Genomic DNA, 144,179 nt, shown 5'->3' with positions numbered 1-144,179 from the left:
GGGTTTCAGCTTTACCACTGTCGTATTAGATTCCATTGATGCACAAAAAGAACGCTGGATTAAGCCACGCCGAGTAGGCAATAGAGGAAGAGACGAAGATTGTGTGAGCAGTGCATGTTGTGGCCTAACAGATGGCGAATATAATATCAATGGCTTCAATTTCAGCATCACTCCTCCACTGAGGGTGACGAGTGGGCCGGGCCGGGTCATTTAAATGTGGGCTACAAGGGGTCGGGTCGAGCCCTAAGTTAGGGGGCCGGGCTTGGAGGGAAAATGGTGTCCGGTCCAGCTCACCCCGGATAGGGGCTACACCTCGGGCTAACTGGGCCGGGTTATAGTTAGTGGGCCGGGTTTTTTTTTTAAGTTCTAATACAAAAATAGATATTTACATTTACTAATAATAATAAAATTAACATTTACATCTAATGATAAAATTGCTAAATTTAAAAAAAAAAATTTAGTCGTCGTCAAATTCAAAAAGCTAGCCGTTGTAAATTTAAAAAACTAGTCGTTGTTAATTTTATTTGAACCCCTATATTTATGAATAACTTCACTTTGGTCATATTTTCAGACAATAAATACCCTTCCATTCTTCTTCATTTTCACACAATTCTTCCACAATTCTCTCTTTATCTAAATTTTTTATTCAACTAGTGTACATTACTTCACCTCCACCTTCTCCTTAAGTTCGAAGATCAACTTCAAGCGCGGTGTGGATGCATTTTGAGCGAGTAAATGAGGAACATGTTAAATGTTAACATTGTGGTGACATATATCTCCACAATTCCGGAGCGTTGGGTATTATTAGCCTATTGTGTGTGGGCGGGGGGGGGGGGGGGGGGGGGGGGGGGTGGAAGGGGGTACCGGTGTGTTGCGTAGACACTTGTGAAAAGGCATGAAATTGAACTGAATGATTTATCAAAGGTATATTTGTTGAGATAAGTACTATCACAATCTAATATATACTATATACTGAAAATGTATCAAAGGTATATTTGTTGAGAAAACAAGATTGTCTAGCTTTAAAATATAATTTTAAAGAAAACTAAAGTGCTCCGTAAAAAGAGACTCATAATTTATTGGGATACAATGTTTTTAAAATACTTATTATTAGTAATAAATGTAGTACTTATCTTTTTTTTTTTAATTTTTTATTTGAAGTGGACCGGGCCGGGCCGGTGCCCCGGTGGGCCATCACCCGGGCTACTGGTGGGCTGGGCTGATGGGCTGTCCACCTTGTCCGGCCCAGCCCCCTAATAAATCCCACATAACCCAGCCTCTTACACCTCTTAGTGGGTCTGGGCCGGGCCGATGGTGGGCCGGGTTTACCAGGCCGGGTTTGGGCTGGCCCGACCCACTTGACACCCTTATCCTCCACTCGGCTTTGACTTAATTATTCTCGCCTCTGATACTAATTTGACAGGACACAAAATTTAAGGAATAATTTGAGAATCTCATGGTCCTAAATTAAAAATATATGTAATGTATTAAAATATTATTTAAATATTGAGGTTTTAAATAATATTTTTGAATTCTCAACTTATTAAATATAAAAAGAGGCACTTCTTATAAGACATATTAAAAATAAAAGTACTATAGTTAAATTGGGACAGAGGAAATACTCAATAGATAAGGAATTATATGAAGCAACCATAGGGTTGAAAAAAAGCTCTCGTCTCTCACCTCTTTTTTTCATGCAAAACCCTAATACGTAGATCTTAAGCTTGGTGAAAATGGCCTCCATGCCCGGTGTCCAGTCCACGATGGTGGTTGGCCAACTCTCACAAACTATGACTGTTCCAAATACCAATCCTAATTCATTATAATATTCAGATCTGTTTAAACCAAAAACCTTATATGATTCATTACAAAGTCAGATGCAATCGCTACCCCAAATTTCAATGAAACCAGTAACTTTCTTACATGGGGTGCCATACATTAAATACACTGAAGCAGAAGTTGATCAGATGAATGTCATTGAAAATCTTCAGTATGCTATGGTAGGAAAATTTTCATATGGACAGCCAGCTATTGAACAACTTCATCTCATAATCCCTGCACAATGTGGAATAAAAGGTGAGTGTAGAACAGGTTTTTTAAGAAATCGACATGTGCTTATCAGATTAACTCTTTTTGAAGACTTTGTGAAGCTCACATCAAAGCCTGTATTTACATTCAAGATAGAGGGGGATATTCGTACCAAATGTGACCATTGATCTATGATTCGAAGTTCAAGATTAATGAAGAAACATTAAAGACAATGGCATGGATTTCCTTTCCAAATATATTGCCTACATATTTGTAAAGGAAACACTTTTTTCAATTGCATCTACAGGGTGTTCCTATACAATTGGATATGACTGTGATCAATAAGACTAGACCTAGTTGTGCTAAGGTTAAGGTTTTAATAGATTTGCTAGCGGATTTACCCAAAACAGTGAGGATGGATATTGAAAACGAAAAAACAAGAGCAATAAGGACTGTTAGTGTTCAGATTCATTATGATTATCTTCCTAGGTATTGGAAGGAATGTAAATTACAATGGCATGATGAGCATAATTGTAGAATTATACATCCAGAGCTTGCTCAGTAAGACAATGAAAGGGAGGAAATGCCACAGGAGAATGACAAGGCAAAAGTTCAGAAAATTTCTGATGAAGTGCACAACAGTAAGGAAAGAAATAAAGATCTCCAGGAGAACAAAGAAACTGAAGCAAAAAAGGCCAAACAGTTATAAGCAGAGGAGCAACAAAATAAAAAGCAGGCTAATGACAAAGGCAAACAAAAGCAAAAGGAGAGAAAGCAACAAGTATATGAAGGGAATAAGAATGATGGGAAATACAATCACAGAGGATACAAAAATCCGTAAAACTATTCTGCTAGAGTGTTAGGCAATCCGGGAAATTGGAATCCCATCAAAGACAACGGAAATTTCAATGTTGAGAAGGGAAGTGCAAATCAGAGGAAAAATAAAGAGACAACAGTCACTGCTACATGCAACAAATTTAACACTTTGGTGGGCTTGGAGGAGGAACAAGAAAGTCATAATGAAACACAAGAAGGAAGCATGTATAGTAGCAATCCTATTAAGGAGACAGCTGGGCCATGAGTAGATGTTGCCTTTGGGAAATAGACGGAAAATAACAAAGCAATGGAGGAGCAGGAAAGGATAGATAGCAGACAAGAGCAAGACAAGAAGAAGGAGAAACGGGTAGGGGATAATCAGTCAGAGGAGATAGCCATACAAGATTCAGAGAGAACAATTATATATAATGTGGAAAATGCCAACAAAGAAGAATAATTTAACAAACAGAAGCATATTCATGAAGGCAAAGAGGTACTTCAACCCATAGAAGTACAAGATTCAAGTTCATATCAATAAGTGGAATTATCAGTTGGGCAACAATTGGATCAAATAAAGGACTTAGTGGAAGTTCATAACATACACAGTCAAGAGGGTGGAGGAAAAGAGGTATCCCAATATAGAGAAATACAAGCTAGTGTGAACTCAAGTTCAAAGCAATAGTTGGAGAAATCAGTTGGTCAACAAGAGGAGCAAAATAGTGAAGTACCTGATAAACCACTTGAAGTAGAGCTGAGTAGAAATATGGATGCAAACTTGGGTAAAGGTGATACTGCAACTTCTGAAAACATAATCAACAAAGTAAAGAGGATAGAACACAACAGGATAAGGAAGTAATAACACTCATAAGTCAGCAAAGTAAAGATGAATTGGAAAAAGAGCAAGTAAGCTCTGGCAAACACAATCCACAATTTGTAGCAAAACACCATAAACTAGATAAACAGGGAGAGGAGATGTTTATAGAGGTAAACATCAGAGATGAAGGTGAAAAAGAGGTTAACAATGGTCTACTGAAGGAAAAATAAATGAGATGTTTCTCCTAAACACATTACAAAAGCAAAAACAGGACAACACAAAGCCAGGGATAAAAGTGTTCCACCCAAAACAGTGGGAGGAGTACAAACAAGAAAAGCTTATGCCAGAGGAGTTTCCTAATGAATAACTCATTAATATGGAATATAAGGTCTCTAAACACTCAATAGGCCTTTGAAAGGGTAGTGCTATTACATAGGGGAAAAAAAGCTTAATTATGTTGCTTCAATGGATCCTTTCCAGCATATGAGACATATTGATATGCATAGACTGTGGTTGAATATGGGGATAGCTTGGCACAATGTAAAGGGAAGGATTTGGTTGTTTGTGGAAGTAGATATACAAGTTGAAGTATAGAGAGATACTGATCAACTGCTTTAATTTGGGCACCTTGAAGCCCTCTGGTAAATCCAAGCCCGGATGCATACAGAGATCGTCATAACTCAGACCAGTCACTTTACGGGTGGCTCTTGTAGATTGTTCAAGCATTTCAGCTACTTTGCATTTCATTTCTTTGTCGTGCCTATCTTGTTCGGCTCTCCAGGCCTCCTCCATCTCTTCGTAGTTGTTGACAGCTAATTTTTGACCTCCTATAATTTATTTCAATCACTCAAAGTCCTTGGATAATAAATAAAATGAGCTGGGCATCTTGAAAAATTTAAATGATTTTTATAAATTGTCCAAGTCAATATTTCACTCCCTTAAATTGATAAAAGGGGATTTTCATGGCATCATAAATTTATTTGGAAATTAATGAGTACTTTTATGATATTTTATGAGAGAGAGAGAGTGAGAGAGTGAGAGAGAGAGAGAGAGAGAGGGTCTTTGTTGAGAAGATAATCATTTATTTAATTGTTTAAAATTGTCAAGAAATCAAAATTTTGCAAATACTTTGTTTCTTTTAATCCATGAAGTTTGAGTAATTTAAGTAATTTGAGTAATTAACCATTTAACCCTTTAAATCTCTAATTTTTATATAATTGCATGATTGTCAAAAAATATGCATAATTGCCCATAGATGTTTTAATTAGGCTAATTAATTAATTAATTAATTAATTAAATGATAAACATTGCAAATTGATCCCTTTTATTTATATATTATTTATTGACTTTATATTTTGTCATGGCCAATTAAATTAATCAGTTCATGATTTAAAGAAATTAGGGCCATTTTTTGTAAAATTAGCCTCTTAATGGTTTTATTTGAAATAACCAGTTTATTGGTTCAAATTTGTTAAGGTCATTTAATTTCAAAATTTTTCTAATTAGGTCAAACAAGGCCATAATTAAGATGATCAATGAGATTAGAACTAATTAAGGCCATGTTCGTAATTTTAGGCCCACTAACACAATTTGTTCAGTTTTTAAAACTATTTTAATAAAATTAGTATGTCCTAATTTTTTCTATAATTAAAATTTCATCAATTTTGATATTTATCTAATTAGTTATTTTTTTTATGCGTACCAGGTATACATATGTATACACCAAGTATACACACATATATATACACAAGGTATATATATGTGTGTGTGTGTATACACTTAGTGTATACATATATGGCCCCTTCTAATGTTTTAAATTCGGACTGAGTCCAGCCCAAAGCCAGGCTGAGACCTGGCCCAATTCCATTTAAACGGATAAGAGGGGGTATAAATAACCCCCCCCCCCCCCTCCCCGTCTCTCTGTCTTCCCCCTTTGGTGTAACCCTAGCGCCACCTTGATTTTTTGTCGTCTCTTTCCGCCAAAAATGGCAAGGTTGCGGAGCATAGCTGACGAATACATCTATTACATGCTTGTTATGGTGAAAGCATTAAATGTTTCACTTGATTTCATGATCTTTTTACCCAAACACGGTAATTCATCTTTGTTTTTACTCATTTTTCAGATTTTTCAGTCAAACTCATGATTTTCTTTTGCTTTTAGGTTATATTGTTTATTATTCTTCGTAATTTCCTATTGGTTCATGGCTGTTGGTTCAGATCGACCCAAGAAGGGTTAGATCTGACCGCATGTGTTGTTATACCTTTAGATCTGGGTCGTTGACTTCATTTTACTGAGTGTTCGGTGCTGGAAATGGGTTTGTCCCACATCGTTCATGATAAGTCTTGGATGGATTTTTGGGGTTCTATTTATAGAACCCCACTCTCACAAAAAAAAAGAGGTCGGACAACAAGGAGAAAAAATAGAGGAAAATTCGAAAGTTGAAGAAGTTGGAAAATTTCAATTTTTCAAAAGCTTTTTAGTAAAAAAATTTAATACCTTGACTGAAAATAGTTGGGTTTTTTTTCTCAGTTTTAAAATATTTTCTTGCTTTATTTTATTTTCACGTGGTTGAGTGTTGAGGTTGGAAGCACAAAGCTCCTAAGTCCATTCTTTTCGTGGCTACGCATATAAATGGTAACCCTTGATTCATTCTTTTTTTATTTAGAATTTGGTCTAGCTTATGCTGTGTTTGCATTAGTTAGATTGCTTGTGGTTTGATGCTTGCTAATGTTGTTTCTTATTGCTAAAGGTTGCCCTATTTAGTTGTGTGTTTAACTTATGATTTACTTGAGGCAAACATAATAGAACCATTATGAATGTTATGTTGAAACTCATTAGAAAGTAGGCTGGTTGGACTTCCTATTGGTTTGTTTATTTATGTAGCTCTAATGTTCCATGTCTACTGTGAAGTGGTGTGGTTGAAGTACCTTGAAAATTCATTTTTTCTTTTCCTTCCTTCTTAAATGACCTTACTCACATAGAATAGAGTAAAGATAGGATTAGTTAACAGTTTGTTTCTTTTGTCAATTAATATCCATATATAAAATGGAATCAGGTTCAGTCTTGGTTTATGAATTGGTAAACTATTGAAGGAAAAACTTGTGTTCATGTTCTCATTTAGTGTAGGCCAGAGTGTGTGCTAATTGTCTATGATTTGTAGAAATCCTAGAACTAATATGATTAAGGAGCTTGAGTGAACTTGTTTCTTAAACATATAATGTTCGTAACTTGTCCTGTGTAGTCCATGTTACAAGTCCTTCATCTGAAAATGATCTGCTCCTAAGTGTTTTTTTTTTTTTGGTAAAAAAGGGAAAAAAATGAAAAGGAAATGGTCAACTTCAGGAACTGTAAGACCAAGTCATCACTTGAAGATTAATTAAATGAATCTAATTAGTCTAACTAGCTAGCAAGATGGTTATTAATTTGTAACTTGATTAGTGATCACTTTTGGAATTGAAAGGTATAAAAATGGAAGGGAATAGTTTGTCCACGGTGAGAGGCTGTTCTGCTATCTTTGATCTCTTGTTTGGTAGTCCTATCCCCATCATTTGTCTTGTCTAACTAATGAAGTAATTTGTCATGAAAGTAGACTGATATTCCATACATTCTTGCATCTGTATTGATATTTATTCATGTATAGACCCTAGTTTGATAGATGATCCTATGTGTTCAAAGTTAACAAGTCCAAAATATTAAGAGAAGGTTGAAATGAAGTAGTTTGGTCAAGTTCCTAAATAGTTTAGAGATTGAGGCTTTTCTTTCCTTGTTTTTTCTTTTTGAAACATGAGTTCTGTTTTATTTTCTTTGTGTATGAATGAAGAATATGGTGATAATAACTCAGGGTCCCTGATTATCTAGGCTTAAAAGATGGAAACAAGCAGGAAAGATCTTATAAGTCTAGTCTGAGTGAAAGAAGAGGATAAAGAGAAAAAAAAAAGGAAAACTATAGTTGAAACCTTAAGAAAATGTTTTGACTTTGATATATGAACTGCCCAGTCTTCTTTTGGGATGTGCTCAAGGGTAATAGAAGAGGACCATAGGTGTAGATGTGTGGGTTGAAACCATTTGACTAATGGGAAAGTCTTCTAAAGACATATTAGGAGAAGATTAAGAAAGGGTCAAGTATGACTTGACCTATAGTATCTTTCTTCCCAAAATAAGAGATTGTCATGGCATTCTTCATAAGTCTATAGGGTGTAAACTGTTACCTTTGCACGCTTGGTGTTTTCCTTGCCATTTTGCTGCGTTAAATGGATCCTAAAAATGAATTTCTTATGTATTAATAACTGTTCACTTAGATTAATAAACCTGGCCTTGATGTTTGACTCCGGGATTTAAATAAACTCTATTGACCTGTTCAGATATGTCTTAGGGGTGGGTTGATTAGGCTAGATAATATATGGTAATTTGAAAGATTGTAGTCTTTGCTTAAAACTGGAAAGAGGAAAAGGCTTTCAAAAAAGGAATACTATTTGTTTGGAAATAAGGCAAGAAAAGTTTTATGTGGATGATATAATAAGGTATAACAGACTCCTTAATATTTGGTTAGGCTGGGTTCATAATTAAGGTCTTTATGTAAATTCTGTGTGCATTGATTTGATTTCAATTTGTGTTTAAAATATGGTCTATTTTCTCCTTTTTTCTAAGTAATGGTAAGACCTTAAAAGTAAGGAAATCAGTGGCTTACATCAATTTAAGGTAACAGTATAGTGTCTTAGGGGTATATTTGACTCCTTCTTTTTGATGCTTTAGATAATATATCATGTTTTCCCACTTTGAGATATGTTCTTGAGCTTGTTAGTCTAAAGTCCAATTAGAAGATAGAAACTGAACTTAGTCATGTTGGATAGATGTGTTTTTTCCCTTTATGCAGTCTTAAAAACCAGCTAAGGGTACATTAATAACAAGTAAACTTAGAAGTAACACTAGGTGAGTCAGGAATACTTGTCCAGTTTGAAAAGGAAAAAAAATTAGGAGTAGGTCATTGCTTGTGAACATGTCTAGATCATGTGCATCTTCTTTCAAAATCAACCTGTTCCTTTTTTGCAATAAACAGGACCAGGGAAAAGGCCTAAAAAGGATTGCAAACTCTGAACTTTGAATGTTGAATCTTCTGTGTATCCTTGGGACTGTGGGACTTCAAATTGCTTAAGGTGTATGTCAAAAGTGTAGTTGCTGTACTCAAAATTATATATCTTACATAGAAGCATTAGAACTCAAAGTCTCTTGGCTTTGTCTACAGATTGATCTTGATTGAAATTCCAGTTTATTTGTGTCTTAACCTTCAACTGAACTGTGCTGAAGGTGATGCAGTACCTCACTTGTGTTTGTCTCAACAAAAAGAACTCTGATTTCATCTATTTGAGTTTGCCCATATCCTATCTGTTAGAATTACATCTTTGCTTCTCTTGTCTATTTCCTGCATTCTGTGTGAGAATCACATAGGCTTTAAAATATGATCCTTAAAAGTGTCAAGAACCTTTACTTGGGCTGTGCATAGGAAATCTAATCTAATTTGAAGATTTGTCTAAATAATTCTATATGTACTCTGTGAATGCCAGATCTGTTGCCCTTCTCTGTTGTATTGTGCCATGTATTGCAGTTAGTTTATCCTATGTTTATATGCCTTTACACTTTGCCATATCTGCTTGATTCAATACTGTTAGGAATTGTGCTACTCCTATGTGATTGTTTATGTTGTGATTACTTGGTTTAGTTTAGGCTTGGTCATGTTATACCCATGCAGATTACTTTCTTTTCCATGTTCAAATCATACTTGGTGTCTTGGTCTTGGCTCATAAGAGTAATCTGCATGCTGAGTCTATCCATCTCTTCTTTTCTTGTTTTCATTTGTTCTTGTTGACTTATAATTGTTCTATAACTATATATATTGGGCCTATCCTATTTATTCCAAGCCATGTGAATGCGTATGTGGATATATGTCTTCCATGGTTATTGTTGGTTGAGAGAGGCAGTTTAGGTGGGAGGGGGGGGGGGGGGGGGGGGGGCTTAGTTTGAGCCTTCCCCTGGTGACCAGCCATGCCGGAGGTTCATAAAACCTCTTGGAACTTATGCGACATCAGGAATAAGGGCCTTCCCACTACCTAGGTTTGGGGTTTGAGTTTAAAGACATGGGAATACATATGCACATTATATGGGTTTGTGAATAAATAGGATATTATGCATGTATGTGTGTACACTTTTGTATAGAATAGGATTTGTAAATGAATGGGACACTGTTTATGTATGTGTGTATAGTTATATATATGATAAGAGCAGTAAAATATAAACTAACCGGGGTCTATGTTTCTTTCCCCCTCTACTGCATGGCCATTTAGGCCAAGGTCCAACCACCCTATTGGGTCAAAGGCCCCATAGGGAAATTTTTTCCAGTTCGTTGAGTCTAAGGAGAAAAGAAAGGGAAGCTAATATATTCAAGGCCCAGTCATGGGTGAAAATGACACAAAGGCCCAACCCGGGTGCCCCAGAATGAAACAGACAATCCTTCTTTAGCTTGGCCCGCTAGTCTAGCATTTCCAAGTGGTCTCAATTGAGCGGATTTTTCCAGTGCTTGCCAGCTTTTGGAAGATGCTCGCATACGGATCCTTGAAGACAGTGAAGTCATCATGCCATATATGGGTGTCTAGCGTGATTCCTTCACTTGGAATGACCATGTCATATACCAACAAGGATTGTGGCCCCCACAAGTTGCAGATCGTCTTGTCATCAATCAATCTTATGATCCTCTTCTTGATGGTCACACATTCATCAGCAATGAGGCCAGGTTGATTCTTATGGAATGGGCACCTTTTGTGCGCAAAGTGGTAGCTTCTCGTAACTGGTGCATGCAGCCCCCGCACTCTTCATTTTCTCATAAATTTCCTTGACAAAATTGATTTTTCCTTTTAACCTATGGACCTTCGTATGAAGCGACTCCTCATTTTCTTCCTTGCTAACTGTGTGGACCACAGGGGTGGTGTCAATTTGGTTCTCTTGAACGTCCATGGTAGAAAGTCAACCTCTAAAGAGGTGTAAATGGTTAGTCTTTAGTATATGGCACTTGGCTAATTGGCATTTCTTGTGTCTTTCTTTGGGCTAGTGGTCAGAATATAGAGCCAATCAATCATTTAAATGGATTACATGAAGCACAAAAACACATGATAATACAATCAATAATTGAAATAAGTTATGCTACTCGTGTTCTTAAGACTTTTTTAAACCAAGGTCATCCTAGTTGATTTTGAAACATAATTGTGCCATTTGTATAAAACCATTCCCCAACCATAGCTTTCATTAATAATATTTTTATCAAAGGGGTTACAAAAGATGATAAAGCATAAAGTAAAATCAACAGAAGTGGCCTCCTATGGCAGATGATGAAGCTCTCTCGGTCCTAGCCTTCTTGGCCCTTCGAAGGATGGTCTGGATTCGGAGGTGAGTCGATGTTAATAAATCATCCTTCAAGAATCCTTTCTCTGTAAATGTCATGGGTGCGGTCTCATCCATTTCTTTCTACATTCGATCATCGAGATCCTCCAAGCACGTTTGTGTGAACACCAACCCATTTGTCAAGTTAGCTATGATGTCTTGATCATGTTCATTCTTCTCCAAGTATTTGGCATCCCTATCATCGGCTCGCCTTTGAATCAAACAGGCCTTGATCTCGGCCTTGGAGGACTTGTCTTGAATATAGTGAAAAAGGTTGAGTCGAGGGGCAAGGGTGCCCTTTAAATGTGCCCTCAACCAATCCTTGTAGCCTTTGTCACACTCGGGGATAAACCTATCATGAGCCACAGTCTCAGAACCCCAAATTATGTGACCGCTCAACTCTCGGACTATAACCGTAGGATTTTGAATCATATCCTCCTCATAGTCCATGATATACTCTCCCATGTTCCTTACTTTGGGTATTATTTGGGTTTTACCAAATTGTCTCAAGACCCTAGCAGGTGCCTAAGGACCGATCCCTCAGATTCCCGTAAGTGGTAAGAACGGGCATTTTCTACCTCTAACTACAACTTAATCGGATATGAAATTGGGGACATCCATTGTATGTTTTCTTATTTAAGCCTTGAGAAAATGAAGGCCCAATCCTGTTTTGTGTGATACCCAAAATTTGGACAGTGGATATGAGCCTATCCTTTTTATTTTGGTCTCTTAGATATTGGGTACCCTCGAATTTGTTCAAATGTTTGATGATCCACCACTGTAATAGAAAATTCCACCCTTGGAAGTACTTGTAGTGGTTTTGGCATAGGCTTAAGGCTCGGTACATATCGGCAAGGATGATGGGGACCAAGTCAAAGTATTTGGTTTCTTTATTTGTGGTTATGACATGAAAAATAGCATTGGTGACTGAAATGATTCAGGTATCTATGGCTTGGTGTCTATCTTTGGGAAATACCATGAGTCTTAATAGGGATATGGCAAAGCCTATAGGTTGGGTAGCTTCCCAATCGACAAAGGTTCTGAATTCTGTCGAATACCCTATGAATCCACTTTTGGTTCCAAATCAGTTGTACAAATCCCTAAAGGCTATGGTTGGACCGAAGATCCAATTGGCATGGAAAAGGATAGTAATTTCTAGATTTGATTAGGGCTAGGCTGATGTTACACCTCGGAATTTCAGGTTGTTGCACGGTAAACAGACTAACTCAAGTTAAGGTGGTTATAGTGTCCCTACAAGTAAGAAGGGATACTTAATGATTCTAATTAAGATTGCAAGGACACTTGAGGAGAGAGAGGAAAGCTCGTTGGACAAAGTTAAGGCAGAGAGTGTCTTACCCCGTGTGCAAATGTACCAGCAGGTATTCCTGGTAATTCACAGGACTATAAGTTTGTCACGACCCAGCCCCGTGGGCCATGACTGGTGCCCTAGCTGGACACCCGTACACACCTGTTTGCCAAATAAACATAGCCATATCTCATTCATTTCCAACATATAATAATTTATACGGATATTACTCTGAAGTGGTCGCATATATCGTACATATCATACCGAAGTATATACATAAGCTTATATACATACTAGCCGTTGAGGCCGTCATAGCAAATAGGATCACTTAGACGCAAACCACAGACATAAACGAACAATAGCGACCCACGACCCACATATATGTCTACAGGCCTCTAACAAAGACAACAGAGTCATATGACGGGACAGGGCCCCGCCGTACCCCTGAATATATACATACATATACACAATGGAAAAGTCTGTACCGAAATGTAAGCTCTAGAACAAGGGAGCTCTTCAACACAGCAGAATGGATATCCTAAGCTAGCGGATCACTCACGTGCGCGTCTGTACCTGCGGGCATGGAACGCAGCCCCCGAAGAAAGGGGGTCAGTACGGAATATGTACTGAGTATGTAAGGCATGAAATACAAAAAATAGAAACATAACCGGATCAACGGCACAAGAAAGTAAGTACATTAGTCAGGATACCAAGGTGCTTAATTATCAAACGTAAATCATGCTTACCGATGTCATATGTCAGATAAAGTACCAAAGATGAGTAAATCGTCCAGAGTGCCAGAATACTTACTTTCCGAACACAGATCATACGTGCTGACATCATATGTCACCATACACATATACATATACCCGATCCATATATAACATAGCAGTGCCGAGGAACGTACGACCCGATCCATATATACGTATAACATATACTGCCGACGAACGTTCGGCCCGATCCATAATATAATATATACTGCCGAGGAACGTTCGGCCCGATCCATAATATAATATATACTGCCGAGGAACGTTCAACCCGATCCATAATATAATATATACTGCCGAGGAACGTTCGGCCCGATCCATAATATAATATATACTGCCGAGGAACGTTCGGCCCAATCCATATATACGTATAACATATACTGCCGAGGAACGTTCGGCCCGATCCATAATATAATATATACTGCCGAGGAACGTTCGGCCCGATCCATAATATAATATTTACTGCCGAGGAACGTTCGGCCCGATCCATAATATAATATACTGCTGCGGAACGTGCAGCCCGATCCATACATATAATATATTCATAACATACATATTAGTACCAAACTTAACATAGTACGAATAATAACATAACCGGCTGGGACTCGGCAAATGACATATTAGTGGTACGCCCGAGCGGAGTAGTGAGAGACCATATACATGTAAATCAAGACTCAATGGATATGTATACTTACCGACCCCTGAAGGCTCAGGAACGAGTTTCGGGTCGATCCGACTTAGTTTGAGAAAGTTACGAGCGTTTGAAGTACAGAACGCTCTATAAGCGTTTAAGAAGCCATTTTTTGGAAAAACAAAGCCATAATCATGTCAAATACCTTTCGGATATTGTTATGGATCAAATCAAATAGAACTTTTCAGAATCTTATGTACGTATCAAAACATATCAAAAATTCATTGGGGCTTTTAGAACTCTTTTAGGAATCAAACTCCTTATGCACGTCTCATTATTCAATCATATCGTAGGCTCGAACATATTAAGCATACTCATACCCAGAAATACGTGAGAATCGTAAACAGACTCGGGAACATATCAAACAAACTTCGGACATTATGGATATACGTCAAATCATACGAAATAGTTTGTGGAAATCAAAGACATTAGCCACCCTAGCGGCTCTAAGAATAGGAGTTTATTTGCAATCGTACGTATACGTCATTTATTCAATCTATCAAGATCATGCCAAAAGAAAGAAAGGTGAGTCTTACATACCTTGCCCGCTTCCTATGCTAATCCGGATTTGAGTCTTTGGCTCGCAAGATCTACAACAATATTCGTACATACCAACATTAGTCATAAACACTTAAGAGTCCAATTCTAAACCAACACTTTTCTACAGAACTTTCGGCAGCATTTCCCCTGTAAATACAACAACCCCGAGAATTCAACTCGGCCAAAATACAACAACAAATCCGAGAATTTAACTCGGCCAACTTAGAAACAACAATGCCAACAAGTATCCCAACAATATCCACAATAAGTTCAAAAAGCATACTAACATTAACACTTCTTCCCACAAACTTTGACGACTTTCCATTTACGTTCAATTCATAATTATTTACATATTCAAACACTAATCCGCCACCATTCAATAACATCTAAGAATACTTCAAATAATCCATACAATATTCAAACAATTCAACCAACACTCTACTTCGTCCGAAACCTTCCCAATGCAACAAGAACCATAACAACACATTTCCTTTATTCAAATTCATGAACTACTCCAACAATTTACACACTAACAACATTCTCTTCCATAAATACAAGAACATTGTTTTCAATCCACATTAATTTTTAAAACAAGTCTCTAACCATTACAACTTCACATATTCTTCTTACAAATTCATAACTACAACAACAATTCATACTTTAGAAACTTCATTCTCACAATTACATAAAACCATATTAAAATCACATAATTTCCTACAACAATCCACAACCAATTCAATGCCGATTTGAATCATTAAACTTCCATTTACATCATAAAGGCCCTAACAACACAACTAACATGCTAAATAAAATTTGTTCATCTTCCTCCACCATTTCACAACCACCCGGCCACACACACACAACACACTCACACGGCCACATCAACAATACACCATTTTCATGCTTTTCATTCATTGCTACATACAATAACATTCATAAACCTTCTATAATATATAAAAGAATAGAAATCCTTACCTTTTTCCACTTGACTATAATTCTTGGATTGCCACAAAATAGTTTTCTCACTTCAATGATTATGCCACGTTAAAGAGGGTCTTGAACTTAGTAAGAATACAAGAAGAATCATTTTTTTGGATCAAGATTGATGGCTCAAGAATTTTTTCTTTCTTTCTTTCTTGCTCTTGGCCGAAATGGCCCTTTTCTTTTTCTTGCTCTCACTTCTTTCTTTCTCTTGAAAGTTCTAGATGAATACAAATAATAGGCCTTCTCTTTTATATATACTTGGATTAAATTCCACTTGGGCCTTGGCCCAAGTCCTATGGCCGGCCACACCTTGGCCCCTTTGCAAGCCCAATTTTTTTTTTCTTCTTTTTATTCCAAGCCCAATTACTTATGGTTAATATTTTGTAATTCATGAAACTATTTTTCGAATTTCCAATTTCGCCCTTAGCCTTCCTCAATATTTTTCCCATGAACAGCTTATCCATTAAGTAAGATAAAAAATATTGCCTTATCTCCTACTAGTCACAATTATTTCAAATTTTTCCGAATATGAAAAATACGGGATATAACAAAGTTGAACAGATCGAATTAGCAAAATCTAAACTGAATCAGGGCAATTCTGCAGACACCAGTCACTGTCGACGGACCGTCAGTGTGCACTGTCAACATGTTCCTGCAGGCGGAGATCTGTAGGCGCTATTCGACGGGTCAAGTCGACGGACCGTCGACACGCCGACGGGACAGTCGACCCAACCGCCAACATGTTTTTGCAATCAGGGATTTTCAGGCATAAGTCGACGAAGCAAGTCAACGGACCGTCGACACGTCGACGGGTCATCAAAGGTGAGTTTTATGTTCAATTCATGTTATTAAGAACATTGAGTGGTTGAAAGACTTGGATTATGGAAGGATTAAGAATATGGAGTGCAAATATGGAAATAGTGATAATCTTGAATAATGACTTGACTTGAATTATAGTTCTTGACATGTTATGAGTACAATCTTGTGGTGAATAATACCAATGATGTTAAAGAAGTATTATATGAGGATGAATAGGGTGTTATGTGAAGAATAAATATGATATTGTATTATAGGTACGGTTATGGATGATTTTAAAGGTGGATTTGAGAAGTAAACAATGTTTAACTCGAAGAATCTATTGATTATGATATTATGGGTGTTCTTATTGATGTTTGGGAGTTGTTTTATTTTATGGAGGAAGTTGCCGAAACGAAGGAAATGTCGCCAAATCTTCATTAGCTCCTAGTTGTTTTAGCTTAAGCTTAAGCATGTTTCTGGTTGTCTAATCTTAGTACAAATTCTCTTGAAGGTAGAATTGCGAGCTTGAAAGGCAAACAATTAGGCGGTAAAGTCTAGGAGACGTAAAGGTATGTAAGGCTAATCCCCTCTTCTTTCTAAGGCATGACTCTTACAACATGATTTCTCCTACCTTTCCATGACTTTCTTACATTCAGAAAGTTACAAGCCTATGATCATTAAGAGCTTCTCATGAGATAGGGGTAAGACATGTGTTATGATAATGTCAATGATAATGATGATTCTATGTCCCGAGTTTCTAAAGCTTATGAAAGGATGCTATTACGAGATTAATATCTTGACGTATGATTTCCGTGGTTATTATTCATCATTGATGGTCTCACCTCATAATGCTAGCTCCGTCGAGGTGAGACAAGATGGTTATGATTGTTCCATAAGATAATCGGAGGTTACCGACCTTAGGTCACTCCTATAGAGTTACAGCTTTTATTTGAGTTATTATGCATGCTTCATGATAAGTATATAATGATGATTACACCGTGCCTATATAGCACAGGCAGCACCGGCAAGGTCGGCGGCTAATTACACCGTGCCTATATGGCACGCGCAGCACCGCTAAGGCGGGCGGCTAATTATACCATGTCTATATGGCACGGGAAGCACCGCTAAGGCGGGCGGCTTATGGATGATGATGTTACACCTCGGAAATTTTTTCGTTCATGCACAGCGAATTGATTGACGAAGGGCATGATGCATACGATGTTTTGATAAGTAAGAAATAATATTTAACGATTCTAAATGAGATTTTGGAGAAGCATTATAATGTCCCTCATTTTGGTAATGGAGTGTTAAGTAAGTTTCAAGAAGGACCATAAGCCATCCAAAAGGGCGAATTAAGGAAACATTTTCGGATGATCTGATTTGGAGGGGCCAAAACGCTATTATAAGGTTGGAATTTGGGAAAAACACCAAGAATGAATGTTGTAGATAATTGAAAGAGCTTTCCAACCATAGGTCGTGGGCCCTCACAGCATATCGTGATCAAATGTTATGGCCATTCTACGACAGACAGTTTGGGGCAAAATATCACATTATGGCGCACCTTGCGGCGCAACATGCGGCCCGCAAACACGACATGCGGCCACGCAGTTTCACCGCAAAGTGTGCCAGTGGAAGTTGGTCAGCTGGCAAGCTTTGCGACACAACATGCGGCTCGCAGAGCATGCTTTGCGTCTCGTAAAGTGTGCCGCATGTTGTGTCGGTCCAGAATTTTCTGGACCACTTTAAATATACCCAACTCGACCAAAATCACATTTTTTCATCATTCTTGGCCAAGAAAACCTCTATAACCCTCTATAACATTCATCCACAAGAAAATGCAAGGGAAATCCATGATCAATAACACCAAATCCATGAACCCAAGTGTATGAAACCTAGCCAAAGTTCATCTAATTCAAGAAAACCCAAAAGAGAGGAGATAGGGTGTTGGTGCTAGAAGGGAAACTCCACTCAAGGCTTGTTCAACCATCATCCAAGGTAAGTTTCATGACCATTACATGTTGTTTAAGGTATTGGAGGGTTAAGGTACCCGACTTGTAGAGAGGCCTAGCAAATGGGTCATTCAAGAGTGAATAGTGTCATGTTTGAATGGTAGTTGAATTGAATCATGAATGTTAGGGTGTTGTGAGTATGAATACGTTATAAATGATATGTAGACCATGAGATAAGTGTGATACGTGGGAAAATACGATAGCGAACCTATAACCATAAATGTGAAGAAATTGGAGAGAAATGGTGGATTTTGCCTAAAGTACATAAATGATGATTGTTGCTTGCGATATTGTGAGTTGTGTTGTAGATGTTTGGAAGTTGATATGAAATACGGGAAAAGTAGTATAAACAAAGGAAGTGATGCCCAATCTTCTCTAGAATTAGTAGTGCGTTCTTATGGTTGATTGACTAATGTTAGTACGAATCCTCTTTTGAAGGTAGAGACACGACATTGAAGAAGAATAAGCGAACGCTAGATTGCTTAAACGAGAAAGGTATGTGAGGCTTAACTCTTCTTCAAAAAGGCATGAATCCTTCAAGATTTCCACAATCCTTCTATAAGATGAAGCTTATGAGCCCTTCTATATATTGAGTCACCTATGAGCATGATAATGATGATAATAAGCTAGAGTATAGAGATTCGGGAAATTGTGACACGATGTCCCTACGATGCTAATGATGTTATTATTGCTAACACTCGCCTTATGCTTTATTTCCTTCAAGGCGAAGCAAGATACTCATAAAGGTCCATAATACACTCGGGAGTTCACGACCTTACGTCACCCCGACATAGTGTGGTTGTCTCAAAGCCTAATGTGTGCTCTTAATGCTAATGTATATTATGTCAATAAAATAATGAATAATTCTAACTGGTAATATAACTATGGGATACATGGAACACAAAGAAATGATAATATGATGCTATGGCATGAGATGTATAATAATGACGTGCTATGATTAATGTTGTGATGATACGATTCCACCGCGCCTATATGGCCGGGCCTGTCACCGCGAATGCGGGCTGCATACGATTCCACCACTCTTATATGGCCGGGCATGTCACCGCTAATGCGGGCTGCTATGTTTACACCGCGCCTAGAGGGCCGGGCACGATCACCACTAGTGGGCGGCATATGAGGGTTACCCGGACGCGGGTGACGATATAGATCATGATGTGATGATGCATATGATGATGTATGGGATGTGACAACATGTATATTATGATTATGTGAAATGTGAAATATGAAAGTAATACAATTGCCTATGATACTTGTGCAGGTTGTATCCTTGTCTCATGACCCATGATATCTCTATTATGTTTGTTTATTTCATTCCTGCCTTACATACTCAGTACAATATTCGTACTGACGTCCGTTTCTTTGGACGCTGTGTTCATGCCCACAGGTAGACAAGGAGGAGATCTTGCCCTGGATTCTTAGAGGCTGTTAGCTGACTGGAAGCCCTCCATTGTCCCGGAGGTGCCTATGATGATTCTTTTGTGTACAATTGTAGATGTCATCTCTTAGAGGCTCGTAGATACTCAATGTGGGTCATGTGGTTTCACGACGCGGATTTTGTGAAAATATATCGATACATGTTGTTGTATAAAAGCATTATGTTTTGAAATGGAAAGTAGTTTCTTTTGTAAAATAAGCATGAAATCAACAAATGATTGCTGTATGAGTCTAAGAGGTAATATTACGAGCGGTGCTCGGTGATTAGTCCCGGGTACCCGTCGCGGCCCCTAGCTGGGTCGTGACAGATGACAATACCACTAGTGGGCGGCGTGGTATGATTACCCCAAATGCGGGCTAATGATGTTATTGATTCAGACAATGTATGTATATATGTGTGATTTGTTCTAAAAGGTAAAAAGTGAGCATGCATGATTCCGCCTCAAGAGGAAAGTAGTTGTATTGATACTTTCTTCTTATGTTTTCTATATTTCCTTATCGTGTTATCATACATGCCTTACATACTCAGTACATTGTTCGTATTGACGCCCTTTCGTTTATGGACGATATGTTTATGCCCACAGGTAGACAAGGAGACAGTGCAGATTCATAGGAGGCTATCAGCAGCTATGCAGGAGCACTCCACTACTCCGAAGGTGCCATATATTGATACATTCTTTTGTGTACATATTTGGGTGTGACGAGGTCCTGTCCCGTCTTTATGTCTCAGTACTCCAGTAGAGGCTCGTAGATGCGTATGCGTGGGTAGTAGACGTCTCGTGAATACACTGGTGTATATTTTGTATATCATTGTGGGCAACCTCGTGGGCTAATGTGTGTGTGTGTGTGTGTGTATGTATATATATATATATATATATATATGTTTTGTAAATGTTGATGACCTTCTCATGATAAGTTTCGTGTTGGGAATAATGTATGTTCAGGTTAAGTTTGATGGTAAGTATGATAGGCGGTGCCCTATAGGATAGCTTCGGGTACCCGTCATGGCCCCTAGTCGGGTCGTGACAGCTTATATGGGATTAAGAGGTTAGGTCGGGTATTTTTCTCCTTCTCAGACAGGTTCCAACATTGTCTATGCAATCTCGAAGCTCCTCCAAAGTCGGGGTCATCTCTGTGTCTCCAAACCTAAACACTATTCTATCACAGTCCCAATACCCAACAATCACCTCGATTATTTCTCTACAACCCTTCATAGTCATCAATGAGGGTAGGTGTCCCAAGCAATTTATGATTGTCTTTTGTTGTTGCTCACTTAACCAACCCCACCTAATTTCCAGCATAGCGGGAGCCTCGAGGACCATGTCGAACTTTAAATTGGTCAGCATCTACAAAATAGAACACGGTTAATTCCCCCCCCCCCCCCCCCCCCCACCAATGGCAATGGTTTAGCACATTGGCACAAACATGTTTCCAATTAGCACATAGTGGGATGTGGTGTGTTCGGGTCATAGACAGTCTTGACATGAGGTATTCTCTTAATGGGCTTCGATACGTCTCAAATATCCAGGCCCGTCTAGGTAAGCATGCGCTATTTTGTTGGATTTGGCTTCGCTCTATCCTAGGCAATACTAGAGTGGGCTTTTCAAATGACTGGGACTCAAACGAACTACTCGAGGTGAACCGTTGTCGGCTATTGGACAACCGCGAACCAACTTCGCCTTCAACGTGTTCCAAAGATTTTTTTTTTGGTTTTTTAGTGAAGGCTAGACCGCGAACCCGTGTGCTCCCTTTGAAACCATGAAGTTTTTTGCCAGTGGTGGCGGTTTATGACATGCATGCAATGACAGTTATATATACAAGAAAGTAAACAATTTAGCAAATAATTATAATAAATCACATTATATTGAAACCCTTATGGTTAGAACCTATTTGAAAAATCCCCTATAGAGTCGCCATCTGTTACTATTCACTTTTACGCGAGGCATAAAAGCTACTTCATAGTTGTGTACTCTATTGGATTTTTTCGTATTTTTAGAGTCGCCACCTAATTTTTAAGGAAAATTAGGAAAACTGAGTTAAACGGGTTTGTTCAAACAAGAGAAAAATCCTTTAAAAACCAGAATTCAAGGTAAGGGTTTTGGTGATTCCTCGAGGAAGGTGTTAGGCACCCCGATATTAAGAATCCGTAGAATATCGTTGACCTTTGAGCTTTAATGGGTGATTATTGTAATGATTTTGTTAAAGAGTTTAATTTCTTGTATTACTTGTCATAGCATATCATAATATCTTTTTGCAAAAACTCCTTTATTTGAAGATAATAAAATAGTGAATTTTCCTTTGAAAATATGTATATAAGGTTTAAAGTCATTTCATTTTCGGACCAAAACACACATAAAATTTCTCTTTAAGTAGAGTTTAATTATCTTGGCCCAATGTTATGTCTTTTATTCCTTATAAATTTATTAAAAACTTTTGAGTATATCTCCTTGTAAATATGCTATGGGTTTATACAATATATAAAGTGTTTCTCTTGAAATATCAAGTTATTTATCCCTTTTATTATTTGAAGGTCAACCATATCTTACTTTTAAACCGTTTCTTCAAACTAAAGTTTAAGTGTATCTCTCTTGCTTGTTTTCACTTAAGGTTGCGCTTGGCCAAAAATAATGAAAATCTTTGAGCTTTTTGAACACTTATAAAAATTAGTTTTTTCCCCCAGTTTGTGGGCTTTAAGTCTAGAAAATAATGTAGATTTCTTTTATCTCAAAAGGGTCCAAAATTGTTTTATGTTTTTGCTACTAAAAAACAGTTTTTTTCGAAATGCTACTTGTTTCCCAAAAGTAGTATATACATAGTAACTGCTCAATTTCGAGTTTTTGTAAAAATGAAGAAAAGGGTTTGTAAAACCATTTCTTTATTTCAACTCTTGAAGGTATGATCATCTTATCTTTGTTGGGTCTAATTTTGAAAATCATTTGAAAGTTCCTATCCATTCTAAGTACATATCATTTTCCTAAAAGGTCTAAGTTCATATCCATTCGGGTTTCAATATATACAAGCATTCTTTTACAAATACAACATGCACCAAAAAATAACGTAGAAGAGAGGGTAAGGCTGGTGGACATACCGAGCCAGCAGTTGCCATTTCTACCCATGGTTGGGCCTTCAATTAATCCGGACTCGATGAAAGAGGGGTGTTGATCCTCTAGCCCAAAAGTGGCTTGCATGGAAACTGGCCAAATGGCCCAACGACAGTGGTTCCATGCAAAAAAGGAGAGGGGTAAACGAAAGATGCGGTTAGAGAGCATCTACGCTTAATAATTAACTTAATCAAAATTTTAAAGCAAAACTCAAACATGGTCACACATATGAATACGTATGTAACGTATACTCAACCAAATGCATAACAAGAAACCAACATATGAGAATATAGGCCCAAACATCTTTAAGGGAAAAAGAGACTAGGAAAACAGGCTAATTACAAAATAGAATGCACATGGTAGCTCATGAAGGCCCAAATTAGTTATTATGATGACAACATATAAAAAGACAGGTCTTACTCAGATCCAGTCCATAAGTAAAAGCATGATATACCATGGGTATGTATGATATACAACCCAATATATACCAAAGTATATAAGGAGCCTGTATACTATGTAAATCCAATGTATACCCAATCACAGCAGTATCAATAAGCAGAAAAAAGAAGAAAAGAGGCAGTGTAAGGAAGCAAGATATGTCATTCACTTTTGAAAAAAATCTTGAGTAGGCATATATGCACAAATATACCAAGGATATTCATACATATATTCAGTATATCCATTACTTGGCAGATATCACAACACTAAATTGAAAAAAAATGACACACAACAACAGATTCAACTAGAGAAAAGACAAGGACATTCATATTAGTAGCAAGTGTGCATAAACAGGAGATCATTCTTTTCAAAGCTGGATTAGCATACATATCACTCAGCATTTTTTATAAGTGCAGACAAAGAATGGAAAAAGGGGATGGGATTCATGTGTATCATTTGAAAATCTTTTCAAATCAAATTTATATGTATCATGCTTATAATTATTGCTCAGTGCTAGAATGCATATTCAAACACTTTCAAGTTGATTTTTAATATGCTAATACAAGTTTTGAACATATCATTTTTTTTAATCATGGATCAGTCTTAGTTCTCATGCTAAAGGACTGGGTCAAATAAGCTACAAACATCATCATAGGTCAATCAACTATGTGGAACTGAGCAGACAAGACACTCCTTAGACTAGTGACCATCCTACATATCAATCTAATATACACTTGACTAAACTACACAAGCATATTCATGTTAAATAATTTGTCAATCAACAATAAATCTCAACAGGGCTTAACAGTGCATAAGGTAACAATCCAAAACCAGTTGGAGCTGACACAGGATTGAGACAATGCTAGGAATTCAAGTCAATATACTAGTATTCACCCTCAATAAGCACACCATTAATCACCAGTGAAATTACATCAGGACTATATACCAATGATTAAACTAGTTAAGGCCAAACAAAGATAAAACTAAGCTATCAACATACAGAGGATTAGCGTGACACATATTCAATTAAACAGTCATGACCTAAATTGGCTAAGTCGTGCGGGTACTTACCTTTCCCACCTCGGTAAGCGAACCATAAACCCAATGGAAATAAAGACATAAGTAAATAAATAAATCATACGGAAGAGAATAGTTACATAACTCTCACCAACAATATATAATAGAAATAGTGCGGAAATAAGGAAAATACCCCCAGGGTATGATTTAAGCCATAGAAGAGCATCTAATGAAAAATATACAAGTCTGGAATATAATAATACATAAATCTGGCTATGTCTCAGAATGGGAAAATAAGGCATAATAATAAGAGGAGTCTTCAAGGCAGCGAATGACTCGTGCTCACCCTGAAAACTCGATGCTATGCTGATGGCGACTATCGGTCACGAGAGATGGAAACAGATCCAACCTGGAACTCTGCATTTATAAAGGAATGCAGACAGTGCAGGTCAGTACAAAACCATAGTACTTGTAGGTATCATCGGCCGACTAAGTATAACTGACATAATTCAGACAATAAAGCAGGATAGGCAGATAAATCAAAAAGTATAAGTCAAACACAATCAGAATCATGTATCCGTCTTCATCTAGGTAGAGCATCTAAACCCAAATGTGCCAAGTCTCAATATGTCCAATCCGAAACCAACATTGCAAGTAAAACACCAAATCATCTCAGTATAAGCCACGACGCAATGCAATGAAATAATGTTGTGTACACATGTACCCCGGACGAAAGTATCGACGTCTCAATAGAATAACCCAAGGTGACTCGCGAAGTCTAAGTGCCACTCGTCTCGGATCTTTGCCCAACAGACAGACGAGACCCGAATCTTTGCCCATGGGAGTTCTCACTAGCACTACCCTGGGGGACCCACGAAGTCCATGCACTCACTCAATCCACGATTCTGGGACTAGCATCGGATATCGGACTCTCACATCACTCTCATTTAAAAATCGAGCCAAGCTCATCACAATGTTTCACCAAGTACTAACAGTGTATCAACAGTATATCATGAAGAATGAGAATGAGTGCAATGCATGTGTCAACATCAAGAATCAGCTCAATATCACAAGTACCAACATGGGTACGCCGATAACTTATCAATGTCACAAGTACCAACATGGGTACGCCAACAATGCCATCAACAACTACACAGGTCATACAGAACTCTATCCTCGTATCAACGTCAAAAGTAAGGTACCATTATATCACAATCAAGATGTATTAACAGTTCCTAATATCTACTAACGACATGTGGCATCAAGCCAACACAATAGAATAATCACAGTCACAACACAACGGGGTGGCTAGCCCCAATCACGCAACAGGGCCCAACCTAAGACAATATCTAACCCAACTTTATACCTGAAGGTTTACATGCTTTCTCTGACCATATAATCTAAATATATGCTTCGATACACGAAGTCTCACTAAGGGTAAGCCATAACCTACCTGGATGGCTGAACAACAAACACCAACAATCACTCTTTTGCCTTGCCCTTCCGCTGAACCTCAAGATCAAAGAAGTCTAGGAATATTCAAAATCTAGATTAGAAATCGTGAAGATCGATACTAATATTGCTATCATTCAAACTAGGTCAAAACAAACCCTAGAATTTGGGGAAACGGGGCTCACAAGGTCAAAACGGAAAATTCGAGGGTAAAATATCAAATTAAGCACTAGGTAATCCAAAACCCATCAACTAATTGCTAAATTAACTCAAAAATTCCCCCAATTTCTCAATTCAAGTAAAACCCTCAATTTTGGGTATAAGCCCTAACTCTTTGATTCAAGGATTCAACACTAATAATGAAAGATATGTTTAATAACCTTAGATACATCATAATCTAGCATAAACTCACTCAATTTCATCATTAATAGGCCTCGCTAGAAAATCCATCAAAACCTACTTTGAATCCTCGATTACTAATGGACTAACAAGGGAAGAGGAATTCTAATGATGATTAGGAATAAGGAATTAGTAAAGAGGTTAGCAAGACTTATCACCAAGAGTTTTCTCCAAGATTCTTCTAAAACAGTCCCCACGAGCTCGATTTTCGTAATGGGAATAAATGATAGACTAAGGGCTTAGTTAATACACACTTAATGAAATAACAGGCCTGATACCGCCACAGCGACATTGGGGCCGTAACCGCGCCACCGCTCCAGCTCCATCACAGGCCGTCGGGATGGTCTAGGCCAAAATAGGCTTGGCCGCCCCAGCGGCCATCCCACCGCAACAGCGGTGCCACTGGGACGGCACTGGTGCCGCTATGGCGGACACCAGGTACCGGAACCCAAATATTTTCCTAAGTCTCAACCGAAAACCCAAACCACTCCAGAGGCCATCTGCTCACAAACCACATACACTGACCCACATAAAAACATGCCACGAACGCACTCGTGGCCTCAGAATTTCCAACGGAGGTCTCTTTGACCGAGTCAACCCCCGATACCTCATTACCAACTTCCCAACTCAAGCCTCAAAATGCGTCCGAGTGTATTGGGTACCGAACCAGATATACACACAAGTTCTAAATGACCATCTGCAGCTCTCGGAATGGATGGATTTTCGAAAAAGGTCCGTTTAGTCAACCTTGAGTCAACTCTTTTTTCGCTTAAAGCCCAAATTTCACAAAAAGTTGACAGAATCAAATCTAGACCTCTCAAGAAGCGTGTCAATGGTCCCTTTGGGCAAAAAATGAGCTAACCAAGCTTGGAAAGTGGCGAAAATACCGAAAGGACTATAATGACCAATCGGGTCGTTACATCAGATACCAATTGAACCATCGCTCGTCCTCAAGAGCGGGGAAATACCTTGATCAGCGAACAACTAGGGATATCGGCTACGCATGTCGGACTCGGTCTCCCAAGTAGCCCCCTCAACAGGACGGTGCTTCCATTACACCTTCACAAAAGCAATCTCTTTCGACCTTAACTTTCGAACCTGCCCATCTAAGATCGCTATAGGCTCCCCCTCATAAGTCAAATTCTCATCAAGTAATATCGAATCCCAACGAACAATGTAAGTACCGTCGACGTGATATTTCTTCAGGATCGAAACATGAAAAACAGAATGAACTCCCCCCAAGCCTGGCGGCAATGCCAACTCATAGGCTATATCGCTCACATGGTGAACAACGTTATATGGGCCAATATACTTGGGGCTCAAATTGCCCCTCTTCCCGAACTTCATAACACCCTTCATGGGTGAAACCTTCAATAGTACTTAGTCACCAACAGGAAACTCTAAATCTCGAACCTTCCAATCTGCATACATCTTCTGTCGACTCTAAGCCAAAATCCTACCTGGGGATGAAATATCAAGGTAAACAAAACTGTTAGCCAGAGTCTGAACCTCCATGGCCAACGGACGCTCGGAAGCAATCAAACCAGCTAAACTCCCCATACTTACTGCTTTGCGACTCAAGGTATCAGCACAACATTGGCTTTCCTAGGAGGATAAAGAATAGAGATGTCATAGTCCTTCAGGAGCTCCATCCATCGGCGCTGCCTGGAATTATGATTTCTTCGGGTAGACACATGCTGAAGACTACTGTGATCAGTGAAAACCTCACAATGGACACCATACAAATAGTGCCTCCAAATCTTCAAAGCAAAGACCACGACCAACAACTCCAAATCATGGGTAGGGTAATTCTTCTCATGAATCTTCAACTGACGGGAGGCATAAGCTATCACTCTACCCTCCTGCATCAACACAACACCCAAACCCACACGAGAGGCATCACAATAGACCGCAAAATCCTTACCCTCCACGGGTAATGCTATGATCGGGGCTGAAGTCAAAATAAGCTTGAGCTTTTGAAAGCTCTCCTCACAATCATCTGACCACTAGAAGGGAACATCCTTCTGAGTCAATCTGGTCAAAGATGAAGCAATAGTAGCAAAACCCTGCACAAAGCGACGGTAATAGCTGGCCAAACCCACAAAACTACAAACCTCGGTGACTGTAGTGGGCCTCGCCCAACCCCTCACAGCCTCAATCTTCTGTGGGTCAACCATAATTACATCTTTAGACACAACATGGCCCAAGAATTCCACAGACTCCAACTAAAGCTCACACTTAGAAAACTTAGCAAACAAGCTATGCTTCTTCAACAATCCAAGAACGGTACAAAGATGGCTCTCATGCTCCTCTCTACTCTTGGAATACACCAAGATATCATCAATAAACACAATCACGAAGGAATCAAAGAAAGGACTAAAGATACCATTCATCAAAGTAATAAATACAGCTGGGGCATTGGTAAGCCCAAAAGACATCACCAGAAACTCATAGTGGCCATACCTCATCCGAAAGGCTGTCTTCGGAATATCCTCCGCCCTGATCTTCAACTGGTGGTAGCCTGAATGCAAGTCAATCTCCGAAAACACTGAAGCACCCTGAAGTTGGTCAAACAAATCATCAATATGAGGCATAGGGCACTTGTTCCGAATAGTAACCTTGTCCAGCTAGCGATAATCAATGCATATCGTCATGATCCCATCTTTCTTCTTTATAGATAACACAAGGGCACCCCAAGGGAAGACACTCGGCCTAAAAAACGGACTCTCACGAGCTTTCTGTCTAGGTGGATCACTGGAAGTGGTCTACAAAGCTGAGTGCACCGGACGACCGGAATATGGCTGATATGGCCTAGAAGACTGACTGGCGCACCTCAAACTAGAACCACCATATCTCCCAGTCTGATGCGGTCTCTTGTCACTACCACCAAATGTACGGGCCTTAGCGCCCTCAACTATAGAAGCATGCTCGACAATGGACAGGGAGGAAGCCCCCATTGCCTCCATCTGAAGGCAAGGAATTTGAAAAGAACCGACTATCCCCCAACAAAATGCTTGATCCTGTCAGTCTCAGCGGGGATCAAGGGAGTGGAATAATGGGCCAGATATAGATAGCAGGTCATATAGGCCTCCACCGAAATACCCCTCTGCTGAAGATGTAGAAAATCCTCCCTACGCGTCTCTCTGAAAGACCGAGGCACATACTTCTGAAGGAAGGCCTAGTAGAACTGAGTCCAAGTCAGGGGAGGGGAACCCTCAGGTCTGCAAGCAACAAAATAGCCCTACTATGTCTTCGCGTCGCCGCGAAATTGGTAGGATATATAGTCAACTCTGTGGGTCTCCACGATCCCCATCCTATGCAGCAGCTTATGCATATCAAGGGTAAACTCATAAGCGTCCTCAGAAGAAGTACCCGAAAAACTCGGCAGCTTTAACTTCCTGAATCTCCCAACAAGGTCTTGATTAGACACGGTCATAATAGCTCCTTCCATGGGCCTAAGATCATCACCAGGAGCGGGTACCACATCAATACGGGGAGCCATAGCTGCAGCAGGGTGTGCTACCCGAGTAGGTCCTTGGTCAGGGGTCTGCGCCCCAACTCTGGTTTGTGAACCTCCACCAGGAGTAGTAACACTAGCTGCAGCCTGCTGGGCATCTAGATGAACTATGACTATGGCCATAGTATTATGCATAGCCTGATCAGAAGTAACCTCGGGCTTTGTCCATGCTGGGGCCACACCATCCTCTGCGGCCTGGCCTCGATCCGACTGATACTTAGGCTCGGGAGTCAGAGATCTCTCGCACCGCTGTTCTACCGCAGGAGCCCTTCCCCTGGCTGGGGCAGCCCCGCAGCCTCTCGCTCTGCCACGCTCTCTGGCTGTTGTTCACCCTCGGATGCCAGCTGTAGCTACGGGCTCTGGCACCTGACCTCGGACCATAGTAGCTCGAGTCCTCACCATCTGTAAGAGGAGAGATAAGGGTCAGATACCAATTTGATCTTTCCAGATACCAATTAGAATAGAGTAGCACGAAGGAATTAAAGAAAATGAGATTTCCTAAATGTCCCATAGCCTATCGCAGATAAGTACGGAACTCATCGTACCAATCCACGAGACTCTACTAAACACGCTCTTGTATTATAGATTGGGTAACCTAGGGCTCTGATACCAACTTGTCACGACCCAAATTGGCTAAGTCGTGCGGGCACTTATCATTTCCACCTCGGTAAGTGAACCCTCAACCCAACAAAAATGAAGACATAAGTAAATAAATAAATCATGCAGAAGAGACTAGTTACGTAAGTCTCACCAACAATATATAATAGAAATAGTGCGGAAACAAGGAAAATACCCCCCGGGTTTGGTCTAAGCCATATAAGAGCCTCTAATGATAAATATACAAGTCTGGAATATAATAATGCATAAATCTGTCTATGTCTCAGAATGGGAAAATAAGACATAATAATAAGAGGAGTCTTCAAGGCAGCGAACGACTCGTGCTCACCCTGGAAACTCGATGCTGTGCTAATGGCGACTATCAACCACGGGAGATGGAAGCAGATCCAACCTGGAACTCTGCATTCATAAAGGAATACAGTAAGTGCAGGTCAGTACAAAACCATAGTACTGGTAGGTATCATCGGCCGACTAGGTACAACTAACATAATTCAAACAATAAAGCAAGATAGGCAGATAAATCAACAAGTATAAGTCAAACACAATCAAAATCAAGTATCCGTCATCACCTAGGTAGAACATCTAAACCCAAATGTGCCAAGTCTCAATATGTCCAATCCTAAACTAACATCGCAAGTAAAACATGAAATCATCTCAGTATAAGCCATGATGCAATGCAATAATGCTGCGTACACATGTACCCTGGACGGAAGTATTGACGTCTTGGTAGCACAACCCAAGCTGACACGAGAAGTCAAAGTGCCACTCGTCCCGGATCTTTGCCCAACAGACAGACGGGACCCGGATCTTTTCCCACGGGGGTTCTCACCGGCACCACCCTAGGGGACCTGCGAAGTCCATGCACTCACTCAATCCACGATTTCGGGACTAACATCAGATATCGGACTCTCACATCACTATTATTTAAAAATCGATCCAAGCTCATCACAAAGTTTGACCAAGTACCAATAGTGTATCAACAGTACATCATGAAGAATGAGAATGAGTGCAATGCATATGTCAACGTCAAGAATCAGCTCAATATCATAAGTACCAACATGGGTACGCCAATAACTTATCAATGTCACAAGTACCAACATGGGTATGCCAACAACGTTATCGATAACAACACAGGTCATACGGAACACTATCCTCGTATCAATGTCAAAAGTAAGGTACCACCATATCATAATCAAGATGTAACAATAGTTTTCAATATCTACTAACTGCCACGTGGCATCAAGCCAACACAATAGAATAATTACAGTCAGAACACAACGGGGTGGCTAGCCCCAATCACGCAACAGGGCCCAACCTAAGACAATATCCAACCCAACTTTATACCCGAAGGTTTACATATTTTCTCCGACAATATAATCTAATTATATGCTTCGCTACACGAAGTCTTACCAAGGGTAGGCCATAACCTACTTGGATGGCCGAAGACCAAACACCAACAACCACTCTTTTGCCTTGCCCTTCCGCTAAGCCTCAAGATCAAAGAAGTCTAGGCATATTTGAAATCTTGATTAGAAATCATGAGGATCGATACTAATATTGCTATCATTCAAACTAGGTCAAAACCAACCCTAGAATTTGGGGAAACGTTCCCACAAGGTCAAAACAGGAAATTCGGGGGTAAAATATCAAATTAAGCATTAGGTGATCCAAAACCCATCAACTAATTGCTAAATTAACTCAAAGATTCCTCTAATTTCGCAATTCATGTAAAATCCTCAATTTTGGGTATAAGCCCTAACTCTTTGATTCTAGGATTCAACACTAATAATGGAAGATATATGTTTAATAACCTTAGATACATCATAATGTAGCATAAACTCACTCAATTTCATCATTAATAAGCCTAGATAGAAAATCCATCAAAACCCACCTTGAATCCTCAATTACTAAGGGACTAACAAGGGAAGAGGAATTCTAATGATGATTATGAACAAGGAGTTAGTAAAGGGGTTGGCAAGACTTACCACCAAGAGTTTTCTCCAAGATTCTTCCAAAACAGTCCCCAAGAGCTCAATTTTCCTAATGGGAATAAATGATAGACTAAGGGCTTATTTAATACACACATAATGAAATAATAGGCTCGACCGCCCAACCACCATCACTGGCCGTCAGGATGGTTTGGTCCAAAATAGGCTTGGCCGCCCCAGCGGCCATCCTACCACTGTCACACCCCGATCCTACTAGGGTGTGATGGGCACCCGACCCCATATTCAGAGCCGAGCGAACCCGCTGACTCCTATTACACATATAAACTCGTGAATCAATTAAGAAACAAATACACAGCAAGCTCTCCAATTTTTTTTTTCTTATAAGTAAAGTCTATCATCATGTGGGACCCGTGACATGAAACATAATAACATATCGACTGGCGAAGCCGTCTACAAAGCTGACACTCTATACCCACGACTCTGTCTGCAAAGTCTCTAACCTCGAACATAGCGTCATAGTACATATACTCTGACTTGGCAGCACTCCAGGACAAATGGAGCCTACCAACTCCGCTGGAACATCTTCTATGCTAACTTCGCATCCTTTGGGTGTACCTGCGCGGCATGAACGCAGCCCCCGAAGAAGAGGGGTCAGTACGAGTAATGTACTGAGTATGTAAGGCATAAATAGTAACATAGTAAGAAATATGCGTATGAATAATAACTGCATGGAAACGTAGAACATATCATAGGATAAAAGAGTGACCTGTACATATGAGTGCCGCTGAGGGCGAGTACCATGCATGCTTGTCTTTCCTTTTGTAAAAATATTTCTTTTTCATAGACATAGAAAATAGAACTTATATCATATCATGTCTTATCATATCGTATCGTATCGTATCATATCATATCATATCGTGTCATGTCATAGCATATCATGTCATATCATGTCGTGTCATATCATAGCATATCATGTCATATCATAGCACCGAACAATGTCGGCTCGCCCACATAGCGCCGAAATACGTCGGCTCGCCCATATATCCCGCGTCCGAGATGATAAGCCAGCTGACCAGGTGGCAATGAAACATGTTTCCCTTCCCATTTCCCCCATGTATACCTTCCCCCCATCCCATGTTCATATACATATCTTATATATATATATGTCATATAAGCATGCAAGAGAGCCCAAAGAAAAATCATGTAGCCATCAGAGTGACGTAAGGTCGGTGACCTTCGATTACATTATGGAACAATCGTGGTCGCTTTGTCTCACCTTGAAGGAACAAGTATTTTAAGGCGAGGCCACCAACGGAGAATAGCACTAGAAGTAAACATAGAATGAAATCATGGGCATCATAGACATCAATTCACAGGCTTTGAAATCCTTAGAAAATAGTGTCATAGCTAGGAAATAGAAATAAGGTTCAAGAACTAGTTTATCACCTTCATTTTCACATTGAATCCTTAGCTTAGAAGTCTTAGTCATGGAATTATTTTGGTCATACTTATCATAGGCATATTCTCTTTTCTAACATCGTCGTTATCATTATCGTCATAGAAGTATTCTCGTTAGAATAGTTATAGTACTTGTCATTTGGTAACGGAATCAGGATCAAAGGTTTCCTTTGGATTCAACCTCAAAGTAAGTCAAACGGAACCATAAGGATAATCCGGGAGCAACGGGCCCGCCTCGGGCCGAATGAGGTAGCGTACACGATTTACATACGTTACATTTCATGACGTCACTTGTGAGAGTTTTAAGGTAGTCGGGTCCTATTTGTGTAAGTTCTAGATGTTTAGGCAATTTTTCAACATTTCATACAATATTTAATTCAATTCTACTGAATGAAAAAGGGAAAACTTTGGGTGCGGATTCCGGAGAATAGAATTGTCCCCGAGGCTTGTATCCAACTTATTACGTCTAAGACATGCCATAGAAGGAAGGGTGAAGCCTTACATACCTTTTCCGCTTCATACACGTCTCCAAAATCAAGTTTCAAGTTCGCCAAAATCTACAATTTGGTCACAATTACCAAATGTTAATTGTAAGGCTTTAAGATTTCAATCTTAACCAATACTTGTCTACAAAAATTTGGGCAGCATCTCCCCTATAAATACACCATCCCCAAAATTCAACTTAGCCAATTTTTTATCAACAACAATCCGGGAATTCAACCCGGCCAAACTATCAACACAATGACAACAACCATGACTACAAAACACAATATAACACAACTAGTCTTCTTTCCAACATAATGCAATAGCTTTCATTCCAATTTCACAATTCCAAACCAATCTCAATGTTTTTACATCCATTACTAATCAAGATCATTACAATATAATTCGGAAGCATTTCATATCATTTCTACAAAATATTCACAAGATATACAAAATATACAAACTTTCCACCAAAACCATAATCCATCCAAAACTTCTAATCTTCAATCTACATATTCATAACATATTTCCATCTTCCAATTTCATCAACCATAATCATAATTTGCACCTTAACAATTTCATTTTCATAATTACATAAATCTACCATAAAATCACAAAACTTCTCATAACCACTTAACAACCAATTTTTCATGTCAATATGGACTATTATCCTTCCAAATTCACCAAATAACATAATAATTCACATTTAAAACTCCACTTCCATAATTACATAAAAACTTCATTAAAATCACATAATTTCCTATAACTATTTCTAATAATTTTCCATGCCAACTTGAACCATTTTCTTCATTTCCAATATAAGGTCCACCACAACTACAACTAGAATACAACATAAAATTCAACTCACACATGCACACATGCAAACCCACTTTGTAAACTTCCATATTTCCATAAATTCTACTCATTTCTACATAATACAACATAAACCAACCTTCATAACATAATAAAAAGGAATTAATTCTTACCTTTTTCTACAATCTTCTTCACTTAACCAAGTTGTCAACTTGAAGAAACAAGTGCTCTTTCTTCCAAAATAATTACACCAAGTTGTAAAGGACCCTTGAATTAGTAGGAATACCACAAGAAAATAATTTTTGGGAGAAGATTTCAAAGGGACAAAAATTGGAGAGCATGGCCGTATGCCATGTCTCCTTTGCTCTTCATTTTTTTGTTTTTCTCCTCTTCTAATGTTCTTGAAACTTCTATATGTTTCAAGACAACTAAATGACCCCTTTTATTTAATTATCACATGGGAATTAATTAGAATCCATGGGCTTGGGCCATTGTATGGCCGGCCACCCCTCTTTTGAGCCTAATTTTTCTCTTCATTTTTTTTTTTGGGCCAATCCGGTTGGTCCCGAGTTGGGCGTAGCCCACTGACCTTTCGACCTTAAAACGTCCATATCTCCTTGTACCGACGTCACCTGGGAACCCACGACCTATGGTTGGAAAGCTAATTCAATTATCTACAACTTCTATTTCTTGGTATTTTTCCAAATCCCAAACTTATAATACCGTTTTTGCCCCTATAAGTCAGATCACCCGAAAACATTTTCTTAAAAATATTCGTTTGGAGGACTTCCACTTTGATTGGGCCTAAGGGTCCTTCATGAGTTGTGTTTAACTTTACATATGTGATTCATATGACTTTTCAAATGTTTCAAAAAAGATCTCGATGTGTGGGCCCCACCCCATCTTACAAATAATCCGACGTTCAAAAAAATACGGGCTGTAACAACCACAATAGCGGTGCCGCTATGGCGGACACCAGGTACTGGAACCCAAACATTTCCTAAGTCTCAACCGAAATCTCGAACCACTCTAGAGGCCATCTGCTCACAAACCACATACACTGACCCATATAAAACCACGCCACGAACGCACTCGTGGCCTTAGAATTGCCAACGGAGGTCTCGTTGACCGAGTCAACCCCAGATATCTCATTACCAACTTCCCAACCCAAGTCCCAAAATGCATCCGAGTGCATTGGGTACCAAACCAGATATACACACAAGTTCTAAACGACCATCTGGACCTCTCGGAATCTACAGATTTTTGAAAAAGGTCCGTTTACCCAAAAGTCAACCTTTAGTCAATTCTTTTTCGCTTAAAGCCTAAATTTCACAAAAAGTCATCCGAATCAAATCTAGACACCTCGAGAAGAGTGTCAACAGTCCCCTCGGGTAAAAAATGAGCTAACCAAGCTTGGAAAGGGGCGGAAATACCGAAAGGACTATAACGACCAACCGGGTCGATACATAAACAGTCATACTTGATTAGGCAAGAATGAGCTTGATCAGCCAAACTAAAATAACAACTAAACATAAAAATTAATAAACAGATAACCCTATATCAAACTAGGATAAGCTCATAAATCAACTAACACATAAACTAAACAGGAAATCATGCTGACAAGCACATAAGCTCATTAATGACTAAACTAATATGCAAGCATGCTAATAATTAAATAAACAAGATAGCAACTAAACTAAGCTAACACATAATTAAACTAGATAAACACACACTAATCATAGATACACAAACAGAAATACAAAAAATTCTAAAAATAAATCAGAGAGAGGTTACCTCTTCTTTGCGCAGCCTTGGTCGAAAATGGATTTGGGAAGCCTAATTCCTCCACCTTTGATGCTCATCCACAAAAGGTACTAAATTTTAGATTAAAGTTGCAATTAGCTAAAGGGCTCAGTTTAAAGCTAAAACCCTAATTAAATTGGAGACTATTTGCTCAACTCGAAAACAATTTTGTGTATTTTTGAGTTTTTGAGACTTGTAAGGTATCTGTTGTGTTAGGAATGGGTTCTTTATATAGAACCCCAAAACCCTGAAGTTTGCATTTCAAATCGGTGTGGGACTGAGAGGTTTTTTAGGGATTCATCTTGAATCCTGCCTAAAATTCAACAAACCAATGAGAATCAGCCATTCAGACTAGCAACGAGACAATTTGTACTCATTTAACTGTAGATCGTAGAAAAACCAAAGGAAAGAGAGGGTTTTACCTCGTTTGGTTGAGACTTGGTGGAAAAAGGAGGCAAGCACAAGGTTTGTAAAAAGCAACGTATATCTAAAATCTAGCCATTTTTGGCAATGATGACACGGTGGAGAGAGAAAATCCATGAGGCGGCTAGGGTTTCTCCAACAGAAACCCTCTCTTCATGAATGAAGAGAATAGGGGTCTGTTTGTTGTATATGTTTGTGGTTTTAAACATAGACGGGTCGGGTCTGGTCCGAATATGAACTGGGCTTGGCAATTTTTTTAAAGAAAAGCTTTGGCCCAAACATATACATATACATACATATATATATATATATACATATACATATACATATATATATAGATATATATATACATATAGATATATAGTCATTTTAATTTTGACCTCAATTAATTACATAATATAAAGTCAACAATTCAAATTTTAAATGTAATTTAAGTGTAGAAAACAATTGGCCTTTTCAATTATAACCACGGTTATCCCATAAATTGACTTGTTAATTTCAATGTTCACCATTTTACAAAGAATTGCAATTGGAGTTAAACAAATTGTAAAATTGAGACGTAGTTGTATTATTTATTCAATTAATCAAATTTCTTGACTTAACGGAGTAAAATATTTATTAATAGGCTATTAGACAATTTTAAACAGTTAATGAAATGATTTTCCCCCACTATTTCTGAACTAAAATCCAGACAAATATGTTTCAAAAATCATAGAGAATATTCAAAATCATAGGATGATATACACTAATATATTTGATGATATTTTGCCAAATGAAATGGCAAAATGTCATCAAAACAATTTTGTAAAATCATTTTTGACTTGTAAAAAATATATATTTCACTCTGTTTACGATTCAAGAACTTCGAATAATTAAATAAAATTATTGGATGATAAATATTAGGTGTCAACAACGATCCAATTTAATAAGCCGTGAAGGCACTAACTCCCACCAAGTTAGTAAGCCATCCACAACCCAAGTTTAACGAAATTATGGATAAAACATGCAGACATATCATACAAGTCAATTTAAAGTCTTAAATACACTTTATAGTCATAATCATATAGAAATAAAGGTTCAAACATCCCTGAATCTTGTGTCACAGTACAAGAACTTCTAAGAAAACAAATATTAGACTGAAATACTGCTCTAATACACTATCTGAATAAAATGACAGGAAATAAGGGATGAAGGAAAAATCCGGTGCTACAGATCATCATGTTGCACATCCCGAACCCAAACTCTCCAAAAAAGCATCCTCAACGAGCAACCAAGTAATCTCGAGGTCCACCATTGTTAGGGACAAAATCTGCTCACAAAAAGGTGCAGCAAGTGTAGTGTGAGTACGGAGAAAAACGTGTACTCACCAATATCGATTACCGACCCTAAGGAAATCGAAGACGAGGGCTTGTCTTCGAACACTACTTCCACACTTAATCGCTATTAGTCCACAATAAGAATAATCACAACAATCGCAATAGTCTCAAGTTATAAGCCTAGGTAAAGCTTCTAACTTCTCAAGTTCATCAAGTATCAAAGGGGCATTAAGGCAATCCAAACAACAAGCCAACGAATCATACAACGAGGAAGAACCATCAAAATGTAATGATATGCATATGATATGCAACACAAGGCCTTTTTCCATATCCCGGTACACACATGTTCAAACATTAATGAATCATGACCCATAGGGGCTTCGCGAGGTCCATATACTAACCCCGAAATTCTTAGATCTCCCAGATAACATCGGGCCTCAGCCATTTTAGGCTTCCAATCACATTACTTGGCCCCGTAGACTTCAAATCACAATACTCAACCCTTAGGCTCACATTACCTGTCATCGAGCCAATCTGGCCCCAAATACCATCATCACTCTGTCCGAAATCATTTCCCTTCGGACATTACAAATGTTTCCTCAAAAGCAAACGAGATGCAATATAAAGCTTGAATATGACATACACAACCATAAGAAATCAAATTAAGCAATAAAGACTTAATCTTTAGCTCTTTTCCACTTTAGACGAGTATTTAGGAGGGATAAGAACATACAATCACATATAAGAAAAGTAATAAGCATAGAAGCAATAAATAAGGGACCTCATATCCCAATCACAGACACATATTAGTCCATGCTATCAGCTAATGCCCAAAGCATGACATTGTGATCGGACTATACAATTGAAATTACGCAAATACCCATATGATGGCACCAATACCTGATACTCGTTACCTCACAAGTATGGGACCCCCTTTAGTTACCCATTAATCCCTTATTATTAGTCCAATTAAACCAACCATGATGCTTAAGCTAAGGTTCAAGCTATTAATATGCCTGAATTGGAGTCTCATAATCACATCGAAGCCTTGCCCTTTTGTAGAGCTTCTGAACGATCGCAATATGTTTAAACACGAATTATATGTAAGAATACGATTCAATCAATACCCATACTGCTATATAACGATTCGGGTCTAGAAAATCAACCCAAAAACCCCATTCTAAACCTCTAAGGTCAAAATCATAATTTTGTTGCAAATTTGGGTTCAATAGGATCAATTTATTATTATATGAGATCATACGAATCCAATGATACACATATTGGAATACTTTAGTTTCAAACCCAAAAAGTCACCCAAAATAGGATTTCCAGCCAATAAGGGCAAAGGAATTCAACCCGGTCTATCCCTAAACCCCTCACGCCTGATAGACTCAACGTTCCTAGCAGCATCCATCACTGCCTGAAAAGTACCTCATGAGGCTTCCACATGCGTCGCTACAACTCGAAGTGATACGACAACCCCCTAATGAACTTCCTAATCCTCACAGTCTCATCAAGTAGAACGGTCAAAGAATGGTGTGACAAGGAGAGAAACATCATCTCATACTCAGCCACAGATATCCCACGCTGCTCTAACTTATCAAACTGCTCACGCCTCTCATCTTTCAAGCTACACGAAACCCACTTCTCCAGAACACACTAAAAAACTGAGCCCCAGTAAGTGGAGGTGACCCAACTGGTCTAATCTTAATACACACCCTCCGCTAGTGTTTGGCGGGGCCAACCATCTAAAATACTATGAAATCAACTTTGTTGGACTCAACCAACCCCAAATTGTGGAAGTGCTGATTGCAACTAACCAAAAACTCATACACTTCACCATTAGGACGCATATTATACTGTGGTGGCATCATCTTCTCAAACTTGTCCCACCTCTTCTGGTCCCCAACTGTCATAGTGGGGTGGACAACTGGGTGAATAGCAATAGAATTGGAAATCTCTAAAATCAAGGAGCCACAACAGCAGCTGGCTGTGCTAATTGGGTCCTATACCCCGCAACAACCATCGAATCAGGAGTCTAAGCTCCAACTCTGGCACAGGAACCCTCTGGAATAACCGGTAGTATACTCGCCTGGGCCATACCCCCAAAGAAGCTCAAGATACACACCAAGATGTCCTGAAAAACAGGAGTAGCAATGAACCCAACTGGTGCCTGGGTGGGTCCAACTTCATTGATTGAACCAGCTCCTTCTCCGGAATCTTCTCTAGGTTCGGATTCACATCCCTAGCATGGGCCTGAGCAACAGCTGGTGCTCAGCCTCTTGTTGGTGTAGAAATGTGGGTTCTAGCTCTGCCTCACCCTCTGCCATATCCCCTGCCTCTCCCGCGAGCAACTGTGACAGTGGGTACAAGTGTGGGTGCGACCTCCTTGTTTCCGACTACGGGTGATCGTGTACTCACCATCTGTGAGAGAATTAAACAAGGAAACTCTTAGAATCCATTTAGAATAAAGTACGGACGATAAGGAATGAAATATAAGAGTTTTCCTAAATGTCCTATAGCCTCTCAAAGATAGATACGGAGCTCATCATATCAATTCTCAAGACTTTACTACACATTGTTCTTGTACTTGTGAAACCGATTAACCTAAAGCTATGATACCAATTTGTCATGACCCAATTCAATAAGGTGTGAAAGCATTAACTCCCACCAGGTTAGTAAGCCATCGACAACCCAAGATTAACGAAATGATAGATAAAACATGTAGAAATATCATACAAGTCAATTTAAAGTCTTAAATATACTTTATAGTCATACTCATACTGAAATAAAGGTACAACCATCCTTTAATATTTTGTCACAGTACAAGAACTTCTGAGATATGAATACATATCTGAATTAGTACTCTAAGATACTGTCTGGATAAAATGACAAGAAATAAGGGATAGAGGGAAAATCTGGTGCTACGGATCATCATGTAGCTCACCCCGAACTCTCCGGAACAACCTCCTCAACAAGCAGTCAAGTAATCTCGAGGTCCGCTAGTGCTGGGCACAAAATTTGCACACAAAAAGGTACAACAAGTGTAGTGTGAGTACGGGAAACCACGTGTACTCAACAACATCGTCGACCGACCCTAACGGAAATAGAGATGAGGGCTGGTTTTCAAATACTACTTCCACACTTAATCGTTATTAGTCCACAATAACACTAATCATAACAATCTCAATAGTCTTGGGTTATAAACCTGGGTAAAGCTTCTAACTCCTCAAGTTCATCAAGTACCTAAGTCAATCTAAACAACAAGACAATAAATCACACAACAAGGAAGAACTATCAAAATGTAATGAATGCAGATTATATGCAATGCAAGGTTTTTTTCCATCTCCCGGTAGATACACGTGATAGAGTAAGGAAAGGACAGGCAGAAAGCGCGCTAATCAAATCCTATCCCTTCTTAGTCCCAGCTAACCAAGTTCATTCCAGCTTCCTATGAGCTCATAGTCACTAAGATGAAGAAAAACGTTAATGAATCGACCCTTGGGGGACCCGCGAGGTCTATGTACCAACTCGAAATTCTTAGATTCCCCCAATCACATCGGGCCTCAGCCATTTTAGGCTTCTAATCACAATACTTGGCCCCATAGGCTCCAAATTACAATACTCAGCCCTTAGGCTCACATTACCTGTCATCTAGCTAATCTGACCCAAAATACCATCATCACTCCATTCGGAATCATTTTCCTTCCGAACATCACAAATTTATCCTTAGAAGCACATAATATACTATATAAAGAATGAATATGACCTGTACAACCATAAGAAATAAAATTAAGCTATAAAGACTCAATCTTTAGCTTTTTTCCACTTTAATCGAGTAATTAGGAGTGATGAGAACATACAGATATAGATAAGACAGGTAATATGCATAGAAGCAATAAATAAGGGCCGTCATATCCCAATCACAGACACAAATCAATCTATGCTATCAGCTAATGTCAAAGCATGGCATTCACAATGGACTATATAATTGAAATTACGCAAATACCCATATCATGGCACCGGCACCCAACACCTCACAAGTATCAGGACCCCCTTTAGTTACCCCATTATCCCCTCTTATTAGCACAATTAAACCAACCATGACGCTTAAGCTAAGGTTCAAGGTCTCAACATGGTGAATTGAAACAGATAATCACAACGAAGCCTTCCCTTTTTGTAGAGCCTCCGAATGATCACAATATGTTCAAACACGGATTATACGTAAGAATATGAATCAATCGATACCCATATTTTCATATAAAGATTCGGGTCTAGAAAATCAACCCCAAACCCCCATTCTAAACCTCGAAGGTTAAAATCGTAGTTTCGTTGCAAAATCGGATTCAATAGGGTCAATTCGTTATTCTATGATACTATATTCTTGATCATACAAATCCAATGATATGTATATTGGTATACTCCCAAAATAGTATTTCGAGCCACAAAGGGTAAAATAGGAAATCCAACCCAACATCTATGGAGTCTATATCCCAAAAATAAATCTAATCCATCACCAAATTTATGCTCAAATCAAGACTTCCCAAATTCTATCGTAGGATTCATAACCCTTAAATCTCCTCCTTAATTCATGAATTCTAGCATGGAAATCCTCACTAATTAATTGTAAAAAGGAGGTTAGAAACTTGCCCATTTAATGAATCTTGCAAATCCATTCAAAAATCTCCTTAAACCGAGGTCTAGAGGACAAAATATGTGAATAAGCGGTCTAAACTCGAAATGTGTTTTTTCATTCTGTCCAGATCCATTTTACCCTTCGCGAACGCGACCAAGTCTCGCGAATGCAAGAGCTTACCCAGCTTACTCATCGCGAACGCGATGTGTCCATTGCGAACACGATGAGTCAGCCCAACTTGGCCTAGACCTCCTCTCTTCTATAAGAATGCGAGCCCTTTGCTTGGGAATGCGACCCCTCTGGTCCATTAAGCATCGCGAATGCATAGAAGGAAACCAGAAACCCTGAAACCAGAAAAATTTAGTTTTTTCACAATTCCAATCCAAAACTAGAGACTCATCCCGAATCCCCCGAACACAAACCAAATATGCATGTCAAAAATATAACACGCTACGAACTCACTCACGCACTCCAAAAGAGATCATCTTGACTTGATGGTTATCGAGGTGAACTTAGAATCCCGTAAATTAGATTTCTAACCAAAAGAGCAAAATGTCCCCAGATTCATCGGGAACCAAACCAACTACTCAACCAAGTCATAATCGACATTCCAGACCTAATGGAATTGACGAAACTTCCAAAAGACTCATTTACCCCTGATGTTGACTTTGGTTAACCAAACACTTAAAAATGACCAAAAATCTCATTTTCTTACCCAATTCTCATCCGAATGCCTTAGGAATCGTGCCACCCATCCCCACCAGTCTTATATACCATGAAAAAGCTAGGGGAAGGGTTAACAGGGGTGAAATAGCAAAAATAGCCAGAACAAACTAACGGGTACAGTAAATCAATCAAAAGAGGATCGACTGACTTTCGAATCATTTAACTTGGACGGTTTGATCCAATAATTTTTTTAATTTATTTTTTAAAAATAAAATCGACTAAGCTAGATCATCTTTTGCGCCAATAACCTGGAAAAATAAAAAATTGACTCAGTTCGATAGGTTTATGTAACGACCCATATATGAAGGTCATGAGGGCACCCACACTATCCCCCCTAGTGGGTGGACCCTTCCCTTAAACCACATCATTTAATCAAGAAACGTGGATGTAAATATAGAAATATACCAAAGTCACAATAGCTATATAAATAACATAAGTGTAGAAGTATGAATCACTACAAACCCCAAAACCTGGTCTGAACTCGTACAAGAGCTTCTAATACTAAAACAAAGTCAGAAATACTAGTACAAGTCTCAAAAATACATAATAGGTCTGTCTGAGTAAATGAAGGTCGAAAGATAAATAGGGAGGGGATCTGGGGCTGCAGATCCGGCAGGTGGCTCACCCTCGAGATCTCCTGGAAGTGACCTCAGACCCACTCCCGAGTTCGAGAACTGAAACCAGTGACAAATTCTACACTCAAGGAAAAGGTGAAACAAGAGTAATATGAGTACAACACAAGTAATCATAGGCATCATAGGCCGACAACGATTTTGTTTACGCATATAAATGGAAAGTAATCAACAAGTAAATAGATAAGCAGTCAAGTACAGTCACGAAACACGTCTAAGTATAAGGTCAGAAGGGATGGATGAGATGCCAATAAACAATCAACAATAATCAAGTGGATGTAATGTAATTCAATGTATATGCTATGCAATGCCCCCAGGCCTCCTCTCTGATCGCGTACACAAATGCTAAGGACAATGTCTCAAAATGATAAACCATGGGGGGCCCGCAAAGTTCATGTACCCACAAAGAATATCCTTGCCACTTGGTCTGTTACACCTCTCGTGTCTACTGTAAGAAAAAAACTTACGGCTTCCTAGTTGAGTATGCCTTGAAATGGAGATTTGTACCCGAGTTTTGAGATGCTAAGTATTTTACCCCTTGTATGGAGGTACTAACTGGTATTCCAGGCTGAGCAGATTCAGGGAAGTTTGCAGACATCACACATTATCGACGGACCGCCGATCATGCCGACGAACCGTCAATATGCATCGTCACTATGTTCTGCAAATTTTGATTTGCAGAAGTATATCGACGAGATACGTCGACGGACTGTCGACACGTCGACGGGCCGTCGATCTCTGCCGTCAATATGACTCTTTGACTTCTGATCTACAGAAGCAGGTCGACGGAGTAAGTCAACGGATCGTCGAAACGTCGATGGGACCGTCGACCTGACTGTCGAACCGCCAATCTGGAATCTTCCATCTCCAGCTATAAATGCACGACCCTAGTCCACAATTTTCAGATTTCACTTTTCTCTCAGTCCTGAAAACTCTAGAATACTCTCCATGTCATATTATCACAAATCCAAGAGGGATTAAAGAATAATCATCATAAATTAGTAGAATCAAGGTTGTGGATGCCCGCTAGGGTTTGTGGAAGCAAAGATTTCCTTTGAAATTGAATTTGGAGTTTCTTCAAGTGAAGAATCTTCATCCAAAGTCCATTCCTACATCATCAATGGTAAGTTTTGTGTTCAATTCATGTTATTAAGAGTATTGAGAGGTTAAAAGACTTAGATTATGGAAGGGAGGAGGATATGGAGTGCAAATATGAAAATAGTAATATTCTTGAATTATGACTTGACTTGAATTATAGTTCTTGACAGGTTGTGAGTATGATCTTGTCATAAATGATATAAATGATGTTAAAGAAGAATTATATGAGGATGCATGTGGTGTTGTATTGTAGCTATCGTTATGGATGGCTTTGAAATAAAGTTGTGAGAATTGAATGATGTATAGCTCAGTGAAGATCATTGATTACGATATTGTGGATGTTGTTGTTGATGTTTGGGAGTTGTTATATTATATGGAGAAAGTTGTAGAAACAAAGGAAATGCTGCTTAATTTTCATTAGCATTTAGTTGGTTTAGCTTAAGCTTAAGTATATTATTGATTATCTAATCTTAGTACAAATTCTCTTGAATGTAGAATCGCTACCTTCAAAGGAAACCATTTAGTTGATAGAGTTAAGGAGACGAAAAGGTATGTAAGGCTAGCCCTTCTTTCAAAGGCATGATTCTTATATATTATGATTTCTTTCTGGTAATTTCCATGACCTTCTTACATTCCAAAAGATGAAAGCTAAAGAGTATTAACAGTTTCCCACGAGATAGAGATGCGATATGTTCCATGATAATGATATGACGCTATTATGATGCTGATGATCTTGACATGATTCCTTGATGCTATTCATTGTTGATACCCTTACTTTATAATGCTAGTTCCTTCAAGGTGAGGCATGATGATCATGACTACTCCATAATGGAATCAGGGGTTCTCGACCTTACGTCACCCCAATAAAGTTGTAGCTTTTACTTGAGTTCTTATGCATGTCTTATGACAAGCGTATAATGATGAGATTACACCGTGCGTAGATGGCTGAACATGACACCACTAAGGTGGGCAGCTTATTATTACACCGTGCCTAGATGGCCGGACATGACACCGCTAAGGCGGGCGGCTTATGATTACACCGTGCCTATTTGGCCGGACATGACACCACTAGTGGGCGGCGTGACATGATTACCCCAGACGCGGGCTAATGAGGTTATTGATTAAGACAACTCATGTATGTATGTGTGATATGTTATAAAGGAAAAAGTAAGCATGCATGATTCCGCCTCAAGAGGTAAGCAGTTACAGTTATGTTTTTCCTCTTATGCTTTCTACATTTCCTTATTATGTTATAATGTATGCCTTACATACTCAGTACATTGTTCGTACTGACGTCCTTTTATTTTTGGACGCTGTGTTCATACCCACAGGTGGACAGGGGAACGATCCAGATGCATAGGAGCCAAATCAGCTTGCGCAGGAATAGTTCCCTACTCCGGAGGTGCAGTTTTTGATATATTATTTTGTGTGCATATTCGGGCATGACGGGGTCCTGTCCCGTCCTTATGTCTCAGTACTCTAGTAGAGGCTCGTAGATACTTATGTGTGGGTAGTAGTTGTCTCATGGATACATCATTGTATATTTTTGTATATCATTTTGCAGCCGTGAGGGCTTATATATATATGTATATGTTGCCTTGGAGATTGTGCATGTTTAGGTTGGGTATGATGATTAGCTTAATGAGTGCTGCTCGGTAGTCAGCTCCAGGTACCCGTCATGGCCCCTAGTCGGGTCGTGACAAAAGTGATATCGGAGCAGTTCCGTCCTAGCGTGTGTCTACGAGCCGTGTCCAGTAGAGTCTTGTTTATGGGTGTGAAGCGCGCTACACTTATAAACAAGAGGTTGCGGGGCATTTAGAAAAATGACCATCCTTCTTCTTATTAGATCGTGTGATAGCGCTATGTTATAGGATTTTCTTCTCCCTAATTGTGCGTTATGATTTCAGCGATGCCGGTAAAGGGAAAGGCCACAGCCGCCCAGACGGGCAAGGCTACTACAACACGACTAATGGAAAGGGAGCCACTAACGAATATAGAAGAAGGTGAATCTCTTAATGAGGCTCCGTCCCATACCTCCCACACTCAGCCTGTTCTAGAAGAATAAGAAGGTGTCTCTACTCCAGCTCCTATGCCTCCAGTTCCTCCACCGGGTGCTTCGGGTCAACAGATGACCGAGGCCATTCAGTTATTGACTCAGTTGGTTTCCACTCAGGCTCAACAGCAAAGTGCGGGTCCCGGTGATAGAGCCACGAGTGCAAGGGCCCGTGATTTCATGAGTTTAAATCCCCCAGAATTTTTCGGGTCGAATCCAGATGAAGACCCGTAAGGTTTCATAGATGAAATGTTGAGGACGTTAAGGATCGTCCATGCTTCAGATACCGAGTCAGTGGAGCTGGTATCTTATAGACTCCGGGATGTAGCAGTCCTATGGTATAATAACTGGATATCTTCGAGGAAGGAAAATGTACCTCCCCCGATTTAACAGGAATTCGTAGATGCTTTCCTTCGTCACTATTTTCCACCCGAGGTTCGAAGGGTCCGAGCTGACTGGTTTTTAAATTTTTAAGCAAGGAAATATGAGTGCTCGTGAGTATAGTCTCCATTTTAATTCATTGGCCCGGTATACTCCGGCTATGGTAGTCGATATGGGAGATAGAGTACATAGATTTGTGAGTGGCTTAGGGCCACATTTGTTCATAGATTGCATGACAACTTCATTGCAGGAGGGGATGGATATTTCCCGTATTCAGGCCCACGCCCAGAATTTAGAAGAGCAGCAACAGCCGCAAAGAGGTGAGCGCGATATCGATAGAGGGCAGAGTAAGAGGGCCAGATCTGCTAGTAGTGAGTATATAGGGGGTCAGCAACAATTGTATTCTAGGTATTCGGGCCAGTCTGCGACTAGTGCACCTCCTCAGTTCGCGGGTAGGAGATTTGATCGCCCTATTTATTCTGGTCCAGGTCATAGTTCGGGGGTCTCAAGTTCCCAGTTTGGAGGTGATCCTAGCCAGAGGAGACCACCGGTTCCACGATGCAGTCAGTGCAGAAAGTTACATTCAGGCCCATGTCGCCAAGGTTCAGATGTTTGTTATGTTTGTGAACAGACTAGGCACGTGATGCGTGATTGTCCCTCGAGGCACGGTAGAGGTGGAGTTCAGTCTACGGGATCAGCAGTAGGTTCTTTTTCGTCTGTGCGCTCCGTAGGGCAAACTCCTTAGATTTCGGCAGGTTGTGGTAGGGGCAGAGGGGTAGCGTCCAGTACAGGTGGCCCTCAGCAGCCCCGTATTTATGCTCTAGCTGGACGCTAGGATCTTGAGTCCTCCCCAGATATGGTTACAGGTATATTGACCATATTCTCTCATGATGTTTATGCACTGATTGATCCGGGTTCTACGTTGTCTTATATCACTCCTTATATTGCTGGCCGTATTGGGGTGAAACACGAGCCAATTAAACCTTTCGAGGTATCTACTCCGGTTGGTGATCCAGTAATAGCTAGACAAGTATACAAAAATTATGTGGTTGTGGTATGTGATCGCCAGATTACAACTGATTTGATTGAACTAGAAATGTTGGATTTGATGTGATTATGGGTATGGACTGGTTGGCCTCTTGTTATGCTAATGTGGATTGTAGAATCGGTTCCAATTTCCAGGAGAACCAGTGCTTGAATGGAAGGATAACACAGCATCTCCAAGAGGTAGGTTTATTTCCTACCTAAATGCGAGGAAGATGATCCCAAAGGCTATATTTATCATTTGGTTCGGGTTCATGACACCGAAGTAAAGCCATCGACTCTCCAATCTGTTCTGGTAGTAAATGAGTTCCCAGATGTATTTCTAGAAGAACTCCCAGGCTTTCTACCGGAACGGGAGATTGATTTCGCTATCGATATGTTGCCGGATACCAAACCTATATCTATTCCTCCCTATAGAATGGCTCTTGCAGAATTGAAAGAGCTAAAGGCACAATTGAAAGACTTACTCGAGAAGGGATTCATTAGACCCAGTTCATCGCCATGGGGAGCACCTGTCTTATTCGTAAGAAAGAAAGATGGTTCTTTATGAATGTGTATTGATTATAGGCTGTTGAACAAGGAGACGATCAAGAATAAATACCCACTTCCAAGAATCGATGATCTGTTTGATCAATTACAGGGTGCCAAGTGGTTTTCCAAAATAGATCTAAGGTCAGGTTATCATCAAGTGAGAGTTAGAGAAAAAGAATTCCAAAGACAGCTTTCAGAACCAGATATGGTCATTACGAATTTCGAGTAATGTCATTCGGGTTGACAAATGCCCCAGTGGTGTTCATGAATTTGATGAATAATGTGTTCAGGCCTTTCTTAGATCTATTTGTGATAGTGTTCATTGATGAAATTTTAGTATATTCTCGGGCTGAAGCAGAACATGCAAATCATTTGCGTACTGTCCTCGGAATTCTTCGATCTCATGAATTGTATGCTAAATTTTCAAAATGCGAATTCTGGCTGAGTTCAATAACTTTTCTGGGCCATATCATTTCAGCTGACGGCATTTGAGTTAATACACAGAAAATTGAGGCTGTGAAGACTTGGCCAAGGCCTATAACCCCTACAGAGGTTCAAAGCTTTCTAGGTTTAGCAGGCTATTATAGAAGATTTGTGGAAGGATTTTCTTCTATTTCTGCACCATTGGTGAAGCTAACTCAGAAGTCAACAAAGTTTCAATGGACTAATACCTGTGAATGTAGCTACCAAGAATTAAAAGATAGATTGACTTCAGCCCTAGTCCTGACACTCCCGGAAGGATCAGAAGGCTATGTTGTTTATTGTGAAGCCTCCGGTGTCGGATTGGGCTGTGTGTTGATGTAGCACGGTACAGTTATTGCCTATGCTTCAAGGCAGTTGCAGAAGCATGAGAGGAATTACCCGACACATGATCTTGAATTGGCTGCGGTTATTCATGCGCTAAAAATGTGGAGACATTACTTGTACGGTGTACATGTTGATATTTATACAGATCACAAGAGTTTCTAATAAATTTTCAAGCAGAAGGAGTTAAATCTACGACAGAGACGGTGGTTAGAACTATTAAAAGATTATGAAGTGAGTATTTTATACCACCCCGGAAAGGCGAATGTAGTAGCTGATGCACTTAGCCGCAAATCAATGGGAAGTCTATATAAGGTTCCTCCGGAGAAGAAAGAATTAATCCATGAGCTTCACCAGCTAGCTAGCCTTGGAGTTCGTCTAATTGATTCAGGTGATGCAGGAGTTGGTATTCACAACCCAGTTGTCTCATCCTTAGACATGGAGGTGCGAGAGCGCCAATATGAAGATCCCCAATTGAGTCACTATAGAGATACATTTCCTGAGAAAGAGAAGTCACCATTTGAAATTTCTGTAGATGGAGTTCTTAGGAACTGAGACCGGTTATGTGTTCTAGATGTTGCGGGACTACGCCATCGGATTCTAGAAGAAGCTCATTACTCACGGTATTCCATTCACCCAGGAGCGAGAACGATGTATCACGACCTTAAGCTAATATATTGATGTGATGGAATGAAGAAGGAAATAGCAGAATTTGTAGCTCAATATCCAAATTGCCAACAAGTGAAAATTGAGCATAAAAAACCAGGAGGATTATTTCAAGTTATAGAAATTTCGACATAGAAATAGGAAGTGGCCAACATGGACTTCATTGTAGGTTTGCCTCGTTCCCGGCGTAAGTATGACTCCGTATGGGTGATTGTTGACAGACTTACAAAATCAGCCCATTTTCTTCCAGTCAGAACCACATATTCAGCCGAAGATTATGCAAGGTTGTATCTTAAGGAGATGGTGCGACTTCATGGTGTCTCGGTATCTATTATCACAGATAGTGGAGCACAATTTACTGCTAAAATTTGGAAGTCTTTCCAAGAAGGTTTGGGTACTCAAGTAAGACTTAGCACGACATTTCACCCACAAACTGATGGACAAGCTAAACGCACTATTCAGACCTTGAAAGACATTTTGCGGGCATGTATGCTAGACTTTGGAGGAAATTGGGATGAACATTTGCCACTTATTGAATTTTCCTACAACAACAGTTATCACTCAAGCATCCAGATAGCTCCATATGAAGCTCTGTATGGAAGGAAGTGCAAGTCGCCAATTGGATAGTTTGAAGTCGGGGAGACACAATTAATAGGTCCAGAATTGCTTCAACAAGAGGTAGAAAAGATCGAGGCTATCTGAGATCGATTGTTGATAGCCCAAAGTCGCCAGAAATCTATGCGAACAACCGTCAACGAGACTTAGAATTCCAAGTTGATGATTGGGTATTCCTGAAGGTATCATCGATGAAAGGCATGATGAGATTTGGCAAGAAGGGAAATGAGTCCTCGGTATGTCGGACCCTATAAGATTATACGCAAGTTGGGCCATGTGGCTTATGAATTAGATTTACCTCCAGAACTTGAATCTGTCCATCTAGTTTTTCATGTGTCAATTCTTCACAAATGTGTTAGTGATCCAGCTAGAATCGTGCCATTAAATGATGTTCAAGTTACCGAGAAGTTGGCTTATAAAGAGGTGCCCATTGCCATACTAGATAGGCAAGTACGAAAGCTTAGAAATAAAGAGGTAGCCTCGGTTAAGGTCTTGTGATGAAACAATAACCAAGAGGAAATGACTTGGGAAGCAGAAGAAAAGATGAAGTCTATGTATCCATATTTGTTTCCACCCCCGGAAGAGATTCAAGATGAAACGCCATTATCATAAGGTATGTAATGCTTTCTTTTAAATTCTTTTGGTCGTGTGTGGCCATATTTTCCTGCCATTTTGTTGTATCCCTGTGAGGCAATGTTATTGCGGGTTGTTGTGACAGCGTGCTAGTGCCATATTATAGAGGAAACTCTGGCAAAATCTCTATAGAATCCCCGATAACTTAACATCGGGGATGAATGTTCTTAAGGGGGAAGAATGTTACACCTCTCGTTTCTATTGTAAGAAAAAAACTTACGGCTTCCTAGTTGAGTATGCCTTGAAATGGATATTTGTACCCGAGTTTTGAGATGCTAAGTATTTTACCCCCTGTATGGAGGTACTAGCAGGTATTCCAGGCCTATTATAGGATTAGAAGATGAACGGATTGAACCGACGCAGGCTGAGCAGATTCAGGGAAGTTTGCAGACATTATACATTATTGACGGACCGTCGATCATGCCGACGAACCATCAATATGAACCGTCACTATGTTCTACAAATTCTGATCTGCAGAAATAGATCGACGAGATACGTCGACGGACCATCGACGTGTCGGCGGGCCGTCTATCTCCGCCGTCAATATGACTTTGCGACTTCTAATCTGCAGAAGCAGGTCGACGGACCATCGACACATCTACCTGACCGTCGAACTGCCAATCTGGAATCTTCTAGCCCCAGCTATAAATGCACGACCCTAGTCCACAATTTTCAGATTTCACTTTTCTCTAAGTCCTGAAAACTCTAAAAGACTATCCATGTCATATTATCACAAATCCAAGAGGGATTAAAGAATAATCATCATAAGTTAGTAGAATCAAGGGTGTGGATGCCCGCTAGGGTTTGTGGAAGCCAAGATTTCCTTTGAAATTGAAGTTGGAGTTTCTTCAAGTGAAGAATCTTCATCCAAAGTCCATCCCTACATCATCAATGGTAAGTTTTATGTTCAATTCATGTTATTAAGAGTATTGAGAGGTTAAAAGACTTAGATTATGGAAGGGGGGAGGATATGGAGTGCAAATATGAAAATAGTAATATTCTTGAATTATGACTTGACTTGAATTATAGTTCTTGATAGGTTGTGAGTATGATCTTTTCAAAAATGATATAAATGATGTTAAAGAAGCATTATATGAGGATGAATGTGGTGTTGTATTGTAGCTATGGTTATGGATGACTTTGAAATAGAGTTGTGAGAATTGAATGATGTATAGCTCGGTGAAGATCATTGATTATGATATTGTGGATGTTGTTGTTGATGTTTGGGAGTTGTTATATTATATAGAGAAATTTGTAGAAACAAAGGAAATGCTGCCCAATTTTCATTAGCTTTTAGTCGCTTTAGCTTAAGCTTAAGTATATTATCGATTATTTAATCTTAGTATGAATTCTCTTGAATGTAGAATCGCTAGCTTCGAAGGAAACCATTTAGTTGATAGAGTTAAGGAGACGAAAAGGTATGTAAGGATAGCCCTTCTTTCAAAGGCATGATTATTATATATTGTGATTTCTTTCCGGCAGGACCTTCTTACATTCCAAAAGATGAAAGCTAAAGAGTATTAACAGTTTCCCACGAGATAGAGATGAGATATGTTCCATGATAATGATATGATGCTATTATGATGCTGATGATCCTGACATGATTCCTTGATGCTATTCATTGTTGATACCCTTACTTTATAATGCTAGTTCCTTCAAGGTGAGGCATGATGATCATGACTACTCCATAATGGAATCGGGGGTTCTCGACCTTACGTCACCCCGATAAAGTTGTAGCTTTTACTTGAGTTCTTATGCATGTCTTTTGATATGCGTATAATGATAAGATTACACCGTGCCTAGATGGCCGGACATGACACCGCTAAGGCAGGCGGCTTATGATTACACCGTGCCTAGATGGCCGGACATGACACCGCTAAGGCGGGCGGCTTATGATTACACCGTGCCTATGTGGCCGGATATGACACCACTAGTGGGCGGCGTGTCATGATTACCCCAGACGCGGGCTAATGAGGTTATTGATTCAGACAGCTCATGTATGTATGTGTGATATATTATAAAGGAAAAAGTAAGCATGCATGATTCCGCCTCAAGAGGCAAGCAGTTACAGTTATCTTTTTCCTCTTATGCTTTCTACATTTCCTTATTATGTTATCATGTATGCCTTACATACTCAGTACATTGTTTGTACTGACGTCCTTTTCTTTTTGGTCGCTGTGTTCATGCCCACAGGTAGACAGGGGGACAGTCCAGTTGCATAGGAGCCAGATCAGCTTGCACAGAACACTTCCCTACTCCGGAGGTGCAGTTTTTGATATATTATTTTGTGTGCATATTCAGGGATGACGGGGTCCTGTCCCGTCCTTATGTCTCAGTACTCTAGTAGAGGCTCGTAGATATGTATGCGTGGGTAGTAGTTGTCTCATGGATACATCATTGTATAATTTTATATATCATTTTTTAGCCGTGAGGGCTTATGTATATATGTATATGTTGCCTTGGAGATTGTGCATGTTCAGGTTGGGTATGATGATTAGCTTAATGAGTGCTGCTTGGTGGTCAGCTTCGGGTACCCGTTATGGCCCCTAGTCGGGTCGTGACACTTATGAGTTAGATTTACCTCCAGAACTTGAATCATTCCACCTAGTTTTCCATGTGTCAATGCTCTGTAAGTCTGTTGGAGATCCTTCTAGAATCGTGCCAGTAGGTGATGTCCAAATTACTGAGAAGTTGGCTTATGAAGAGGTACCCATTGTTATACTCGATACGCAATTGCGGACACTCAGAAATAAGGGGGTAGCCTCAGTTAAGGTCTTGAGGAAATACAATAATAAAGTGGAAATGACTTGGGAAGCTGAAGAAGACATGAAGTCCGGATATCCGCATTTATTTCCACCCCCAGAACAGATTCAGGAGGAGATATCATTTCCTTAAGGTATGTAATGCTTTTTTTTTTAATGTTGTTGGTCGTGTGTGGCCATGTTTTCTTGCCATTTTGTTATAGCCCAGTGAGGCGATGTTATTGTGGTTTGTTGTGACAGGATGGTAGTGCCATATTACAAGAGAAACTATGGCGAAATTTCTGTAGAATCCTCCGAGAACTTAACATTCGAGGATGAATGTTCTTAAGGAGGGGAGAATGTTACACCTTCGACTTTTCGTACGTTGAGCTATGAATAGGCTAACGCGAATTTAAGGGGAACATGGAGTCCATATGGCCTTAAGGGGAGTACTTGATAGCTTCAAAGGGTATACGACAAGATTTTGAAGTCATATGACTTGGAGAAATTAAGTTTGTTAAAGGAAGTGAAATATAAGTTGTGTTCGGGAAGATTTCATAACAACCGAGCTAAAGTTGATTAGTAACGCCTTGAGGAGAAGTTATAAGGCTTCTTATATGGTTAATGAAGTATTATAAAAGTGTCCAGAAGGTTCTACAAGGATTGGAAGTCAAGCGAAATAACGGGATCAACTTCGGAAAATATGAGTTATACGGCCACTTATACGATCCGTATAAGGGACCGTATAACCTGTCCAGAGATGGGTCTTTCACTGGAGGTATTATACGGTTACTTACACGTACCGTATAAGATATACGGACCTTGTAAGGGTCCGTATAATCCTCGTCGAGCAACCTTTTAATTTTATAAAAAGAGGACCCAAATTCATTTCTCTCATTTCTTATCTTCTCTAACTCTCTCAAAAACTCTTGAACCTTCTCCAAACCATATCAACACATATCCAAGGAAAAATCAAAGATCAAACACCATGAATCAAGAGAATCAAGTGTGGATGCTCACTAAGGTTGATACAAGTCAAGAATTTCTTTAGTATTGAAGTTGGGGTTCTCAAGTGGAATACCTTCATACAAAGACCATTCCTACATAATCAAAGGTGAGTTTTACACTTATTTTATGTTATTGAAGGTATTGAGTGGTTGAAGGACTTGGGTTAGAGAAGAAAGTAGAATATGATCTCAAATATGGAGAAAATGGTATTTTGAGTAGTAAGTTAATGTGAATCATGATTCTTAGTATGAGATGAGTATAATCTTGTTACAAATGATGCTAATTACGTTGAGGAAGTGTTATGTGAAGAATAAATATGATGTTGTATTATAGTTATGGTTATGGATGATTTTAAAGGTGAATTTGAGAAGTAAACAATGTTTAACTTGAAGAATCTATTGATTATGATATTATGGGTGTTGTTATTAATGTTTGGGAGTTGTCTTACTATATGGAGAAATTTGTCGAAACAAATAAAATGCTGCCCAATTTTCGTTAGCTCTTAGTCACCTTAGCTTAGCCTTAAGCATGTTTCTAATGATCTAATGTAGTACGAAATCTCTTGAATGTAGAGTTGTGAGCTTGGAAGGAGAACACTTAGTCGTTAAGGAGACGTAAAGGTATGTAAGGCTAGTCTCCTTCTTTCAAAGGCATGACTTCTATATTGTGATTTCCTTCCTATATTTCCATGACCTTCTTACATCCCTAAAAGATGAAAGTTAAAGATTCTTAGGAGCTTCTTATGAGATAAAGATGAGATATGTTCCATGATAATGATGCTATGATAATCTTGATATTCTTATCCTTATGATTTCGTTGATGTATTTCTTGTTGTTACCTTACCTCATGATATTAGTTACTTCAAGGTGAGATGCAATGATGAGGATTATTCCATAATATAATCGGAGGTTCCCGACCTTATGTCACTCCGATAGAGTTACAGCTTTTAATTGAGCTCTCATGCATGCTTCATGTTATGGATATGTATTATTACACCATGTCTATATGGCCGGGTAGTCACCACTACGATCGGTGTAGTGGGCAGCTATGATGATGATCACACCGTGCCTATATGGCCGGGCAGACACCACTAGTGGGCGGCTTGAGAAGTTTACCCCGGACGCGAGAGGCCCAAATGCGGGCTAATGATGATCACACCATACCTATATGGTCGGGAAGTTTATATATATGTATACATGATGTGATGTTTTCTCTTGTTAGCATGCATGATTCTGCCTTAAGAGGCAATCAGCTACAAGTTACCTTTTCTTCTTATGCTTTCTTGTTACTCGATTATGTTATTGTACATGCCTTACATACTCAGTACATTGTTCGTACTGACGTCATTTTCTTTTATGAATGCTGTGTTCATGCCCACAGGTGGACAGGGAGATAGTGCAGACGCTTAGGAGCTTATCAGCAGTTGTACAGGAGCACCCCACTACTCCGGAGGTGCAGCCTATTGGTATATTCTTTTGGTGTACATATAGGGGCGTGGCGGGGTCCTGTCCCGTCTTTAATATTTTCGCACTCCAGTTAGGGGCTCGTAGATACTATCAGAGGTGTTATGTGACCTCCTTAGTGTATATCTTGTACATCATTTTTGTAGCCTTATGGGCCTATGTTTATATGTATGCTTTCGGGAGGTATATAGTGACTATTCATGATAAGTCCTGTGCTGAGAATGATATATGCCCAGGTTGAGTATGATAGATAGCATGGTGAGTGGTGCTCGGTAGTCAGCTCCGGGTACCCGTTGTGGCCCACTAGTTGGGTCGTGACAGATATCTTGTTTTTGCTAGCTAAATAAGATTAAGGTTGATCTCATATATGACCCTATTCCTAGACATAGCACCACTATGAAGAACTGCGTTTCTTCCCTTCCAAAGTTGCGAAAGGATAATAACACAAGCTGCTTGATATAATGGTTTTAACTTTGGAGAACATTTTTTATCCCACCATTGCTTGATTTCTTGGTTTATTTGAATGAAAGGTTCTTGCACACCTGCTGCTGCTGAAAAAATCTTCCAAATGTCTGCAGCATATTTTCCAGTAAAAAATATAGGAAACATTGTTTCTTGTTGAGGTTGAACACAGTACCTACAGATAGAAACAATAGATATCCCCATCCTGGCAAGGACATCATCAATAAGTAATTTCTGCTTCCAAACTCTCTATAAGAAAAAAAAAACAATTTTGAAAGGTAAACCTTTTGTCCAAAACCATTTTGAGTCATTTCTCTATCTTATTACCTCCCATGCACTACTAATAGTGAATTTACCACTGCTAGTGAGCATCCACTAGGCCTTTCCCTTTTCTTCAGAAGGAGTATCAAGATGCAAATCACTTCTGATATGATCAACAACATCTTCTGGCACAGTTTGCTGCAATATTTGATAACTTCATTTTCCATTAACCATCACATCTGTAACCTCCTGAATGCTATCATCCATTGGGAGGTTTGTTGGTATAATCTGAGCAAGAGGACCTAGTTTGGTCCAGTTGTTAAACCAAAAGTTTGCAGTTCCATTTCTTGGTTCCCACTAGATCTCCTTTTCTATTGCATCTCTTGCCTCTGGCATCTTCTTCCATAATTGAGAACCCCCTTTTCATTGAACCAAGGTTGAGATATGTTTCTTACAATACTTATTCCACATGAAAGTTGACTACAAAGTACAACCTATCCAGAATCTCCACCATAATTTAGTAAAACAAGGCTTTACAAACATCAAAAAGGGACCTAAATCCCAATCCTCCCTCCTGTTTAGGAACATATGCTTTTAGCCAAGATGACCAGTGTCTATTCTTACCTTCTTCTTTGTTACTCCAGTAAAACCTTGCAAAGATTTTGTGCAGTTCATTAAGTGTATACTTAGTAGGTGCCATTGCAGATAAAAGATACATTGGCATACTTTGCAAAACACTATTAATGAGTACTGCTTTTCCTCCAAATGGTAGCAACCTACCTTTCCAGTTTTGTAACTTATCTTTCACCTTCTTGATCAGATCATTATAAAAAAACTTTCCTCTTTCTGGTGTGGAATATAGGACAACCAAGATATTTGAATGGAAACATGCCTCTAGTGAAACCGGTAATATGCTCAACCTCTTGACAAATATGCATAGCAGACTTCTGAAGCATGGAAAAAGAGCCTTTCTCTCTATTTATCAATTGACCTAACACCTTTTTCATAATCTCTCAAAACATCCATAGTCAACTCCAAAGAAAGTTTATCTGCTGAAGCAAAGATGATAGTATCATCTACATAAGCAAGATGATTTAAATTTGCACTCCATTTAGGCATGCCAAAGAACTTATATTGCCCATGATCAAATAAAGAATTCAATGCTCTAGACAGCACCTCAGCAACTAGTATGAAGATATCAGGTGACAGTGGATCACCTTGCTTCACATCCCTGTTTTTTCATTCTCTACCCTTAATGTATATTTTATTTTGTTTACACTCTATCCTTTTTTTTAGCGATATGCATTCTAATCTCTTTATTTTCTCATAAAATCATAAAAGACTTACTTTTTTTTTTATTATTTGCAAGGGTAAAAATGAAAAAATACAGTAATTAAGATTTCCATGAACTAATAGTTTATCATCAACCTTAAATTACTTACTACTATATGAATGGGTACGTTTTCCCATACACGTGTGTGAATTAGGTGATTTCCAAGCCAAAAAATACAACAAGACATTGTGTCAAATTTGAGAGATAAATTTTAGCATCTTTAAACAAAAATAATGCAGAGTCATGGAGGAGAACTTAAAAGGTCAAGGAGAAATGGAAAGTAAGAAGTTTTCTCTAAAAAAATATCAATTAAGTTTCATATGAAGTGAACCAAGAAAATAATTCAACGAGTGCTGTAACCCATTTGCATTTTGTTAAAATTAATTTAAATTGAAGTCATTGCCATGAACAATGAATCAGAAAAGAGTAGTTAATGTGAAGTAAGATAAAAAGCTATTCTATTCCGTAGTTTGAAGCTCTTTCAGAATACCACCTCTCTCTCTTGATTCTTGTCGGTGTAGAATTGTGGTGCAAAGTTATCTTTCAACTCTTATATAGTTTGTCAATTGCGGCCAAGTTTGAGGGCCTATTTATGTAATACATCTTTTATGATTTTACTAGAAAATACAGAAATTAGAATGCATATTGTTAAAGAAAATAAGATAAGGTGTAAATCACAAAAGAAAGTACACGTTAATGATGCAAAAGGTGAAGAACCATCGAAATATCACTCTTTTTAACCATTTGACTTTGGAAATTTGAACACCTCAAAAAGATCAATCACCTTGACAATCCAAATGAATTATTTGGGCATTCGATACTCGAGTATGTCAGAGTAGGAATACACGACACTTGAAAACACAGCAATTACCTATTTAGTGATACACATTTTCGCAATTTGCAATAATGTTACAAACAAACCACAAAGTGTGGAATGTGTTAATTGAGCTGAGCACAATTCTGTAGACCCAAGAGATTAATGGAGAAGAATGATCTCTAAATAATGTAACAGAAAGAGAGATACCAATAGAGAAGACAAAGAGAGATAGAGCTTATTATCACTAATCAATGAATGCATTACAATGACTTGTATCTTTGTATATGTAGAGAATTACTTCACTGACTACTATTTCTAACAACCTCTAACAAGTCGGTTACTTCTACTAACTACCTTCAGCTGTCACTTAGCTGTGAATTGACAATTATACCCTCATATACAACTGTCAATTGACTACTATGTCCTCTTATACAAATATGGCATATAACAACATCCTCCCCTCTCAAAAGTCTTTGTCCTCAAGGACAAAATGTGGAAACTGTTGTTTAGAAGAATGCAGATCCAACCAAGTACTATCTTCATAAGAGCAATTAAACCACTTCACCAAGACTTGAGTAATTGATTTTCCCTGCTAGATCATTTGCCTGCTGTCAAGGATGGCTTCAGGATCTATAACAATATGACCATGAGTAGAGATGGCCACAGGTAAATCAGGAACAATAGGAGCAGCCCCCACCTGCAACTTCAATTGAGAGACATGAAAAGTGTGGTGTATCTTGGCATTAGAGGGCAGATCCAACTAATAAGAAACAGACCCTACTTTCTTGATCACTTTGAATGGACCAAAGTACTTAGGACTGAGCTTTGTGGTAAGAATGACCTTTCAGAGATATTTTCCTGTAGGGTTGCAGTTTCACATACACCATATTTCCAATAGCAAAACACCTAGGACTTCTCTTCTTATCTGCTTGAGCCTTCATTCTAGATTGAGCTAACAACAAATGATGTTTAAGTACCCTGATAGTACTCCCCCTTGCTTATAGACTTCTATCCATTTGATCCACCATAGAGCTGTGTGGAATATAAGGAAGATGCAGGGGAGGTTTCTGACCATATAACAGTTCAAAAGTTGTCATCTTTATAGCAGAGTGATAGGGGGAATTGTACCACTATTCAGCAAGTGCCAACCATTGCACCCATTCTTTAGGTCTGTCATTAGACATGCACCTTAAGTAGCCTTCCAAGCACTTGTTAACAACCTCAGTCTGGCCATCTGATTGAGGGTGGTTAGCTATGGAGTGATGCAACTGAAATCCTTGGACTGCAAAGAGAGCATGCTAGAATTTGCTCAGAAATATAGTGTCTCTATCATTGACAATGGTCTGAGGGAGTTCATTCAGTTTATAAATGTTGTCTAAGAAAGCCTGAGCAAGTGTGGATGTTGAATAGGTATGAGTCAAACTAGTAAAGTGAGCATACTTTCTCAATCGATCAACTACAACCAGAATAACAGATTTGTTGTGCACTTTAGGGAGTCCTTCAATAAAATCTAGGCTGATATCCTGCCATACCCTCTCAGGGATGGGTAAGGGTTGCAACAAGCCTGGATACTTCACATTTTCTCCTTTGCATTGCTGACAAACAATACACTCCTTAACATGAGCATAAACATCTTGTTTCATACCCTTCCAATAATAGATTTGGCTTACTCTATGTAAAGTAGAACCCTTGCTAGAGTGGCCACCAACAACACCATCATGTAAGAAATGTAGTATATCATCCCTGATTTGTAGATCTTGAGCAATGACAATTTTTCCCTTTCTATACAGAACCCCATCTTGAAACAAGTAAATGGGGTTGGAGAGTGCATTACTAGATAATTGTAAGATCAGTTGCTGCAGTCTCAAGTATTTATCATATGCTGTTCTGATTCTAGATAAGAAATCAGATGTAACAGTGGATAATTTGTGCAGTTGGATACCACCATCACAAGGAAATCTGGACAAAGCATCTGCTACTAAGTTGTCCTTCCCCTGCTTATATAAGATTGTGTAGTCATACCTCATTAACTTGGCAAGCCATTCTGTTGGTTGGGTGTGGAAATTATCTGATTCAATAAGTACTTAAGACTTTGGTGATCTGTCTTAATAAATAAATACCTCTCAATTAAGTAAGGCCTCCACTTGTCTATTGCAGCAACAATTGCCTTTATTTCCTTCTCATACACAGATAGTTGGTGATGCTTCACACTCAGCCCCTTACTCATGTATGCTAAAGGATGATCATTTTTTCATTAGGACAACCCCAATGCCATATCCACATGCATCTGTTTCAATAACAAAATCTAGGGGAAAATTGGGAAGCACTAGTGCAGGGGATGCACTCATTTCCAACTTCAATTTCTCTACTGCCTTAGTAGCTATACTAGACCATTCAAACTTGTCCTTTTTTAAGAGATCAGTAAGGGGTTTATCAATCACACCATACCCCTCACAAACCTTCTATAATAGCCAGTAAGACCTAAGAACCCTCTGCGTTCTTTAATAGTCTTAGGCATAGGCCATTCCTTCATTACCTTGACCTTATAAGGATCAGCTGCTACACCCTCCTGAGTGATAATGTGACTAAGATAATATACTTCCATCTTGCCAAATGAACATTTGCTAAGTTTGACAAATAGAGTGTGATGTTCCAGCACTTTGAAAGCTTGCTCTAAGTGCAATAAATGGGAAGACCAAGAGGGACTGTAGACTAATATATCATCAAAAGATACAAGAATGAACTTCCTTAGGTAAGGTTGAAAAATGGTGTTTATCAAACTCTGAAAAGTGGATGGTGCATTTGTTAGACCAAATGGCATAACAACAAATACATAATGCTCATTGTTTGATCTAAATGATGTCTTTTTAATGTCTGATTCTGCCTTCCTAATTTGGTGGTATCCAGCTCTAAGGTCCAATTTAGAGAAGAATTTGGACCCTCCTAATTCATCTAAAAGTTCCTCTATGATAGGGATAGGGAATTTGTCTTTAATAGTGTTATTGTTAGCTGTCTATAGTCAATACATAATCTCCAAGACCCATCTTTCTTTTTAGCCATGACTATAAGGGAAGAATAGGGGCTTACACTTGGTCTGATGACACCGGACTCCAACATTTCTGCATACCTGTAGGGTCTCACATTCACAAGTGGGACTCCATCTTTTAATATAATCTTGTGATCATGAGCTCTTCTAGGAGGAAACTCTTTAGGCACCTCAAACAATGAGGAGAACTGATCTAAGAGTCTCTGCAAATCTGGGGCTACTTGTTAACTATTGATAGTTGTTAAGCATTGTTCTTGGGACTACACAAATGCTACTGTCATCATGTTCAGCTTAGTTGTATTACTCAACAACTTGTGCATTTTGACATTGTCAACCAGTTTAGGGGGTTAGGTTCGCTTCCCCTAAGTGAAACCTTCCTTCTATGAATCATGAATTCCATCTTCAATTCTCTGAAATTCTATTTAATGTCCCCCCAGGTAATAAGCCATTGAATACCAAGAACAAAATCAGCCCCTCCTAGTGGAATCACCAACATATCAGCCATGAAATCTACATCTTGCATCTTCCATCCCACCTTCCTACTCATGAATTTTCTATACACGTTGTTCCCATTAGCTATAGCTACTGAGAAAGCAGGAATAGTTTCAATCTTCATACCCAATCTCCTAGCAATATTGATATGCATTAAGTTGTGTGTGGCACCCAAATCCACTAGTACATGAACCATCTTCCTCTTCACATACCCTTTCACTCTCATAGTTGTGAAATCTATTGTTCCTTCTAGTGCATGAGCAGACATTTAAGGGCACAATTCAGACTCTTGTGCACTCTCTTCCCTCAAGGACAACTCATCTAGTTCATAGATTGGTTCAGGTGGTTCTTTTATGTCTTTCTCTACCCCAAAAATCAATAGTTGTTTCCTCTTCTTACATACATGATTTGGAGTAAATTTCTCATCACACCAATAGCATAACCCCTTGGCCGTCTTCTCATCCATCTCACTACTTGAGAGCCTCTTGGGAGGTGCATTTCTACCATTAAAAGTACTATAATTCAAAGATCTATTATTTCTAAATCCTTTACTACTCTCACCGTGATACTGATTCTTGTAATTAGAGTTCCAAGAAGTACCAGGGGTGGGTAACAATTCCTTAGAAGTTCTGACAAATGACTGGTTCTGCTACTTTAGTGATTGTTCAATCAATTTGGCTAGATTGTATGATTTCATCAAGATTCTTGGTGATAACATCCTAATATTAACTTCGACCTCTGGTTTCAGTCCATTCAAGAAACAACTGATTGAGTACTCTTCCATCAATTCTACATGGTTCAACAGTTCATCAAATTTTTCCAAAAATTCTTGGACACTCTTATCTTGCCTCAATCCGATCAACTCTGCCATAGGATCATCGCTCATAGTATGGCTAAACCTAAGATTCAAAGCACACATATAATCTCCCCAATTTGGAAGGTCTCGACCCAGTCCAGAGTTCACCTATGCTTGATGCCATTGAAGAGCCCTTCCCTCCATATTAATTGTGGCTAATTTCACCATAAACTCTTCTGGTGTTTCATCGACCTCGAAGAATTGCTCGCATCGACAAATCCAACCTTTCATATCGTTACCATTGAATTTGGGAAATTCTACCCATGGATAACGAGTGTTTACGAAATTGGGGTTTCCACCGTGATTTCCTTTTCCATTCTAATTTCCCCCACCATTTAAGTGCATATCGCCATTTTCATGAACATCCTCTCCTGCTGGAGCTCGATTTTGACCTATCTGTACAATCAATTGACAGATTTCTTCCATCGTTGTATCCATAGTTTGCATTTGTCCTCACAATTCATCGACATCCCGTCTCAATTCTTGAGTTACTGTTATGAGTCCGAAGTCGTACCGCTCTGATACCAAATGGAATGTGTTAATTGAGCTTAACACAATTTTGTAGACCTAAGAGATCAATAGAGAAGAATGATCTCTGAATAGTGCAACAGAAAGAGAGATACCAATAGAGAAGACAAAGAGAGATAAAGTTTATTATCACTAATCAATGAACACATTATAATGACTTGTATCATTGTATATGTAGAGAATTACTTGCCCGACTACTACTGCTAACAACCTCTAACAAGTTAGTTACTTCTATTAACTACCTCCAGCTGTCACTTAGCTGTGAATTGACTATTATGCCCGCCTATACAACTGTCAATTGACTACTATGCCCTTTTATACAAATATGGAATATAACAAAGTGCTTTTTTTAATTCAAGATTTGGAGGGACTTTTTGCTTTCAATATTCCCAACTCAGTCAGATTCTACTCCTGGGGGAAGCATTAAGGGCTTGTTTGGTACGCAAGGTAAGGTGAGATATCTTAGGAGTAAGTTTGAGGTTAATTGTATAGGGATAATTTATATGTTCTATCAACTAGAAGATAAAATTAATCTCAAACTTAATCCAAGACATACCATCTTATCCTATCAAACTTGGTACTCCCTCCGGCCTCTGTCTCAAATTATATGTCGTAGTTACTAAAAATAGTTGTGTCAAATTATTCATCGCTTTAGAAATTCAAGGCACGTTTAATCATCTTTTTTCCATTTTACTCGTAGTAAATTTTGTTATTAATGGAGATGACACAAAAATTAATGGGAAGAGAGAATAATTTAGATATAAATAAGCATAAAGTTAGTTAAATAGCCCTCCTAATTAGTATTTCTTAAAGGGGAGTGTAAAACAAAAAAACCAATATATAATTTGAGAAGGAAGGAGCATTATCTTACCTCATAGGTGGAATAGATTAGTTTAGAAATAATAATTCCAGAACTATAATCTCGAAATAACTTACTCTGCGTGCCACACTACCCCTGAGTATCAAATATTTTGACGGATCTAATTTTGACGGAGATACACGTGACAAGTTAAGAATTAAATTGTGTCAAAGCATAATGGGAAGGGAAATATTGTATCGAAAGTATAACCGGAGGGATTAATTTTGAATGAAACTCAAACGAGCGATATAATTAAAGGGAAAATAACACTCTGCGTCCACTTGGAGAAATATTTACCTGAAATGGCCCACATTTCAAATATTATCCAATATGGCCCTTTTATACATTATTATACACCTTTAAAAAAGGTTTATACATTGTCTACAGTAAGTGCATAATGTTGTATATTGTATGTACAAACACTGCTGCACAAAACGTTGGCTATGCGTATGTAATTTAAAAATATGGCTACGTTAATGTAATATTTTATGTTGGACTGTCTATTATTGACATTATCTCATAATTAAATTATTTTCAGCGGTATATTTAGCCCTTTTCCGTTAAAAAAAAGAGCACATGTGAGGGTACAAAATGCAAAGCAACCTAAAACAATACAAGAAGACAACCCTTCTTCCCCAAAAAATCAACACACTTGTTTCTCTGTAAAACCGCAAAATCAAACACCACCAATGAGTATCCCAACTCCAAGATACCCTCCACTAAAACCTCCTCAACGATTCCAAAAAATCACCACTCTCCTAACTTCATCAAAATCCCTCCCCAAATCATCCCTCCAATCCTTTCTTCCTCACCTCACTCCACCCATCATCCGCTCCATTCTCTCTTTCCCGACCCTCACCTCCCACCCTACCACCCTACCACCCTATTCTCCTTCTTCTAATTTTCCCACATATACATCCCTTCTTTCACCACCCACCCCCTCCCCCTCACCTCATCCTCCCCGTTTTATCCTCCCTCTTCTCTCGTTAATGATTTCAACTCGTTCGTTCACTTCTCCTCTCTTTTATACCATCTGATCACCCTCAACACGTCCTTGATCGTCATCTCTTTCACCCCTTTTCGTTGTTCCCTCAACCCTCAACTGCCCTTTTAGATACTGCTATTGGTGCTTATTGCTAATGTGGGAAACCCCATCTTGCACTTCAGGCTTTCAAGAAAATGAAGCGTGTATGCATTTGTCCCAAGTTTCTGACGTTCAATACTTTGATTAATGCATTGGTAAAGTGACCTTCTACTCACTCTGTGGAATTGTGTAATGAGTTGTTTAATGATGTTTGAAGCTTGGTTTTGTGTCGAATACGAAAACTTTTAATATTTATATTAGAGGGTACTGCTCGGTTTGTAAGTATAACGAGGGGAAACGATTAATGGATAGGATGAGTGTTGAGTTTGGATGTGTACTAGATAATGTGAGTTATAATACTATATTGGATGGGTTGTGCAAGAAAGGTAGGTTCAATGATGTTATGGATTTGTTGTTGTAACGACTTGTTTGGCCGTTTAGACCTTTCGACCCTTTTACCCCTGTTGACCCTTCCCCTAGTTCCATTAGAGCTTGTTTGTCTTATAGGGATGGGTAACATGGTTCCCCAGGCAAGTCGGATTAGCTTTGAGGGACTTTGTGGCTTAAAGTGAAAAATTATTGACCAATAGTTGACTTTTAGGTAAACAAACTCATTTGGGAATTCCGTCAATTCCATGAGGTTTGGAGAGTCACTTATAACTTTGTGGGATGATTGGTTCGATTCCCTTTTGAGTCTTTGGTTGCAAATTTATCTTTTAGGTTTTGGGGGTTGACTAGGTCAAAATGATCTACGCTGGGAATTATGAGGGTCCGGGTTAATTTGGAGCGTCATCTATAGTTAGCTTGCATATTTGGTGCGTGTCCGGGGAGTTTTGGGTGAATTCCGAGTGTTTGGTTGAATTCCGGGGAAAATCAAAAAAATTCTGGTGTTCAGTCATCTAGTTCTTTCTTAGTGTTCACAGAGAAGAAAGACCACGTCAAATAATCACTTCCTAATCCGTAACGCACAACCATCAACAAGTGTAGAACTTAATACCCAATCACGTACTCATTGTTAACCTAGTTACTATATATACACAAAACTTCCATTAGATTAAGAATTTATCCATCCAAGCTCTGTGTCCGAAGATCTAATCATGCATTCTCCCGTCAATTCTATAAGTATATACGATTCACTAATCAAAGTCTAACTCAAGTAAACCGTAACCTACCTCGATGACAAACAGTTATTCGAATTTCCATGAAGCATTCACCCTTCTAGCCTTTATTTGAAATCCGCGGGAGATGGTAATTGTGGGGAAGGATATGAAGAATGATGGATGAGTCTCTTTTTCTTAGTGTCAAGGGTTTTTCTTCAAGTAAAACCTAATAGCAGTCTTGAAAGGTCTTTTATTAAAAATGAGAGTGAAATATAAAACTGAGTATAGAAAAACGCGTCCACTGGTCCGTGACGTCCATCGCAGCGGACGTCTTGTTCGCTATAGCGGGACCGCTGCGGTGGTACTCTGGCCGCTGTAGCGGACCGACTTCTGCTCGGGCCCACAATTTTTAACTCTTTCCAAAACTGATTTTTTCCCACTATTAATCATTTAAACACCCCGTGGGGCCTACCATTTAAGATCGTAGGTCTAGATTGGGCATGGGTTCGCGAAGTATTAAATAACGACCGAGCAGCTAATTACACCAGATACCAATTAAACCACCGTTTGTCCCCGAACAGTGTGGGGGTGGGGGTAATGGTCACGCTCCTAGCCCTTACACTATAGGAGGCAGTATTTGAGCTACCGTCACGAAAAGGGAAAAATTACAAAGGGGTCAAAAAAGTGCAGCCCGCTACAGCGACAAATCCACCCCCGCAGCGGTACTCGGGCAGATTTTAAAAGCATGGGGTGAATTCAGTTCACCCCTTATTCCTCTTCCCATAACCGAAAAACTCCTCCCCCCCCCCCCCCCCCCCTCCACGAATTTGTCTCCCTCTATTTAACTTCTTAGACCTCTCAACTCCCTCCCTACTCCCCTTTTAAACACTTTACCCTCTCTATTATCATTACACCACTCACATACTAAGGAAAAAGGGAAGAATCTCTCTGTACCCAGGGGTTATTTTTATGGTTAACTTGCAGATCTCTCACTATTTCAGGGTATGTACTCTCTTTCATTGTCCTACAACTTGGTTATGGCCTTCTATTTCGAAATTTCCGTGCCTAAGTTTCTAGATTATAGCATAATTTTTGGTCCTTGAACAAGGGTTTTGTTTTCTAGGGATGGGAAGTTCTTAGGTCATAGAAGGTTATTTCGTCGGTCACACTATCCTAGCATCACTATAAACTAAAGATCTTCTTAAAATGGGGTGGTTTATGTTGGGGTGGGGGTGTTTGGTAGAGGTGCAATTTTTTATGTTCTTGCTCAAAATTTTGGTGCTCATTGTAGTTAAAATAGGATGTTATAGGTTATAAAAGTCATGCATGCTATCATAATATTTGATCCTTGCCAAAAATATGGATACTACGGTGAAATTCTGGGTTTTCTAAAAGTTGGGTCGGAGGGTTCTCTCGCTGGAGAAGACAGGTCCGCCGCGGCGGACCATCCTTCACTACAGCGGTGGACTGTAACTGGGAGCGGATCATTCCCTTTGGAAGATATCCGCTGTAGCGGACACCTTCTCGCTATAGCGAGCCCGCTATAGCGAGCCCGCTATAGCGAGGAAGGAAATGCCATGGCGGAGCCTTGTCCGCTGTAGCGGTCCATTTACCGCTATGGCGGCTTCGCTGCAGTGGTACTTCCACCGCCGTAGCGAAGCTGCCTGAGGCAGAAACTCTTAAAGCTTAATCATGCATGCCCTACCACTGTCTAATCTGTGTGCCACATTATTCTAACTCAATCTTCCCTTTAAAGGCTAACTCTCTCATTTTGCTATGCTGAATCCACAACAACAACAACAACTACTACCATCAGCTGCCCCCCGTATGTTAAGTTCGCCTCTCATGCTTACAAGAGGCGTTTCATGGAGCAACAAACCAAGTGTCTGCTCCATAAGAGGGCCTTTATTATGGACCAGATAGAGGAGCTAGCCCTGGAATTTTACCAACGCTTACACGACATGGGTTGGAGTCCACTGGTCGATGAGCCGGGGAATATTAACTGCAAATTAGGGAATTCTATGCCATGCTCCCTACTATTGAATGGACTGCCCCAGAGCCGGAGATCACTATCAGAGGGGTCAATATAAAGGTTGGTACTGAAACCATCAACGTTGTTCATGGGTTGCCCAGCCCTTCACAGGCTAAATTTAGGGCTAAGGACCATAAGGGGAACGGGCCCTAGTTGGTGACGACGGTGGTGAAAGAGTCTAAGAGAAGGAGGACTACATGGGGTGTTCCCCGGTCTGCCATTAAGAGTTAGCATTTTACTCCGGAGGCTCGAAGGTGGCTGAACCTCGTTGCCCGACGGGTTCGCCCTTCGATCAATACTACTGATGTCACCTATCCCCAAGCCCTTGTGGTTGCTTGTATTTTGGATGATGTGCCCGTGAATGTGGGGATGCTGGTGATTGAGGAGTGGCGGGGTTTCATGGCCAAGGCTGGCCCGAGCTTGATGTTTCCCTCCCTGATTACCCACCTATGCCGAAATACGGGGGTGCCCATGGAGCCTAGCAACCGCTATGTGGAGTGCGATGTTCCTTTTGCCCCGTTGAAGGTGAAGAGAGCACAGGGCAAGGGAAAGAGAAGGAGGGTTGAGTCGGATGATGATGAGGATAGCGAGGGACAATAGGGCGGCGACGGGAGTGGTCATTCACAAACCCCGGGTACTTTTAGCGCATGGAGGCGGATATGGAGGCGGTGAAGGAGGCCATGATGGGGTTTGTACAGACTTTCATGGAAGCCGGGTCATCTAGTGCTGCTGCTGGTGCCGGTGCAGGTTATTTAACTCCTGATCAGATGAAGGGCTACATGGATGCTCAGACCAAGATGGGAGATGGTGTGGATGCCTTGCAGGGCGCCTTTGGATCATTATCCCACGTGGATCTCTGGGAGGACTTGGACTGGGAGAAGAAGAAGACCCAGGCTAGAGACAATCTATTCGTGCGGATGTGGAAGGGTGTCAAAAGCCTTTTGAAGATCCTAGTCCCGAAGGAGAATCATCCCAAGGTGACTGTCACGACCCAAAATGATGAATCGTGACGTGTCTGACCTCTAGCGACCAAACACCCCTATACTCATATCTGAATCTTACTGAACATCAAGGGCCCATAAATGACTTAAACTGATCTCATAAATAGGTGACATCATGAACTCTGAACAATCTGTATTTATGTAAACGTGCTGAAAGAACAGTGCAAGCCAGCTAGGCTGCTACATATACTATACACATAAGAATGGAAGCCGACAAGGCTACATCATCTAACTAAGACATATATCTGTCTACAGACCTCTACTGGAATAAAAGTTGTAGAAAAGACAGGACAGGGCCCCGTCATACCCATGTGCATATGTATCTCAAAAAGGCAAGCATACAACGATATACTGCAGCTCCGGATCAACAGAGCGCACTGACCACTGCTGGATGGAAGTCCTACTAAGCTAGACCACTTGTCGGTCTACCTGAACCTGCAGGCATGAACGCAGCCCCCCGAGCAACTGAGAGATAGTACAGATAATGTACTGAGTATGCAAAGCATAGGAGCAACATATAAGTAAGAGTCATGAATGAAATCCGAAACGCATAAGCTGAAATGATTATCTGCATGAATCTGTATGAACTAGTGTCTGTATGCATCTGCATAAATCGGTATAACTGACAATGCCTCTGTGGGTGCATAGTATGCATACTCTTAATGGTAATCATGCTCATGCTCATGGTATATATATATATATATATATATATATATATAGCGGCCATCGTCAATATCATCAATATCATCATCACTGTGCACCAGCTGATCAGGTGGTAATGCGTATATAAAGCCTTCCCGCTTTTCCCTTATACCCCATATACATATAATATACGCGTATATAATGCCTTTTGGTCACGGGTCAATATGCATATGAATATATGTAAATGAATGTAATGCATGAATAACAGTGTACATAAAATTGGACCCATGAACAGAAGGAACAATCATAATCGGGGTATAGAGTCATCAAAGACTGAAGTACTCCTAATGTTTCTGAGAGTAGAGTAATATGGAGGCTCGTTTGCTTGCTTGTTGGTTAGGATCATGCCAAAAGAAAGAAGGGATAGCCTTAACATACCTCAAACTATATCTAATCTCCCAACTTCTAGTCCTCGAGCTCGTAAGTTTACAATCAAGATAACGTAGGCCTTAATTAGGATATTTACCTCGCTTACTAATCATTCTAAATATGAATGAAGCTTAACAAATTATGGGCAACATTTCCCTTATAAGCTTAACAGCCCTTCAACTTCCCATTCAATCCAACATCAACCACAACAACAATAACAACACTTATATATAAAAATATACTCAAATCTATTCCCAATCATATCTTAAAATATCCCCAAATCACTATCTTAACCTCCATCAACTTACCACTTCCACAAATACCCTCTCTTCGATTAAAACCACTAAAATCCTCGATAATTAACTTAAATACAAGGTTAGAAATCATTTACATACCTTGAGAGGACTAAGATTCCAAGGGTCAACTTCAACTCCAACTTTCTAAGCTTTCCAACTTGAAGAAACAACCTTCTTCTTCACAAGCACGAGGTCACGGGGCTCGGATCTTACCAAATCTTCACTAATAATGATGGAAAATGTTGGGAGAGAAAATACTAGGGTTTCTCTGATTTGGAATGGAGGAAAATGAGAAATAAAGTCATGGGTCATATATTTATACTTGGAAATAAAAAGTCCCCAGCGGTACAGTTCGACGAGCGGGTCGACGAACCGTCGACGTGTCGACGGTCCGTCGACGTGTCGACGGTCCGTCGACCTGCGCCTGCAGATTCTAGGCTGCGGAACCCTGTCAACACCGCACAATGACGATACGTTGACCATGTCGAAGACCCGTCGACAATGACTGGTGTCTGCAGATTTTCTCAGATTTAGCTCAGATCGCGTCGATTCGATTCGTTCAACTTCTAATCCTGAAAATTGTTAGGAATACCTACTGGTACCTTTGTACATCGGGTAAGACACTTTATACCTCCAAAGCTCAGGCTCAGGTCTCTATTCCAAAGGCATACCCTATTAGGAAACTATAGGTTATCCAACGATGAAAACGAGAGGTGTAACAGTGACCACTAGAGATGTCCCCCAGTTCTCCTTCCTAAGTGTGTCTAGGCTCGGCAGCGAGGACTCCAGCAACACAGATGGCAGCGGTGATGAGGCGACTAGCCGAGAAGTGGCTTAGAGATCCCCCCCTCCCCCATTTTATATTAGCTTGGTTATCTATTGCCCTTGAAGGTCTTGTTATTAAGACAATTTCTTATTTTTGGTCTGTTTGGAAAAAACAATTCTTTTGTTGTTTTGGTGCGGGTGCCCCAGTTTAAAGGCTCTTGTAAGATAATTACCCTAGTTGGGCGGATGTTTTTATGCAGGTCCTGCTTTGAAATTGGATTTTTCTTGAGTTCCATTATTAAATGAATACGTTTGGACAACATGGAATAGGAGGGAAAGTCACTGGTCTGTGTTACAGCTGTAGAGGTCACTGCGGTAGTTGCTCTATGGCGATGACAGTCACGCTATAACGGAACTGTTCAAAAGCTTGGGTCCGCTATAGCAGACAATTGTCCGCTATGGCAAGTCCGCTGTAGTGGCTCTTCCACCGCTGCTGCGACGCGACAGTGTCAGTGGACGAATCTTTACTGCCCACCAACTTAGGTCACACAAGGGATCGTTTGTTTTCTTGGTGCGTACTAACACGGATTTCGTCTAACGAGTACGAACGCACCTTCGACTTGCTATCTTTCCTAAAACAAACACAAAATTATAACACTTAATACTGGCAATGAAATTTCTATTTGTTTACACACTTAAAACACATACTACTCATGGAAGGTCTTTCTTGAGTCATTATAAAGAGATACCAATTGGAATCGACAGGTACCAATTAGCCCGTCAAGATACCAATTGTAATCACCCAGATGCTAATTGGATTCAACTAGGAGATGGCATATTGGGAGTAGCACGATAGAATGAACGAAGGGGAAACTTCTAAATGTCCTATAGCCTCTTGCGGATGGGTACGTGTTACACTTTGGAAATTTTCCTCATTAATGTATAGTGAATAAGATAGCGAAGGGCTTGAAATACATGATGATTCGATAAGTAAGAGATAGCATTTGATGATCGTAATCGAGACTCGATGACGATAGACGTAAAGAAAGAAGTTTGAAGAAGAAAGTAAAGGATATGTTATGTATCGGATAGGAATTATGGAAGACGAGCCAATGAAGGCATAATGATATCTTGGAGATAAGTAATAGTGTCCCTTATATTGGTATTGAAGTGGTGAACAAGTGTTAAGAAGGTTCCATAAGGATCGGAGATCAAACGAGTCGACGAGAACAAGTTCCGGACAACTGTACATTATACGGCCAGACATACAGGCCGTATAAAATTCACTGACCGTATGTCTAGGCCGTAGATCCAGTCCAGAACAACATGGTTCACTGGACCAAACATACGGTCCCAAAATACAGTCAGTAAAAATTATACGGACCGTATGTTGGTCCGTATAAAGTGGTTCGGCCAGCTTTGGTGAATTAATATAAGGGACCCTTTTCATTTCATTCCCACTCTCCACAAGTCAAGAGACCTCTAGAACATTCTCTAACATCCATCCACAAGAAAATCAAGGAAATCCTTGATCAATAACACCAAATCCATGAGACAAAGTGTATGAAACCTAGCTAAAGTTCATCTCCCTCAAGAAAAACCCAAAGGAAGTGAAGTAGGGTTTTGGTGCTAGAGGAGTGATTCCATTCAAGGCTTGTTCAACCATCATCTAAGGTAAGTTTCATGACTAAACCATGTTGGTTAAGGTATTGGAAGGTTACGATACTTGAATTATAGAAAGACATAGGAAATGGGTCATTAATGAGTGAATAGTGTCATGGTTGGATGGTAGTTGGATTGAATCATGAATGTTGGTGTGTTGTGATTATGAATACGTTATAAATGACATTTAGGCCATGAAATAAGTATTATATACGAGGAAACGCGATAGTAAGCTATAACCATAAATGTGGAGAAATTGAAGAGAAATGGTGGATTGTGGTCAATGTATATAAATGATGATTGTTGATTGCAATATTGTGAATGTTGTTGTGAGCGTTTAGGAGTCGATTTAGCATATGGGAAAGTAGTATAAACAAAGGAAATGCTGCCCAATTTTCCCTAGAAAGAGTCACGCGTTCTTATAGTCGAATTAACTAACGTTAGTGCGAATTCTTTCTTGAAGGTAGAAACGTGATATCGAAGGAGAACAAGCAAGATATAGCTTAGTTAAACGTCAAAGGTATGTGAGTCTAGTCCTTTCTTTCTAATGGCATGAATCTTCTAGCATGATTTTCCTCCCTCTTCGTGAGTTCCTATATTTCGGAGAGCTAAAAGCCTATGTATGTGAGTAACTATGTAAGGTAAGAGATACGTCATGAGTCCTATAATGATAATGATGTTATTTATTGCTTACACTCACCTTATGTGCTAATTCCTTCAAGGTGAGGCAGAATATCAATGATTGCTCCATAATGAAATCGGGGGATCATGACCTTACGTCACCCCGATAAAGTAAAGTTGTTCATAAGCCTTATACGTATATTATGATAAGTATGTTACTATAAGAATATTATGATGAGCATGTATGATGATGATATAACACTGCGCCTATTTGGCCGGGCAGTCACCACTAAGGCGGGCAACTATACGATACACCATGGCCAAATGGCATGGGCAGACACCACTAGTGGGCGGCATGAGATGATACCCCGGACGCGGGAAGCCTGGACGCAGGCTAATGTTATGATTATCACACCGATCCTATATGGACGGGTAGCTTATATATTTATGCATTCATGACATGATGATGATTATGAGTAAGCCAGCATGCACTATTTCTTTTATACTTGACAGTCAGATACAGTTATTCCATATTGATACTTCTTTTATATCATTGCCTTATTTCATTGTTTATTCCTCTCATACTCAGTATAATGTTCATACTGACGTCCGTTTTCCTTGGACGCTGTGTTCATGCCCACAGGTAGACAAGGAGGAGAGCTCGACCCAGATCCATAGTAGCTGTCAGCCAATTGAAAGCACTCCTTTGTCCCGGAGGTACTTGATTATTCTTTTGTGTATATTCATGTATATGTATTTTGGGTTGGACGGGGTCTTGTCCCGTCTTCATGTTTAGCACTCCAGTAGAGGCTCATAGATGCGCAGTGTGGGTTAGATGATCTCACGAGATTGCTATTGTGTGTGTGTGTGTGTGTGTGTGTATATATATATATATATATATATATATATATATATATATATATATATGTGTGTGTGTGTGTGTGTGTGTTATTTTGATAGCCTAGCGGCTTGTGTATATAAAAGTACTTTATGTTTTCAAATGAAAAGATAATTTTCTGATGTCTTGAGTATAGACGTGATAAAAGAGCATTAAATGAGTAAGACGAGTAGCAGAACGAGTGGTGCTTGGTGGCTAGCCCCGGGTACCCATCGCGGCCCCTACTTGGGTCGTGACAGTACGGACGTCATCGTACCATTCCACAAGACTCTACTGGACATTTTCTCTCGTACTTGTGAGACTGGTAACCTAGGCTCGGATACCAACTGTCACGACCCTACTTACGGGCCGTGCGGGAACCTACCATATTGCTACCTAGTAGGCGAACCCTTAGCAATCAACCCAAAATTCAGCCAGTTTTATTAACAACAAAATACTTGATGATCAAAAATTTAAAAGTGAATACTCATACTGACTCTGTTATTGATACAAGAAAACTGAAAAACTCCTGGAATCTAGTCTAGACAGGTACAAGAGCTCCTATTACACAAAGATAAACAAAATAAATAACACGACCTCTGCCTGGAATGAGATGAGCAAGGATGTAGGAAGATGTCCGGAAATCCACGAAGATAAACTTCAACTTATAACCTGCAACACGTCTACACCCAAAAAGGATGTAGCAAGAGTAGTATCAGTACACCACACGTACTGGTAAGCATCATAGGTCGACTAAGATTAGCTCACGCAACACAATATAAAATCAACAAGATAAACAGATAAGTCAACGTGCGCCCTCAAGACTCCTATCCTAGATAATTTCACCCAAGTGAACTCACCTCCCTTCCACCAACCATTAGAACTCTCTAAGCCCATCGGACTAAATGCAGAACTCTACCATATAATAATTCACCCTTACACTAACACCTCACACAATACAACAAAATTATAGGAGATGCACAATGCAATGTGATAGATCGACGGCACATAATTATAACGGTATGGTAGTATGAGGTGTAACGCAATGCAAATGCGATGCGAGGACCAAATACACGCTGTACACATATGCTAAGTGATGTCATTTCTCAGTAGTCATGACCTGCAGGGGACCCATGGCGTCCATGTACCACTCGATCCGTATTCACTTCTTGGACTCGAGTCCATTCAAGGCCCCATCCTCACCCCCGGACAAATATGCCTTTGTATATATGTAAATACATTTAACCTTACATGACCTCCAATTCTTGATTATCACGCAGTACCACATATTCGCTCCAACTCGGTCATAAGTTGGATAGCGCAACTGATGCTTACTCAGACTCCCTGCTCCATGCATTACCTCGTACCCACACAAAATATATGCAATGATGCCAATGAATGAAAACAATGTCATAAATTATTCCCTTGACGAGCGTATCACTATTATGACTTCCCTTAATCCACCCAATGCAATCCTCTTTATTAACAAGAATGAACAATCATATGAATATTGCAATTTACTTGACAATAAATGCGAAAATCAAATATACCTAGGAATAATTACTCTAAACAATGAAATGCCCCTTTTTAACCACGTCAAATAATCGCTTCCTAATCCGTAACACACAACCATCAATAAGTGTAGAACTTAATACCCAATCACGTACTCATTGTTAACCTAGTTACTATATATACACAAAACTTCCATTAGATTAAGAATTTATCCATCCAAGCTCTCTGTGTCCGAACACCTAATCATGCATTCTCCTATAAATTCTATACGTATATATAATTCACTAATCAAAGTCTAACTCAAGTAAACCGTAACCTACCTCGATGACGAACAGTTATTCGAACTTCCATAAAGCATTCACCCTTCGAGCCTTTATCAGAAATCTGTGGGAGATTGTAATTGTGGGGAAGGATATGAAAAATGTTGGACGGGCCTTGTTTTCTTAGTGTAAAAGGTTTTTATTTAGTGAAAACCTAATAGCAGCCTTGGAAGGTCTTTTATTAAAAAGAATAGTGAAATATAAGACTGAGTATAGAAAAACGCATCCACTGGTCTGTGACGTCCGCCGCGGCGGTACTCGGGTCGCTGTAGCGGATCGACTTCTGCGCGAGCCCACTATTTTTAAATCTTTTTAAAACTGATTTTTTCCCACTATTAATCATTTAAACATCTCATAGGGCCTACCATTTAAGATCGTAGGCCTAGATTGGGCATGAGTTCGCGAAGTATTAAATAACGACCAAGTGGGTCGTTACACTAAGGCTAGGTTCAAGAAACATTGTTGGGGTAAGATTCTAACTTCTTCCTAGTCTTGTTTACATGATTCCATCACCATGTTCCTCTTCTAATCCATGATATCAATTAGTAAATTAAGGGCTTCTACAAATTGTGGTTTTAATTCAATCTTGCACTTGGAGGTCAAATTGTGGTTACATTTCCAAAATATTTAGGCTATGAACGATCTGGACTTTGGGTAATATCATATTTCTTTGAATTTCCAGTTTTACCTTTGGGATTGGTAGAGGTTTTTTTCAGGCTCATTTTGGGTCCTCTTCGACATCATACGAATATGGGTATCGATAGGTTTGTATGACCGTGTAAACCACCAATTTGATCTTGTAGAGTGCAATTTCACAATAATTGACCCTTTTTAGACCATCAGGCTTGGGATGTGAGTTTTGGGTTGATCTTTCAAACCTGAATTCTTGTATTACTTATTGAGTAGCCACAGATTCGTATTTTAATATAAAAAGTTATGCTTGTTAGACTTCGACAGTTCGAAAGAACTTCGAAGGGGGAAAACTCAGGTTTGACGGTTCGAGGCTCGGCATGAGGTAGGTTATGGCCTATCTTTGTTAGACTTTGATTAGCGTTAGCATGTGTTATGTAGTATTGATGAGGAAAGCATGCTAGGCCTTCGAGCATGGTGTGGAGTGGTATAGAAGCTTAACTTTAAGCTATGGGTTGGTTTTTGTGTGTTTTGTAACTCTTGATGGTTATTGTTTGCATATCTATTTGACTTGTTGATTCTGTGTTTTCATAAGTATGAACATTAGCCTATGATGCTTACTGGTATGTGTGTATTATGATACCACTCTTGTTGCACTTTTTCTGAGTGCAGAGTTTGAGGTAGGACCTTTATCGAAACCCTGTTTCTTGCCTTGAGGCTATCTTGTTGAGATTCCAAGGGTCGTGACAAGTTGGTACCAGAGCCCTAGGTTCATCAATATCATAAGCACAAGAGCATGTCTAGTAGAGTCTTACGGATCGGTACGGAGATGTCTATACTTATCTTCGAGAGGCTGTGGGACACTAGGTAAACTCCATTCTTTCATTCCTTTCGTGAAACTTTGTTCTAATTGGTATCTAGTTGGTTCTGATTCCTACTTCTACTCCCTCACAGATGGTGAGGACTCATGCTAGAGCTACAATTGATGAGGTACCAGTGCCGACCGCCAGGGCTGAGTCACGTGGTAGGGGCCGAGCTAGAGGTTGTGGACGTGGTCATGGCAGAGGAAGAGGGTAGCACTAGCTAGGGGCAGAGCTCCTATGGCTAGTCAGGGCAGTACTAGATCCATATATCCTGAGCCACAGGTGAATCATCAGGATGAGGTCTTTGAGGAGGAGGAATTGGGACCAACACTAACTCAGCCTGATATTCTTGCCACTCCAGATTTGTCTGATGCTTTGGTTCTAGTGTTGAACCTGCTTGAGGGTCTGACTCATGTGAGTGCTCTACCAGCTACATCGGCTGGTCAGGGAGTAGATTGGTTGATCAGATTACAGATAGGTTCCGTGCTCCAGAGGCATAGCCAACTACAACTGTGGTTCCCCGTATAGATAAGATTCTAGGACCAGACTTCTTCCCTTGGCTCGTACCAGGCCCAATGGTAGCCGGAAAGGACTATGACCTATTTGGGAGATTCACCAAGATGAAGCTTCCCATTTTCTATGGAACTCCGCAGAAAGATACCTATGAGTTTATTATTGACTTTCATGAGAGGTTCCACAAGTTGGGGGCAGTAAAATCCCACGGAGTTGATTATGTGACCTTCCAATTATTGGGTGATGCCAAACTTTGTGGAGAGTGTATGTTGAGTACAGGCCAGATGGGTTGCCTCCATTGTCATGGACCAGGTTTTATCAGATCTTCTTAGAGAAGTACGTCCCGCGTACTTTGAGAGATAAGAGATAGAACATTCAGTCACCTTGAGCAGAGAGGGTCATCTGTTGCTGAGTATGAGGCTTGCTTTCATTCCTTGTCTAGATATGCACTTCAGTTATTTTTTACTGAGATGGAGAGAGTGAGGAGATTTGTCAAAGGGTTGAATACTCCATTGAAGTTGGCGGCTCTTCAGTTAGTGACCATAGGGGCTTAGTTGTAGGATGTGGTCGATCATGTTTAGTTGAGTCAGTGAGATAGAAGAGCTATGGTAGGGTAAAGGATACGAAGGCCTACAAAGAGGGCAGTTTTAGCAGTACGGTTTTCAGAGGGCACGACCATCATGGGACAAGTCCCCAGTTCTACTCTGGTCACCCGATTTAGTCAGTTATTCAGACATTGGTTGGGGGATCTTCAGGGCCCACCCGTTACTTTTCATGGCAATCAGTTCAGGTTCCAGGTTCTCATATCGTGGAGGGTATATTGGTTCTTCAGCCTCAGTTCAACAGCCCATACTTGACAGAGTCTGTTATGGGTGTGGTGAGCCGGGGCACATCAAGATGTATTATCCTCAATTAAGTTAGAGCATTCAGAGTACTGCATATCAAACCCCCAGGTCATCAGCGCCATCTTTTAAAGGGGGTGGGTCTTCTGGTCGAGGCAATGTACAGTCTAGTAGAGGTGGTCACTCTTTTGGTAGAGGTGGTTTCTAAGCAAGCAGAGGCATCTCAGTCGGGCAGAGGTGGACACCAGCCCGATAGGGGTGGGTTCAGTCGAGTCAGGGTGATCGTGGTGGTTTGCAGGCTGATGGCGGACGGATTCATTGCTATGTATTCCTTAGCAGGCTAGAGGCCGAGGCTTCAGATGCTGTCATCACAAGTAGTATTTCAGTCTGTCACCGGGCAGCTTCCGTGTTATTTGTCCCGGGTTCTTCTTTCTCCTATGTGTCTACATATTTCTCTATGGGTTTGGATATGGTTTGTGATCTACTTAATGTACCTATTCATGTATCTACTCCAGTCAGAGATTCTGTAGTGGTAGATTGAGTCTACTGGTCTTGTACAGTTACATTTATTGGTTATGGTACATGGGTAGACTTGGTGATCCTTGATATGGTAGATTTTGATATTATCTTGAGGATGAGTTGGTTGTCTCCTTATTATGCAATTTTGGACTTTCACGCCAAGACAGTCATGCTTTCCATGCCGGGTATTCCTAGACTCGAGTGGAAAGGTACCCATAGTCCCTCCCCTAAAAACATTATCTCATTCCTCCGATCCAGGAAGTTAGTTGATAGATGATGTTTAGCCTACTTGTTCCATGTTCATGATACCAATGCTGACACTCCGTCACTTGAGTTTGTGCCTGTTGTGAGCGAGTTTGCGGAGGTATTTCCTACAGACTTGTCGAGTATGCCACCCGATCATGATATCGACTTCTGCATTGATCTAGAGCCAGACACTCGCCCTATTTCCATTCCACCATATAGGATTGCACCGGCTGAGTTGAAAGAGTTGAAGGAATAGTTGCAATATCTTCTTAGCAAGTGTTTCATTAGACCGAGCCTATCCCCTTGGGCCGCTCCCGTGATGTTTATGAAGAAAAAGGATGGGTGCGGATGTGTATTGATTATCGTCAGTTGAACAAAGTTACCATCCAGAAAAAGTATGTTATTCCCTACATCGATGATTTGTTTGATCAGCTTCAGGGAGCTTCTGTGTTTTCTACGATTGATCTGAAGTCGGGCTATCACCAGTTGAAGATTAGGGTCGTGGATATTCCCAAGATAGCCTTTAGGATTTGTTATGGCCATTACGAGTTCCTAATTATGTCTTTCGAGCTTACACATGCCCCATGAGCTTTTATGGACCTGACGAATGGTATTTTCAAGCCATACTTGGATTCCTTCATCATAGTCATCATTGATGACATTTTGGTGTATTCGTAAAGCAAGGAAGATCATGAGAAACATTTGAGGATTGTTCCTAGATTTTTGAATAAAAAGGAGCTTTATGCAAATTTTTTGTCACGACCCAAACCGATGAGTCGTGATGGGAGTCTGACCTCTAGCGACCAAACACCCCTAAACACTTATCTGAGACATACTGAACATCAAAGGCCCATAAATGGCATAAACTGATCTCATAAGAGGGAAACATCAGAACTCTATACAATTTGCATATATATATATATATATATATACACACACCACATGCGGAAGAACAGTGCAAGCCAGTTAGGCTGCTACATATACTATACACAAAAGAATAGAAGCCGACAAGGCTACATCATCTGACTACTACATACAACTGTCTACAGACCTCTACTGGAACAAAGCTGTAGAAAGGACGGGACAGAGCCCCATCATACCCATATGTATACACATCCAATAAGGGACATACCACTGCTAGATCTAAAGGTCCTAGTGAGTTGGACCACCTGTCTGTCTCCCTGTACCTGCGGGCATGAACACAGCCCCCCGAGCAACGGGGAGTCAGTACGGATAATGTACCGAGTATGTAAGGCATAAGAACAACAACATATATATATACATAAGAATCGTGGATAAGATTTGAACTCATAAACTGAAATGACTGACTGCATGTACTTGTATGAACTAGTATCTGCCTAAACCTGCAAAGATCTGCGTAACTGACAATGCCCCTGTGGGCACATAATATGCATGCTCATACCTATCAATGATGGTCGTGCATCTATATGAGTGCATATTTAACGCCTGATATGCGTGCGTGTATAACGCCTGATGTATGTGCGTATATAACGCCTGTAAGCCTCTATGGCATCTCGTCATATCATATTAGCTCCTCTGTGGCAATAATCAATATCATCATCATAGTAGTAATGCGTATATAACGCCTGATATATGTGCGTATATAACGCCTTCTAGTCACGGGTTAATGAACATACATATATAATGAATGTATGCATGAATAAACTGTATGAACAGAACTGGATACATAAGACTAGACCCATGAACAGAAGGATTTCTCATAAATAGGGTAAATGAATATCAAAGACTGAAGTACTCCTAATACTTCTAAGAGTAAAGTAATATGGAAACTCGCTTACTCGCTTGTTCGATCATATCATAGGAATATGCCAAAAGAAGAAAGGAATGACCTTAACATACCTGGAAGTATACTTAATCGTCCAACTTCTACCTCTCGAACTTGTAAGTCTACAATTAAGATAACATAAGGTTTAATTAGAGTATTTACTTCGCTTACTAACCATCCTCAAATACGTATAAAGCTCAATGAACTATAGACAATAATTTCCTTTGTAAGCTTACAACTCTCCAACTTCTCATTTGATCCCATATCAACTACAATACTCAAATCAACAAAGCCAACACACACACACACACACACACACACATATATATATATATACGTCAACCCGCTTCCAATCATCTCTTAATATAACCCTATATCACTACATTGCCCTTCATCAACTTAACACTTCCACAATTACCTTCTCTTCACTTAATATCACTAAAAGTCTTAATACTCAACATAAGTATAAGGGTAGAAATTATTTACATACCTTGAGGGGTAAAGAATCCCAAGAATCACTTCAACTTCAACTCCCTAAACTTCACAACCTTGAAGAAACCCAAAAAGCAACCTTCTTTTTCACCATCTGGGGTTTGCGGGGTTCGGGTCTTGTCAAATCTTCACTAATATGATGGAAAATATTGGGAGAGAATATATTAGGGTTTTCTGATTTCGAGAGAAGGAAAAATATGAAATAGGGTCGTGGACCACCTATTTATACTTGGAAGCCAAAAAGGCTACAGCGTCCGGTTCGATGAGTGGGTCGATGGCCCGTTGACGTGTCGACAGTCCGTCGACTTGCCCCGTAGAACTGTGCCTGCAGATGTATGGCTGCGGGATCCCATCGACGCTGCACGTCGACGGCCCGTCGAACATGTCGACGACCCGTCGACGATGACTAGTGTCCTGCAGATTTTCTAATTCAGTTCAGATCGCGTCGATTCGATTCGTTCAACTTTTAACTCTATAAATTGCTAGGAATGTCTACTGGTACCCTCGTACATAGGGTAAGGCACTTTATAATCAAGCTCGGGTCTCTATTCTAAGGGCATACCCGACTAGAAAATCATAGGTTCTACTACTACGAATACGAGGGGTGTAACATTTTTCTAAGCGAGAGTTTTTGCTCGATTCTATGGCATTTATGGGGCATGTTATGTCTAAGGATAGGATAATGGTAGATCCCAAGAAGATTGAGGCTATCCAAGATTGGGCTAGGCCCACTTCAGTGACTGAGATCTGGAGTTTTGTGCGTCTTCCCAATTATTATCGTTGGTTTGTGAAGGGGTTCTCTTCGATTGCTTCTCATTTAACTTAAAAGAGTGTGCCTTTTCAGTGGTCCGATGAGTTTGAAGATAGCTTCCAAAAGCTCAAGACTTTGTTATTGACTAAGGCTCCTATTTTATCTCTAACGGTCGAGGGGAAGGACTTCACAGTGTATTGTGATTCTTCGCGTATAGGTTGGGGTTGTCTTTTAATGCAAAAAGGTAAGGTTATTGCTTATGCATCGAGGAAGTTGAAGGTTCAAGAAAAGAACTACCCCACTCACGACTTAGAGTTGGCAGCAGTGGTATTTTCTTTAAAACTTTGAAGGCACTACTTGTATAGGGTTCATTGTGAGGTTTTCACCGATTACCGTAGTCTTCAACATGTGTTCAATCAGAGGGATTTGAATTCCAAACAACATAGATAGATAGAGTTACTAAAGGACTATGACCTGACTATTCTGTATCATCCGGGCAAGGCCAATGTTGTGGCAGATGCGTTGAACCGGAAGGTGGTGAGTATGGGTAGTTTGGCCAGATTGGTATCTGAGAAGAAAACGTTGGCCAGAGACATCCAGACTTTGGCTAACGGGATGGTGAAACTTGAAATTTTAGATTCAGGCAGGGTTTTGGCTTGTATTGATGTGAGGTCATCGCTTTTGGATCAGGTTAAGGCATAGTAGTTCGAAGATGTGAAATTGTGCAAGATTCGTGATAAGGTATTGAGTGGAGGTTCCAAGGAGGAAATTCTGGATAGTGAGGGGGTTTTGAAGACTAGGGGTCGTGTTTGCGTTCCTCGGGTTGGTGGCTTAATCAACATGATTTTAGAAGAGGCTCACAGTTCTAGATATTCCATTCACTCTGGTGCTACCAAGATGTAGCGTGATTTGAGACAACACTATTGATGGGGGCAGAATGAAGCGAGATGTTCTTGAGTTCTGTTGTCAGTGTTTGAATTGTCAGCAGGTTAAGTATGAGCATCAGCGATCGGAGGTATGCTTCAGAGGATGCCCATTCCGAAGTGAAAGTGGGAGAGGATAGCCATAGATTTTGTGGTTAGTTTACCGAAGACTTTGGGTAAGTTTGATGCTATTTGGGATATCATGGATAGGTTGACCAAGTTTGAGCACTTCATTCCGGTTCAAACCACCTACACGGGGAAAAGTTGGCCGAGATCTACATCAGAGAGATTATTCGATTACATGGGGTGCCCATTTTAATTATCTCTGAGAGAGGCACTCAATTCATGTCTATTTTTTGGAGGACCTTGCAGAGAGAGATGGGAACTCAGTTGGATCTTAGTACTGCTTTTCACCTCAGGTGAATGGCCAGTTCGAACGGACGATTTAGGTTATAAGGGATATGCTCTGAGCTTGTGTGATTGACTTTGGTAGTCATTGGGACTAATTCTTACTATTGACAGAGTTTGCATACAACAAAAGCCATCATTCGAGTATTGATATGGCTGCATTCGACATTTTGTATGTGAGGAGATGCCGATCTCCGATTGGTTGGTTCGATGCTTTTGAGGTGAGACCTTGAGGTACCAATATTTTGAGAGAATCATCGGAAAAGGTGAAGTTGATTCAAGAAAAGCTTCTAGTGGCTCAGAGTAGGCAAAATAAGTATGCGGACCGAGTTAGTTACCATCCCTTCATTTCATTTAGTTTTCATTCATCCCTTCGTTTCATTTATTTTTCATTCGGAGATGAACGGTTGTTTAATTGGTATCTGATGTAACGACCCGTTGGTTGTTTAAGCCTTTTGACCCTTTTACCCCTAGCTCCCTTAGAGTATGTTTGGCCTATAGGGATGGGTAGAGTGGTTCCCTAGGCGATTCGATAGTTATGAGGGAGTTAGTAGCTTAAAGTGAAAAACCGTTGATCAATAGTTGACTTTTGGGTAAACAAACCTTTTTGGGAATTTCATCGATTCCATGAGGTTCGGAGAGCCATTTATAACTTGGTGGGATAATTGGTTAAGTTCCCGAGGCATTCAAGAGCATTTTGAGTCATTGGTTGGAAACCTGTCTTTGGGGTTTTGGGGGTTGACCGGGTCAAAATTAGCTCCCTTGGGAATTTCAAGGGCGTGGGTGAATTTGTAGCGTCGTTTATAGTGTGCATAGTTGGTGTAGGTCCGGAGGATTCTAGGTGAGTTCCGAGTGTTTGGTTGAATTCCGAAGAAAACCAGAAATTTTCTGGTGTTCAATCATCTGGTTCCTACTTCGTGTTCGCGAAGAAGAGAGACCAGGTGGGTTCACATTCGCGAGGTGGAGCTCACTTCACGTAGAATTGTCGGGGTCTGGGCCGGGTTGCCTTAGTCATCGTGTTTGCGACTTATTTGTCTTGTCCGCGATGGTCTTGGGCCGGGTAACTCGAGTTCACGTGGCCTTCATGCATTTACTTGGCCTTCGCTCGTTCGCGAAGAAGCCCTGTTCAGAACAGAACGCAAAATCCCAACTTCGGGATTTGATTTCATATCCTCATATCGTCATCTCTAAGGCTTGGTTTTGGGAGAAAAAAAGTGCTAGGTTCAAGAAACATAGTTGGAGGTAAGATACTAACTTCTCCCAAGTCTTATTTACATGATTCCATGACCATGTTCCTCTTCTAATCCATGAAATGAATTAGTAAATTTAGGGTTTCTACAAATCGGGGTTTTAATTCAATCTTGCAATTGGAGGTCAAATTGTGGTTACATTTTCATGAAATTTAGGTGTCATGCCCCAAAACCCACCCTGGATGTGATCAGCATCCGACGTCATGAACAACATCGGAAGAAGCTAAAGGATACAATGATAACACTCGAACCCGCCAGGTTCAATATTCACCCCCAACAATTTATAAAATAAATTCAAACGAAATCATGATATATGGATTAAATTAGCAAAAGTCTTTAATGTCATAAAACATAATTAAAATGTATCACCTGCCCAAGAGTTAAACAACTCAAAAACTACCCTCAAGAATGTATACTATGGAGCTTCTAAGATAAAGACTAATTCTCTGACATATCGAGACGCAGCCCGCTAAAACTAGAATAGTAAATAAACATAATAAGGGTGTCCCACGAATGAATGTGTAGGCTCACCAAGTCAGCAGCAACAACAAGTCCTTCCTAAGCGCCTGAAGTATCAAGAACCTGCTCTTCTCTGTTACCTAACATACCATCAAAACAACAATGGTATGCCTGAGTACTTCGTACTCAGTGAGTGCCTCGGGGACAACAAGTAATACGAAAATAGAGTACAATAATACTTAACGAAACCAATTCTGAAAACCATATGAAATCAATGTAAAAACAGTTATTCAACTTGTGAATCTCAGTAAGCATTATCAAAACCGATTAAGAAGCCTTTTGTCAAGTTACAACTTTCAAATATGCCTTTCAAATCGATCATGATTGTCAACAACAGTTCTATGAATGAATAAGAATATCACACATGCCAATACAGGCCCAAGAATCAATCACATCAAAGGGATAACCGTAGAGGTTCCCTAAACACAGCGCACCACACCGGAATATGTAATTCTCGGTGGCTATCCTCCCTCCCGAATAGCTAGGCATAAACGGCACTTCGGGTAGTGAACCGGGTAGTGGCCACTCTATCTCCCGAATGGCTAGGCAATTACCACAGTAGGATCCAAAGTGACTACTCTTCCCCCCGAGTAGCTAGGCTAAACACAACAACAAAATTCATAGCATAAAAGCCAATTCACAATTTTTCTCAAGGTAGTCACATCATCAATTAGCATTAAAGTTAATTATGTTATAACGTAAAGATAAATCATTTCAAAGAATGTTGTGAAAACATTTACACTTCTTTAACCAAGATTTCAATGTCATAACTCAACATGAAAACGTTATTACCAAACCTTAGCCATCATTATTGATCATCTATTATAGAGGAAAAACCCTTATAACCTTATATACGTACTTAGCGTATGACAAAACCTAGGTTTTATGTGGGCTTTTCCCCTCACACACATTAACCACAATTAAAGCAAGACATAAAGTATCAATTCATGAAAAGTTCACCTTTTATTCAATAAGAAACTTTTTAAAAGAGACCTACATCCAAAACCAGCTTTCAAAAGAGAGACATACCTTAATTACATTATACTTAGTTCAACAAGTTACTTTCCTATAGGTTAATCACCCAAACCCTAGCTTGAATTCCCTTGAAATAGATTATCTTGGTTTTCCCTTGAGTTAGGAGGTTTAGAGAAGTAATTTTCGTGCTTAGGGTTTTTGAACAAATGAAAAAGTGACAAAATTAACTGGACCCATGCTTTTATAGTTTTTTGATGGACGCGGGAGAAGTACGTCCAAGAAGGACGGGACGTACTTCTAAGTACGGGCCGTTCTTTTAGGCCGTACTTCCCAAAAATTTCTAGTGAGAAATTTATAAGACACGGGGAAAGGACGGGCAGAAAAGACGTCCCGTCCTTTGAAGTACGGGCCGTACTTCCCCTAAAATTTCCAGAGAGTTCAGATTTGCAAAGGCCAAAGAACGCCCATAAAGTACGGGCCGTACTTTTGTAGTCAAATCTCCCAGTTTCCGTTGAAATGGGATTCTTCACCCCAACACTCCCTGTTTTGGTTTCTAAGTCCCGAATTATGAACATAACCTACTTATAAGGTTCAAAACGACTTGTATAACGCTTTTATATTCCATGCGGATTGATGTTACATTATCCCCCCCTTAAGATCATTCATCCTCGAATGAGAATCATAGCCTATAAAGTATTAGCTAAACCACAGTGTTGTTTCAAACAACAAAAACGATTCATCTAAGAATAACTAAAACGCTAGTCCATACCTGCCATAGGGAAAGGGTCAGGATATCTCTTCTTCATGTCGTCCTCTGCTTCCCAAGTAGCTTCCTCAGTATTGTGGTTCCGCCACAACACTTTAACTGACGCTACATCCTTTGTTCTCAATCTTCTAACTTGACGATCTACAATCTAAACCGTTTTTTCTTCGTAGGATAACCCTTCATTAATTTTAATCTCTTCAGGGTTCAACACATGGGAAGGATCAGTTTTGTACAACCTCAACATCGAAATGTGAAACACCGGATGCACCATAGCCATATCGGATGGAAACTTCAATTCATAAGCCACCGTCCCAATTTTCCTGACAACCTGATAAGGGCCAATGAAATGAGGACTAATCTTCCCCTTTTTACCAAACCACATTACTCCCTTCATCGGCGACACTTTCAAGAACACCTTGTCACGAACAGAAAACTCTAGCTCACGCCGCCTCATATCCGTATAATACTTCTGTCTACTCTGAGCTGTTTTGAGTCATTGTACAATAAGATTAACTCTCTCGATTGCATCATGAACTGAATCAGGACCCAACAATTCTACTTCAGTTGGTTCAAACCAACCAATTGGAGACCGACAACGCCTCCCATAAAGAGCCTCATAAGGAGCCATTTAAATACTTTATTGGTAGTTATTGTTGTACGCGAATTCCACAAGAGGTAAACGTTCATCCCAATTTCCTCCGACATCATCACAGGGATAAAATGGGTAGACTTTGTAAGTCTATCCACTATCACCCAAATCGAATCAAACTAGGCCCTTGTGCGGGGTAAACCCATCATAATCCATATTGATCTCCTCCACTTCCACTGCGGAATCTCGATATTCTGAGCCAAACCGACAATAATCTAAGGACGTATTAAACCTAGGCTCTGATACCAAGCTTGTCACGCCCCAAAACCAACCCTAGACGTGACCGGCATCCGACGTCATGAATAATATCGAAAAAACCTAAAGGATACAATGATAACACTTGAACTCGCCAGGTTCAATATTAACCTCCAACAGTTTATAAAATACCTTCGACCAAAATCATGATATATGGATTAAATCAGTGGAAGTCTTTAATGTCATAAAACTTAATGAAAATGTATCACCTACCCAAGAGTTCAACAATTCAACAACTACCCACAAGAATGTATGCTATGGAGCTTCTAAGATAAGGACTAACTGTCTCACGCATCGGGACGCAGCCCGCTAAAACTAGAATAGTAAATAAACATAATAAGGGTGTCCCACAAATGCATGGGTGGGCTTACCAAGTTAGCAACAACAGCAAGTCCTTCCTAAGCGCCTAAAGTATCAAGAACCTGCTCTTCTCCATTACCTAACATACCATCAAAAACAACAATGGTATGTTTAATTACTTCATACTCAGTGAGTGCCTCGGGGACAACAAGTAATACGAAAATAGAGTACACTAATACGTAAAGAAATCAATTTTGAAAACCATATGAAATCAATATAAAACAGTTATTCAACTTGTGCATCTCAGTAAGCATTATCAAAACTGATTAAGAAGCCTTTTGTCAAGGTACGACTTTTAAATATGCCTTTTAAATCGATCATGATTGTCAACAACAGTTCCATGAATGAATAAGAATATCCCACATGCCAATACAGGCCCAAGAATCAATCACGTGAAAGGGATAACCGTAGAGGTTCCCTAAACACAGCGCACCACACCGGAATATGTAATTCTCGGTGGTTATCCTCTCTCCCGAATAGCTAGGCATAAACCGCACTCCGGGTAGTGAACCCGGTAGTGGCCACTCTTCCTCCCGAATGGCTAGGCAATTACCACACTAGGATCCATAGTGACTACCCTTCCTCCCGAGCAGCTTGGCCAAACACAACAATAAAATTCATAGCAAAAAAGTCGATTCACAATTTGTCTCAAGATAGTCACATCAGCAATTAGCATTAAAGTTCATTATGCCATATCGTAGAGATAAATCATTTCAAAGAATGTCTTGAAAACATTTACACTTCTTTAACTAATATTTCAATATCCTAACTCAATATGAAAACATTATCCCTTAGCCATCATTATTGATCATCTCTTATAGAGGAAAAACCTTTATAACCTTATATACGTACTTAGGGTGTGACACAACCTAGGTTTTATGTAGGCTTGTCCCCTCACGCACATTAACCACAATTAAAGGAAGACATAAAGTTTCAATTCATGAAAAGTTCACCTTTTATTCAATAAGGAACTTTTTAAAAGAGACCTACATCATAAACCAGCTTTCAAATGAGAGACATACCTTAATTACGTTATACGTAGTTCAACAACTTACTTTCCTAGAGGTTAATCAGCCAAACCCTAGCTTGAATTCCCTTGAAATAGATTATCTTGTTTCTCCCTTGTGTTAGGAGGTTTAGAGAAGTAATTTTCGTTCTTAGGGTTTATGAACATATGAAAAGGTGAAAAAATTCACTGGACCCATGCTTTTATAGTTTCTGATGGATGCAGGAGAAGTACATCCATGAAGGACGGGATGTACTTCTAAGTACGGGTCGTTCTTTCAGGCCGTACTTCCCATAAATTTCTAGTGAGCAATTTATAAGACACGGGGAAAGGACGTCATGTAGTTTCAAGCATGGGTCGTACTTCCCCTAAAATTTCCAAAGAGTTCAGATTTGCAAAGGCCAAAGAACACCCACAGAGTACGGGTCGTACTTTTCTCGTTAAATCTCCCAGTTTCTGTTGAAATGGGATTCTTCACCCCCAACACTCCCCATTTTGGTTTCTAAGTCCCGAATTGTGAACATAACCTACTTATATGGTTCAAAACAACTCGAATAACGCTTTCATATTACATAAGGATTTACGGGATGTTACATTATCCCCCCCCCCCCCTTAAGATCATGCGTCCTCGAATGAGAATCATAGTCTAGAAAGTATTCGCTAAACCACAAGTTTACAACACAAATGATTCATCTAAGAATAATTAAAACGCTAGTCCATACCTGCCATAGGGAACAAGTGAGGATATCTCTTCTTCATGTCCTACTCCGCTTCCCAAGTAGCTTCCTCAGTATTGTGGTTTCTGCATAACACTTTAACCGACACTACATCCTTTGTTCTCAATCTTCTAACTTGACGATCTAGAATCTGAACTGGTTTTTCTTCGTAGGATAACCCTTCATTAATTTCAATCTCATTAGGGTTCAACACATGGGAAGGGTCAGGTTTGTACAATGTCAACATCGAAATGTGAAACACTGGATGCACCAAGGCCATATGGGATGGCAACTTCAATTCATAAACCATCGTCCCAATTTTCCTGACAATCTCACAAGGGCCATTGAAACGAGGACTAAGTTTCCCCTATTTACCAAACTGCATTAATCCCTTCATCAGCGACACTTTCAAGAACACCTTGTCACTAACAGAAAACTCTAGCTCACGTTGCCTCATATCCGTATAAGACTTCTGTCTACTCTGAGCTGTCTTGAGTCATTGTACAATATGATTAACTTTCTTGATTGCTTTATGAACTGAGTCAGGACCCAACAATTCTACTTCATTTGGTTCAAACCAACTAATTGGAGACCGACAACGCCTCCCATAAAGAGCCTCATAAGGAGCCATTTGAATACTTGCTTGGTAGTTGTTGTTGTACGCGAATTCCACAAGAGGTAAATGTTCATCCTAATTTCCTCCGAAATCTATAGCACAGGGTCACAGCATATCTTCTAAAGTCTGAATAGTCCTCTCTGCCTGCCCGTCAGTTTGAGGATGAAAGGTTGTGCTCAATTTCACCCTAGTCCCTAAACCTTCCTGAAAGTACTTCCAAAAATGAGCAGTGAATTGCGTACCTTTGTCAGATATGATGGATGTCAAAATCCCATGCAATCTAACTAGCTCCTTTAGATGTATCTTGGAGTACTTCGCTGCAGCATATGACGTCTTCACAGGGAGAAAATGGGCAGACTTTGTAAGTCTATCCACTATCACCCAAATCAAATCAAACTTGGGCTTTGTGCGGGGTAAACCCACCACGAAATCCATATTGATCTCCTCCCACTTCCACTGCGAAATCTCGATATTCTGAGCCAAACCACCAGGTCTTTGTTGTTCAGCCTTCACCTGTTGACAGTTCAAACACTTAGCCACAAAGTTAGAAATATCAACTTTCATGCTCTTTAACCAATAGTGTTGTTTCAAATCCTTATAGATCTTGGTGGATCCCGGATGAACCTAATATTTGGAACTATGAGCTTCCATCATTAATTCTTGTCGAAGACCATCAACATTAGAAACACACAATTGTCCTTGCAACCACAGAACACTATCACCAATACCAACAGTAAATGAAGTGTACTCAGCCCTTTCCACTCCATCTCTCAACTTTCCCAAAAGTTCATCATCATATTGTTTGGATTTAATCCTTTCCACAATGTCAGACCGTGATGGCGTGATTTCTACTAACTCTCCATCTTCAGTTTCATCAGGTCTGACCCCAAGACTAGCAAGTCTTCGAATTTCATTCCCCATGGGCATATCATGAATGTGAAAATAAGCCAACGTGCCCATAGATTTTCTACTCAAGGCATCAGCAACCACATTAGCCTTACCAGGATGATGAAAAATATTCAAGTCAAAATCTTTTAACAACTTCAACCACCTCATCTGCCTAGATTTAACTCTCGCTGCTTAAAGATGTATTTTAAGCTTTTATGGTCAGTAAAAAACATCGCAATGGTCACCATACAAATAATGGCGCCAAATTTTCAAGGCAAATACCACGGCAGCCAACTCTAAGTCATGAGTCGGATAATTCTTCTCATGCTTCTTTAACTGTCGCGAAGCATAAGCAATCACCTTACCTTTCTGCATCAATACACAACCCAAACCAATTCTGGAAGCATCACAATACACCACATATACACCAGATCTAGAAGGTAAAGTCAAAATAGGAGTCGAAGTCAACCTTGTCTTAAGCTCTTGGAAACTCTTTTCACAAACTTGGGACCACTGAAACTTAGCAGTCTTCTGTGTCAATTTAGTCAATGGAGAGGCTATTGACGAAAAGCCTTCCACAAACTTTAGGTAATAATTTCCCAAACCCAAGAAACTACGAATTTCAGTCGCATTAGTTGGTCTAGGACAATCCCTAACCGCTGAAACTTTCTGAGGGTATACTTTAAAACCACATGACCCAAGAATGCCATAGACTCAAGCAAGAATTCACACTTAGAGAATTTTGCATAAAGCTCATTCTCCTCAAGTGTTGTCAAAGTTATTCTCAAATGATTAGCATGATCCTCACGACTTTTAGAATACACCAAAATATCATCAATAAACACAATAATGAAGTTGTCTAGATATGACTTAAACACACGATTCATCAAATCCACGAATGTAGCAGGCGCATTAGTCAACCCAAAGGACATGACTAGAAACTCAAAGTGCCCATAACGAGTACGGAAAGCAGTTTTCGGGATATCCTTCTCCTTTATCTTCAATTGGTGACACCCAGACCTCAGGTCAATCTTTGAAAAGAACTTAGCACCCTGAAGTTGGTCAAACAGATCATTTATTCTAGGAAAAAGATACTTATTCTTAATGGTCACTTTATTAAGCTGGCGGTAATCAACACATATTCTAAGGGAACCATATTTCTTCTTAACAAATAAGACTGGAGCACCCCAAGGTGAGGAACTTGGTCGGATGAAACCCTTATCCAACAAGTGTTTTAACTGATCCTTTAATTCCCTAAGCTCCATTGGAGCCATACGATAAGGTGGAATAGAATTAGGTTGGGTGTCAGGAATAACATTAATCCCAAAATTAATAATTCTATCGGGAGGAATACTAGGAAGATCTTCAGGAAATACTTTGGAATAATCACAAACTATGGGAATAGATGCGAATTCGGGTACTACGGCTTTTGTATCATTAACAGCAACCAAATGGTAAATACACCCCTTAGTAATCATCTTATGAGCCTTAAGATAGGAGATAGATCTACCCCTTGGCTTATCAATATCACCCTCCCACACAATAACAGGCTCATCGGGAAAGGCGAAACGAACTAACTTATGGCGACAATCCATACTAGCATAACATGCGGACAACCAGTCCATCCCCATAATTACATCAAAATCCACCATCTCAAGTTCATACAAATCAGCCACGGTCTCACAACCTTTAATCACAACAACACAATTTCTATACACTTTAGAAGCAATAACAAGAACACTAGAAAACATATCAATAGAAAAGGGTTCCAGAAAGGTTCGGGTTTCATACCCATATCAAGAGCAAAATAAGGGGTCACATAGGATAAATTTGAACCCGGATCGATCAATGAATAAGCATCATGAGAACAGATGGTAAGGATACCTGTAACCACAGCGTCAGAAGCCTCAGCTGCCTCCCTATGAGTCAGCCCATAAAGTCGAGTTGTCCCTCTACCAGAAGTGTTAGCAACTTCCTTTCCTTTGCCATTATTATGAGCATTCTGATTGATATTGTTAGCATTACCAGCAGGCAGAGTTTTAGCACATGCAGAAGCAGGCGAATCATTCTTTTGGTTAGACATAGCAGCCATCCCACCTAGCCATTTTTTGCATTCCCTCTTAAGATGCCCTTTAATACCACAGTGATGATAGATACAATCTTCCCATACAGCAAATTGACTACTACTCTGGGAGAACCTGTTTGCGTTATGATTCTTTTTACCTTGCCTACCTAAAGGCATACTGACATTTGAATATGCGCCAGACTGAGCAGGTGCAGAATACCATTAACTCTGCCCTCCCTTATAGCTATTACCACTGAAGCCACCCGCCGATCGGGCCTTATTATTTTCGATCCACTCTCTCTTCATTTTTTCAACTTTCTGGTTGTTCAGCAAACCCAACCAGAGATGAAAAAGTGCAAGTAGGAGACATAGCAACAGCAACACATACATACTGGATACGTGGTACCAAGCCTTTCACAAAACAAGTCAACTTATGCTTTTCAGTCGGTTTTTCAGTCGGAATTATGTATAAAGCATACTTTGAAAAACGGATGAACTCCAAACTATACTCACGGACTAACTTGTTACCCTGTTCCAACTTTTCAAATTTCGTAGCTCTAGCAAATCTCTCCTCAGCAGACAAAAACCTTTCCATGAATGTCTCTTCAAATTTAGCCCACGTAAGAGCTAAGGCAACGTCACCCCTCTCAGACTCCCATATCTAAAACCATGCGTGAGCAACATCCTTCAACTGATAAGAAGCAAGCCTCACATCTTCGGGATCATGGGCATCCATTGCCCTCAATGCTTTGAAAGTCTCATCTAAAACGTGTTGGGGGTCATCCACCTCTCGTGACCCGAAGAACTCTGTTGACTTTAGGTCGAGGAATTGCTTAAGTCTGCCTCCACCATGAGATCCCACACCGCCACGCTGCTGCTGAGCTGTAACCAATGCAATCAACATTTGAATAGCAGTTTGCATCATACCAATCTCAGGCACATCGGCAACAGGACCAGCAAGAGAAGGCGGTGCTGGAGGTGGTGCTTGGTTTCCGACATCGTTCCCCTTACCAGTATTCGCACCCCCGAGATTTCTATTAGCTCTCACGAGTTGTCCTCGGTTATCATTTTTTTATCCCGTCAGAGCCATTTCTACAGGGCACGAATTAACAAGCGAATTAGAACGATCCTAAAAGGACTTCAACTCTACAACACAATCTAGAATCAAGAAGAATAGGAAACACCTATGAATGTTCTGGGAGTTTCTCAGTCATGCAGGTGATCAGGCTGCACAAGGAAAACTCCACTAGACACAGCTCCACAGACACCGACAATAATCCTAGGACGTATTTAAACCTTGGCTGTAATACCAAGCTTGTCACGCCCTGAAACCCACCATAGACGTGATCGACATCCGACATCATGAACAACATCTGAAGAACCTAAAGGATACAATGATAACACTTGAACTCGCCAGGTTCAATATTTACCTCCAACAGTTTATTAAATAAATTCGAACGAAATCATCATATATGGATTAAATCAGCGGAAGTCTTTAATGTCATAAAACTTAATTAAAATGTATCACCTGCCCAAGAGTTAAAAAAACTCAACAACTACCTACAAGAATGTATACTATAGAGCTTCTAAGAGAAAGACTAATTGTCTGACACATCGAGACGCAACCAACTAAAACTAGAATAGTAAATAAACATAATAAGGGTGTCCCACGAATGAATGTGTGGGCTCACCAAGTCAGCAGCAACAACAAGTCCTTCCTAAGCGTCTGAAGTATCAAGAACCTGCTCTTCTCCATTACCTAACATACCATCAAAAAACACAATGGTATGCCTGAGTAATTTGTACTCATTGAGTGCCTCGGGGACAACAAGTAATACGAAAATAGAGCCAAATAATACGTAAAGAAATCAATTCTGAAAACCATATGAAATCAATGCTAAAAAAGTTATTCAACTTGTGTATCGCAGTAAGCATTATCAAAACCGATTAAGAAGCCTTTTGTCAAGTTACAACTTTCAAATATGTCTTTCAAATCAATCATGATTGTAGATAGCAGTTCCATGAATGAATAAGAATATCACACATGCCAATACAGGCCCATGAATCAATCACATTGAAGGGATGACCATAGAGGTTCCCTAAACACAGCGCACCACACTGGAATATGTAATTCTCGGTGGCTAACCTTCCTCCCGAATAACTGGACCTAAACTGCACTCCAGGTAGAGAACTCGCCAGTGGCCACTCTTCCTCCTGAATGGCTAGGCAATTACCACACTAGGATCCATAGTGACTACCCTTCCTCCCGAATAGCTAGGCCAAACACAACAATAAAATTCATAGCATAAAAGTCGATTCACAATTTGTCTCAAGGTAGTCACATAATCAATTAGCATTAAAGTTCATTATGCCATATCGTACAGATAAATCATTTCAAAGAATGTCTTGAAAACATTTACACTTCTTTAACCAAGATTTCAATGTCATAACTCAACATGAAAACATTATTACCAACCCTTAGCCATCATTATTGATCATCTCTTATAGAGGAAAAACCTTTATAACCTTATATACGTACTTAGGGTATGACGCAACCTAGGTATTATGTGGGCTTGTCCCCTCACGCACATTAACCACAATTAAAGCAAGACATAAAGTTTCAATTCATGAAAAGTTCACCTTTTATTTAATAAAGAACTTTTTAAAAGAGACCTACATCCAAAACCAGCTTTCAAAAGAGAGACATACCTTAATTATGTTATACATAGTTTAAAGAGTTACTTTCCTAGAGGATAATTGATGTGCTGTGAAATTATGGAACATCTAATGCTTTTTTACTCTAAATTTTACTTGTTTTTAAGTAAGTTTGTGTTAGTTTGATGTGTTTTGTGTGTTGTGCATGTATTTTGAAGTTAGAATGCTCAGCAAGAGATAAATGAAGAAATCGAGTGATTTGTACAGATATGCATTAAGGACGGACTGCCAACATGCTCGACGGTCCGTCGAGTTGCCTCGTCGATCAACTTCCTGCAGAGTGAAAAAGTCATCAGACCATCGACTTGCACCTTCGACATGATCGACGGTCCGTCGAAGTGCCTCGACGATGGAAGTCCTGTGAATTGAAAACATGTGATCGGATCGTCGTCATGCTCGTCGAACATGTCGACGACCGTCGAAGCGCAATGACAGCCCATCAAAGTGCAATCCGATCTGGAATAGGACTGGGATTGATTATTCCGAGTTTAACTTGTATAAATACCTATTTAGGTTTTATTTTTCAGACATTTGGAGTTTTAGACTGGTAGTAAATACTTTTGAGTTGTTATTACTTTTGAAGATTTTCAAGACAAGCACAGTCGTTACTATCAAGTTTTATTCGTAAGTTAATACACAATTCAATTATGCAATCTTCAACCTTTTATTGTTTTCTTGTTTCCATGAGTAGTTGAACACCTTTACTAAGGTTGTGAACCCAAGGATGGGCGTTTTGTGATTGGGGATCGTGAATGATATACGTATAATGGATTGTTAGGGTTTATTTGTTCTTCCTTTTTATCATATAATTAGTAGTTGCAAACATTAGCTAACGCCTTAAACTTTTGTTTATTTGGGAAATAACTAGGGTTAAGTAAGAACAAATAACAAGAACTCAAGGCTTTAAACCTTATTTAATAAATTCACTTAGGAATAAGAGGAATTTATTTAGCATAATTAACCGTTCTTCATGCATACTTTCTTATCTTTGGAAAAAGCATAGAAAGAAATAATCTTTTCTTATTGGGAAATAGTTCAGATTCACATAGAGGTTAAGTGCATCCATACAAATGATCCATTAGAAGTATATCAAGATCGATACCCATGATCATACACTTTATCTAACGGGGATACAACCTTGGTTCTTTTTACCCATATATTTACAACTTTAGATTTCTAGTCACTTTAAATTAGTCCACAAACCAAAACAACTATAAAATCTTTTTTCTGGAATACACCAGGACTGCAAGATTAGTATAATACTTGTTTAGTAAGCTTTTCACACCACATTCTCTGTGGGATTCGACCCCAACCTCGTTGGGTTACTATAATTGACATCGTCCGCTTTACGCTATTAAAAGTGTAAATTTGGGTGTATCAAATTTTTCCGTCGTTGCCAGGGAATACGGTTTTGAAATTACAAAATAGTGTTTACTCTTCTTAAAGTCTTAGTCATATTCCAACACACCTTGTTTGCTAACTTGTAAACCAGGTGATCATGTCCAACAACGAACATCCAGTCGAGAATGTTTTTGCTGATGAATCAGAAGCAGATGAAGACTTTGCATCTGCAATCATTCATCCGAGGGTGACTGCTACTACCATCAAGTTTGATAATTCCCTCTATCATATGTTCAAACAACACGGATACTTTCGGAATGCAATTGATGATGACCCTCACCAACATAGAACAAACTTTCTATATGTGTGCTCTCAGCATATCCAGCGGGGTATGACTCAAGTAGTGGTTCCGCTGAAACTCTTCAAATATTCGTTAGCCGGAGAAGCGAGAAAATGGTTCACTAAGCTGCCCCGAAACTCTATTGCTACAGCGGAAGATATGGTCAAAGTGTTTCTCAAGAAGTGGTATCCCCCGAGTAAAAGGGCTGAAATTCGTGATTAGATTTACGAGTTCAAACAACATAATGGGGAACAACTTTTTGAAGCTTGGGAGAGGTACAAAGAATATTTGGATAGGAGTCCAAACCATGGGTTTCCAAATTAGATTTTGAAGGAGAAGTTCTACAGAGGATTAGATCCCATGACCCAAACAATAGCCAATAATGCTGCTAGTGGGCGTTTCATGAATAAGTCTTATGCTAATATTACTGATAGACTTGATCGATTGACTACACACATTCAAGCATGGCATTCAAGCAATTCTGATGGGCTACCACTTGGAAAACCGTTGATTTAAAATATTGTGAAAGATAGCCAGGAAACGCAGCAGACGCTGGCACAATTGGCCACTAGTCTCTCTTTACTGACAAAGAGGCTTCATGAGAGGGAATCAAAGAAGGTGAACGTGTGTGAAGATATCTCAAGCATGCCGCCTGGAATGTACGAATGGCATGAGGGTCCATATCAAGAGGGTCCCCCACAGCCAGTTGAGAATGTTCAATATGCAGACTATGTAGCTAAAGGGGATGTTTCTAGACCAAATCAGAGATACTGGAGACCTCAACAAGGGAAAGGTGCATACAATCAAGGGAATTACAACAACAACCAAGGGAACTACAATAACACTTATGCTGGACCGAACCAAGGTAGATACAACAACAACAATGGTAATTTCAAGAACAGAAGTTCCAACCCTTACATTCCACTAAAAGGGCAGTCTAAACATCAAGGTAGTTCGAGGTTAGAGTCAATGCTTGAAAAAGTGTTGGCAATTCAGACAAACAGGGAAAAGAAATTATCTAGGCTATCAGAGACAGTGGTTTCTCATTCAGCACCTATTCAGAACCTTGAACAGCAGATGCGTGATCTTTCTTGAGAATAGAATCCTGCCAGAAAAGGTGGGCTTCCTAGTGATACTATTCCAAACCCGAAGAATGGTGGTGGCGTGGAACGTACTTTTGCGATTAGCAAGAGGAGTGGTAAAATACTTCAAGGTGCTGATAAGAAAGTGGTTGATCTAGATCCAATTATTGAGGAAGAAAAGGTGCATTCTGGTGTGCCTATCATTGATGATGAGGTCTATGGTGAAGAAAAAGTTATTGATACTCTAGAGGTTGCTGCTGATACAAGGAAACACACGATAAAAGGGGCTATTCGCCCTTTGACTCAGATGTACAAAGCAAAGCCTCCCTTTCCTCAAAGGTTGGCAAAGAAGAATGATGATGCTAAGTGTCAAAAATTCTATGATCATTTGAAGCAATTAACAGTGAATTTTCCATTCTTAGATGTTGTCAAAGAGATGCCCAGATTTGCTAAGTTTGTGAAAGACCTGCTTACGAAGAAAAGGTTTGTTCAACATGTGACAGTGAATTTAACTCATCGTGTGAGTTCGATTATTGTGTCCACCACAATTCAGAAGAAGGGAAATCCAGGGGTGTTTACCATCGTTCAATATTAGGCTTCATGCATTCGCCCATGCTCTGTGTGATAACGGGGCAAGTATCAACTTAATGCCCCTTGCTACTTTCAAACAATCCGGATTGAAGACGCCTAGACCGACTTCTATGCGATTACAGATGGAGAATAGATCTATCAAGAAGCCAGTTGGGGTTATAGATGATGTGTTGGTGCAAGTGGGTAAGTTCATGTTGCCTGCTGATTTCGTTATTTTGAATTGTGCGATAGATAGAGATATTCCGATCATCTTAGGAAGACTGTTCCTTGCTACAGGCAAAGCGCTTATGGACTCTGAAAAGAATGAAATTAAGTTCCGAGTGAATGATAAAGAAGTGACTTTCCAAATAAGCAAGGGGATGAAGTTGCCAAGCGCTTATGAGAGTATCTCGGATATTGATTCATTTGATGGGATTGATGATGCTGTCGAACATAAAATGGAAGAAGAAAGTCTGGGACAAGCTCTTGCTGCAGTTCTGATGAACTTTGATGCTGTTGATATGGAGGGCTACGTGGAAACTAAAAATGCGCTTGAGGGTCTGGGTTCTTACACTTACCACCCAAGAAAGCTCGATCTTGACCTTGCAAATAGAACTACTCCACCAGCTAAGCCTTCTAATGTTGAGCCACCAAAGCTTGAGCTTAAGCAGCTCCTATCACACTTGAGGTATGAGTTCCTTGGTCCGAACGAGACATTGCCAGTGATTGTTTCAGCAATACTGACTGAGGAACAAATTAGGCATCTAGTGGAGATTTTGCTCGAGTACAAACGTGCCATTGGTTAGACCATAGCAGACATTCGGGGTATTCCTTCTGGTATTTGTGAGCATAAAATTCAGCTAGAGGAGGACAGCAAGCCGAGTGTTGAACATCAGTGAAGATTGAATCAGAACATCCAAGTGGTCGTGAAAAATGAGATCATAAAATGGTTAGACGCTGGGGTAGTGTATCCAATTGCAGACAGCAAGTGGGTGAGTCATGTTCAATATGTTCCCAAGAAATGAGGTATCACCATGGTACCTAATGCAAAGAATGAGCTGATTCCCACTCGGACAGTTACTGGATAACGTGTTTGCATGGACTATAGAAAGGTGAATACTGCCATTTGTAAAGACCATTTTCCCATGCCATTTATATTGATCAGATACTGGATAGGATGGCTGGGAGGTCTTACTATTGCTTTTTAGATGGATACCCGGGCTATAATCAGATCAACATTGCCCTAGAAGACCAAGAGAAGACGACTTTTACTTGTCCTTATGGGACGTTTGCGTTCAGTCGAATGCCCTTTGGGTTGTGTAATGCACCGGCCACTTTTTAGAGGTGCATGATGTCGATCTTTTCTGACATGGTAGAAGACTTCTTGGAAGTATTTATGGATGATTTCTCTATTGTGCGCGATTCATTTGATGATTATCTTGGCCATCTGGGTCAAGTGCTGAAAAGATGTGAGGAGACAAATCTCATGCTAAATTGGGAGAAGTGCCACTTTATGGTGAAGGAAGGGATCGTCCTCAGTCACAAAATCTCTGAAAAAGGAATTGAGGTCGATCAAGCGAAGATAGATGTGCTTGCAAAACTTCCTCCACCCATCTAAGTCAAAGGTGCCCAAAGTTTCTTGGGATATGCTGGGTTCTATAGGCGCTTCATCAAAGATTTCTCCAAAATTGCTAACCCGATGTGCAAGCTTCTTGAAAAAGAAGATATGTTTGAGTTTGATGACAAGTGCCGAAAGGCGTTTGATGAATTAAAGGAGCGCCTCACTACTGCTCCTGTTATTGTTACTCCTGATTGTTCCTTCCCTTTTGAGTTGATGTGTGATGCTAGTGGGCTCGCGATAGGTGCGGTGCTTGGCCAAAGGCACAATAAAATTATGCACCCGATCTACTATGCTAGTCGGACACTTAATGCAGTTCAGATGAACTACACGGTGAGTGAGCAAGAGCTGCTTGCTATAGTATATGCTTTTGAGAAGTTTCGGTCCTATTTGCTGGGGTCCAAGGTAGTGGTGTACACAGACCATGCCACATTAAGATATCTGATGGCAAAGAAGGAAGCTAAGCTGCGACTGATTCGTTCTGTCCTTTTGTTACAAAAGTTTGATTTCAAGGTAAAAGATCGAAAGGGGTCCGAAAATCAAGTTGCTGACCATCTCTCTAGGTTTGAGGAAACTGGGGTGCCAGCAGAAGAACTTGATATTGAAGATGCGCTTCTAGATGAGCAAGTTTTGGAGGTTTCTATGCAAGTGGCACCTTGGTATGCAGATTTTGCTAATCACTTGGTGACTGGTGTCATTCTTGATGAGATCAAATCTTATCAGAAAAAGAAGTTTTTGTGGGATGTTCGCCAGTACTATTGGGATGAACCATACTTATTCAGAACTTATGTTGATAACATTATTCGGCGTTGTGTCCCAAAGAGTGAGGTATTGGAGATTTTGAAGGCTTGCCACGACTCTCCAGTTGGGGGACATCATAGTGGAACGAGGACTGCTGCGAAAGTTCTCGAATGTGGTTACTATTGGCCTACTCTCTTACATGATGCTAATTTAAAGGTGCGTTCCTGTGATCAGTGCCAACGGCAAGGGAATATTGGTAAGAGGCAAGAGATGCCTATGAACTTCGTAATGGAAGTTAAGGTGTTTGATGTTTAGGGTTTGATTTTATAGGGCCCTTTGTAAGCTCTAGAGGCATGAAGTACATCTTGGTGGCTGTTGACTATGTTCGAAAATGGGTAGAAGCGGTGGCTTTACCTAAAAACAAAGTCAAGAGTGTCATGGGATTCTTGAAAAAGAACATATTTACTCGTTTTGGTACCCCAAGGGCACTAATCTGTGATGGTGGTTCTCACTTTTGCAACAGAGCCTTTGCGGGATTGATGGAGAAGTATGGAGTCAAACATAGGGTGGCAACCCCTTATCATCCTCACATAAGTGGGCAAGTTGAAGTCTCTAATCGGGAGATAAAGAGTATTTTAGCGAAAACAGTGAATGCAAATAGAACTGATTGGGCCCGCAAGCTCGATGATGCTCTATGGGCTTACCAAACTACCTTCAAGACTCCAATTGGGACTTCGCCTTTCAAGCTAGTTTTTTGTCAAGCATGTCACCTACCAGTTGAACTTGAACATAAGGCCATGTGGGCCTTGAAGAAATTAAACATGAATTGGGAAGAAGCGACCAAACTCAGGTTGTTTCAGCTCAACGAGATGAATGAGTTCCACTATCAAGCCTATAAAAGCGCAGTGTTATACAAAGAGAGGATGAAGCAGTATCATGACAAGAAAATCTCGAAGCGGGAATTCTACAAGGGTGACCCCGTCCTGCTATTTAATTCTAGATTAAAGTTGCTACCGGGCAAATTGAAATCACGGTGGTCAGGTCCCTTTGATGTGGTAAGTGTCTCACCCCATGGAGCTATTGAAATGAAGTCCGAAGATGGAACTTGAACATTTAAGTTGAACGGGCAGAGGGTGAAGCACTACCATGGTATGATTTCGGGGGATAGGATTGTTGACCGATATCGGTTGAAGCACCTGGGAACGAATGATGATTCGGCAAGTCCTGACCAATAGTAAATTGGTAACACCGTCGTGCTGCGACGTTAAATCAAGTGCTTCTTGGGAGGCAACCCAAGTTTAAAATTCTGTAATTTTGTCTGTAGGTTTTAGTTTTTATTATTAAATTGTTTATTGGGTGTTGACTGCGCAGGAACTGAAACTCGAAAAACTAGCAAAGTAACACCAGAGCATAAAGACAGGCCATCGACATGTCGACGGACCGTCAATGTACAATGACAGTATACAGAGTTGGTACTCTGAGAGTTAGCAACTGCTACTTTGCAGGTAAACAAGTCGACGGACCATCGACACGTCGACGACACCGTCGATGTGCAAAGACGGTCCGTCCTTTTACTCGTCAATTGGAGAGTATTTTTAGTTCGTAAAAGCGCAATGACAAGTCATCAACATGGCCCAAAAAATTCAAAAAAAAATTAAACCAAACAGTCATGATTTTAAAAGGAAGTAACGGGCAGAGGTATTTTAATTCATAACTCCCCACATACCGCCTTTCACTCTCCCTCAAACTCTCCATCTCCTAAATTCCCTCCATAACTCCCCACTAATTCCTCCACATTCATTCACCCATTAAAACTCCCAAAACCCTCTATTCTAACCACAACAGAAAACCCCAAAACCTCTGCCCTACTGTCACGAATTTCCCTCTGTTCTTCTCTGATTTTTACTCAACTTTTCTTTGCAAAACTCGTGTGAATCAAGTATGTTGCATGATTTTCGGCCCTCTCTTAGGTTTAGTTTAGTTATTTGGTTCGAAAATTGCTTAAAAGCATGCCTAGGGTTCCTAAATTCATTGCAAAGTTGGATTATGGGACCTAGGCTATCTTTGATTGTAATGAAATAGTTGGGGTTGTTTTTAACTGAGATAAATGTGTGATATCAGTGATGTTGAATGCTAAGGGTAGAAATTATGACTTAAGGTTTGTACTTGTTGAATGAAATCCATGCTTAAATTTGCAAAATTGTGAAATTGTTATTTGGGGGAAGGGAATTCTGTATGACTGCTGTTAGTATGACTCGTGGGGACGAGAATATCGTACCCCCATTGAGTTGGCGGGCATTTTGATCAACTTGTTAGTTCATTATGCCCGCCAATGGTCTGTAAAAGAGGAATTCTATTAAGCATGAAATTTGAGGAGTGAAGTCTGAGTAACTCCAACGGGTTGGAGGATATTTCGATTAAAAATATCGATTTGATATCGTTATACCCACCAAGCAAAACCCGAATAATTATCAAATGTCAAAAAGATCAAATATGAGAGTGAAGTCTGAGTAACCCAAAGCCCCAAAACCCTAAATGTGCAAAATAATTAAATTCTGGTTCTCTGATAGATTGGGGTTAAGAACGTGAAACCGTACCAAAGTCTGTAAACTGATAGTTATTGCTGCTAGGATCGTAAATGTGTCAATGGCACCATCGACAGGTCAACGGACCTTCTTTGTACAAAGACGGTACCGTCAGGCTGTTCGACGGTCCGTCGAAGCACAACGATGGTCTGCAAATCCAACATCAGAGAACTGAGTACATTTTTTCTGAAGCTCACTGTGTTTGATTTCACTAGTACAGAATAACTAGATTTTAATTTTTGATGATTACAGGTATGGCGCTACCTAATTTTACTACTACCTGAAGCGGTGGCTCAAGGCAAACTCAAAGAACAACTAGTCAAAGAAGGCCCGGTGGTGAACACTTATAGATGAAGCCTCGGATGATGAGCCTAAGGTTATGCCCAAGAGGAAGAATAAGGATGTCGTTCCCCCTTGGAACAGGCAGGTCACTGTACTGGCTCCTACACTACCCAGTTCCTCCCAGTCTGACGAGAAGGGATCATCTACATCTGGGTCCGGTGATGGATCCGAGAAGGAGGGTTCGAAGGATACTTCTGGAGATGTCTCACCTGCCGCACGGGCACAGTCTACTGAGGATGCTGCTCAGTCCTCTCAGACAACTTCTAGATCCCAAACCCGTCAGAGCTCGGCACATGGTGATGATGATGATGATGATACTGATGAGGCTAGAGCTCGAGAAATCAGAAGAAAGTGGCTTGAGGATCGTTTTTCTGTTGAGGGTGCCAGGGAACTATATAAGTATGGCATTGAATTGAAAGGTGACGACACCCACCATGAGAACCGCACCATAAATGAAGAACGACGGATCAGTTTTGAGGGGCTAGAGATCTTACTTAGATCCAGAGAGCTCATTTGCCATTATCAACTAGAGTTTATGCAGGAGCTTCCATGGGATTATTGTCCGATTTTGGTCCGTGAGATATATGCCGCATAAGGGACCTTGATCATGAAAGTCAGAAAGAGGCACCAGAAACTGCGGGATTTAGAGGAGCTGAGTGAGGTTCAGATCAGAGGGGTGAGTGTTGATATTTCTGCTCAGGCCATCAACAAAGTATACTTTGGCGATAATTACACCGCCCCGAGGCAGACAATGGAATTGGAAGACAAGCTGCTGAAACGCAAGGAACAGTCCGTCAGGGATTGGGTAGCTACAGTGGTAGGTCACCCGAGCAAGAGGGACAAGTGTACTAACTTGGCAAATCAGTTGGTAAAAAGGTGGTTGACTTTGGAGGGAAAGTTTTGGTGGAGCGTAGTGCAGTTGCGGCTTCTCCCCACTCAGGCCGATAGTGCACTTACGGCTGACAGGCAGGTGGTTATTTTTGTATTGATGTCTAGATACTTGATTAATTTCGGGGCATTTGCGAGTACTGAGATTCAGTTGAGGGCTTCCCAGCCCAACACTTCACTGATATATCCACGCCTGATTACCGCGCTTGTTCGGAGGTCACAAGTGCATTTTATTCCTGATATCGACCACCGAATTATAGCTTCGTCGGTCTATTCTGTAGAAAATAGCAAGAACGAGGCCGTCGATGATGGCCAAGGGAAGGAGGATGGGTTCCCAGTGGAACTTGGAGGGGTACCCCTACCTCAGGAGCTGATTCATCCAGGGGTCGCGGGTGACTCTACACAAAAGTTACCTACCACTAATGCTCCTATGACTGAGACTGTCCAAGCTGCAGATTCTGAGATTCCAGCTACTGATACTGGTGATGTTGCTATTGAGACTCAGACTGCTATTCCTGAGCCATAGACTTCGGCTCCACAGCCCCCGAGGCCAGCCCCACAGCCAGCGAGCCTGCAGCACAGCCCCAGGGTACAACCGAAGTTAATTCCTATGCTTTCTCAATGGAGAATTTCAAGTGCACGAACCATCTCAGTCTCACATCCCTCATCTTGTCCTCCACTCAGTATTATAATAAGACAAATAAAGTATAGTTGTAATAGAATACGTGCAGGTGTAAGTATGAGGCTCTGTAATTTGCAAAACAGGCAGCTACAGCGGATCAGCAGTCAAAGGTCATAGTGTCCCAGCTTGATGATTTTATGAGACAGAAAGTGGGTGAGATTGTAGATCCTGTGAGGACTACACTGTTAGCCCGGCTAGATGGGTTTGAGATTATATTGATGGCATTGGAGATGGCTCTCCCGACCACTTCCACTGATGCTTTGAGGGCAGAGTTGGAGCAGCTTAAGGCTGACATTTTGTTGTTGAAGGCTCGCGACCCGAGCCTAGTAGCAGCACCACCATCTGTTGCGATGGAGATTGAGGAGGAGCTTCCAGTGGTGTAGTTAGTTGTACCTACCGCGGCAGATGGTCGGGGGAAGAGAAAGAGATTGTCCCTTGATGAGGAAGAGGTGGTAGAGGAGGTGAGAGAGAGTACTCGGTCGAGGGGTTCGAGTCTAGAGGAGCAGCAGATGCCAGAGGCCATTCAGAGATCTCTTATGGAGAATATCTCTTTTGGGATCACAGGAGCAACTTCAAGCAGTGCTCCAATTGGCGTACCATTGCCAACGCCTCTTCCTATTCCAGTGCCAGCAGCTACTGGTACTACTACAGATGCTGCTACTGATGCAGCCACTGATACTACTGCTGGTGTGGTTGCACCACTTGATGCCTCGCAGACCAATGAGTCGCGAGAGGAGCAGCACGCCCAGTGTGCCACAGGTATTCCTACTCCCTTGTTTTACTTTTACTGCATTAGAGACATTGCATACTTTTTCAGTTGGGGGTAGGAGTATTTGATTTGTTTATATTGTATATATGTGTTTAGGACCCCCTCGGCTTTTCTTTGCCATGGTTCTTTTCTTGATGGGTTTATTTCTTGCTGAACCTGGAATGTTTAGGTCGTATATAGATAAAATAGAGTAATTTTGACTTAAGCGGTGGTGGTTTGATTAATTTAGGGTTGTCTTGTTTTGATTTGAGAAAAAAGTACTCCCCTCCGAATTGACATGCATGCTTCTTTGTGTGACATTTAGATTATTGGGTTACCTTGTGTGCGTAATTATAGCAGGGAGACTAGTGTGTTAATAATTCTGATGCCATGTGTTGTGAGGTTTTGTAGATATATTCTCTAGTTGTGTATGTAATCTAGAAATTGTCTGGTTAGTCGTGCCTGCATTTTAAAGATAAGTGAAGCTGTGAAATTATCTTAGGCCTTGTTTGTGTTAGGAACCCCTGTTTAGCCTAAATATAAGTCTACCCATAGAGTAATATCCCTTGTTAGCCATTTTGAGTCTTAAAACCTATTCTTTGACTAGCCATAATAAGCTAATACCCGTTCTAAATATCCATATCTTTGCACCCGGTCCCTCCTTAGCACTAAAATAATAAGATTGAAGCTAAAAGCCTAAGTTGGGGGTGATAGGTGGAATAAGGAGAACATGAGGTGTAAGCCTAAAGTGGGGTAGAAGTGAATTGCTTAGTATAAAAGATATCGATGTGGTAAGTGTAGAGAAAGAGAAAAAAAAACAAAAAACAATATATATATATATATATATATATATATATATATATATATATATATATATATATATATATATATATATATATAAGTAGAATAGCAATAAAACCACACCGAGGCAACAAACCGAAAAAAGGGAAGAAGACAAAAGGCGAAAGGGGTAAAAGAAAAGAATAAGGTGTAGTGTTGAAGGAGGGTGAGTCACAGTTATCCAAATATACATCCTACCCGTCCCCGAGCCTACATTACAACCCTGAAAAAGTCCTAGTGTGATCACAGTCGAACTGTCCAAAGTCGAGGGTACTGAAAATAAGGGCAACCCTTTGGTATTTGCATGCTTATCTAGAGAATTTCTTTGTGAGTGTAAGTGTGAGTGTTTCTATTCTCCTTTGTCTTTTGTCCCATTCAGTGTGTACATATATGTTGGGACATTCTTTGGTCTTTGTGAGGGCATGAGAATTTGTTAAGTGACTGGTTTCCCGTAAGTTTTGATTCGTGTGCGCTATGGTTTCTGTGATAACTAAATGTCATAAATCGAAGCCTCATTGTTAGTTGCAACGATTCCTTGATTGGTTTTGTTTTTATTAGGGGGAGAGTCATTGTGAGACACATGATAAGCCGGAATTTAATTACACTATAGACAGTTTTACTTTGTAATATCGAGACATTTGTAGATTGAGTCTGTTAGTTGACTTTCTTGAGGACAAGCAAAGACTTTAAGTTGGGGGTGTTGATGTGCCGTGAAATTATGGGACATCTAATGCTTTTTTACTCTAAGTTTTACTTGTTTTTAAGTAAGTTTGTGTTAGTTTGATGTGTTTTGTGTGTTGTGCAGGTATTTTGAAGTTAGAATGCTCGGCAAGCGAAAAACGAGGAAATCTAGTGATCTGTACTGAGATGCATTAAGGACAGACCGTCAACATGCTCGACGGTCTGTCGAATTGCCTCGTCGATCAACTTCCTGTAGAGTGACAAAGTCATCAGACCGTCGACTTGCACTGTTGACTTGCACCGTCGACATGATCAACGGTCCATCGAAGTGCCTCGACGTTCGTCGAAGAGCAATGACGGCCCGTCAAAGTGCAAGTTGATCTGGAATAGGACTGGGATTGATTATTCCGAGTTTAACTTGTATAAATACCTATATAGGTTTTATTTTTCAGACATCTGGAGTTTTAGACTGGTAGTAATTACTTTTGAGTTGTTATTACTTTTGAAGATTTTCCAGACAAATACATTCGTTACTTTCAAGTTTTATTCGTAAGTTTAATACACAATTCAATTATGCAATCTTTAATCTTTTATTGTTTTCTTGTTGCCATGAGTAGCTAAACACCTTTACTAAGGTTGTGAACCCAAGAATGGGTGTTTTGTGATTGGGGATCGTGAATGATATACGCATAATGGATTGTTAGGGTTTATTTGTTCTTCGTTTTTATCATATAATTAGTAGTTGCAGACATTAGCTAACGCCTTAAACTTTAGTTTATTTGGGAAAATAACTAGGATTAGGTAAGAACAAATAACAAGAACTCAAGGCTTTAAACATTGTTTAATAAATTCACTTAGGAATAAGAGGAGTTTACTTGGCATAATTAACCGTTCTTCATGCATACTTTCTTATCTTTGGAAAAAGCATAAAAAGAAATAATCTTTTCTTATTGGGAAATAGTTCATATTCACATAGAGGTTAAGTGCATCCATACAAACGATCCATTAGAAATATATCAAGATCGATACCCATGATCATACACTTTATCTGACGGGGACACAACCTTGGTTCTTTTTACCCATATATTTACAACTTTAGATTTCTAGTCACTTTAAATTAGTCCACAAACCAAAACAACTATAAAACCCCTTTTCTGGAATACACCAAGACTGCAAGATTAGTATAATACCTGTTTAGTAAACTTTTAACACCATATTCTCTGTGGGATTCGACCCCAAAATCGTTGGGTTACTATATTTGACATTGTCTGCTTTACGCTATTAAAAGTGTAAATTTGAGCGTATCAATAGCCACCCAAACTCTAGCTTGAATTCCCTTGAAATAGATTATCTTGTTTCTCCCTTGATTTAGGAGGTTTAGAGAAGTAATTTCGTGCTTAGGGTTTTTGAACAGATAAAAAAATGACAAAATTAACTGAACCCACGCTTTTATAGTTTCGGATGGACGCGGGAGAAGTATGTCCAAGAAGGACGGGACGTACTTCTAAGTACGGGCCATTCTTTCAGGCCGTACTTCCCAGAAATTTCCAGTGAACAATTTATAAGACACGGGGAAAGGACGGGCAGAAAGGACGTCCTGTCCTTTGAAGTACGGGCCGTACTTCTAGGCCTTACTTCCCCTAAAATTTCCAGAGAGTTCAGATTTGCAAAGGCCAAAGAACACCCATAGAGTACGGACTGTACTTTTGTCTTAAAATCTCCAGTTTCCGTTGAAATGGGATTATTCACCCCAACACTCCCCGTTTTGGTTTCTAAGTCTCGAAATGTGAACATAACCTACTTATAAGGTTCAAAACGACTCGTATAACACTTTCATATTCCATACGGATTTATGAGATGTTACATTAGGCAATGAACTATCTAGACTTTATGTAACATCATATTACTTTGAATTTTCAATTTTACCCTTGGGCTTGGTAAAGGTTATTTTCGGGTTCGTTTTGGGTTCTCTTTGAAAGCATAGCAATATGGTTATCGATAGGTTCGTATGACCGTGTAGACCACTAATTTGATCTTGTTGACTGTAATTTTGCAATAATTGACCCTTTTACCCTTTTTGGACCTTCGGGCTTGGGATGTGGGTTTTGTGTTGATCTTTTGGACCTGAATTCTCGTATTTCTTATTGAGCAGCCATAGATTCATATTTTAATATAAAAAGTTGTACTTGTTAGACTTCGACCGTTCGGAAGCACTTCAGAAGGGGAAAGCCCAAGTTTGACCGTTCGAGGGTCGTGCTCGGCATCGAGGTAGGTTATGGCTTACTTTCGTTAGACTTTGATTAGCGTTCACATGTGTTACGTAATATTGACAGGAAAAGCATGATAGGCCTTCAGTCATGGTGTGGAGTGGTGATCCAATTAGGTTGGTATGATTTCTGATTATGTGGGCTCATCGCAGTTATTTACGTAATTATTGACATGTGGTGTACTTGACTACGTGATTGTGGTGATGTAGGATGTGCTAGATGTATTGTGGTAATTGGAATTGAATATTTGATACGTTTCCATGATAATTTGATAATTCATGCAAGATTTTAATTTGTTTATGGTGATGTGTGATCTCCATATCATATTCATTGGCATTGATTGCATTTGATTTATCATTCTTGCATTCATACATTCACTCATGATGAAAGAGTTGTGGAAATAGTTTGATGAGAAAGTTATGGAAACGTTTTGAAAATGAAAGAAAGAGAAAAGTGAAAGTATATTATTATTGTTATCTATCCGAGGTATGTGCTGACGTATAATGGCAGAGTCATCTCTGGGCTTTGTGTGGAGTGACTGGTACATGGACTCCCGGGGTCCCTCATGGGTCACGACTATTGAGACATTGAGATTTTCGTCCTTAGCATGTGTGTACAGGTGTGAGTATTGGCCATTGCATTGCACGGCATCCCATCTCATTGCATTGCACTTCGCGTTATCAAAACATACATTGATTCGTTGGTATGTACTTGTGTTGTAGCCTACTTAAGGAATTACTAAGGACTTGGCAGACTTGTGGTATAGAAGCTTAACTTTAGGCTATGACTTGGTTTTTTTGATGTTTTGTAAGTCATGATGGTTATTGTTTGCCTATCTGTTTGACTTGTTGATTCTGTGTTTTAATATGCGTGAATTAATTTTAGTCGGCCTATGATGCTTACCAGTACGTGTGCGTACTGATACTACTCTTGCTGTACTTTTTCTGAGTGCAGAGTTTGAGGCAGGGCCTTCATCGAGACCTCGTTTCTAGCCTTGAGGCTATCTTGCCAAGATTCTAAGGGTGAGCCACCTACCAGCCTGTAGCCTTGGATTCTTATCTTTTATTGTCTACTATTCTATCCACTAGACAATGTTTCTTTATGTTTCAGACTGATGTATTATTCCTAGACTTGATTTTGGATTAGTTGTTCTTGTACTAATGACTTCACATCCTTGGGGTTGTATTTGACTTATTATTCAGCACATTCCGTATTTATGATATGATTAAGACTTGTTAATGCTTGTTCACATAATATTTTTTTATTCTTAAATTAATTGAGTGAATTGATTAAAGGGATGGTTCGCCTACCTAGGGAGTTAGTGTGGGTACCGTCATGACCCGTGATTTGGGTCGTGACAGTTGTTGGATATGAAGGGTAAAGGTCTTGTTTCGAATAGGATTACATATAATATTTTGGAACATGGTTATTATAAAATGGGGTGGTTGAAGGATACTACTCAGGTCGTTGAGCCGATGATGCAGAACAACACTTTACCCGATGTTTGGACTTATAATATGTTGATTAATGGTTTGTGCAATGAAGAAAGGATAGATGATGCATTTAAGACTCGGGACGAGATGGTAGGGTTGAAATTATTGCCTGATGTGAAAACTTATAACACCATGATCAATAGGTGTCTTGAATATGAGAAGTTTGGAGGCATTTGATCTGCTTGAAGAGATGAATAAGAATGGGATCAAATGTGATGAAGTTACTAATAAATTGATTAAATGGTATTGCAACGAAGGGAAGATGGAAAAAGCTAGAGAGGTGCTTGAAACCATGGAAGAAAGGGGTGTATGTACAGATTGTGTTTCCTATAATACTTTGATAAGTGCATATTGTAAAGCAGGAAATCTACCAGAGGTATTGAGGATAATGAAACGAATAGGTGAAAAAGGTTTGAAAATGGATATTTTTTCTCTTAATACAATGCTTCATACTCTTTGTCAAGAAAGGAAGCTTGATGCCGCCTACCCATCGCTCTCTATTGCTCATACTAGGGGCTATCTTATTGATGCAGTAAGTTTTGGAACTCTTATTTGGAACTCTTATTGTTGGCTACTATAAGTGTGGAGATATGGAAAAAGCTCTCAATCTTTGGGAGAGACGGAAGAAAGAGAGGTAATTCTTACTGTTGTCACCCACATCATCATAATTTCAGGGCCATGTAAATCGGTAAAACTCAGCAGGCAATTGCTAAACAAAATGAGCTCTGGGAGAAGGGTATAGTGGCTGATGAAATAGCATATAATACTATTATTTAAGGATACTGTTGGGAAAGGAGCATTGAGAAAGTATTTCAACTTCACAAAATTACATTAAATTTAATTGAAGGAAAGGAATGTGCTCAATACATAATTAGTTTAACTTAATAATAGAGAAAAAGATTAAAAAAAAAAAAAAAAAAAAAAAAAAAGAAGAAGGAGAACGTCTGCAAATGATCTTTTCTTGCCAGCAATCCAATCTGTTGCTTCACTTATTCTTCGGAATAGTACCTGTCAATGGAAGGATGCAGACAACATAGATAGTAAATTTACAAAACTATTAATATTTTTTTAATGTAAAAAATAAGTTAAAATAAAACAGCCCTTTGGGGTATTTTTTGCTTTCTAGAAAATAAATAAAATTGGGCAATTCACAGAATTGCCCTTTTTTTGGGGTGGTATTTAAATTTTGCCCCTCATATTTGTGGTCTTTAAATTTTGCTCTTCGGCTAAAACCCATAGGTTCTGGGTTCGAACCCCCGCTCAGTCAAAAATATAAAAAAAAATTGCAAAGCAAAGTTTAAATTTCGCTATGCCGCCTCGGGCAGACGTTTAGTCGTGTTTAATTAAAAGTCTGTCGGAGGGGGCAGACTTTGCCTTAAAGCATATATATGTATTTTTTTTTAACTTTTCAAGGTAAACTTTTAGTAATGCCTTAACTAAAAGTGTGCCCCATAAAACATAACTAAAAGTATGCCCCATAAGGCGTAAGTTTTCTTTAAGGCATAACTAAAAGTTTGCCTTATAAAGCAAAGTTTAAATTTTGTTATGCCCCTCCGATAGACTTTTAATTGTGTTTAACTAGAAGTCTGCCGGAGGGAGCAGACTTTTGGTTGTGTTTAACTAGAAATTTGCCGGAGGGGGCAGACTTTTAGTTGTGTTTAACTAAAAGTCTGTCGGACGGGGCAGACTTTGCCTTGAAACATATATATATATTTTTTTATTTTTTTATTTTTTTTTTACTTTTCAAGGTAAACTTTTAGTTATGCCTTAACTAAAAAGTGTGCCCCAAAGACATAACTAAAAGTATGCCCATAAGACGGAACTTTTTCTTAAGGCATAACTTAAGCTTTGCCTTATAAGGCAAAGTCTATGCCTTAAGAAAAGTTTTTGCCTTATGGGGCATAATTTTATTATGCCTTAACTAAAATTCTGCCCCATAAGGCATAACTAAACTATGTCTTAGGAAAAATTCTGCCTTATGGGGCAGACTTTTAGTTATGCCGGATCCGGCATAACTTTAGCTTTTCCTTAAAGGTTGTATGCTGGATTCGACATACACTCCTTCAGTCCTGCCTTACGAAATTAATTTTTTTATTTTATGCCTGAGCGGGGGTTTGAACCCAGAACTTCATGCCTTTCCAAGCAAAGGGCAAAACTTAAAGACCACAAATATAAGGGGCAAAATTTAAAGATCACAAATTTGAAGGGCAAAATTTAAAGACCACCCTAAAAGAAGGGCAATCCGCGCAAAAAAATGAATAAAATTAGCCCTAGGCCAAAAGCCTAGTGAACTATAAAAAAAAAAAAAAAACTTACCAAAGTCTGGATTCTGTTTAATCATACGCAAGTAAGGATCCTCTGGTAGACCATCTTCAGCAAAGGCTGGATCGTACAAACTGTTTCTAATAGGCCTATGAGTCAAGTTACCGAAAGATGATTATTTTCATATTTAAATTCCTTTCTTTGCCCTACGAATGTAAACTGGTTATTTCTTTTGTGATATAAAGTTTTTTGAAGATGATTTAGACAAATGTCCCTTGTATGTCAACAGTTAGTTGTGGTACCTGCTATTCTTAAAAGTTGCGCAAATGAAACTCTTGGGATGGGACAAAATATTATACTAGTGTCTACATCTACAAAATATTAGACCATGGTCTAACATTTTAATAAGATTTTCAGTTTGAACAAAAAAAAGTTTTAGACAGTCAGTTAAAAGGTCCATAAATAGCACAAAAATCATTTACTAGACAGACATCTCAAAAAGGGACAACCAATGAAAATTTCTGATTTTATAAGACCTCTGTATCGAGCTGTGTAATTACACTATGACAAAATTGCCACAACTTGTGGTTTTGAATTATCTTTTAAACAGGGTTCTTCAAAAACAGTTATCTTAATTTATTCGACAATCTACTTTTGAGGTGACTTTTCGTAAAATATTTGAATTTTAGAAGAATAGATGAAATGTTTTTTCTTATTTATCAATTTTTTAAAAGGATATTACCTACGAACCCATGAAGAGTCGTTTTGTTGTTGTGAATCCTGGCTTGTGTCTCTCTCAGCAACCTCTTTCTACATTCGTCCATAATAAAATTTAAGATATATGACTAGTATTTACGTCTTATAACTTATTATACATATATAAACCTCTTGCAAAATAAAATTTGATGAAATATATACTGGTAGGTGAAATAAATAAATATTGAAAGTAAATAGAAACGAAACACATACTTCAACATGAGAAGACAATCTAGAGGAAGGTCTTGGCATTCTATCACGTGGATGGTTAACCTGCACCCATTATTTTACGTTAAAAAAGAGGAAATTCGATATTATTATTTCTAAGAAGTTTGTACTTGAATAAAAACTTAAGGATAGAGAATATATTTATGTATATACCCTTATAAAAGTAGCTATTACACTTTCTGCCACCTGAATGGGAGTCTGAATAGTGTTCGCATATATACCAAAAAATGAAATTGAAAATTATATACATTAACATATTTTGACCTAGTTAAATTTCAGGCATATAAGAAAAAATAATTCATGATTATAAGCATCACCCAAACAAGGCAGATATCTAAAATAAATACATGCATATTAAAAGAAGTAGGACGTCAAGGATAACAAAAATCATACCTCTGGAGATAAATTTTGGCCTATGGCAAAATTGAGTTGCGGATCTTGGTAAGTCGTCGGCCTATCAAGTAAACGATTATGAGTTTATAGAAATTTAATTTTACATCACCATAAAAAAGGGGGGAAATTAACGATAGATAACTTATGTCGCTAAACAATAAAATTCATCTCTAATCTTATTTAATAATAAATTATTAAAAAATATTGTTAGATACAGACTATTTAGCGATAGATTAGCGACATATTTCATAGCTATTTTTTGTAGTGATTATTTAATATTGCAAATGAAATAAGTCAAGTATTAACCTTGGAATTTGCAGGATCCCTTGTGACATATTTCCCGGATTATTTTCTTGTAACATGTTTTGTGGAGCAAATTCTCTTGTGGGTTTTGGTCCCTTTGAACCTAATCGGAAGAATGTACAAAATATTAGCTTGTAATTACATATATTAATTGAGAAAAAATATTTGAAACATACTTTACTATTTGATAAACTAGTAATTTATATTCATCAACAGTAAAATTTAAGGATGAAAAAATTACCGCATGAGTTTGACGTTGTTGTTGCACAGGAGGTTCAACAGACACAGTAGTGCTGGGTGACTCAATTTCATCAAAATTTGAATCCACACTAATTGTGCTCTCTAGGGAAGAAGTATCTTCACTTGATGACATTTTTTGTTTAAAAAATTTCTGTATTATAAATTTAGGGTCATAAAATAGAAAGATAAAAAATACTGACATCATGGGATTTAATGATCATGTCGTGGAAACGCACAGGTTTTGCAGCATGTAGTACAACTTATAATAAACATATCTTACAACAATCAATTGAGAAGTATTCTTATAATATGCTAATTGGAAAGATGTGCTAGGGTTTAGATTATTAGAAAAGATTAATGAAGCAAAAAAAATCACACAAACAGACAAAATACATATGTTCCACACATGAAATTAATATAGAGAGTTTAGTACTTTATTATATATTTATTTTACTACATGTTGCTAATGTCACTAAAATTAATCTCTGTCTTGAGATTATATCTGAAGACAGATATAAGGGTAAAACAGGCAAACAAAAACCTCCTGCTTAGGATTTTTTAAAGGGCGCATAAAAAAATAAGACGACAAATAATTTGAGACGGTTGGAGTAACTAGTTGAAAAATATAAAATAATCACTCAATTAAAATCCAGATTTTAGTTTTACATCAGCTGATATTTGGATGTATATCATTCCAAAAGGAAAACATTAGTTCCACCTGGGCCATTCAATTATTTAAACTTATAGTAAACCTAAAAAGGTAGTTGTCATCAAAACTCTTGCTTACTCATGTAATAGTTGTTTAATTTGTTAAATACAACTTAATAATCACTACTAAAAAAAATGGGCATTTTCGACCAAAAAATTTCGACCACAATTTTGGTCGGAAAAAAATCGACCACAGGTGGTCGAAATTTGCAGAATTTAATTTTTATTAAACTTTTTATAGGATTTCGACCACACTGGGTCGATTTTTTAACTGGAAAAGTGAATTTCGACCACGTGTGGTCGAAATTAATTTTTGTACAAATAATAAATGAAAAAAAATATTTTATACATAATTAAATTATATAAATATAAAACAATTAATTTAAAAAAAAAACTAATTTCGACTACAAGTGGTCGAAATAATTAAGTCAAATTTGGTCAAATATGACTTAATTATTTTCGACCACATGTGGTCGAAATTTTTCTCCTTCTCTTTCTCTCTCCTTAATTCCTCCTCCCTTTCCTCTCTACGCAGACCACCACCCCACCTCCTTATACGCTCAACGTCGCACGCCACCGCCGTTTCCGACCAACAGTCGAAAATCCCAACCAGACGCCACCGCCGTTTTCGACAAGCTCAGGTATTTTTTTTTCATTCCTCCAGGTATGTATACTTACTTACATTTACTTCTTTATATTCTGTTTTTAATCTTGCCTGATCTGATTTTGTATGTGCCATTAACTGTCAAGAATTTTCACATTTGTGAATCTGGGTTAGGACCCATTTGGGGGTATGGTTATTAAAGAGACATGTTTTGTTAAAATATAATCACTTACTTAAAGACCCATTTGTGAATCTGGCCACTTTGTTGAAGACCCACTTGTGAATCTGGTCATTTAATTGAAAGATCTCAACAGTTTATCCCTTTGTTGGATCTGCTTTCTAAATGTAGCAGAATTTGTACTTTGATGATGTAGATATTGAATCAAAACCCTGCTAAATTGCAGCTTATCCATTGTTATTACTCTTGTTAATCGCTGTCTGTCCTTTTAATTAGGGCCAGATTCAGGATTTAAACTTTATGGGGTTCAATATTTAAAGGCTTAGCATTGAACCCATTGTATTTCTAAAATTATGGGATCAGACCTACTATTAATTGCAATTTAGTAGAGTTTTACATAGAAATCTATATGCCGCATCATGTTATTTTTTTAGGGTTTATAGCATGTTATTTTTTTAGGGTTTTGAATTGAAATTGAATGAATTATTGAAATTGAATGAAATATTGAAATTAAATTGGTATGGATGCCACCTTTATAAAACATAGATTGTTTAACTATGATGAATCCGGATGCCTTATATTACCGTTAGGCATAATGAATCTGGCTGCTGCCTTGCTGCTATATTTGAAAACACACCTAGATGAGCTTGCTTCCACATTTTAAAAGTAAAGCAAAATGGATGAAATTGAGGTAAGTAGTCTCTTATTTTAGTTGTTTCATTTTGCTGCCTTGGTAAAGTAGTCCTTCCATTGCTTCTTTGCTATGGTGTGTTACTTTGATAAGAGGTGACACTACACTTGAGTTACTGAATATTGACAAAACTGTATATGCTGCTTGTTGTGGGTTCTTGGACCACATTTTTTAAATGAATTGGCTACTGCACTTTAAGGCATAATATGTTACACTTGATGCTATTTCTTTAAGCTATTAAGCCAGGGGAACTGCTATCATACTTGGCTGACTATGTTGCTGTACTTTGCTGGGCTTGCCACTATATCTTGACATGTTATTTCAAAGATACAGGAATGTTGCATCTGAGCCAAAGTGCTATGGCACTTTCAGGCAAGCAGATGCTCCATTCTGGAGTCAAAGTTTATTACCACATTTTTAGGGAAACATCTGCTATCATTGATTGCTATTGTTTCTCTATGGATATGTTGTTGTGCACCTGGAACTGATACCTTTTTGAAGCAACCTATGGATCTGTTTAGCCTGGCCAAGCCATTGTGGCACCTTTAACTGCAGCTTCTTCTGAGGCCATAAGCTTCTTTTTTTTTTCACTAAATGGCTGATGCAGTTTGAGCATTCATTGTTGATCTTGACTTTAGCGCTGCACTTCTTGGCTGCTACATTATCCTTATCAATGGCTGTAATATTTTGGCCAAACAGCTTGCTGTTTTGGCATGTATTATGATATCTTTTGAAAGTTGTCATACTTTAATGGAAGGCAAAAAAGACATTACTACTGCTACATGTTGCAGCACTATGCCACATTCTGCTAACTTGTTGGTGCCTTGGAAAATTTTGGTTGCTACTTTCTCTTTGAGAATCTGTTGGTGTCTATGACTTGGTATATGTTTGGGCATCCCATTTGGGGATATTAATTGAACTCTTTTGAGATGCTAAACCTTTAGCTAATTGTTTCTATCCTGATACTTTCCTTGGGGACTAAACTGATCACCCCTTTGATAAGAAATGATTGTCCTAAATTGAATGATGCTACTAACCAACTGATGTGTTAATAAGCGATTGATGCCATTCTTTCCTGATTAAAATACTACTGATTTGAATAGATACTACACTTGGGCCGATTAAGGGTATTTAACTTGAGGCCACATTTTTAAAAGAACAGATTTCTATACATGATGAAAATTTACTGATTTGAATAGATACTTAACTTGCGGATGCCTCCGGAAAGGTTTTATCCCTCGGTGGGCAAGGATGATCTCACATTGACTTCACGAGGTAGGAACCAACATGCGCTTGGCAAGGCAACTAGAATGGCCACTAGTTTGTAGCCGCGACATGATTCAGGTTCCTTTGCCATATTCGGAACCGTGAGTCTGACCCTCCATAATCAAAGCTCTCAAAGTTTGATACGAGTCCGCAGGATATTATTTATGTTCCTAAACATCACCCTACGGGGTGGCGTATCATTTTTTCTAACATTTTCCTTTCATATTTTTGCGAGGTACAAATAACGCAAGGCAGCAGAACAAAGATGTACCAAAAGTTGAAGCGAAGAAATTTAGAAGCACGACATGTTTCGCCGAAGAACTAGAAAAGGGCAAATAGGGCTCAAGTCTTAAACCTTATTTATTTCTATCTAAAATTATGTATCCAAGTATTACATGTAGATGTTGGGTATGCAAGCCCAAATTAATAGTTTATGATGGATATGTTTAAATGGATATGTATATTATCTTTAAGGGTTTGAATGTAGTTTTAGTTCGAATTAGAAGTACTTTTAAGTTTATAATGTTTAAGTGTTTGAATGACGTTTAAGTGCTTGAATGTAGTTTATGATGTTTAAGTGTTTGAATGTAGTTTTAATTTTAAGTACTTTGAGGTTGAATTTGATTGTTTATAAGTCTTTGAATGGACAATGTTTAAGTGTTCAAGTATTTGAACATTGTTTATGGTTGTTGTGTTGCATTGTTGATGAATTGGATGGCTGTTTTGGTTGATGAATTTGACTATTTGAAAATTGGCAGGTGGGCTGCCAAAAGCAGGCAAATGCTGAAAAAATATTCCAGATTTTCGACCAGATATTTCACAATTTCGACCACATGAGGTCGAAATTGTACCCAGAAAAATTCAATTTCGACCACATGTGGTCGAAATTTAGCAAGATTCTTGCCAGATTTCGACCACATGTGGTCGAAATTCTGGGCCCAATTTACAATTTCGACCACATGTGGTCAAAATTGAATTTTTATTTTCTTTTTATATTTAAATATAAATAATGTTTTCGACCACACGTAGTCGAAAAAGTTAAATATAATTTAATATAAAAATAATTTTTTCGACCACATGTGGTCGAAAACAATTTTTCCCTTAATTTCGGTAGAATGTGATTTTGACCACGTGTGGTCGGAAATTTCGACCAAGCTGTTATCGACCTACGCGTGTGGTCGAAAAATTGGTCAAAATAAAGGCTTTTTCGACCTCGTGTGGTCGAAATATTTGGTCGAAAATCCCTATTTTTTTAGTAGTGAATAGGGTAGGTTTAAGAAAATGATAAAAAAAATAAATTAAGGTTTAAAAAAATTAATTAAAGGCTTTTCTTTTCTTTTTGTTTTCACCACAACTCACCCCAACTTTAGGACACAAGTAGAAATATCTTTCATTAATGATTTCAAAAGGATATATATTTAAGAACTTGCTAAAATAGAATACGTCCTAAGTAAGATTGATCAACGGTTTTTAATACAATTGACATGGATAACAATTTCATTTACAATCTAAAATAAATAAATAAAAACGTAATGACTTAAAATAAAGAAAACACCCTAATATCTTTAGGTTCTCTTTCAAAGGAATTTGGTACTGAAAGTGATTAACTTAAATAAGTAACAACAACAATAACAACGCTGTAACGACTAATCTTTCATTCCTGAAAATAATAATCAAGACAAGAAAAATAGCGACAAAGAATAATATTTGATTTCAAGAACTTGTGCGGGGGTTACAATCTTTATGAAATCTTAAATAAAAAGATGTAATCCTCTAATTCTTCTCCTCACGATACGGTCGTCAATCAAGGGCTTTGCTTGTTCTTGAATGGATGGATTACTTGTTGTTGAGATTTCACTACGAATGCGGAGCCGAGCTTTAATCACAAACGTAGAGGTATGGAAATTTGCGGCTCACCACTAGGAGCGAAGACTTCTTAGTATGCGGAAGACTTGCGGATGAGAGCTTCTCTATCTATTTTTCTTCATCTCCTTTGGCTTTATGAAGACCCCTATTTATAGTTGTAGGAGAGAGAGGGTATGCATGTGATTGGTTGAACCATGTCATTTGAACACTTGACGACATTTGATTAATTCTTCTATTGACTTGGCATGCTGCGTCACTCATACACATGGCACGATTTTATTGGTCCTTGATTTGACTTGGCGCGCCACATCATTTGATACGTGGCATGGACTTTGGGCTAATAGAGTGGGCTCATCATGTGAAGACCAACTCAATGTACTAACCAAAATAAAATTGGATTTTACTTTAAATCCACGTCTTGGATTAAATAATTTGATCTTGATTTGGACTTGACATTTCATGAACTTAGGAATTTATCCAAATTTAATATGGATTTTAATTCCACAAAATTCTTATGTCTACAAATGCCTCCTACTTCAAGGCTTGTCGAGGTGTAGACTTATCGAACCTTAAAGACATGTCTTGGAGTACTCGTGACGGTGAAAATTTGGACACTCCGTGTATTTTCAACTTTTATATGAAGCATGTAAACCCAGCCGTTGATGGCACTTTATGACTTGTATTATTACTTTCTTCAAATATGTAGCTTGAGAATAATTCTGAAACAAAAATTCTCCAAGTCGGATATGATTTCCCGGATAAACATTCATATTACCCAAACAGTAGACTCTGAACAATATCTAGCAAACTTAGGTTGACTAAGACAAAATACTTGCATGAATTAGCTTTATTGTATAAAATCATTACAATAATGCTTTTGTAAATAAGTATAGTCCACATCATGTAGAGCCACTATAACTTTGCAGGGCACATATACCACGAGACTTAATTCCTTATGATATACTGAAGATCTAATCTATGTAAAACTCCAAAGTGATTTCATATATAGTGATAAAAAAAATGCCAACTTAGTGAAAAGAGTCATATGAACCCAAGGGTTGTGAATTGCCAATAACAACTTGACGTGCTCTTCAATTTAGTTCGGGTCATGCTAAAAAAACCCTAATTTGAGTCCCATTAAAAGACCCACACTTCTGCCACCTCAACAAGCTTATAAGTAGCAGCACCTCATTAACAAGAAAGCATTGACTTCTGCTTATCCTCGTAGCAGACATCATCAGCAACATCCAAAGCTTTTCTCAAGAATTCCCTTTGTTTGCTCCTTAGAGAGATTGGATTAGTATCTAATGCGTGTTTCTAAGTTTAGACCCATTTAATTTTCTTATTCCAGGTTATTCACTGTTTTTTTTTTTTTTGCTTCGTTTTAACAGTAGCTTTGAACTTCACAGCTTGCTAATTTCTGATTTGCGCATCCTTATGAGAAATATTGTATCTCATTGTAGGAGTATCTGAATTGCCAACGGCTTGCGGCGTTGGAAAATAGACTCCCAGAGCTTCCCTTTTTAATGTCTTTTGTAGGTTTGCGGACGCATCTATATGATTTTAATTTCCTGCAAATATGATGCACTTTTGTGACCGTAATACGCCGCGTCCTCATCTAGAGATAGTGAGCAACAAACGAAATTCGAACTCCAAAGTCCTTTCCTTGGGGGTTCAACCCCCGGTGATCAGCGTCTTCTCACTTGATAGAGAGCTATCTGTCGAATCGCTTCATCTTTCTGAATGGTCAAAACATGGAGACCAAAGATGTCATGAGTAGCTCTCAAACAAGGCCATTAATATGGATGTCCCTCTATATTATTGCCGCAATTTGTTGGGACGTCGCGTCTACCGAATCTTCTCATCCCAAAGGATGTTTCAGCAATTGGAGTGTTCCGGCTTCTGTATTTGGTGAAGTTTGCTACTTGAGTTCTTGACAACAGGTCCAACGCACACGCCGAAGACGACAAAGCAATAGTGGCAGAGAGATTGATATTCAAGATCAGATAATTGGCCACAAGATGAAGCCTCATGATATTGAGGCACACCATGCAAACTAGATTATCGCACTTCAATCCATATCCATCATTCCAAATTGAAGTGTCGTGCCGATGGCACTGATCCGTATAGAACTAAGAAGCTTCGTGTAGTTCGCACCGTGGGCGTCAATTCGTTCAGAGTCAAGAAGCTTCATGCAGTTGGAATCATGGGCTCCATCATCCCTCTTTTCTTTTGCAGGTTTATAAGGGAGTGCAAATTGTCTCGATATCATACCAAGAAGATGCAAGAGATGGTCGTTCGATTGGCGAGGAACTACTTCGTGTGTCCCCTCTCGTGGCTCGGCGAGAAAAAGGCGTGGAGTGACCATATTATATCTTCGAAGAGTGAGCAACCATATTCCATAATTGGAGACACATCGACCGTATTCCATCATTGGCGGCACATCGACTGTATCCCATCATTGGAGACATATCTCACGTCGACTGTATTTCATCTTTGGCGAGCTAGCATATGGCGCATCTCCGCAAATATTTCTTGATGTAGGAGCGATGAAATCAGAAGATGCTTGTTTCTAAAAATTTAGATATTGAAGGGCCGCAACATATAAAAAATCTACGTCAAATTACTTAAGCACAAGCCAGAATAAATTTTTGAAGTTGAACAAAACATCTGCCGTTCTGATTTTTCAGATTTGACTGCTATTGCCGAAACATTAATATCCCGAACTTGGAGCATCCGAATTGTTAGCTGTCTATGCCTTTGGAAACTAAACTCAGAGATCTGTAACTTATATAAATCTCGTAGTAGAAATCCTTCCATATTTGCCACAGTAATTTCTTAAAGTTGGTCCAGACGCTTGTCATGTTTCCGTTTCAGCTTTGCGTACTCTCGCTGAAAAATTCATACCCAAAGCCAGGAGTGTCCGAATTGCATTTCGCTTGATGGAACAGAATCAGAACTCAATGATTTACAATATGTCAAAATTGTAGATCACAATTCCTTCCATACTAATCAGAATTAACTGCTTAAATTGATTTCTAGCTTGTCGGTTTCATAGCTTTGTGCAGTCTCGCCGAAAAATTCATATTCCGAGCTTAGAGCATTTGAATTGCGAGATGTCTGTCCCATCGGAAGCCAAACTCAGAGATCTGCAACTTGTATAATCTTTTTGGCAGAAATGGTTCAAGATTTGCCGCAGCAATTTCATGAAGTTGGTCCATACGTCTGCCATATCGCTTGCTTTTAAGCTTATGCACTTGTTCCATAAAATTCATAACTTGAGCTTAGAGATTTCGAATTATGCACCGCTTGATCCTCTGAAGCTCAAAATATAGGTGCTACAACTATGCGGCTGATGGAGACACAATTCATATTAGATTCGACTTCACAAACATTTTGTAGTGACGTCACCATTTGAAGAAATAATGCTCACTTGATAAAGGCACTTAAGACAAGTTGACTTGTATAGGATGATGTATATATAGTTTCATCCCTTTTTTTGGAATCATTGATGTACCAAAATCCTTTGGAATTGAGGCAATAAAATATCTTTTACCTTTCGGTGCAACTTGTCTTCTTTTCTTTCGCAATGTATGTCTCTGTATTTGAAAGAATTAATGTGATGCCCCCAGCTTTAATTTTGGTGACCACATCATGCCACGCCTTCTTTTTGATAAGCTTATGCGACTGAACTTAGATATAACTCTAAGCGCCTACATACCTCGTTGAAGAGGATCAAGTCATAATGTAGTTCAGAAAGAGTGGGGTTTTTTTTTTTTAATGTCCTAACGTTTTCCCAGGTCGCCTCATTTTTTGTCTTTGACCCAGCAGACATTCTCTTTTATTGCGGCATACATAGTTTAAACTCATGTGGGCCAGGATTATTCAACTTTGAATATTTAGCTCGTTTTCACGAAGCTTTTGCAGCTTCAAGACTATGCTCGATTTTGAAGAGCTTTGTAACTTGAGAATTTAGCTCAAATTTGAATAGCTTTGCAACTTGAAGATTTGGCTCAAATTTGAAGAGCTTTGCAACTTCAAGATTCGGCTAAAATTTGGAGAGCTTTGCAACTTGAAGATTTGGCTTGTATTCGAAGTTCTTCGCCACTTGAAGACTCGGCTCATATTTGAAGAGCTTTGCAACTTGAAGATTCGGCTGAAATTAGAAGATCTTTGCAACTTGAATAGTCGGTTCGTATTTGAAGATCTTCGCAACTTGAAGACTCGACTCGTATTTGAAGAGCTCCAAAACTTGAAGATTTGGATCATCTTTGAACAACTCAATGACTTGAACATTTAGCTAGAATTTGAAGAGCTTTGAAACTTGAAGACTTGGCTTGAATTTGAGGAGCTCGAAAACTTGAAGATTTGGCTCATATTTGAAAAACTCAGTGACTTGAACATTTAGCTAGAATTTGAAGAGCTTTGAAACTTGAAGACTTGGCTTGAATTTGAGGAGCGTCACAACTTGTAGATTTAGCTCAAATATGAGGAGCTTCTTGATATGAAGGTTTAGCTTGAATTTAAAGATCTTTACGACTGTAGATTTAGCTCGAATTTGATGAGCTTTACAACTTGAGGATTTAGCCTGAATTTGAAGGCTTGTGACATACAATTTAGACTCTTGTGTCAAGGAGTATTTCAACTTGCAGTTTATGCTCATGCGTTAAGGAGCGTTTCAACTTGCAGTTTAGGCTCTTGCGTCGAGGAGCGTTTCAACTTGCAGTTTAGGATCTTGCGTCGAGGAGCGTTTCAACTTGCAGTTTAGGCTCTTGCGTTGAGGAGCGTTGTAACATACATGGACTCTTCTATTTCATCTTCGGATTCAAACTTTCCCTCACTATGGAAGTCTTCTATATCTTCATCTTCGTGAGGCTCACAGACAGGCAACAATTGATCTCCACTTGTATCAACGCTTAATTTCGTATCATGCGCACGAGTTGCCAACTCTTCAAATGTTTTGGGCTTTATTCCTTGCAAGATGTAACGAAGACCCCAATGCATACTTTGGATGCATATTTTGATCCCAGAAGTTTCACTAAGGCGATCTTTGCAGTTAAGGCTCAAGCTCCTCCAGTGATTGATGAAGTCAACAACTTTCTCACCCTTTGTCTGGCGGGAATTTGTAAGCTCTATCATGCTCACAACGCGTCTTGTGCTGTAGAAGCGGTTAAGAAATTCTTGCTCTAGTTTCTCCCGCCTATCAATGGAACTAGGTTCGAGGTATATGTACCAATCAAAGGCATTCCCTTTGAGGGATCGAACAAATTGCTTGACAAGGTAATCACCATATGTTCCAGCATTATTGCAAGTTTCAACAAAGTGTGCTATGTGTTGTTTCGGATTCCCCTTGCTGCAACTTAGGAGGTTGATAGCTAGTAGGCATCTTCAACTTATCAATCCTTCGCGTATAAGGCTTTGCATATGTAAGAGAAGATTTGGGTGCGGGCTCAAATTTATCCTTGATAGCCTCCATGATGAAGTCCTTTAACTGGCCAGCGAGAATCAGACCTTCGGCGGGAACTTGGACCTTTTTGATCGTTGTTGCTTGTTTTGCGGAGGACTCTTCTTCCTCTTGTGTTTCATGAAGCTTCACAGGTGCTTGGGTAGACTCTCGTTTTGCCATGCTCTCCAATTTATTTGTTAACTTGGTGATTTTAGCATCTTGATCTTTAACATACCTTGATAGGCCTTCAACTACTTTCGTCAAATTTTCAAGTTGTTCTTCAATGGTTGAAGCATTAGTCATCATTGCATGCGCCACCATCGTAGGTGATGGAGAAGAACATGGATTTTCGCTAACATATGATGAGAACATGTTATGCGGAGTAGATCCGGTGCTTAAGACATCATCATCGGCTTGCATGAAGGATTTCTTGGACTTAGATAAACTAAGTTGGGAAAGAACCCTCTCTGCCATTTTGGCGACATCCTCCCCTTTTTGTGTGGTGTTTGCGGGAGATCTCACGCCTTTTGAAGAAGAACCAAAGATGACAGCAGATTCAGACTATGCTTGCGGAGCTCGTTCTCCTAGCAATTTGGCTTGGTTGACGGGTCCGATGCTCCCCTTAGTAACGTCAAGGATGTTTTCCACAGCAACGGAGAATTTGGATCCGATAATTTTTGTGGATGCGGATTTCGAGTTGACCTTCTTAGAAGTCATCTTAGTGTTTTTGAACTTCGACTGTTGGAGTGAAGAGATGAGAGGTAAAGATTGTCCCACTGGGCGTGCCAAATTTGTAACGACTAATCTTTCATTCCTGAAAATAATAATCAAGACAAGAAAAATAGCGACAAAGAATAATATTTGATTTCAAGAACTTGTGCGGGGGTTACAATCTTTATGAAATCTTAAATAAAAAGATGTAATCCTCTAATTATTCTCCTCACGATACGGTCGTCAATCAAGGGCTTTGCTTGTTCTTGAATGGATGGATTACTTGTTGTTGAGATTTCACTACGAATGCGGAGCCGAGCTTTAATCACAAATGTAGAGGTATGGAAATTTGCGACTCACCACTAGGAGCGAAGACTTCTTAGTATGCGAAAGACTTGCGGATGAGAGCTTCTCTATCTATTTTTCTTCATCTCCTTTGGCTTTATGAAGACCCCTATTTATAGTTGTAGGAGAGAGCTAGGGTATGCATGTGATTGGTTGAACCATGTCATTTGAACACTTGACGACATTTGATTAGTTCTTCTATTGACTTGGCATGTTGCGTCACTCATACACGTGGCACGATTTTATTGGTCCTTGATTTGACTCGGCGCGCCACATCATTTGATACGTGGCATGGACTTTGGGCTAATAGAGTGGGCTCATCATGTGAAGACCAACTCAATGTACTAACCAAAATAAAATTGGATTTTACTTTAAATCCACGTCTTGGATTAAATAATTTGATCTTGATTTGGACTTGACATTTCATGAACTTAGGAATTTATCCAAATTTAATATGGATTTTAATTCCACAAAATTCTTATGTCTACAAATGCACCCAGTGTAATCCTACGGGTGGGTTCTGCGAAGGTAAAGTGTACACAGACCTTACCCTACCGTCAGAGGGTAGAGAGGATGTTTCCGCTATACTCTAAGCTAAAATTGTTAAGAGCCCAAAAATTTCAGACTTTATGATATCACAAATATTAACAGATCTATGTCACAAGAGATAGATCGAATCAAGTACTCTAGATTTACTTGAATTATATAATTTATTGAATAAAGAAAAATAAACACGATTCTGTAGACAAATTAGAACTAGCATTAAAAATTTAATAAAATCTTGAGAGGAAAAAATAAGAGAGGAAAAGTGATATTTGAATCATAAACTTCGACAAATAAGCAAAATGAAATAAAAAGTGCCTCTATATGCAACAAAGAGTTTTAACTTACGTATAACGTCTGAGCAAGGTCAAATGTACTTCACATAACAATCAATTCCAAACCTATATAAAGAAAAAAGCAAAAGAAAAAGAATCTCAAATCACATGTATAAAGATGAACCAAAATAAAGAAAACCAAATAAAAAAGTTAGGACATAGGTATTGTCACGACCCAACCAGAGGGCCATGACGGGCACCCGGAGGTAACACACCGAGCACCTCTAAACATACATCTCATAATCATTTCTGGGTGGACCATAAAGATAGCTCATGGATATCATAATCTGTAAGGACATATATCACAACATAATGGCACATCTCTATATAATCTTCAACAATTATGCCCATTGTCACCAGTCGACAAGGCTACTAAAATGTTATACAACGATATGAACCGGTAGGGTTATGAAACGTCTAACTGTACACACACATGTCTACGAGCCTCTACATAGAATACAACTGACCATGAAGACCAATACCAATAGACTGCAGCTCCGAAGTAAGTGGAGTGCGCCTGAGAATCCGCTGATAAAGCACCTACGGATATGATCTATCTCCTTGCCTACTTGCGGGCATGAGCGCAGCGTTCACAAGAAAGGATGTCAGTATGAATAATGTACTGAGTATGTAAGGCATGAATAGTAACATGATAAAAGCACGAAGAATAACGTAAGATAAAGGAACCGTTTATACCTCATGATACCTTTTAAGACATTCATCATGCTTACTTAACCTTTTTCTAGACGAAACATTTCATTTATCCACATACATACCTATACAATATCGGTACCCGGCCATAGTAGGACTCGGTAATATCTGTACCCGGCCCCTTCGGGACTCGGTCATATCTGTACCTAGCCCTTTCGGGGCTCGGTCATATCTGTACCGAGCCCTTTTGGGACTCGGTCATATTTGTACCCGGCCCTTTCGGGACTCGGCATCACACATGACTATATATATATATATATATATACATATATAAGAGTACATAAATAAAAGCATATCATCATCATCATTATCATTATCACCATATCTTTCCTTAGAGGATTAACTATCTTAAGATGAGATCAGTAGCGTCATGAGAGCATCAAGAACGATGAACTTGGATAGCATTGGAAATGGAATTATCGTCATCGCTATATCTCACCTCCAAGGAACAAGTATTATGAGGTGAGATCAACAACAATGGATAAAATCAAGAAAATCATGAAATAAGCTCAATAATCTCATAATAGCATCAAATCCATAAGCTTTAGAATCTCCAAAAATGGAATCATAATCATTATCATCATGGAACATACTTATCTTTAGCATCATAAGAAACTCTAAGAATCATGAACTTCTAGCTTTTGGGAATAAGGATATTATGGAAAATATGCATGGATTTATAAGAAAAGAATCACGCCTTTAGATAGAAAGGGACTAGCCTTAACATACCTTTTTGGTCTTCTACTACTTAGCATTTATCCTTCTAAGCTCGTAAATCTACATTCAAGAGAACTCATACTACCGTTAGGCTTATCGTCATATGCTTATCTTAAGTCTTCAAATTAAACCCTTTTAGAATCTTCCGAAATTCGGGCAGCATCTTCCCTGTTTATATCCCTACCCCGAAATCACAATACCAACAACCAACACAACAAGAACAACACTAGCACCAACAACATTAGATACCATCCATATACATGGAAATTAGCCCAACAACATGGCTACAACATGTTCAAAACAGTCCATAAACTCAACAACTACAGCACAACACTTTATGACCTTTCCTCCATAACTATTTTCACTTTTAAGACTTGCTAAACCTTCAAATCAACTCAACCTAAGAGATAGGATGAAGAACATACCTTATACTTGAATAAATTTAGCCACACCAACTTTCTTCAAGACCAAACTCACCACAACATCAAGTAGAAACAAGAACAATCCCTTTTCATGAACTAGTTTGGTGTAATCTTGTTGAATTCTTGATTTAAGAGGTTATAAGTGTTTAAGAGAAGTGTATGGATGTGTTTAGAACTCAAAAGAAGTGTAAATGATGAAAAAAAAAGGGAATAATAGGGTATTTATACCCTTTAAAAGTAGGTGGAGGATATTTATACCCTTTGAAAGTCGGTTCCACCGACTTTCCAAGTGGGGCCCACAGGGAAGCTATTTGGCAGCTTAGAGGCTTATCTTAAAATGTCCATAATTCCTTACTCCGATGTCGTATTGACGAACGGTTTGTTGCGTTGGAAACTAGAATTCCTGAACTTAAATTTAGGATTCTGTTTCATCTCAAAACTCTTGATATACTAGGAGATATACCCCTCTAAAGTTTACCCAAAATTTTTGTCCAAAATTCTTCTAACTTTTTTCAAATTTTCGACAAACTTATTTTCTTTAATTTGCTTAATCCCGGAACCTTTAGACACTTACTTAACAGTTGTTAAGACTATTCCTTAACCTTATAAGGGTTCCATGACCCCTCCAAGCCTTCGCTAGTTTACTCACAACGCAAACGACGCGAAAATATTTTAGGGTGTAACATTCCTCCCCCCTTAAAAAACATTCGTCCTCAAATGTTGTAGCTTGCGAGCTTATGATGCTATCATTAATTTCATGAAATGGTTGTCCTCATTTAGTTCCTGATCTCCATGATCTTATATTATGGGCTCACTTGTCTTCTTTCATATTCTCTCAATTCTTTATCGAACTCATTCATTAGTTCTATATCCTCAAGTTCTTATGTATGTGCCCAGTGGTCAACTGATATCTAGTTACCATTCTGGGACCTGTTGTCATTAAGGTGGTATTAACTCGTGATTGCTACGGCTCCCTGCCGATCTGTGAGCACTCTTAATTGTTGTACTCTTTTGCCTTGCTCCTTATTTCTCCACTAGTAAACAATTCTCTTATTCGGATATGGCGCCTTTCCTTTCTTGTTCTCTGGTGCTATTTTAGATCATCCCTTTTTGTACTAGTCGACCTTATAAACATACCATATCATCTCCTTTTAATTCCTTGGTCGGACTCTTTAATTTCTTACAATATCATCATAGTTCCACCTATAGTAGCGCCCAAATGATTTGCAATAGCATTTCCTTGCGGGTGACTTATTATTCTCAGTGATTATTTTATGTCAGATTGTCCCTTATACTTATCCCTAGTCACATGCGGCCTTTCTTACTCCTTCTGTTACCCCTTGGAGTACTTTGCTACATATCTAAATGTGCCTAAAATTTCTTCGATGCTGATGATTCGAGTCATAGTCCGGAATACAACGTATCGCATTGGCGAAACTTTCTCCTTGATTCGCTAAACTTTCATCATCTTGTCATGCCTCTTTTTTCACATTTGTCTCACAATATACTTGCATTTAGTCCATTCTCACTTTTCTTTAGCGCATTCTTGATATATTAGTTCATCTTGAATTTTTGGCTCCTTTAAGCTAGTATATTTACCTCTTCTGAACTTGGGAATATTGTAGTTCATCTAAGAACTGAATTTGTTCTTCCCCCCTTTTAAAGGATGTTCTCATATACCAATAACCTTTGAGTATTAACCGTCTTTGATAGTCATCTGGCTGACCTTAGCGATCCTTCAACTCCTCTATTCCATATAATGCCGGAGTTCTTTTCACCGCATGGTTTAACTTATTTCTTTTTTGCTAGTTGAGTTCTTGTATCAAATCAAAATGCTTATACACATCGGATACAATTCTGATGCCTTCTTTGTTGTCTATTCACTTCTACCTTTCATGACTAGTAGTCCTTTAGGTTAATGAATTAATGGGGACATCAGAATTCATTAGGTCCCTTATAAAGTGTCTGACTATACCACCCTCCTTTAGCCCTAGTCTTTCTCCACGACTATCTTCTTAATATCCTTGAAATTCTCCTTGCTCTAGGTTCCCAATTCCGATTTATGTCTATACTATACCATTAAAATTTGATACTCCAGCCCATCCATTCCCACGACTCGTCCTTTCATTAGCTTAGCTCATTTTGTCCAGTAATTCTTCTTAACTACTTGTTCGCATCACAGCCATGCATCATAATCCTTCTAGTGTTCTGTCGGTTCTTGTCCTTATCATGAAATCCTCACAAAGTACACCCTTTCCTTTCTTCTTTCGTCGAGTCTTTATCTTCCTTTATGATACTACAACTTGTACAAATATATATATCTCAAATTTTCTTGGTTTTCTTCATGATTGCATCTTTGCATATTTCACACAACCATTGTCTTATTAACCTTTCTTCATGATTTCCTTTCTTCTTTCGTCGAGTCTTTATCTTCCTTGGACGATCCTACTGACTCATTAACTTTCTCCTTGTTGTCGGCGACCACATAATTCCCTTTAACCCTTTCGTTGACACCTCCTCCTTCCTTTAATCCTCATAGTTTCTTTTGCTTTCTTTTACTTGTAAAACGCCTGTTTCCATTAGTCATTCTTTACTCTTAGCTTAGGAGACTTTGGAGTGTTTCGTTACGTGTGCGAATCCCTTTTGACGCTGAAAATCTCTTCTTGAGGTACTTTCTCCCCTTAAATAGGCGTACCAGTCATGGGTTCACATCCATCCTCCTGGTTAAATCTCAGGAGTTTAAAATTTCCTCGTCGCCCTCATAAGACCTGTTTATTTCTTCTCAAGGATACACCTTTGTTCATTATTTTCAACCTTCTTGGTTCTGGTTATGAAGACGTATAGGTTGGTTTCGGGGCCCTCATGTTCATCCTTTGTCACGTACAACATTACTCTATCTCCCGTTGATTTATTTAAATTTGATCCTATCGTCTGCTTTCCTGCTTTCATCCTAATATTTTCCTCAAATATATATTACCTAACCCTCAAAGGGTGTTCGTTTTTCTTGTCCAAGTTTCTTTCTCCTTCATGATATCATAACCTTATTTTTCCTAATGCTCGTGCTTACATATTTGGTCACGCTACCGCTATCTAACTTTAATTCCCGAGAAAACCCAATCCTAATTCTCTCTGTAGCGCTTGCTACCTCAATTTTGACATACAGCACAATCAATACTTTTAACATGTTGTAACATCAATCATAAGGGTATACATAATACTCGATGTAGCCACTCGCGACTCATCTTTTTTATCGCTTTTCAACACCTTTTTTTGCGAGATATCCCATTGCCATTAGATTTTATCCTGAACTCACGGATTATTACGCCTCCCCTCTTTTGACCAACTAGCCAGACTCATACCTCACGATCATTTTGAAATTCTAATTGAAAAATTCATATGCTCCTAATTTCCCTCGGGCTATTCTGGTTTCTCATATTCTTTTTTTTTGTGTATGTCTAAATCTGTAGGTCTTCCTAGCATATCTTACTGCGTTCTAACTGTAAATCCTGGCGATATAACTTTACTTAAAAATCTTTACTCGTACTTGTACCCTGTCTCTTTGTCTAAGATAATCAACCTCGCATCCTTTACTTTCTTGTAGCAACCGAACCAATCCTTGCGATATTTTATCTTCACTTGACACCTACTCTCTTCCTTACTTCCACATAACCGACATCGCACCTAATTTCTCTATCGTCAATAACCTTCACAGCATTTGTCTGAAAAAAATTGAGGTAAAGCCTTCTCATAAGGATTAGCTAGAAATACACCACATAGTCCTAAGATTGATACAATCTCTACTTCTTTTGTCGGCCAAGCAACATCACATTTAGAAGTTATATAAACAATCCAGAAGACAATCATAATTGCAAACCAACCTACCTAACCATTTCTTATTCTTGAGTTCAAGGTTATCATTAATACCCGAAGTAAATCGGCCATAATAATTCTCAGAATAGTACCAACTATCAACTACTCAGAATCCCCTTGAAGTCAAATGACTAGTGACTTCTAAATCCCAATGTAAACTCACATTATATAGGAAAGTCCAATAAAATGAGTATGTGTGCCTGTCCTTAACCCGTCCTGATCTTATGCATATGTATAAACTTCTAGAGTAAAACTTTCCCCTACTATTAACTTTTTTTCCTATATCAATATCTTTTCGTTATCTCTTACTCACCAATCTATAAATCGTAATACTGCATTTAAATTCTTAGTGTAAACTTCCCCTATATCTTCAATAAATCTCAATTCTCCGAAATCTCAAATGCACTCATTCCAACACCTTTAATTACTAATCATTTTTCTCCACCAGGGTTCCTCCCTTAAATTAAATTAAAATCATTCTAAAACTTCTCTTTGAAAGCGTCTCATAATTGTTCATTCAATCATAACTTACCAAGCATCCAATGGTCACACTTTCCCTTCAATCTTTCTCTATAGAATAGACATTCAAACAATTCAGTTTGTAAAAATTTCGGCAGAGTTTTCTCTATACTTCTTACTGCCTTATTCCTACACACAGCCCAGAAAACACATCCAATGCCTCACAAGGCGATCACAATTACCCGTAACATCTAGCTCAAGTTCTTATATCAAAGTCTATCAATATCAATAAGGCAGGAAACATACCTTTCGGAGTAACAACTTCAATTCTCATCAATTACTTCATAGCGGCATAACCAACTGCTTATCCACAATCAAAACATTTGGGATTAGAATCAGGGACATCACATCCTATAATTTAGCTCTACGGCACGATCTAAGATGAGAAGGAACGGTCAATGGTTCCTAAATGCCTGGCAGCCTCTTGTTTATAAGTGTGGCGAGCTTCACACCCATAAACAAGACTATACTGGACACGACTCGTAGACATACCCTAGGATGAATTGCTCTGAATACCACTTTTGTCACGACCCAACCAGAGGGCCATGACGGGCATTTGGAGCTAACACACCGAGCACCTCTAAACATATGTCTCATAATCATTTCTAGGTGGACCATAAAGATAGCTCATAGATATCATAATCTGTAAGTACATATATCACAACATAACGGTACATCTCTATATAATCTTCAACAATTATGCCCATCGTCACTGTCACGACCCAGCTAGGGGCCGCGACGGGTACCCGGAGCTAACCACCGAGCACCGCTCGTTCTACTACTCATCATGCTCATTAACTACTCTTTTATCGATTTTTATACTCAGATCATAAGAAAGTCATCTTTCATTTGTACACATAAATAGTTTCATATACATAAGCCCTTTAGGCTATCAAAATAATATATATAATTATACCGTATTGACCCTGTCAGACCACACAACCCACACTGTGTATCTACGATCCTCTACTGGAGTACAAAACACATAGACGGGACAGGACCCTGTCGAGCCGAACATATACAAATATACACAAAAGAATAATCAAGCACCTCCGGAACAAAGGAGTGCTTTCAATCGGCTGACAGCTACTACGAATCTAGGTCGAGCTCTCCTCCCTGTCTACCTGTGGGCATGAACACAGCGTCCAAAGAAAACGGACGTCAGTACGAATATTGTACTGAGTATGTAAGACAAGAATGAAATAAATATAATAGGAGGATCATGAGCCATAAGAGAAAGATACAACCTGCAAGAGTGTCATAAGCAATTACATTTCGTACATATATTATATTTTACATAATCATGGCACATATGTCATCACATCACATATCTCGTCACATCGCATATCTCGTCACAGCACATCACATATCTCGTCACATCACATCACATATCTCGTCACATCACATCACATATCTCATCATTATCCCGCGTCCGGGTAACCATCATATGCCGCTCTCTAGGCTCGGTGTAACATCGCAGCCTGCCTTAGCGGTGATATGCCCGACCATCTAGGCACGGTGAAACCATATGCAGCCCGCCTTAGCGGTGACATGCCCGGCCATCTAGGCACGGTGGAATCTCATCATCACAAAATCAATCATTACCCATCACTATTACACATCTCATGAACGTATCACAATCTTATCATAGCTTGGCATATTCATACATAACATAGGCGTATTATAGGTTAGCATTATTGATCATCTTATAAACATATCATGACTTAGCATCATTTCACATTTAGTTCTAGGAGCCTACATTACACTTTGAAGACAACCATGGCTATGTCGGGGTGACGTAACGTCGTAAATCCCCGATTATATTATGAACATTTATGAGTACTTTGCCTCACCTTGAAGGGAATAGTGCGTAAGGTGAGTGTTAACAATAATGACATCATCAGCGTTATGGGTTCGTCATATCATGAACTATCAAATCTCTATACTTTAACTCATTATCATCATTATCCTACTTGTATGTAATTTCATATATTTAAGGACTCATAAGTTCCATCACATAGAAGGATCATGGAAAGTTTGAAAGATTCATGCCTTTGAAGGAAGGGGTAAGCCTTACATACCTTTGACGTTTACTAAGCTATCGCTTGCGTGTTCTCCTTTAATGCACACGTTCTACCTTCAAGAGAATTTATATCGTCATTAGCTAAGTAATTATAAGAACGGGCTTTCTAAAGTTAGGGAAAATTAGGAAGCACCTCCTTTATTTACACTACGTTTCCCATGTTCAATATCAACTCCCAAATGCTCACAACAACATTCACAATATTGCAATCAACAATCATCATTCATATACATTGACCACAATCCACCATTTCTCTTCAATTTCTCCACATTTATGGTTATAGCTTACTATCGCGTTTTCTCATGTATCACACTTATTCCATGGCCTAAATATCATTTATAACGTATTCACAATCACAACACCCTAACATTTATGATTCAATTCAACTACCATCCAAACATGACACTATTCACTCATTAATGACCCATTTTCCTATGTCTTTCTAAAATTCAAGTATCTTAACCTTCTAATACCTTAAACAACATGGTTTAGTCATGAAACTTACCTTAGATGATGGTTGAACAAGCCTTGAGTGGAGTTTCTCCTCTAGCACCAAAACCCTACTTCACTTCCTTAGGGTTTTCTTGAGAGAAATAAACTTTAGTTGGGTTTCATACACTTTATTTCATGGATTTGGTGTTATTGATCATGAATTTCCTATGGTTTTATTGTGATGAAGAGTAGAGAGCATTCTAGAGGTTTCTAGAGAGAAATATCGTGGAGATGAAATGAATGGAATGAGCTTAGGTCTCCTTTTAATGACTTAAAATCTAATCCGGAATGAACAGTGACTGAAGTGCACAGTGGTCGTAAACCCAGTTTACGGTCCGTATTCAGTTTACGGGCCGTATATCGTGGTCGTATTTAAGAATATCAAAACCAGAAAGGTATGTTGGGGATTATGGTGATTTACGATCGCAGTTTACGGGCCGTGTTTCAATTTATGGTCCGTATTTCCAGTCGTATTTAACCATTTAAACATTTGACAGAAAGTTGAAGTTTTGTGAGTTGAAATACGACATGGTGGTTTACGGGCCGTATACCACTTTACGGTCCGTATTTCACTTTACGGTCGACTGGGCCAAAGTGCAAATCTGCGACTTTCAAGTCTTCAAAACCTATAATTTAGTCATTGTGGAGCATAACCTATCTCTTGTTCCCATTGCCTTTAAAATCTTACTTAAGGTCGTCAAACGTCGTTCCCTTCTCCTTAAAACATCATATACCCGTATTCTCCGTTAGTCTATTCGTGGTACGTTCACGGGGAAATTTCCGAGGTGTAACACTCTCCCCCACATATACATGGAAATTATCCCAACAACATGGCTACAACATGTTCAAAACAGTCCATAAACTCAACAACTACATCACAACACTTTATGACCTTTCCTCCATAACTATTTTCACTTTTAAGACTTGCTAAACCTTCAAATCAACTCAGCCTAAGAGATAGGATGAAGAACGTACCTTATACTTGAATAAATTTAGCCACACTAACTTTCTTCAAGACCAAACTCACCACAACATCAAGTAGAAACAAGAACAATCACTTTTTATGAACTAGTTTGGTATAATCTTGTTGAATTCTTGATTTAATGGGTTATAAGTATTTAAGAGAAGTGTATGGATGTGTCTAGAACTCAAAAGAAGTGTAAATGATTAAAAAGGGGGAATAATAGGGTATTTATATCCTTTAAAAGTTGGTTCCACCGACTTTCCAAGTGGGGCCCGTGGGGAAGCCATTTGGCAGCTTCGAGGCTTATCTTAAAATGCCCATAATTCCCTACTCCAATGTCGTATTGATGAACGGTTTATTGCGTTGGAAACTAGACTTCCTATACTTCAATTTAGGCTTCTGTTTCACCTCAAAACTCCTGATATACTAGGAGATATACCCCTCTAAAGTTGACCTAAAATTTCTATATTTGCTTGATCCCGGAACCTTTAGACACTTACTTAATACTTGTTAAGAGTATTCCTTAACCTTATAAGGGTTTGATGACCCCTCCGAGCCTTCGTTAGTTTACTCACAACGCAAACGACGCGAAAATTTTTGGGGTGTAACAGGTATTAAGTTGTATTCTTGAGAAATTTTATTCATTCAAAAGATCAATAAAACCCTAATATGTACAAAATTCAAAATAATTTTCTACTTCTTTATAGTTCTTAGAAATATACAAAGGTGATTCTTCTATAAGATTGTTATACGAACAAAATGAAGAAATAAAAAGAGAAAAAATTTGCTAGAGTATGTGTAAGAAATAAAAGGACAAAGAGAGGAAAGCATTGTTTATTCCCAAAATATGGTGAAGAAAGAAAAGAAGACATGGCTCTATTTATAGGACTATGAAATCTTCAAATGTGAGAAATGGTCCCTATAATTAATTTCTTACCAATTACATTATGGTAAGGAGAAAATAATAAGAAAATCTTATTTTAATTAGATTAAGGTAATCTTGTTTTTTCCAACTTCTTAAATAGTTTCAGAACACCCACAAGTATAAAGATAATTAGTTAAATAAAAGAATTACATCTAAATAGAAATGACATTTTAAATCTAGGAAAAATTATAGATATGTTTTAAATCAAGTAAAGAAGTTATAGAAGACAACTCAACGTAACATCTCAAATCAAGAAAAATATACGATGTAGATTGAATTTAAAACTTTGATAGCATGACTCATGTAGATTATAATATATAACTTAGTTTTGTTAATTAACGAGGAAGGAGATGTCAACAATATAGATTCATGTGATGTTTGAGGAAATGATCTCCGATGTCGTTACGAATATAATTTTTTCACTTTAAATTAGGCTTATTCTTAATAATTAGTGGTTGAGTTAATCAGTGATGTGACTAACATGCCACTAGTAAGTTGCAATTACCACTAACAACAATATTATTGAAGTAGTTATCCACTGTAGAATAGAGAAATGGAAACTAGCATAATTAATTCTTGATTATCGTCTTTTGTCCTTCCCAAATTCTCATTAAGTGGTCCTGTCGAAGAACATGTGATAAAAGTCAAATTAAGTTAAACAAGATAAGAAAGTTTCTTCTACTTTTGTCATATTAAATAATGCAACTTAAGCTTCATATGCTAATGTATACATAAAAATGAGAAATCTCCAGCCTAACTAGCTAATTATACAATTAATTAAGGGAAAAATATAATTAATAGTGTGTCGCCCTGAAGTTATTACAATCAGACATCATTTCATAATTTACAATTGGTGGTAATACAAAGATAACCCAAAAACTCATCTAATACCTCCCAAATCCCATCAAAGTTGCCGATAAAACCTTCTAAAACTCTTTCTTCTATCTCCCTTTTTTCTCTTCGCTTTTACCACACCTTAATCCACCATTGGTAGATCTGAAAATGGAAGATGCACCAATGGAGGCCATGATAAAGTGTTGAGTGGTGAGGCCAAAGAGGTCGTGCTTGATGATGAGGGGGTCTTGAAGATCAAGGAACGCGTGTCGGTTCTGCGTGTGGGTGGTCTAATTCGCTTGATTTTAGAGGAGGCTCATAGCTC

General features: G+C 39.2%; 1 protein-coding gene and 1 pseudogene across 1 annotated transcript in view; one reads left to right on the top strand and one right to left on the bottom strand.

Annotated features, from left to right (window-relative positions):
- LOC132613900 (uncharacterized) overlaps positions 1-191 on the bottom strand; it is a 7,974-nt gene extending 7,783 nt beyond the window's left edge. Inside the window, exon 1 of the mRNA XM_060328189.1 lies at positions 1-191. This exon is cut by the window's left edge and continues 116 nt beyond it. Within this exon, the coding sequence (XP_060184172.1) occupies positions 1-168 (168 nt within the window). The 5' untranslated portion in view covers positions 169-191.
- A 66,607-nt stretch (positions 192-66,798) lies between these two features.
- On the top strand, positions 66,799-116,687 carry LOC132612964 (pentatricopeptide repeat-containing protein At2g16880-like; annotated as a pseudogene).
- Positions 116,688-144,179: the final 27,492 nt, after the last annotated feature.

The sequence above is a fragment of the Lycium barbarum genome, chromosome 10 (genome assembly GCF_019175385.1).
Source record: "Lycium barbarum isolate Lr01 chromosome 10, ASM1917538v2, whole genome shotgun sequence".
NCBI lineage: Eukaryota > Viridiplantae > Streptophyta > Magnoliopsida > Solanales > Solanaceae > Lycium > Lycium barbarum.
Note: the sequence above shows the minus strand (reverse complement) of the source record. Positions and strands in the feature narration are given on the sequence as shown.